The 105,783-nt window shown below is 28.3% G+C and overlaps 6 protein-coding genes and 3 long non-coding RNA genes across 18 annotated transcripts; 4 read left to right on the top strand and 5 right to left on the bottom strand.

The window, feature by feature from the left end:
• Positions 1-13,802: 13,802 nt before the first annotated feature.
• LOC126551379 (uncharacterized) lies at positions 13,803-28,495 on the bottom strand. The gene is made up of 3 exons (XR_007605276.1): positions 27,833-28,495; positions 15,506-15,672; positions 13,803-14,236 (listed from the first exon to the last, which is right to left on the bottom strand). It is a non-coding gene; the product is annotated as an uncharacterized LOC126551379 (long non-coding RNA).
• LOC114130271 (protein obstructor-E-like) lies at positions 15,024-31,021 on the top strand. 2 transcript variants are annotated; one of them, XM_050204490.1, is made up of 7 exons: positions 15,024-15,287; positions 26,997-27,074; positions 27,144-27,201; positions 28,502-28,638; positions 28,829-29,023; positions 30,010-30,199; positions 30,753-31,021. In XM_050204490.1, the coding sequence occupies exons 1-7, from the start codon at positions 15,050-15,052 to the stop codon at positions 30,790-30,792; spliced, it is 936 nt and encodes a 311-aa protein (XP_050060447.1). In that variant the 5' UTR covers positions 15,024-15,049; the 3' UTR covers positions 30,793-31,021. The 2 variants fall into 2 exon arrangements, with proteins under 2 accessions (XP_050060447.1, XP_050060448.1); XM_050204491.1 differs by lacking the exon at positions 15,024-15,287 and adding an exon at positions 17,340-17,650.
• LOC126551378 (uncharacterized) lies at positions 29,295-39,844 on the bottom strand. Of its 4 annotated transcripts, XR_007605274.1 has the most exons (5): positions 39,352-39,545; positions 34,937-35,061; positions 34,726-34,826; positions 34,335-34,534; positions 31,483-31,615 (listed from the first exon to the last, which is right to left on the bottom strand). It is a non-coding gene; the product is annotated as an uncharacterized LOC126551378 (long non-coding RNA). The 4 variants fall into 4 exon arrangements; XR_007605275.1 differs by lacking the exons at positions 31,483-31,615; positions 34,726-34,826 and adding an exon at positions 29,295-29,475; XR_007605273.1 differs by lacking the exons at positions 34,726-34,826; positions 39,352-39,545 and adding an exon at positions 39,701-39,844.
• LOC114130295 (uncharacterized) lies at positions 35,606-38,582 on the top strand. The gene is made up of 5 exons (XM_027995238.2): positions 35,606-36,818; positions 37,205-37,313; positions 37,580-37,684; positions 38,064-38,222; positions 38,390-38,582. The coding sequence occupies exons 1-5, from the start codon at positions 36,151-36,153 to the stop codon at positions 38,465-38,467; spliced, it is 1,119 nt and encodes a 372-aa protein (XP_027851039.2). The 5' UTR covers positions 35,606-36,150; the 3' UTR covers positions 38,468-38,582.
• On the top strand, positions 39,774-49,957 carry LOC114130272 (probable cytochrome P450 6a14). Its single transcript, XM_050204489.1, has 7 exons — positions 39,774-40,134; positions 44,680-44,908; positions 45,856-46,150; positions 46,219-46,635; positions 47,666-47,858; positions 49,043-49,309; positions 49,564-49,957. The coding sequence occupies exons 2-7, from the start codon at positions 44,712-44,714 to the stop codon at positions 49,731-49,733; spliced, it is 1,539 nt and encodes a 512-aa protein (XP_050060446.1). The 5' UTR covers positions 39,774-40,134; positions 44,680-44,711; the 3' UTR covers positions 49,734-49,957.
• A 2,592-nt stretch (positions 49,958-52,549) lies between these two features.
• Positions 52,550-76,956, bottom strand: LOC114130274 (bromodomain-containing protein 3-like). Of its 5 annotated transcripts, none has more exons than XM_027995214.2 (24): positions 76,194-76,956; positions 73,806-73,860; positions 72,488-72,721; positions 71,080-71,274; positions 70,843-71,016; positions 70,162-70,467; positions 70,009-70,092; positions 69,836-69,937; positions 69,621-69,766; positions 69,401-69,554; positions 65,603-66,116; positions 65,382-65,540; positions 65,046-65,153; positions 64,686-64,811; positions 58,844-58,896; positions 58,665-58,767; positions 57,412-57,582; positions 56,970-57,272; positions 56,624-56,775; positions 55,956-56,093; positions 55,039-55,206; positions 54,833-54,960; positions 54,620-54,770; positions 52,550-53,806 (listed from the first exon to the last, which is right to left on the bottom strand). In XM_027995214.2, exons 1-24 carry the CDS (start codon positions 76,217-76,219, stop codon positions 53,735-53,737), a joined length of 3,822 nt encoding a protein of 1,273 aa, XP_027851015.2. In that variant the 5' UTR covers positions 76,220-76,956; the 3' UTR covers positions 52,550-53,734. The 5 variants fall into 5 exon arrangements, with proteins under 5 accessions (XP_027851015.2, XP_027851013.2, XP_027851016.2 ...); XM_027995212.2 differs by having other exon boundaries at positions 65,370-65,540; positions 76,194-76,954; XM_027995215.2 differs by lacking the exon at positions 76,194-76,956 and adding an exon at positions 75,333-75,720 and having other exon boundaries at positions 65,370-65,540.
• A 1,006-nt stretch (positions 76,957-77,962) lies between these two features.
• Positions 77,963-79,852, bottom strand: LOC114130281 (uncharacterized). Its single transcript, XR_003592906.2, has 2 exons — positions 78,622-79,852; positions 77,963-78,360 (listed from the first exon to the last, which is right to left on the bottom strand). It is a non-coding gene; the product is annotated as an uncharacterized LOC114130281 (long non-coding RNA).
• Positions 79,853-82,686: 2,834 nt separating this feature from the next.
• LOC114130284 (dual specificity protein kinase TTK-like) lies at positions 82,687-87,400 on the top strand. The gene is made up of 7 exons (XM_027995226.2): positions 82,687-82,990; positions 84,012-84,139; positions 84,299-85,148; positions 85,209-85,357; positions 85,469-85,626; positions 86,249-86,442; positions 86,776-87,400. The coding sequence occupies exons 2-7, from the start codon at positions 84,015-84,017 to the stop codon at positions 87,061-87,063; spliced, it is 1,764 nt and encodes a 587-aa protein (XP_027851027.1). The 5' UTR covers positions 82,687-82,990; positions 84,012-84,014; the 3' UTR covers positions 87,064-87,400.
• LOC114130282 (protein FAM91A1) lies at positions 87,373-93,001 on the bottom strand. 2 transcript variants are annotated; one of them, XM_027995223.2, is made up of 15 exons: positions 92,503-93,001; positions 92,140-92,224; positions 91,862-92,071; positions 91,359-91,543; positions 91,176-91,276; positions 90,950-91,109; positions 90,563-90,877; positions 90,172-90,488; positions 89,954-90,117; positions 89,735-89,883; positions 89,621-89,678; positions 89,419-89,556; positions 89,118-89,343; positions 88,152-88,221; positions 87,373-87,519 (listed from the first exon to the last, which is right to left on the bottom strand). In XM_027995223.2, exons 1-15 carry the CDS (start codon positions 92,572-92,574, stop codon positions 87,412-87,414), a joined length of 2,358 nt encoding a protein of 785 aa, XP_027851024.1. In that variant the 5' UTR covers positions 92,575-93,001; the 3' UTR covers positions 87,373-87,411. The 2 variants fall into 2 exon arrangements, with proteins under 2 accessions (XP_027851024.1, XP_050060080.1); XM_050204123.1 differs by lacking the exon at positions 92,503-93,001 and adding an exon at positions 92,331-92,349.
• Between the last annotated feature and the right edge of the window lie 12,782 nt (positions 93,002-105,783).

The raw sequence follows: 105,783 nt of genomic DNA, 5'->3' as shown, positions 1-105,783 counted from the left end.
TGAAGATGAATGCACGATACACTGTCCATTAAGAAAACATGTAATCCTTGTAACTTTCCGTGGTCAAATTAACCATAAGTACGAGTATAGTATATATTATATTTGCATTATCCGCCATTGATTCGACAAACTAACTTCACCAAATAATTTCTGATATATTATATCTATTGCAGCCGTTATTTTAAAAATCGATGAGGTTGTCAACAAGTTTATAAAAAAATGTGAAAATTCAAAACCATATTATTTTAGTTACTTTCAAATAAACGACTTAACGCCTAACAATACAATTAAAAACAAAATACAAACCCAAAAACAAATCTAAGAATAAATTTAATCTTAAACCAGATTTAAAACCACGACTACTTTTTTTTACCTTATACCTTACTCTTTCTAAAACATCACGAAGATTAATCAAACATCTAATAAATTAGGTATAATTTCTCTATGTTATTTGTAAGATTTTTTGTTATTACATTGTAAATATATTAAACATATTGAATGTTGTTATTTAATTAAATAATAGCAATAAAAAATGTATAAGTACATTAAATATTACCTACATTTAATACTTTATACTTGTTTATTGACCTAATGACTAATACTTATACCATCTTCAATTAGCATTTATTTATATTTCAATTATTTTATTATTTATGTTCAAATGTATCGTGCACATTTGAAATGAACGGTACTGTCAATAAAAATAATATGTTCGACACCATTTATAAATGTATACAACAGACATATACGATTTGTACTGCGGTGACCTTCAACAGTTGCACTTAGAAAAGTGTTATCAATAATAATTGTTCAGTGAAAGTGAAGATCCTTGGTTAACAATCATTAGGGTAAACAAACATTTCAAGAACTATAATAATAATAATAATGATTTCTGTGTATAATAGCAAGTAATAATGATCTATAATAGGAGTATTGGGGAGTTTATCGAGCTTCTTATCATAGCTTGAAAATCTTCACAAGTCACGAGTCATCTCGCTCGTTCAATTTCATTCAATACGCCAATAGGCAATAAGTACCTTTATACCTAGCTATATGTACTTAATACGCATGGATAATACTGATGTACTTTACACGTAAATAATACGTGTAGATTAATATCACGAGGATCTGAGGTACTTACAATGAGTAGGAGTATCAAGTAATATAATATATATTTATGTTTTGCTTTCTCATTTTTTGAAATATCCAACTATGTATTGTATAATTTAAATATAAGGATAGACTAGACTACTAGAGACTATAGCGTCTAATTCTTGGAATATTTATTTGGTGGTTGTTTGATATGGTACTCATTCCGATAACGATTATTTTATACACTGAGTATCTCGGTCCTTTTCAAAATCAAAATTTGAACGAATAGTTTTTGAGTTATTTAACTTTATCTACTAAGGATAAATAGTTCTATAGATAACTAAATTCAATACTAAATTTACTATATATTTTTGTAAAACCACTTTTTAGAACCATTATCTTTAAGTACTATAAACATTTTAATAACTAAGAAACAAATCAATTGCATTTTTAATTAGATACATCAACATTTTCAAAATGATGATCTACTATTTTAATAATAAATAAAAACGAGATTCTCATATTGAAGAAAAAAATGGAAGTGAGAATACTTGGTGAATCACTCTGTATGTGAGTAGCTAATAGCTATAATAATAGTAGTGTACTGGGTCTGGGACGAGTCCCGTCAAACAGACTCGACTAATAAATCATCATTATACCTACAGAGTTATTTTGTTTTCTATAAATCTATTACGTGCTAACCTCGGTGTGGAATAATTTTACACTGAAATGCACTCATCGCAAATGTAATAAAACTAGGCTATCATACATATACATCCGTCTCTCGAATTCAGTCATATTTATATAATATATATATATATATATATTATTCATTTATAATACGAGCAATATTGAGTGAGTGGCACACACGCTGAGAACACAGTTTCCAAGGATCGCGATTTGAATAAGTAGGCAACATATTATATATGGATCGTCCAGATCAAATAAATTACGCATTTATACATTTTATACATTACTTGCTACCATCTTCAAATCGAATACATTATTATTATTCCATAACCACAATAATTAATAACAAAAAACAAACCTACACGGTAAAATAGTATATAATATTATAATATATTTTCTCCATGTGTCATATGCCTAATAATAGCCGCCGAGCTATGGGTAAAAACATTTACTAGTTTATACATAATATTACATACTTTTGTTTTCACTAACCAAATGACGACATCGACAATAATTATTGTAGTTATAATCTGAACCTTATAATAATAGTTATAATGTCCTGGTACGACTAATACAACATCGATAAAAAAAATTACTACGACTTGCTACCTACTATTACTACTGTCTATACTAATACCGCTGTAATTGTGGGTAATTATATTGTTGTCAAACAAAACGATTTCGATCGACCCATAAACAGACGTGTAATTTTCGCATATTCTAGCATTTATAGAACTAAACAAAAATTACCACACACTTCTCGAAGAGTAACAGATGTACACAATACATAAACGTTACAAGTTGACAGATTAAATTTATTTCAACACTATTAAGTGAAAAAAAAACTGTTACCAAAAAAAGTAGGATGAACCTGTATAAGACACCTTAATGGTAAACTACTGCCTAGAACACATAATATAATATAGGAGCTTCGACCCACGACAATAATTTTGTGTATACTAATAATAGCAGCGATGCTTTTTAAGGTGATTTTAAGCACAATTTTACTGCAGTTTTCAGTAATCCTAGTGTGCACTAGCTGCGTAATATCATATGTATTTGTTAATTCTACATAAAATATACTTTAATTTATTAACAGAAATTGTATTTATGTGGTCTTATTGTTCGCTTAATACACGCATGGTATATCATCAATTCTTCAAACTAATAACGCAACATAGTACTATTTGAGATTAAACAATTTCTGGTAAATAAACTTGGTAGTAATTCCTGAGAATTCTCAAGGAATGCTTAGAAACCACCGGAATATCAAACAATTTGCAATACGTATTTAATTATTTTAATTACTATTTATTGATCTTAATTTCATGCCAATGTCATACTTAAATTAGATATTTAAATTGTTTATTAGAATATTAATTCATAGTTAATTTATTATAATGAAAAACAAGATAAGTTGTAATTTTCTTTTTTTATTTTATAATAATAATTTGTTTATTTGGCTGAAGTAAGATTATTTTTTGGTTTTTTTTTTTTTACAATTTCGCTGAATAAAATACCCTCCTTCATCTACTGCAGTTAACAACCTCTAATTCGTAGAATATATTTTATAATGGTTAAACTTAAGACTTAAAATATTTGAAAAAAATTAAAGATATAGTAGAGAAAAAAGAAAAAATTAGGAAAAAAAGCAAATATTGAATACTTAAGTAGCCAGTTTAAGATTAAGATGTTGTTTTAATATCTAGTTTAATCTTTTAATAACTAATAATAATCAAAAATGATACGCGAATGGCATTATGGGATCAAGGTATGACAATGTATCAATGTATCATGTGTTTAAGCTAATTAACTTATGAGTTACTGTACAAAATAAAAACGAAATAAAAATGTATACCTAGTTATTTAATAAATAGGTACCTAATAAACAATATTGTCAAAATACTATAGAACACTCACTTGACGCTTATCACGCAGTAACTACAGCGATCATGCCACAGTATAATTGTCATCCAACTCATTCAACAATAATGGATAATGCATAATATTTCTAAACGGCTCAGATTCAATACTTAAAAAGGTAGGCAGTGAGTATTGCTCTGCTGTACATTAGATGTTAACCGATACTAATATATTTCGAGTGTGTAAAATTTGAATTCAATGGATGCATCATTATATACGAAAAACGATTCTGAGTCTGTCAACGTATATCACTAAGTACATTTCATAAAATGTTTTTTTATGCAGCTATTAAAATCATTGGCCCTTAAAGTTGAAAATTAAAACTTTTTCAACTTCCTTATAATGTACGGAAACACAAAAAACACATCTTTGTAAAATAAATACATTCACCTCTCCTCTCAGAATCTAAAATATTATATAATTTAGTATTCTAAAGTACCTGTTTTTAAAAAACAAAAAAATTATTATTTTTTTTTTTTTTATTCCAAGAACGGGATTCCTGTGAATCTCCAAAAATTTCCGATTAGGAATGTTTCCGGGTATTTCAGGAAGTGTCATCCTTAACGCTATTTAATTGTGATGACGAAAATCGTATTATGTATTTCAAAACGGTAAATAATTATATAAATACGACTAATTATTTAGTACATTGAAATAAATAATAATTAATAATCTTTATAGTATTACTAGTCGCGAGGCATACACACATTTTATGTGTACAATATTAGTGTTTCCAGTTTCAACCGATAGAATAAAAAAAAGTAATCCACCATACTATTAAATAACATTAGGTATATATTTTATTATTATTTGTGTGTCGACGTGAAAGTATATTTGTCTATCAAAAAACGAATAATTGTAATTTACTATATTATGCAGATTCGTGAAATATTGTAGCAACTTATTCGTATGAACGCACATTACACATGCAATAAAAAAAAGCAACGGTAATATATTTCGTGCACAGTATTGAGTAGGTATATACGTAGGTACAACGCGTATACTACAATATCTATAATAATTACAATTTATTCACAAAACAGTATTTATTATTACGACATAGGTATTCGCGGGTACAACAAAGAAGAATAGCACACCTCTAATAGTGTTTATTCCAAATACTGTATTTTTGTTTTTTCCCAAGTATTTTTAAAAGTATCAAAAGTCCTAATCCTCGGAGTACCAATTAAATCCAATTCACTACAATATAACACCGAACTAACCACAAATTTGTAGACTAAACATGTTTTTTTTTTTACTTATTTTACATTTAAAAAAATTGCAATACCTGAAATTAACGGCTTTCAACTATCCTTGTTTGCACCAATGGACTAGATTGAATGAATCGTCGTAGTGATCTATAAAACACGGTGTTGGTGCAGATGGTTATTTTGGGTCTAGTTCGTTTTGTCGCCGTTTAATTTTGCCACTACCGTTTCGTCGCCAGACGCGTTATGAAATATGAACAAAATAACAAACCCTCTATTAACCCCAGAGCCGTACGTAAATACGATCATTTCATTGGCTCATTTGAATTTCACTCCAACATCTTAGTTAGGTATATAGGTATATTTATACTATACCGGACACACTTTTTCTTAATTTTGTTTAGCAGTGACACCAATATGAAAAAAAAGTTATTACAGTGATGCCCGCGTTATCCACTCATTAGCTACGCCGCGCCCGGACAAAAAAAAAAAAAAAATGAAAATATCCCTAGACTTGCTATCCATCATCACCTCTCAAATTCGTCACTGATTAACCACTATAATATAACCTCACCACAATATTATCGTTTTTCGGACAAGTGGCGCAGGTAAACCGCGGTCGTCGACGAAATATATAAATGGCGGCTAAACGATCGAGGTGAAATAAACGGCGATAGTCCGGGCTATTTTGACGAAAATATATTATAATAAATTATTAATAATTACATTATAATGTGTCGTTTAGTCAACCTGCGAGATATACGATAATAACAATAATATTACACTTTATAATTGATTTATTATTTCCGATTAACAATATTTTTGATCCTCTCGAGTGCTCCTCGGCATCCCTCGAAGTTTTCATAGAAGTCGATATCTGTGCCATGTATCTATATTGCCAAGCAATGGTATTACTTGCCTACTGTAATATATTATACAATATACGCGAGACTGAACGCAACCAATCACATTGCGGATCCTATAAACAACGTGAAGTCTGCAATATAATAATAATATATTATCGGATTTACGCGGCCCGGGCACGTAAGTTTTATGTCGTGCGACGGTGAAAGTCGCAATACAAAACGCGTGTTCAATCGGTCAATCAGGACAGCTACGATTGTAAGCGGGTGGACGGAAGAAACGGGGAAAATAAAAATGAAATAACCGATAAAAAAAAAACCCCGATGTACTCGTATGCGCGGTGCCGACGTTGTTCGAATACTACGGAGTGATTATTTTTTTATGAATCCAGCCAATTTCGTGGAAAACAGACGTGTTTGGTGAAACTATTATTGAAGCCAACACAAATTTTACTATTTTTATTCTGGATCGTTAAAATCGTTTACTTTATTTTTATAGCCTTTCGAATGAGAACATAAGCACGTTCCTAAGCAGAATATTATTTTAATAAGACTTTTTCAATATAAGTAAACATAATCAATATTAAACAAGTGATTATGCCATCAATTAACGTTATTTACATTTTAGTCGAGGCCGAAAATGGAGTGGCACTGCAGGAGGATAACTTTACTTTGCTAAATGATAACGCATTAAAGCTATAGGTACTAAAGTTTATTTTAGTCGTAAAGGCATAAAAAATTAAGTTATAATTCGATAATCGATTATTATTTATCAAAACGTTGATTTTAATTTTGTTTAAATTTTAAGATGGTTTATCATAAAATAATCATCTTATGGCTTATACCTAGTGCCTTAAGCATGATACCCGCTCATATTTTTTATTAAATCACAAACAGTGTTGGGAATTATCTAGATAATATTATTCATTTAATTATAATAGATTATATCTATAGATAAAAAAAAATGAGTATTATATTATATTATATTATATTATAATTTATATTATCTAGATAAATTGAATGGTTATCTGTGACAATAATTCATCTAAATAGATATAATAATTAAATAAATAATTTGAAAAGTTTGAAATACTGATATTATAGGCAATAATTTACAGAGTACCGACTACCGATGTATATACGCGCGTGTACGATTTTAAATTGTAGCGAATTTTATTCCACAAAGCTTACACAGTATATAACATTTTACGAGGTTTAAATTCGCTCCAAATCATCTCATTTTATTCGCGGAAACGCGCGCGAACACTCGCCAAGACCCATTCAAAAGTCAAAACAACATGTTTAATTTTAACCGTCTTGGGCGAATGTTCGCCTAAAATTAAACGTGTGCGTCGTGTGCGATCAGCCACGGACGATGGCGGATTTTATATAGTATGAATGGTCTAATCTATACAAACTATTTTTTATTATTATTATTAATACAAAGTGTTTAATTTTAAGCGAACGTTCACGGCGATTTAAAATCACGCCAGCGTGTGAACTATTCGCTTAGTGTGTACGGGAACCTATTTATTGTTAGGTTCGTCATATTATTCATACATTTATAATCTGTGATTTTAATTTCTTACAATCAAAATATTTAAATTACAATATTAATATACATATATTATATTATACGAGTTTGGTTTCGCATATTATGACAAGCCTGCATTACGATAATTACATGCTGCAAAAGAGCAATATGCCAATACCCGTGTTATTTATATTAGTTTTTGGTATCGAATTCTGAGAAGTGATCCATAACTTCAACGGCGTTTATTATGAATCGGTAATGAGAATTTTATAATATTATTAAATATTTCTGCGTAAACGATATAAATAGCTTTTAATAGTACACTACTAAATTAAAAACACTTTATTTAAAAGATACACACATTAGTACATAAGTTATAACTTTATAACATGACGAATTTGGAAGAAAAAATATTAAAAATTCTTTGAAAAGTGTTGTTACCAACTGCTTAGAACAAAAAAAATATTTAAAGGTTATTCATTCTATATATTTTATTTTAACTATTAATAATAATAATTATAATTAAATAATATATTATATAAATAATAATAATAATTTAACTATTAATAATTCTACGGTGGTCAGTCGTGGAGCTGATACCTGACGCTGTAATTTTAGGTATTCACTTGGAGGAAGGGAATTGACATTTTAGATCCTCCCTGGAAGTTTGTTGTTGGTCAAAATCGCCAAGCTTTTAGACGGATTTCCACTACATACGTGTACGTGTACGTGCATAAAAATACTTTTCTGTGATTGGTTGGAACGTATAAACTTTCTGGTATATCAAAAGGTTACCATGTATATTGTATACCAACCAATCACAGAAAAAAATTTTCTATGCGCGTACACGTACACGTATGTAGTAGAAACCCGCCTTTATGCAGGGTGTGTACTGTGTAATACGATAGTAAAAAAACCAGTTGTTATTTAATTGAAAAATCGGGAGTGAGCACGTTCGGTAAATCACTCTGTAGACTGCATTTCTACAGTTTGTTAGTCTGTATATTATCTTCGTCGTAACGTGCAGATGATAATGCCTGGCAGCGCCACGATCAGAGCTCTTCGCAGATGGAAAACACAGAACATTATATACAGGTAGATCACCTATATAATAATAATTACGTTACATGCTATGTAGGTAAGTACAGTGACACATATTAGGTATTTATGTATATATATATATGTATCATATATGTGTATAAAGACGCCGACTCCGCGCGATCCGTCGTCGTCGTGATAACGAAACTTACGCGCACATAACTGCACCGATGCGGCCCCCCGATGGAAATTCATTATCCATAATACTATTATTTAATACGTGTATAGCTGCACTGTACACTATCTGTACGACCTATTGGTATATATTTGTGGGTAATTATACCCACCTTATGAAATGGATCTCCGGCACCGCTGCTGCTGCTGTTGTTGCTGCTACAGCACCGAAGGCGGTAAAACTCACGAATTCATGTCGAACGAAACGTATCTCTGTGCCCGCGCGCGTACATCCGACGTACGACCGTCAACGTTTCGATTGTTATTTGTTTCGCGCGGAGGAGGCGGCTGCGAATCCCGCGCCGGGATAATAATACCTAACGATGATGATCATGATCATAATAATAATAGCTATTACAGAAAAAATAGTTTATAGGAATAGGTATTATTTAACTCGTGCTCACATTACGGGTCGCGTTCAATGTTGTGAAATGTGCGCGTATTTGTCTTTACCGTAGATCAGTGGTGTCCAATCCACGGCCCGCGTGTCTCCCATATGTAGCCCGTTAAAAAAAAAAATATATGAACATTTTACAGTTTGATAATATTGACTCACTACATAATGTGTACTATCATGGGCGTAGGTAAGAAGGGTGATCAAACACCCTCCGAAATTAAAGATAAAACAGTTCTAAAATAAATATTGTGAATTCAACTTACTGTATATCTGGACCAAAACCCCATCCGAAAATATCTCCTACTTACGCCCATGTGCGCTATTATTATAAGAGCACGCATGCCGATTTAACCAAATAACTATAACTTGTATATTTCTATCAAAGTAAACACCCAATCGGCAATGTTAATAATAGTCAATAATAGGTGTCAGTTGAGAAAAACGAGTCCAATATAATTTTTCAAAAATAATAGATTCGTAATTGTTATTCGTACTTGTATATTTGGTGACCCGCCGAAGAAAAAAACGTTGGACATCACTCTACACAGCAGATGGACTCATTATTATAAAATATAGACCCAAACATTATTGTATACATATATTTATTAAAGTTGCTTAAAAAATATAATTAAACACAAGAATAAAAAAAGTGTTTAACTATAATATTTTTCAGTAATTATATAAATAAATAAATACATTTAGAACAATTTTAAATACCTACTAGCGTCTTGTCTTTTCACTAAAATGTATGTATATAAGTTTATTTCTTAATTTATATTATAAGTATGAAATGTTTATAAATTGAATGGAAACAAAACTTCATAAAATCATACTAAAACTATTTTTAGTGTATTGTATTTTATGAAAAATAAGTATTTAAAATATATTTTTTACAAACAAGTTTTCAGTTCAAATTTACAAAGTATATTTACAAATGCACTCGTATCTCCGTACTAACTTAAATCGATAATTCTATATTAAATATTCGTTTGAATAAAATATTATGATAATAAATACACATTAAAATAGTATATAAATCACATTTTTGGGTCACTGCTTTCGTCATAAAATTAAGTAGTAGAATAATAATAATAATAATAATAATAAAATTATATTTTATTGCTTGTGAGTTGTGGCTAAATAATATAATATTATTAATCGTTTTTTATTTAACTTTCTCGATGTACTTCAATGATTAAAATTTTTTTATTCTGCATAACATGTTCAACGTATTTATGACAAGACTAATATTAATTAAACTGCCAACAAAAACAGAAGTGTTCACATTGTTCATATAAAATAATAATTTATATTTACGTAATAAGTAATAACAATAACTTATATAACACTTAAGTTGAAATTCAAAATTGAATGAACTAATAACATTGAAACGTATTAGTCATTATTTTTCCGAACTTGATTAAGTGTTTATCTATATCAACCGCTCTATTTCTTTATAAATTCGTTTCAATATTTTTTTTCAATGTCAACACAAATAGAAAAATGTTTTTGTTTTTTATAATAAACCTTTGGTATCAATCTTCTTCCATCAAATCAAAACTGTATGGTAATCTATTCGATATAAAAATTAACAAATTAATGTTTATTATTTTCTTTAATAAGTTATTTTTTTATTTATTTCTAAATTATTATAATTAGTTCCTATTTTAATTGACTTAGACGAACGACATAGACGACATTTTAGACGACTATCATTCATCAGACCTAAATCTCACCCAATAAACATATTATATTAATATTAAATTTGTCTTCAGGATTATTTCAAAAATCAAATTTGTATACAAACATCAAACATTATACAGTAAAACCTCCCTTACTGTTCAATAACGGACATCTCCAAATGACGAACGATTTTTTGATAACGGGGACATTGTTATTACTTATCTATAGAAAAACATCTAAATAACGGATACTTTTATGGTTAGCTTTCGGTTTTTTTAATCGGAATTGTCTAATAAGCGTATATCTTGTTGCACATCATAAAATTATCAGAATACTCCACAAATAAAGATTTACCTATTTTATCAGCAATGAAGGAATATAAATTGCTTCTATTGATATACTTAAGAAAAATTACTTGATTTACGAATCGAGACTAAGTGCCAAATTTTTGAACAAGCAAAAGCTTTCTAATTTTATCCTTAATTGTTAGCTTTTTAATCTTTATTTACTTTTTCATAATTGAAATAATAAATACGACGTGTAAATGTCATGTAATTAAATAAATGAGTTATTTGGGAAAGGAACATCTCCAGAAATTCAAATTTTACAGGAGAGATAAAAAAAACTTTTTTATAGTTACTTATTATGTTCCCTTTTTGAAATAAATATAATAAAGATACACATACTGTTACTATAGAAACACATATAGTTCCTATATAGTAACTCGAAAAGAGAACATAATAATTAAGTTACACAAAATAAGTTTTGTGTCTCTTCTATACAATTTGAATTTCTACGTATATGTATTATATATTATAATATATTACAATAATTGTTTAAAGCGTATAGTTAAGCAATCACCCACTCACCTCAGAATGTGTATACTGTATATAGAATCGACGATGAATCAATTATAATTTTCTATATATAATATATGAGATATTACAACGGCTCAGTGCTTTGAACTGTCCTGCGGAGTTTGAAGTATAGATCACTGCATTCTAACTACTACTGACGTACTTAATCTTGAGACTCAAGTAGTTAAGATGGTTAAAATGCATCCAATAATAATAATAACCAATAGAAAAGTAGTATAGAAAGTCAGTAGCACACTTATTGGCTGTATGATGCGAAAACCCACGAAATGCCATGCCCAATGTTATTGTTTAGCAATCATTATTATTGTTATTCATTTAATGACGTTATAATATTATTATATAATATATTTCCAGGGTGTAATATTATTAATATTAATATGAGGAAAAAATCGTTTTTATTATCTATGAGTAATAAGTATATTTATGAGAATTTAAATACACCTTAAATTTGTGTTATTTTGCGTAAGTATAAGGTATGTATACTTTATATAGCATTGTATGATCAAAATAACTATAAAACAAAGAAATAGCCCCAAAATTTGCAAACGACTATTCACGAGGCTCCACCCTCGTGACGTGACCCTTCGCAGGTGACAGCTCGTATAATATTATATCTTTTTAATTAATATCCCTATGAATTATAATAACAAATCAACTATAGAGCTAACTGCAGACAAATACCACAAACTGAAATACTCCTATCAAATATTTCTTTTGAAATAGTAATCAAATATTTGTGAATGCATCATCTTAAAAAACTTATGATTTTCAAAAAAATATATAACCAATCACATTCTCAATCACGTAAAAACACAATTATTAATCAAGATAATTCAAGTTGCATTCCTATAATGTTAGAAACAAGCAAATTTCTGACAGCACTTTAAATTGGAATGATAATAATATTCCCTACCAAACTTGGCTACGAGATATCAAATCAAATACTAGAGGTCTAGAACACTCAATTAATACAAATAATAGATAATATACACTATATTATACCCAAGTACTAACTTAACTATTCAATTAACTTTTTTCATAAACGAATTTAAAACCCTTATCAACCCACTTATCGGTTTCATATTTAACAGCTGTCATTGATAAATTGATTTTTAAAAATTGTAACCAACCATAATATTATATATTCTCTTCTTTATAAAAATTATTATGAGACATAAATTGATTACCCAAAACAAAAGTTAACTTAACTTCAATATTTAATGTGTGGTAATAAAACAAAATAATAATTTCACGTTAATTACAGAAACCCATTTAACACTAACAAAAAAGATTTATTAAGAATAAAATTAAGATACTGTTCGTGACGGTTTCTCTATTTAAGTGTTCATTTCTTTATTCATATTCCTTCTTTTATTCTCAAATTTACTATATTATACAATATTTGTACAGAAAATATTTTTAATAACTAAAATATAATTTTATAATTTTATATTTTTCAATAACAAAATAAATAATTTGCATGTTGTTATTTAAAAATTATTTAGTTACCTAATCAAAAATTAAAAAAAATATTTATACTAAAAACAAGTACTGGGGCATCCTTGAAGGTTAGTTCAAATCGGGTAAGTTCTTAGAAAGTAGTAATACAAATATTTACATTTTCATTTATTTTTATAACCATATAGTTATGTTATGTTTTTTTTTTCGTAAAATAAATCCAATTATCGTGACTTTCAGAAATTACAAGCAATTATAAAATATAGAAATATTATATCCAAGTAAATTAATTATTTTTAATTTTATTCATAATTTTTTACACTGCGGTGAAATTATCAGGGTATTATTTTAGTTTCGTAAAATGAGATATGATTTACTTACTATTTCAAAACAAATTAGTTAAATGAGTTATTACAAAATGTTTAGACTTGAGTTATAAATAAAACAAGACATAATCAGCGTCGGATTATGGCGAAAATTATTCTTAGTTTTTCAAAAACAATTAAATTAATTTATGTTGTAAAGAAGAAAAATAATTTTCAAAGAAATAAGGCGGAAGAAGTGTCAATAATCTTAAAAGTATCCACTACATTGATTAAAAATATATTTTATAGAAACATATTTTCACGACGCTCAGAAGTAGAATAATATTTATTTTTACGTGTTTACCTTGATTTGTTTCAGTCTTTTATCCTATTAAATAAATATAACACGGTGATTATAGAAGTAAAATTTATTAAACATATAGTACAGAATTTAACTTGTGAATTTATTTATAGTTGCAAATTTTCAATTCCTTTGATTTTGATTTTCTTACAAAATCATTTCACAATAATTCTTCAAAAGATATCGCCATAATTTTTTTTTATATACAAAGGGAATTAATTTTGAAATATTTAAATTATTTAAATATACATGTATATATAAAAAAAACCAGAATCATAAACTTAACGACAAGGTGAAGTACTATAGACCAGATATATACCGGTTTCATATAATAATATGATCATCTTTGAGAATCACACAATGACTGGATCAGTCTGGTTGGCAATCTCGTTGGTTAATGGTTGGTATCGATTCGTTGAGTTTTCGTTTGTACAAAATAAATGTGTGTACCATAAGAAGCTGCCACGGGAGAATTTATTGTCTTTATTCATTTCGCACGGTATACGTACTACGTAGCATACAAACATTGGGATCTGTATACTTCTTAAAACACGAGGTTAACATACGTTTTACTGCAATATAATAGATCCATTAAAAACATAAAGGGAAAAACGTGGTATAAATATTCTAGAGGGTTTTCTTTTTTAATAATTTAACTTTATAACAAAACATGAAACATACACATACTTTCTACAGTTTCTCAATCAATAATACGAGATAAAAATTGTACTTAAAAATTTAGGTACCTAGGTCTTAGGTATAGAATTGTAAACACAAAAAACATAATACGAGTATTAAATTTATGTAACATTTAAATGTTTTTACAAGATTTATATTCGTGCATTGTATAGAAATTATTCAGTAACCAATTTTATTATTAATACGCTTATTAGTGAGTGTGTTGCCGTGTTAGCGCCAAAAGGCATACAAACACGATACAATCTAATTCTACAGGAAGTCGTCTATACACTGATACTTCATTCAATGTTTGAAACTCTGAGGTCCACATAATTAATAATTACTTTTAAATTTAGCAGGGTTAAGGATTTTAAAAACCACTACATATCGTGTCAATCCTTACGTTGTTAAAATGTATTGATTCGGATAAACTAAAAATATGTAAAATTGTAAGTCGTTAAAAATCAATAAAAAAATTATCAAGTACACATGTATCAGATTTACATGTTCTACTGCAATTGTGTTGTATTTATTTGTTTTTAAGTTCATTTTATATTTAAAATGTATTTTTACTGTCAGTGATCAAAATTTATCGATAAAAAATGCAGACCATTTGTTAGAATAATTTTATACTTATATAGTAATATATTGTTATAGGAATAAAGAAAAATGATAGACCAGCGATTAACGACGGTAACTGCAATGCTATGAAAAACTGGAAAATTAATTCAAACAATTGCATACACCATCGATGCTTTAATCGATCGACGATTGTAGGAACACATGGAAAACGGATATGCATCGCTTACACACGGCGACGTGACCGTGTGTTTTCGATTAAATTAAACGCACACGCCATACACTTGTTCCAAGAGAAAAGATCAGTCGACGATGAGCGGTGCTCGTCGACCTCGTGTCGAAACTTCCGATGTGTGGCGGCAACAGGTAAGATATGTATAATATATCCATCCGATAACGCACATTACGAAGAAAAAATATACATATATAATATATTGCAGTATAGTTACCTATTCGTTTTAAAATACGAGTTTTATTCGACTATAAGACGAATAAAGCATATACCCGACTCACAGGTAAATTATACCTATATCGATGTAACCATAGTAAAAAATTATAATAATATAATATAATATATTAAGTACCTACTTGTACCTGCACACAACATAGATATGAATATTACGTATTAAAACTCTGTCGCGGCGGCGGCGCGTCTGCCAACATGTTGTCGTCGACCTTGCCTTGACGACGACGACGACGACAACGACGACGACGGGTGTCGTGGCTGCCCCGAAGCCAATAAAAGAGGTGGCTGCAGAGACGAATAAAAATAATATTTGAATTATTATAACACATATTTTTATTATAACCATTAACCATATGATAAACCGAAAAAAAAAAAAAACAACGTCATCGAAAAATACCCATAAGACATGAATTTAAACTACAATTGTTTTTATCTTCGAATGTTCAAAAATATAATTATTATATTGCTTTTCAAGCACAAAATTCGTTTCATACATCAAAGAAAAATGAATCTGTTACTTTGTTTCTTTTTATTTTTAAGTGCTTTTTAAATATATTTGCACTGTTTCGTCGTATTCCATGATGAAAGAAATAGTTGCAGGTAAACAAACTTTAGTCTGCAGACGACAATACTAAAAAAATAACTTATTGTAGATTTGAAGATTTTATATTTATGGGTCAAATTTATCATTACAATAAAATATGTAAAAACTGTCTAGGGTTAATTTCAAAATAATTATCAGGCTAATAAAGAAGATGCATGCTTTACGTAAAAAATATTTTATGAACGATAAATACTATGCTATGATAAATATACATAATTATATATAATTTTAAACATCTTGCATTTTTAATTTTTTTGCGACATTTATAATGCATTTAATCGATGATGATAATAATAATATTAGGGGCTATACACGCGATGCAACTGTTGCAGTTCCACAATCCTCGCCACGACTACACGCCATAAATATAATATAGGTAATATGAATGCATAATATTATCTGAAATACTTTATGGATTACTACATACGTAAATACGTTATTATTATGTTATATTCAAGCAATACTACCTATCTTATAAGAATATACAGAGTGATTCGCCAATCGTATTCTTTAATAATGAAGTTTTTTTGAATTCTTGATTGTAATGTAATAGGTGACGAAATAGGAATAAAAACAGATTTCTTCCGCACTGTGATGATAACTAAATACAAATAATATTTGATAAATACATTATAATATAATGGATCAAATGAGGTATTCGCCCTCACCCTCGTCCTGCGCTTTACTAAAATTGTGTTTTGAGAAACCCCGGTCTATTACTGCCCTATTTTCGTAATCAATCTTGTAAATACTTCATGAGCGTATTTTTACACGCTTAGGTTTTTAACACATTTTAAGGAATATTCTGAAACAATACCGACTTCTGTTTTTATTTTCAAATAAAAATTGACTTTTTTTCCATAAATTAGCAGATGGCATTTTCAAAAATGTTAATGTATCTAAATTTAGGATTTGAACAAGTTATTTTGAGTTCTATAACTTTGAACACTAAGATAATAGATCCTGTTATATATTTAGATTTGAACGATATAGACCAATGGCTATGGTTATATTTTGAAATTCAAAGCAGGTAGGTAATCTATTACTATATTAGATATCATATTATTATAGCATCTAGTACTTTGAAAAAGTTGTCGGAGTAAACAAATTTGTTGGTTATCATTGGTTATCATTCGAAGAAAAAAATCTAAATATTCGAAAATATTGGTCTTCGATATTTCCGAAATTATAATTTAAATGAATTCATTGATAAAGAAAAAACTGGGTTGTGGACAAGCTTGGAAAATCACTCTGTATAATTATAGATGTTTATAAATTTATAATATATTATTGTATGTTGGTGTGTATATGCTCGGGCTAGATGGAAGAATGTTGTTCGGATCATCTCGCGCGGCGTTATGCAACTTCTGATAATGTTATGGCGGGCATTATAATATTATTATTATACATAATATAGTCGTGTGCGTATTATATATCTTACGCGGTCCTTCCTCGTCCCACCGCTGCAGCAGCAACACCGGCCCGAGACCGTCGCGGCGACGAGCACGCGCGATCGGTCCATGCAGTGCGTTTTTGTCGCTCGAACCGATTCGTCCGAATACGTTTAGCGCACATTATACGTTATTATTTTAGTTCGTGTTATGTTTCGCGTACTCGTCGTCGTCGCGGTGATCGCGGCCACGTCGGTCATTTATGCAGGTCAGTGCACGTATCACATTATTAAAATATTATAATAATATTATGTTCTGTCGTCTCTCAATACGACCGAGAAAGGCGTTTATTATGATATTATTAAAATATTTTACCTACGAGTTACAACGGACTGTTTTTACTACCACCGCTGTTTCATAGTACGCGACGGGGTGACTGATTTTTTTCCATCGTCTTCGGCGACGAAATTATTTTATAGAAAACCGGGCTTGAAATCGAAATAAGAATTTTTGAAATAAATTTTAATTTCACTTTTATAGACAATATTTCATATTTGTGATTTTTGATTTAAATTTAAAATAATTTATTGATCTTACAATTTTTATTTTGCCGCGCAATAATATACTGATCAATTTGTTAAATGATTTGTATTCAAAATCTCAACGTAATTTTTCTTTTTATTGATTTATGTAATACGCATCGCTTGTATTTGTTCGATTTCAATGTTGATATCTACTTGAAACCTAAACGAGAAACCTGTCGTCGTTGCGCGCGGTTATAAAACACACCAAACTAAATAACTAAATATTAATTACTACTTATTACCTACCGGCTACCGGTGAACAGTATCATAGAACTATTTGCTGTAATTTAATTTTAAATTTGAATAATTTTCTTTTTATGTTTTAAGTGTATGTGCATATAAAAATTCTAAAATGATTGGTATAAACTATAAACAACTATTTATTTATACTTGTTTTGATTACATTACAAATTTTAATGTCATTTAAAAAACAATCGATTTTGATACTACTTTTGATTTATTTAGACGATTTTTTAATTAAATGGCGGATACAGAGACCCGCGAAACGACTGCACGACATCGATCTCTCCAAGTGGCGATCGCGCGCATTTTAGTGCCTATTATAATATTTTAAAATAAAAACAATAACGCAATGGAACTTCGACAATGCTACAAAGACAACGGTGGTTCGTAATATTTTATTGTCTATATAACAGATGTGTATGCGTTTCGTAATAGGTCGAATCGCGTGATTCTGTAATATTTCGTATTAATTCCGTTTCGGCTGCAGCAGAACTGTAATTTTGCCGGATTACGTATTCGGTGGACGAATGGACGAGCGCAAAACACAAATCATGCGCGCGCGATGTTGTCGTGTACAACACCAAGGTAGCATCGTCCTCTTAAAACTACTTTATTTTTTCTGTTCACAAGATGCGTACAAACGCTCTCAAAGTATTTATCGATCCGATTAAACGATTTTTGCGACGATGTTCACACGCAAACGTGTATTATATATTATAACTGTATAATATTATAATATATTATACATATGTGTGTGTTCTCGAACGCGCGAAGAGTTTTTCGATTATTAAAACTTTCACATTCAGATTGTTCACATTATGTATATACATCATCTGTTCATCTATCAATTCGCGATCGGTTTGCGTGCGCCCATGCGGCGTTGTACGTTGTATTTATGTTTCGTTTCAACTGTACCGCGTAATAATAATATCATTTCCACGGACGACCCATATTATTATTTTTATCCTTATAAAACAATGCGCTGCACGACCTTCTCATCGAAAACAAATTTTTATAAAAAATCTGTTTTATTGCACTATTATAGGTCAAATGCAGGTTAATACGTAATTTTGTAAACACAATGCAACATTTTAATAACGGCACAATACATAATATAGAACACTGTTGATAAACGTTAAGTAATAATAATTGCATCGTATTTGCCGCGTTTGGTTGATGTGCATCGTTATTATAACATTTCAAAAAGATCCGCATGCGAGTATTCTCTAGCAGTCTAGCAATAACTATAAAATATAATTATACGTAATTTCTTAATATTGCGTAGGAAGCGTATAATAGGACATTAGGATTGAAATTGGACTTCTGAAACATTATAAATCGCGATTAGGTGATGCACTCCGGTTGTTTCGTGGGAGTCGTAGACAATATAAAATATTATAATCCATTATAGTTTTTCGTAATTTGCTTTCTTATAGACTGTACGATGGCCAACATTTGCATTCATGAGAGCTCAGTATGATTAAATACGTCATATTAAAATATGAGACGACATTGTTTAAATAAACAATTTCTTTTTCCGAACAAAAAGAAAATAAATTACACACATGGCTTGAAATAAATCATTCGTATAAAACTCTATTTGTCAAGGAAAGTCCATTGATTTCAAAATAAAATCTCAAAATGAATATTATAATAAATAAAATATTATTAATGATTCGATTAATCTTTAGGTACTATTTTAGCTACTATCAACATTTTCTGTTTAAAAAATCAAGGCAAAGTAAATAATAACAATATTAATCGAAATAAAAAAGTTTGAAAAAAATTATTATTTCTTTAATCTTACTCAATCTTTAAGTACTTATTTCAAATAAAAGTCAATCTCGAGAATAAATTGAATACAAATAGTGGATACCAATCAACAATAAATCACACTTTTTATATTTATTGAAAATCGATTGTTGTTATTCAGTACCTACATAAGTACTAAAAATCTCATAAGTATTTACACTTTCAATAGATATAGAAATTGTTAAACAACATAGAAAAATTACATTTATAGGTATACCGTATCAATACATGTCAATTTATCAAATGATTTACGTTGTTACTGACGAATAATAAGGATTGTAGGTGGAATAAAATCTTTGTTTGCTATAAAAATAAAAATTTTTTTTATATATCAAACAGATAAATAAGCCCTTACATGGAGTTAAAAAAATATGAAAACAATAATATGATCATTCTGATTCAAGGTTAAAACACAGATTTGGAAAAAAATTTTAGAGAAATTGAACGTATAACGAAATTTTCCTTAATCGGTATTTTATCATTCAAGCTTTTCAAAGCTTCCAGGCGTAGAATATAATGTATTATAATTTATTAGCCAAACGTGATTCTTCAATTTGCAAGGACAATATTTTATCGGATAATCGATATCGCCCAAGGACGAGGTCCTTCGAGATAATCATTAAAAGGCATCACTGGCCATTTGCCCAAAACCACGACTACGAGACATTCCGATCACAATATTATAAAACAAAACCTTAACCTTTAACTTTTAAAATCAGTTATAATTTTTCAAATGTGGCATAATTTTTCACTCGTCTGTATCACGCAACACGGAGATGAGACGTTTGATTGTTCCGACTGCTATATACGAACATTAGAATTAAATTATGAACACCTATTATATACGTAAAAATTATTATTAAATTTTTCCATATCACCTTTAGGAATAATATAATTGTCAGCATTAATTATTTCATTACATTATTCCGTCTTAGAATTTATATGTAAACCACAGCGCGTGGTGTGATCTCCTTCCGTGTATTATTATAATAATAAACTAAATTATATGGCATTATAATATCATTAGTCGGATCGAACGGTAATCATGATATTATTATACCCAATCCAGTGGAATTCCTCGTCAGCAAAATATTCATTTTTCATTCAGATAAGTTCGACGGTATACGTATCATGACTATCATTAAGTATTATTATTACTAACGACTCGACCTGTCTATATTATCGACTATTTACATTCAATGAACGCAATTTTCGACAATAATTTTTAACTTTATATTGTATAACATGTATGATGTATGTAATATGAGTCGCATTTATCAAGACAAAAGTCGTTTGATCAACATAGTAATAAATTATATATAAGTATTCTTTTTTCTTCGTGGAAAATTTTATAACTATGATTATAATATTATATAGAATGTATAGTAACGGTTTGACAATGATATCCACGATAACTTTCAGGATCGAAAGATTCATAATCGATAGACATTAGGCATAATATGATTACTTTATACAATCTTTTAAAAACAACGCTTACATTCATAATTACAAAATTATTAACGGTCGTTACAAGGTTACAACTTGAATGGTGCTAGTGTATGAATTAAAATCAAAAAAACAATAATATACAGAGGATTCATCAATCATGCTCACCATCCCTTTTAATTCTTCAATACATCAACACTGCAGTTTTTAAAAACTGATTTTTTTAAATTTTTTAGTTATATTTAAACTTTAAAGATTATTAAAAATATTTTCACTCTTGAAATTTTTTGTATTACTTTAAGAGTGTCCCGAAGAGATAAAAACTTATGATTTTAAACGATATAATTTACAGTTGGAAAAAAGTCTTTCAGCCGTAAATTATTTAGTGAATAATTTTTCTGAAAATGTTGACGAAACAAAATTAAAATTCAAACTAATAATATCTGAGTTATTTAACTTTATATAATACATTATTAATTAATATAATAGGTTTAGAATATATGGTGCTAGGTAGTTTAAAAATTTTAATAATTTATAATAATATATCAATATTAAAATATGTAATTTATAAAAATGATCAGTAAGTATATAATAAATACGAAATCCTTTAAATCTATTTTATAATTATGTAAAATCATTTTTAATGACTATAATCCTGAATATAATCATTTTAAAAATTGAAAAACTACTCGTTTGAATTTTAAATTAGGTACCTACATCAAAATGATCAAAATAATAATTTATTAAATCAATTAAAATAAAAAAGGGGGATTCATCTTTGAAAAACAGAAGTTTAGATCGCCTCTCCTTAAGTACTACAAAAAATCTAAAGAAAAAAACAATAGTTTTTTAGTATATTTAATAATTTCAAAAACCAGAATTTGAATAAATTCATTATTAAATAATAAAAGGGAGGGGAGCATGATTGGCAAATCGCCCAGTCCGTATATAGTTACGGGTGTCACAAGATGGGCTGGCCGTAAACAAATCTTATCCAACCCATCTACAAGATATATTTTATTCTTAAAATTATTATTTTTTTTTTATTATTTATTGACAGGTAAAATATGGTACGAACATTATGAGATTTTGATATCCCTAGAAAATTTCTCAAGTCCCTCATTGTAGATCCCTTAAAAAATGTTAGCTTATGATATCTAGTATGTAAATATGAAGTCATAAAAAAACCATTGTAGTGACAAAAAAACATTTTACACCGAGTAAGGTTCGCGGTCAAATCGTCAGCGCAAACGGCCCAACGAAAACAATCGTTCTAATCCCAAATACGCTTTCTTTTACTCGGGCAACGATGATAATCGGTCCCATACAGACGCCGTTTTTAAATCGCGTAAAGCACACGCACACGTATTGTTTGCACATGATTGCGAGTAGGTATATGTGCACGCGGCGCGGTCGTTATATAAGTGACTATATTATTAAATATGAAAAAACCGCGAGTTCATCCTCGCCTGAGCCGCCGCCGCTGCAGCGTGATTACCTCGGGCTGAAATCCCGACCCGACTTTAACCTCCGACACTCGTGTGCCTCGACGTCGCATCAACAGTCTCCCCTTTTAGCCGTCACCGCGGCTGTGTTTCCTAGCCAATCCCTCCCCAAATCGAAACACTACACGGAATCGTCTGGACGCCGTTGCGCAACGTTCCTCCGCGAACCTTTCGTGAATCTTCACGCAGCGGGCGCAATCCACGACCCCGTTCCGCCAGCGCAAATGTGTCTATTGTTAGTTCGGTCCGACCTGAGATGGATAATAAATTATAATAGTATTCGCATTACACCGACGGGCGCCTATATTATTTACATCCCACGCCACCGTTGTTGTGTATGTATTACTCACCACCTACAGCAGTCGGGTAATACCCGAGAGACGAAAGTCCGCGACAAAATTCCTCAAATGATTAATAAATTACTAGTCATCGAATTTCGTTATTTCATGTTCCAAAACACTAGTTCTGTGTTCCGATCCGTGTGTATAATTCAATAAATTATTACAATATATTCTTATACATATAGTTGTTAATAGTAAATATGAGCTGCGTATTTATATACCAGACAATAACGACTTTATGTGTATAACATATAGATACCACAAAAACTAGAGGGAGAAGTCACTTCTTTAGTGCTGTAGTATTTTCCAAAACGAATGTAACTTTCATTGAAAAATCGTAATTTTAAATTGATGTGATATGGAAATAATATGGATAGCTACTACACATTCTTCTACACATGTATTTATAAATGAATGTACTTATAAGTTATTATAGGGGCCTATGTACTACTGAATCAAATGGTACTAAATTTGGTACATATATTCTCTGAGATTCTAGGGGTGTTATTTGTTTCTTTTTTCAACTCACGTTTGAATTTTGTTTTGGTTCACGAAAGTTTAATTTTTTTATGCGTAGCAAGTTGCTATGCATCGGTTATAAAAAAAAAAAATATATATATATAGGCTAACTGACCAAGAAGGAATTTAGTTTTTAATAAAGTATAATAATATATTTTATTGTATTGTCTATTTTTCAAATTTACAACAAAAAGCAATGATCGTATGTCTGTGTAGAATTTAAAAATACTCCTCAAACTTATTTATGAAAATATCAAAGATTAGAGATAGGTATCAAAAAAAATTAGAGAGTAGTTTGAATCACGTTTAAAAATGTACCAAGCGCTATATTATATTCCTCAAAGGCGGATTACCATCTTAGCCGAATTAGTTCACAGAGTAAAGTACACCGATACCGACTTGCCCGTAAACTGAGGTATACCAAAACTGAAAATATACACCAATGTAGCTCCGTATTTTATTTTTGTTCATTTTTTTCTAGGGCGTTGTCGGGTCTATAGTTCTATACAATTAGTAATATTATAAAAATAAAATTCAGCTATCTAGTCGTAGTATAAATAAAAATATAAAATTTTATTTATTCAAAAGGGATATGTAATATATTTTTTATGAAACTAATAAATGTAATATCCACTGCAATTTCTTTTAAGCCATTTTGCAGTTCCCCAATGCAATAAATCGGAAATACTATATAATTATTCTGGAAAATTCGGCTCAACAAATTAATTTCACACAGTACATAATATTAGTTATAATAAAATACCAACTTATTACTCACCACTGGCCTGCACTTATGACATCGATAGTATACTACGATGGATTACAGATTTCATGAATCACGCACTTTAAAAAAAAAACACTAATACGAGTATTACTTAAAATGTTAATAGTTATTAAATTCGTGCTATGGTTTGCAATCCAGTTTAAATAGAAAACATTATAAATATATAATATATATAATGACATGTCAATTGCCTGCAACTTCAAGTAAATTGTTTAACCTTTTTGATCGTGTGCAAATAAGCGTAAAACAACGTTTCAGTTACACGAATTGTATTAAAAAAAAAAAAAATACTTTGCATCCTTTCATTTACGTCCTGAAGCTATTTCGTAGTTATGAATAAATCGTACAGCACGATTATTGTTCGCGTTTCTGACACATCCGAGATAATACCACCTAATTAATCAGTGAAATATAGCTTAATTAATCAAAACTTTACAAAACACGTAGGTACTACAAAAACTTAAACATAATATATAAGTATCGCTGATAATTATTAAAACTCTTAAAAAATAATAATAATAAAAATATACGCGTTCAGGCGTTCTTAAGATTTCTTAAACCAACTACCAATTAAGACCACAAAACGTTTGAAAAATGTTCTTTGAAAATTTAAATATAAATGCTGTACATTTGTGCCGTCTAAGTTAACTTTAAAGTCAAGGCTAAAAGTTCAAAGAGTTTACTCGTACTTTTTAAAAACTTAACCTAATAATATTAAAATAAGTATAGATATAATGTTTTAGTTTCAAATGTCATCACGACAAGGAAGTGACACGGCAATAATTATTAGTTCAACGTAAAAGGTTATTGTCAAGAGCTATAAAAACTTTGGCATTATAACGCTTCGTTTTACATAATAAATATATAATATATTATCAATAATCATAATATTACCACTATATATGTTCAATAATATAATACTAAATACCAACCTGTGTATACAAATACAACTATTGTAGATTGTAGCCCACAAATATTATTAACGCATAATATAATGACGCGTGCGTACTGCAATACGCCTATAATAATACTTCTAAACAGTGTATAAATAACGTACAAGCGATCATACTATAATTATTCATAATTCAAAACGCTCAAGTCTCCAGGTGGTCGGAGCGTGGTCGTCGGGCGACGCGTATTACCGTATTAACGATAAAAGAACCATAAATCGCTACCCGTTGCGTAATAATTAATAATAACGACATGTGTTTAAACCGATATAGTAATAATTATAATATTAGTATAATACACCGACTACGGATACGATGAATAACATATTATATTGCCGGATACAAATTTGTCCTCGCCTGCCCAAGTATTTGGACAGACGTTATAGTATTACTATTATCGATACCACCATGATTCAGACCTAGTTTTAAATATGTAATCTATATGATTTTAGTCTTGTCTCTTTGGTGTGAGTAAAATGGCGGTGATTCATTTCATTTTCAAAAATATTAGACATAAAATATTAAATCGATTATCCTATTGTTCTCTGTGTTATATGACTGTAGTATTTATTCAGTGTATTTAAAGTCACTATTTTTTTATTATTATTATAAATACTCTAAATTGCTTAGAAAATGTACAATTATTTTATTATTTTTGTAAGTGTTTTCTCAATATTAAAATAGGATGATCGGGTAGAATAGTTAATATAAATTTTATATGAAATATAATAATATACATTTTTAATTAATAGTATCACGTTCATCAACAATAATTTATTTTGTATACATTGATTAAGCAAAAGTAGTTTTTTTCTAGAACTACTTTATTATATACTTAATTCTATGATATACGACTAAATATATTAATCGTGGTAAATTTTAGATGTGAATAAGACCAGTGTTTTTATCAAATATCAGATATTATGATTTTAAGATGTCACACGGTACCAACAACACAACTTTTACTGCACAAGGATTATACTTTCTGATAATATTTTTTATCTAATTATTTACAATTGTTTTTTTTTTTTAATGAAATTCATTATTTTTATGTTTTAAATTAAGTGTTCGATTTATTCAATTAATTAAGTATAAATAACGCGAGTTCATTAAAGTCATAGACATTACTTTCTCGATTCGGGAACATTATTATAAAAAACACTTAAAATAGGTGCAGTCAGCCAAGTGTATTGGTGGGACTTCATCAGGGTGGAGTAGTGTAGTTATAGATCTTACATTATGTTTTGAAGGGAGTTATCACACACACACACACACATAAACGAAAAGGTCACGTACAGAGAAAAATATGAAAATATTTATTCTAGTCGATCCGTCAATAATTTATACTGCGCCCAAATCGTTTATTATAATATTATGGATAGACATTATCGTCAGATCGCATAATTTATTATACATATTATCATTTGCAGGTGGTGTAACGCGCAGAACGGTCAGAAGGCAGCGACAGTTTTTGGACAACGGCGGATACGATCGCGACGCTGCAACAAGTAAGTAGGCGACACGCCGCATAAAATTAATAGTCGGACAAATTTTTGTCTAATTTTTGACGTGTTCAGGTAGTAGCGTTTGTCCAGAAAGAAACGGACGGTACCCGTTGGGCAATCAGTGCGACAAGTGAGTTTTGACGTATGTCATTATGAGTAATAACATTATCGTGTTGGGAGAAAAAAATACGTAATAGATAACGTAGATACGTGTGCATACTGCATACTATTGTACAGAGATAACACCAATTTACGCGATGTAGCATAATCATGTGTGAATATGTGATAGTTTGAGTTTATTATTAAATAACCATACAATATACTTTGACGATAATTCAGAACATAGCTCGATCTATGTATGTGAAAAAAATAAAAGAGAATTTAATAAAGCATAAATATTAAAATTAATTCTTTTTTTTTTAGAATTTATACTCCACATTTTCAATATATCGTATCATTAAAATAAAATAATTGATGATACAGAGTTGATTTCTCATCGTATAGGTACTAATTTTTATTTGGTTTATGATTAATTGTATTTACAAACCTTTTAGTTTTTTTAGATATCTAATTTGAGGTTTCTCATTACAAAAGAACATTTTTTTTTTTCAATTAGTTGTGTATTTTACAATTATTTTTGTATAATTTTTTTAATTTTTTCTCTATTTTAAATTATATCACACATTCTTTATTTCATTTTAATTAGTAGAATATTTTTCTGAGAATTTAAAACTAGTAGCTAATTAGTTATAAGTACTTACGTAAAGGTTAGATGAACGGAGTTTTGGATCAATGTTTTTCTGTGTACCTAACCTGTGCCACTCAACTCCACTCGGCACTCATCTACATTTTTGTTACTAATTAATTAATTTTTCTCTTTTTTCAAAATTTGATTTTTACATACATTACTTTGTATATATATATTCTGTTAAAGTCACTTTTGTTTCTGTAACCAATAGCAATCATATAAATGAATGCAAAAAAATTTGATTTTCATAAGCCATTTATAATTTATATGGATTGTAAAAGAAAACTATAACATTTCACAAATTTCGAGTTATCAAAATGTTATGTTAATTGGTTCAATAGTGTCCAAGCCTATAGTTCTAGGTAACCTATAGGTATAACTTGGAAAATCATAGAAATAAAAAAAAGTAAAAATATAGTTTTGTGACAAATTTAAATTATTTAAAAATATATTTACAAAAACATAAAAACTTACAAGAGTCATTCTGTATATTTGAGCATAAGTAAATATAATGTAAAAGAAAGTAATTGTAAAAAATCTTTGTACCTACATATTATTCTTTCAAAATCACCTCTTTCTTTATTACATCTTAATGTCATCATTTTCACCTGCTGTAATAATTTCTACAATATTTTTTTTTTAAATAATTCTATTGAAATAAAATGTATGTTGTACCTATTAGATATTTACAATGCGAAAATGGCGTACCTGCAGAAAAATTATGCCCCGACGGACTGTTTTTCAATTCTAAGTCATCGATATTCTCTTACCCGTGCCAATATCCACCAGAAGTAGATTGTGAAGGAAGAACCCAATTGCGTGAGTTTTATTTTTAAACTATTAACTTGTTTATGATTCCCATTTACAGTATAAGGATAATGAATCATGATTTTAAATTATTTCAAAGTTTCAAATTTGATAGAAATGAGGGTTATACATTATTTTATCTATTAAAATTCAGCTATAAGTAATGTTTTAAAACTAAAATATTTGCTTAATATCCATACAGAACCACCGCAATCCACCAGCGACTGTCCAAGACAGTTTGGTTACTTTCGACTGGGTGACGAGACAAAATGTGGTCAATTTCTGAATTGCGTAAACGGCATAGGATACAAATTTGATTGTCCAGAAGGATTGGCATTCAATGAGTTGACGTTTAGATGTGACTGGCCGGATCAGGTAGACACATGTGATGCAGAAGGTAAACTAATAATTATAATAATTTTAATTTTATATTATAAAATATACATGTTATATTAGCTACAATATAAAATATAATACAATAAGTAAAAACTAAAACCTAAATCAAAAGCTAAACTAATACGAATAGTGAAAACTGCAGACACCTACACACATAGTATGATATATTTTTTATACATGTTGATATTACAATGAATAGTGTACAAATTGATTGATATTATTATGTACAATGCGCATCAATGAGAATCACATTTATAAATCCAATTCCTCATTCATGTACATTCGGCGAGTGTTATTAGTATTCATAAATCTAATTAACTATTGAATATTTGAACTGAATACACGTATACGTATTATCGAGATTGAAGTGAACAATCATAAAACATTCATAAATTGACGATCTCTGGACTCTGGTTCCGATCTGTTATTGTAAATACCAAATACAGGACCAATCTATAATACAATTAATCTTCATTAACAGTTTTATGTTAAATACAGCAATATAGTATAATGAGACAAACATTGATTATTTACCTAGTTATTATACTGCACTGTGAAGTTTGAATACCTACCTATAACTTATAAATTTAATATATTGTATTCGTTATTGACTACAACAAATTTAATAACGAAGACTCAAATCCAAAATTACAGTAGCAATGACTTTTTCTAGTTATAGTACCTACTACGTGTCAATTATGCACGAATAAAAAAATTAAAAAAAAAAAATCATTAAAAATTCCATATAATATCGTATTTGAAATATAAATTACATAACAAAAATCACGATATGTTATGAAACTATTTCGTGTTCAGTCAAATCTATATAATCATCATAAATATATATATATATTATATATCATTTAAAATTTAAATTATATTTGTTTGCACAACAACTACACAATATTTAATACTATAATAATATATTTGTAACCAAAAATGTGTAAAAATCAAAGAATTAATTAATTTCTATATTATAATTTACAGCATTTCTTGGATTCAGATGCCCGCCAGAAGAGAACCCGCTAGAAGGTCACAAGCTCTATCCTAACTCTATGGATTGTCAAAAATTTTATCTTTGCGTTAGCGGTAGGCCTAGATTATACAATTGTGGAACAGGACTAGGATTCAATGAACTTATCGGTGCTTGCGACATCAGGGAAAACGTAACGTCGTGGTAAATAATATAAATCTATAAATTTGTTTTATCATATTTTTATTTGCAAAATTAAATTAAAAATTTTTACGCACCTTCAAATAATTTGTATGGAATTACATGTAACATATTTTAACGCAATAAGTTATTCTCATACTTATGTTTCAAAATTTAAATAATTAAGTGAAATGAAGTTGAAATTGAATAATTTAAAAATAATTTAGATAAATACAAAACTTAATACAAAACTACTTTAATGGATGAAATTATATTTTTGGATTTTAACTTATAAAATTAATTTGTATTAATTTTGACGATATGACCATATGAAGCTAGACAAATGTACGAATATTTACAAAAGAAAAGAAAATAATTACTAAAACTAAATTGCTTAGTAAAATATATATAATATATTTATTAGTATTATACCTACAATGACGTTATATAAAAACATATTATTATTTTGTATGATCACGTGATTACCATAGTCACAACACCTATAATAACCACTATGGATTTTTATGAACATGAGTATGTGAATCAAAATAAATTTGAATTATTTGTGTTTTTACAGTTACTCCAGGACACCAGATAATTTTGTTCGACTAGGATGATATTTAAAAAACGAATGGACAACTATTATATGAGTATTAATGGAAGTTACCTTTTATTTCGACTTATCTCTGTCGGATAAACACACACGCATGTAACTATAACTAATGTGTAATAAGCTGTAATGTGACTATAATAATACTTTATTTTATTTTATCATTGTTGTAATAAATTAAGCTTTAAACATTATACATTTATATGTGCCAATAAAATATTTCGTTAAAACTTAAATTCTCTTTAGTTTATGATTTCTTTTAAAAATAACCAATTCGTCGTGTTATTATACATTTAATGTTTATAAAAAAATAAAATGTATAAATATGAAACATAAGTATTGTTTGTTGTTATATTTAATATTAAATATTTTTTTTTTATATATATGTCAATAATAATGAATATGTATTATTCTATGATTAATGTGATATAATTCAAGACAATTTACTCGAATGTGTAATATATATTTTATACGTTAACAATAAAATGGTTAGTACCATTGGTATTTTATTTTATGCGTTAGTTTGAAAAATATTAAGATGATGTAATCGTTCAACATCAGTTCTGATACTCGTACATATAAATTCAATAATACAATGTAAATATTAAAATATGTTATTATAAAACACAATATATATTAATATAATAAAATAGTATATGTTTTAGTATTTTATCTCGACAATTATTGTTTTAAGACTCGCATTTATAGGTTATAAAATATATTTTTCGCCGTATCGCCTTAATTCTCAGGTGGTCGTCCATCCAAACGCAAATAAACGAAGTAGCAGCTTAACGATGTACCAGCTGACGACCAGAATGTCCACTCTAACACTTCAAACAAAAATAACACGAACTTTGAGTTAACGGTTTTATCGCCAGTACTTACACTATTTTGAACAAAAGGTTACAATATACCTCGCCACTCGCTAGTGTGCGATGTGTCACGCATTATCGGGTTAGTCTAACCTTACTTTTGAATAATAAGGGTTGGGAAGTTATCATAGTAACTTATATTTATAATAGGTACAAATTTATAATGTACCTATTTATTTTTATTTTATTCTATATAAGCTTTATTATAACTATAATATCAATTTTTATTTTTATATAAAATAACTTATATATGTTAAACCTATTAATGATATTGTGTTTATTTTATTAAAATAATTCATAAAACAACTTTTTACTTTTAAGTTAAATTAATAAAATAACTATTTATAAGTATTGTTATATTTTTACTTCAATGTTTTTAACTCAAATTAATTGTAAAAATAATGTTGTGCAGTGCGCACTTCCTGAAACAATACAGAAAAAACGATTTAATGAAAACGAGAGCTCATCAGAAACCATTGGACATTATAATAAAAATAATTAAAACTTGTGGTTAATCACTTTCAAATCCTATCCAATTTACAATATTAAAAACTGAAAAGACAACTAATAAGAAAATAAGAAAATACATAGCCTTAACTAACAGCTGTTACACTTATATAGCGTAGGTAAATAATAATGGTTAATAAATATTGTTTTCACAGATACTTATTAAACGTTCCAGGATGGCATATCCTGTTCAAAATCTGTCTTAAAACTTCGTTTGCGATCCACATAAATATTAACACTATCCATATCGATTTATATGGGGCTACATTTTTAAATACCATCTCTAAAATAATATACAGTCAGTAATATTTTCAACTGTATACCTATGACTCTAGTCTAAGCATGTCAAACACGCAGATCCAGCCACATTGAAAAAGTCAAATGCGACCCAAATAAAAAAATAATAACAATAAACGTATTATAATGCATTTTTAATTATATTTTTTATAAGTTACAAATTTTGTTAACTATTATCTCAAAATATTTTTATATTATGTAATGTATATTGTTTATACATATATATATAGGTATATTCTTATAATACTATCGATAAAAAGTAAAAACCGATAATTGATAGTTATCGTAAATACTGTACTTTATTCTACATACCTTTTTCAATATTTATCTAGTTTTTAGTATTTCGTCAAACCTCCATGCGTTCGAACGTATATTTTATTTCGTGTTAATTGTTAGGTGCGTAGAGAAATTTATAAATTTATAACTAAATAATTATGCCTCTATCAAAGTCAAGTAGATAGCGGTAAACGAAAAATTACCGATGAAAATCGAATTTTATGAAAAATATCTAGGAAAAAAAATGTATTCCTATTTTTAATTTTATATGAAAAGTATAAAAATATTTGAATATTCGTAATAAATAATATTTTTTTTTCGTGAATCACAACATTTTTTTATACAGACGTTTCGGCTCAAGTATTTCTTTGAGTTTGACATGCCTATAAACCCTAACTATAGTAAGTATAGCTGATTTGTATGGTATAGATAATTGATATACTGAGAATGTATAATAAAAAGATAATCTGTCCAGTTTAATAATACTGGTGTTTATGTTGAGATATATTATTGACTATTTTATACCGACAAGTTTTTCACTGTTACTTACCACTAACTGACGAGATTTAAATGTTAAACTTGTATTTATAAAATATATTATACCAATAAAATGTTTCTATTTATATCTGAATAATGGATACAAAGATTTATTGCTATTAAATCAATAATTGACAAATTCATTTTTACTTCCGTATTTTATTTATATTATATTTAATAAATATATTTTAATTTTAATTTTAATATTTTATTCAAGGTGATATATTATAGTATAATAACTCAATTATGGTAAGATTTCTAAGCCATTGATGCTACAACTTGATAATAAATATTAATTTATTGATATACAAATTTATAAGTATGGTTTTTTTTTTAATTTTATTATGAATTAAGTGGTAACTGGCGATAGGTTTCCAATCTATTCGAGACGATATGTTGAATGGAATATCCTTGATAAAGCGAGACTTTAATGAAAATATAATTAGAGCTGTGAAGGACTGCGGAACAAATGATTTGGGTACTAGCTGGTGGATGTATTCTAAATTAAAAGTTTTTATCAAATAATGGGTTATTTTTTATTATTATTTTTTATTTCATAAGCTGTCGCATGAATATTTTTATTTCGATTATGTATACAATGCTTTATAAACATTAATAATATTTATACAGTACCTACACAAGTTTAAATGTATTCATTTGACATTTGACATTTGTATTAATTAATAATTTTCCATTTTTCATTTTTATTTCAATAATTTATACAAGGATTTAGTGGCGTGAGTGCGTGATAAAGAAATTATCCCGGCTGCCTTATAGTTTTTTATAAGAATGGTGATGAGCGGTAATGGCAAACGGATAATTATTTAGTACTCATTGCGATAAGTATAGGTACTAAATAGTAAATGTCTCTATTAAGTTTTGGGTGAGTGTCTTTGGTTGATGGAATACTATGGAAAACTTTTTTTTTCAAAATAATGCTATACAATAAGTAATTGTAATGAATACAATTTTATTATACCGAAAAATTCAATAATATTATGTAATTTTTTTATACTAAATAAAATTTAGGTTCTAATAATAATGTCAGTCATATACTCACAAGCACATCTATAAACTGTTATGCAGGAATCCAGCACTAGCAAAGCGAGCCTATTACGTCTATCAGCATCTGTCCTGGATCTGCTCTCAACATACGTTTGATCTCGCATACTTCAATTTATTAAGGATCCATGGCTTGTGTTGATAGTTACATCTTTTCAGGTCAGGAAAGCAAGAGGTTCGTGATATGTCCCTAAAATGCTAAATAAATTGTCTAGTGAATTTTTTTTTCTACGCTCCATATCTTATTGATAAGTGATAACCAAGAGTATACGTGTGATTGCAATTATGATGAGAATCAAGTTATATATAATATTATTAAAATATTTATAATATACTCAATGCTTTATTAATACTACTTCTAGCTGGATATATATTTTTTCTTGATTTACCATGAATTACTGATGGTTGTATAAATACTATATTATAATTATATAATATTTTAATAAATATTCGATGACAATGTCACACAGCTCGAAATGATTGATCGTATCTATTATAATATATAAGCATTGGATTAAAATTTAACACATTACAACTTAATGTATACGTTATTATTATTGATCACTCGTAACTCGTAAGTCATAATAATTGAATACTTACGATTAGTAAATCCCCGGATCGTACTGACATACTGATCATATTCCCGATAATGAGTATTAAAGAAAAGACTTTTAAACGGTGTTTACTTGGATGAAATAATTAAAAATTGATAAGATTGCTAATTGCTATAAAAAAAAAGTAAAAGTCAAGTATTAATAAAATTATTATTGTTCTACAACTCTTGACCAAAGTATATTTGTATTAGTAATTATTTTATAATTTCTTTTTGTCACATTTTATATTAAATTTATAATGCAAGTAAAATAAGTATTATTATCTTTTTGTGTAGATATTTTCATTATTTCCTGTAATCAGAAAACTATAATCATCTACAGATTACATCCTCAATAATTGAACCTCTTTTTTTTTCTTGAAATTGACACCACTGGTTATATTATAATGTAGATATTATATATTATTTTTTTTTTTTAATGATATAGGATATAAACACTACTTAAGTATTGACCAAAGCCCCGAGGTTAGTTTATTATTCTTTGTTGATATTATTTATTAGCATGTCGATAAAAATTTAAAATAAATAAACAATATTATGATACCTCCCTTGGAGGCCAGTATAATACAAAAACAAAAACATATATACTATAAAGTAAATAATATATTAATAAGTGAGGTTGTTGCATGTTAGTACCAATTCTATTAATGTAATAGATGGTAGGTAGCAGGACCTAAAATTAGCACACACTATATGCAGTAGCTAATATTAAATGTGCAGTAGCAAATTTAAAAGTGTGCATTATTTTTTGTACTCTATCTGAAGTTATTTTGTTTTTAATTTTAAAATGTTCAGTTATATAGGTGTCAACTATCAAAGACTTTTAAAGAAAAATGTCTTAGATTGTATTTATTATAACTAACTATTAATAAATACCAAAAACAATTATGCTACGAAGTTATATGTGACATGTGTACTACTAAGTCTATGTTTATTATTTAAAAATATTTTGTAGTATGGAATTATAGGTGTGCAGTAGTAAAACACCCTAATTTTAGGCCCTGGTAGGTAGTTCATTTTACATAATTAATTACTACATAATTAAATGTGAACCTTTGGACTAGTTGTGGCCTATAATTATAAAATATTTTATATATTTTTACATGTCAATATTAATTTATACACACCATGTCGGCGTTAAGTTGTAAACCGAAAAAAATTATCACACTCAGTAGGTTAAAGGTGACACCACTGACACGATATGGAGCACATAGTTGACATGTTTTTGAAAAAGACGGGATGCAACGACGACCGCAGTTATGACACAATGTGTCAGGTATTTTTTATCTACTTTGAGTTAGCCATCACTCTGTTCTTTGCCGTGTCGAGTTGCCTGTCGATCGTCAACTCGACGGAAGGCCTATCGGTTCGCCTTTACGGACTATTATGCTTCCTTATCGAGAGTCACATTTTTTTTTTCATAGCCGTCCGGTTATACTATCTGCCACAATTTCGCGATATGTACCAGCGTACGCTGAAAATGGGTATCCCGGAAAACTTTAGACAGAGAATCGCAATGGTAATCAAACATCACTTTATCATATCGAACGTGTTTGTGTCAGTTTCTATGTTGTACACGATTTCAATGGATTGGGTGCAGATGGGCGATCCGTTCACGTTCCCCTTCATAGACGTGTTGCCGATAAAAACGACAAACTTGACTATTTACGTGTGCAAATATATATTATACACTTTGCCCGTGTACATTGCACACTTCGAAACCTGTTTCTTGAATGTGACGTTTATGTATTCGACGGGCGTCATGAAGAGATATTTTCAAATACTCGACGGACAGGTCGAAGAAGCTATGGTAAACAAGGATGAGCAGCAATTAAAAATCGCAATTAAACACCATCAAGAGGTGTTGAAGTGAGTTGTGTTCAATGCACGTATATTTGTTTTTAAGGTACATTTGATGACAAATAACTTAAAATTTCTGTCGGAAAAAGAAAAATATTTAAAAAGAATAATATTTTTCTGTTTATTCAAATTTAGCCATTTAATAATTATATGGTATCATTACATCAGACGTCTATCACATCGACATATACCTACTTTTATACATACTCGTATTTAATAATGACTTATGAATTTATAATAATACCTATAATAACCTGTAATAACTAAAACCTATAATAATCATACAAATAATATTGCCCACATACACTAAAGCGTAAAATGATAAATGACTAAAACATAAAAAGCTTTTATAATATCTGAAATTATTACTATTTATCTATTTACTGTATTTTTAGATTTTTCAATGATATGAAGACGGCATATGAGAAACCAATATTAATGACAATAGAATTTTGTGGATTATATGTTGGTTTGACTAGTTATTTCAGTATTTTAGTCATACAGGTGTGTAGTAGTAATATATTTGATTAATTTTATTAATAGTATTTCATAAAAATTCAACCCTGTGAATTTACAGTGCACACTTTTTATTCAATTCTTATACCAAAAATAAAAAATAATTTTCTATGATAAAAAAATAATAATAATAACTGTAATTGTACTTTTTAAAGTTTTATAAGTGTATGTTATTAATTATTATTATCATAGATACAAAAATACAATTCACTATGTTAAGATAAAGTTATTAATTTTATTTATATTATTTTTAGGGTTATATTCATCAAATAATATTGGGATTATGTATAGTTAGTAGTATCGCGTCTCTCATAACAATTATAATTTATTGCATTTATGCAAGTAATATGTATGATTTAGTAAGTATTTATATGTGAATTATGCTTATGCCTCTGTGTATTATTGTTTTATTTACAGCATGGCATTTAACATGGTAAATTTTCATTTTCTCGAAAACTATACTAATGTTTTAGGAAGTATTATTTTGAAAACATCGATTTTGAAAAAATAAAATATTTTTACTATATTTCATCTTTATTATTTTTTAACAATATAAAAGTAAAACGATTAAATATAGTAAAAAATATTGTTTTATGATGACTTCAAATTGTGTATAAAACTAATATTTCCAAAAACTTTTTAAAACACAATACGCTCATAATTTTTCATATAATGATTGTTTGCCGTGTACCTATATACCAATAAAATATACATAATTGTATTGTTTTAATTTATTAGCATGATGGTATATTGAGCGCTCTTTTTGAACACCGTTCCGTTTATTCTCGAGACAACTCATTAAAACGTCTCATTTCAATAATGATGACAAGAGCCACAATACCATTAGAATTCAAAGCTGCTTCTGTTTTTACCATAAACTTAAATCTACTTATCAAAGTAAGCAGAAAAATAATCATTTATCTATTTCAAATATTAGAATCAAAGTTTAATTTATTAATATATATGGTTCCAAATTTATTTGGATTACTTAAAATGTCTCAATTGTTATTTTTTTGGAAAAATTATTATAAATTATAATAGGTACACATTTGTATTTATTTCAGATTCTAAAATGTGTATACACGGTGTTTAATGTATTATTAACTTCAATCAGTCGCAAATTGAAAGAAACTGCAGTATGAAAACAAAGTATATAATGTATAAATAAAGGCATTTTTAGTGATTTCAATGATAAAAACGTTTTCATTTATAATTCCGAAATGTTTTTTTAAGTCAAATTTTATTTTCATATTTTAAATAAAAATGTTTGTTAGTTGTTTCTTATTCTGTTTATTTTTTTCAACTCTTAAAACGTCTCTTCACAATATTATGATTTTGTGTTTAACAACTCGCACTACTATCGTTCACCATCCTTCAATAAAATATCACAATCCAAACCCAACATTTAAAACTTAGTAGGTAAAGACATGTTTATATTATATGATACGTGTACGTATACTATAGTCTATAGTCTATAGAATTAAATTATCAAAATAAAAATATTATAATACTTAATTTGTTTTAGGACTTAATCGTTAATCGCAATTCAAATATTTATGATACATTAATACGTATAAAGTATTATTGACTTACACTAAATTGGGATTTTAGTAATAAATAATTATTGGTACATATCTCACACAATTGTTTAAACCTTTTTAATTTGCTTATACACTGTCGTTGTGCATAATACATACAAACATTAATATTATTGTACATAAATTGTAAATATCTTATGTTCAAACTTATATTCAAAGCCGTATCTTACTAAAATGAGTAGATAATGGATATGATCGGTGTTTTGACAAATTTATAACTTTTTAATATTAGATTTTTATTTTTATGGACGATAATGCGTAATAATGCGCAACTATAATGTCTCTATATCTATATTTATGCATAAAATATAAAATGTAATTCTATACTAAAATTCACATTAAAGACGACAAGATTTAAGAAAAAGTAACGTAGTATATTACCCATAGTATATAATATTACAGGAATACTATAAATACCAACTACATACCTATTGTTGAAGATCGTACATTTTTCGTCACGTTTAAGGATATATCTAATTATAACGAGTGCGATTTAATGACGACTGGTATAAAGACCGCGATTTTAAAAAAAAATTAAAAACATCTAACATCAAACTGCTGAAATGGTATAAATATGGCATACTTCAGATACCTACAGCAACAACATCAGGCTATAATGCTATAGTATATTATGGAATACTATATATTATATATAGTGCACTGTGCTGTACCACCGGGATGAAGGTCGTCTAAAGACCAAGTGATACAACTTTTTTTTTTTTTTAGGTATACATACATTATGTACATTATGACATTATACGTATTTTATACACTCACCTCGACCTGCATTTCGTCACCGGCCGGTTCCAATCACAGCACTCGCATAAATTACGATAATATTTTATCGACGACTGTCGTCGTTCGGATGGTCTATACGGTGCGCAGTTCTCCGACGACCGACGCTACGTTTCGAGCTCATCAGCAGTCGTTATAATAGTATAAAATATACCTAGTCAAATTCTGTTCAGCCGCACACCAACCACTCGTGTCTTGCATCATGGTGTATAAAATGCGAGCTCGTGGGTTTTTACCTCCGTATTAAAAACACATAAATAAGTTTATGATAATATAATTGTTTTCTCCAATTTTAATCGTTGAGTTTATAACTTACACATGTTTTATAACATACTACTACAGTGATCAACGGCAAAATCCAAAGACGACTGCTACCGCATAATTACTGCTCAAAATCCAACGCAATTTGGACATAGGTAGTATACTACCAATCTACTAAGTTTAATATTAAGCTAAAAATAAATTACAGTTATTGAAAATTCTATGCTTTAAAAGTTACTTTCAATCAATGTTAATGGAATTATGTTACAATATACGCCACATTTGTTAATAATAATTAATAAATAATACATTAGGCATAGTAAATTAAATTTAAATAAAAATAAATTATCATTTATTAAATTACTAACTTCAAAAATATAAAATATTTCCAGTTTTTTACATATTTCTATAAAATAAAAAGTCCTATAAAACAATCAAAAGTAATATTAAACTATTTTTCCCTTTCTGTTTGTATTAAAAAATTTAAAAAAAAAACCAATGTCAAACTCCTGATATTAACTTGACAATTATTCTCGATGTATCAACATTATTTAATGCACACGACTAGTATAGTTAATTAGATTCTCAAAATAATTTTATTAATAAACTAATAAGTATAATGATGATCGTTAAATAAATTAAACTTTTAAGATATTTAACTATTACATTATTATACAACCATACGTGGTAACACGTGAGTTATTATTTATTAATGATTTTTGTTCAGGGTAGTCACCATATATAATGTAAACATGTAGTGCTCTGTAAACATTTGTACAGTTTTTAAATTAAATTATAATGGAAATTAAAACATTTAATAAATTAAAAATTAAGGTATTATAAATAAGTATCAAATAAAATTAGGCTGAGCAATTCTATATAGGGTGAAGGTATCAAGTATGTCGTTATACTCGAGAGATTTTGATGACTATATAGAATTTCGAAAAATAACAAAAGAATACCAGAATACGTATTTCTTTATTTTTAACTGACGATTTTATTACCCCGATTTCAACATTTTTAAGCGCACAATTAGACCAACAAAATTGATTAACTTTATTTTTGTAAATAGTAAAAAACTAAAAACTATGTTTTAAATTTTAATGAATACTGGTAGAACTTATATTTTTGAAAATTGTGTTGATTAAATTATCGATTTTGATCCACTGATTTATCAACTATACTTAGTCCTTTAAAGTTTAGTAAATGTATTAATAATTGTAATTGAAATAATTGAAATAATTGGAATAAATTAAATTTACTAGAGCTAATCAGCTAAATATATTATAAACTATCTTTAAATGCAATTTCATATTTGTTGGTAATGTAATGACACACACTCACACACACGCACAAAGTATTCAATTTTGGGATAAATTCCTGCAAAAAATAGTTTATTATTTTTATTAAAACAAACAAATACGAATTATCTTACATAATACATAATATTATATAAGTAGTATTGTAGTAATTCTATTACTTAAACAATAACATCATTAAAGCGTAATTACTAAAGTCAGTAACTTATATTTGGTATATTACTATTCAACACTATGAATATTAATGTATACTTATTCAATAAAATTTTAAAAATTTTAAAAAAAATAACAAATTATATGTTTTCTAATAAATTTTATAGTGTCTATTACTCATATCAAAATAACTAACATTTAATAAGTATAAATACATTCTTTGGTTTCTCTTTAAAATTTGAATTTCAAAAACATAATATGTTCATAGTACGCCTTAATGACTTATATTTTAGCATGTATAGCTATCAATATAATATACGGTTATATTCGAATACCTTTTATACCGAATAGTTATTTAGACGTATAAAACAAAGTATTATTTAAATGCATAGATATAAAATAATACTTTTTTCTTTGAATGACGTACTTGTCATGTCTTAGTTATTTTTGTATACCGCGAGTAGAAAATGCTTGTTAGTGAAAGATTATGAGTTGTGATTGAATAGTGTGTACTTATATTATATGTCATATATGACAGGACCAAAAGTCATTTACTTAAAAGATTTCCATTATATTTCGATAAGTCTATAATTAAGATTTTAGTGTATTCATGAATTGAAAAAAAAACACTACTCATTCCTTCAAATTAGTAGATCCAATTATCGGAAACGATATATAAAAAAAATGTTAAAATTTATGTTAATGGTAGTTTATTTTATATTCGTCTCGATATTCTTTATGCGGATTGGATACAAGTTGATTACGCAGTGAAAATAAAAATTCGAATAAATATATTTTCAATATTAGGATACGCATCGTAATAGAGAAATGAATTTAATGAGCTAGTAAAAATCCTAAGATTTTACACGATGTATAAGTGGCAGGTATATGTTAAGAAATTTTAATAACGCTGGTACAACATTGTATCATAGTCACTGAGTATACCTACTGTAGGCCCTGCCTAATTACCAACTTAGTACCTACAACTGATTATTGACCCGATTTAATATAATATGATCTGTGCATAATATGTTCAAACAAATAATTATACTTCAGATTATTATTATATCTCAATGTCGTAGCATTCAATATTTCTAACAGGTGGGTCCATCATTATGCATAGAACATTCGTTTTCGTCATTGCACACTGCGCCGCGCGTGTCGAGAGTTTACAAGTTATAACAATAATATTAATATTACAAAAACGTGCGCTCCACACAATAATATTTACTGACGAAAAAAATAAAAACCTGTTTTCATTTATCGATGCAAGCAAGTGAAATTTAATGAAAAATATTAAGTTATTATTAAGAAAATTATAAAATGCACTTAAATAAAAAAAAATAATAATATTCTTTTAAATTACAATTTTTATGGCCACTTAAATTAATTACAACTGCTTATACTTTTAACGTGATAATTATATTTTAAAATAAATATTGATATATTAGTCGATCTCATCTATTATAACATCGATATTAGTGTGAGATTTTTTAAATTGGTATAGATGGTACATAGACAATAACTTATTAATTGGAATAATATTTAATACTTTAACTACAACATAATTGTTATTGGTAATAAAAATTTTCAAACTTCCACATTATAATGCCTAAAAATTATTAGTTATCATACATAGAGATTTCAGAAATTTTCGTTTATGCTCCCTAGATTTGAACATAATTTTTTTATCATATATAGATTACTAAGACACCTAGTTAAAATAATTACATATAATTACTTTATTATTTTCGCCTTACCGTCTATTGGCGTTTTTGGGCCAAGGTTTTACAATTTGGATTCGTATTTAATTGCCCAAGTGTAAAATGCTCGTAACCGTCATAGTAGTTTAAAATAAACGTATGTTTTTGTAAAACAAATCTGAATTGAATAATATCACATGTAATATTTTTCTAATAAATACTCGTATTATAATTACTGTGGTAAGTTTTAATAGTGAAATTTCGGAATTGTGCAAACAATCCTCAAATTTATAACAAGTTCAATGCCGTTTATTGATCCGGTCCTTACTTTTAACATATCATCTTTTCTTAAAGTTCTATTCTTAAAAAGTGATCTTTATGGAACCCTCCTAATACTTATTTTATCTGAAAAAGTAATAAGTTAATGTCAATTGTAGCTCTATAAAACTATAAAATAAACACATAAAATATAACATTTGAAATTCACAATTAGGTTTTCGTTTTGACCCCTTTTACAGTCATGCGTGTTCATTTATAATAATATTATAGGTATATCGTTAAACACATTATTCTACAAATCCATATAGGAATACGAAATTCTTCACACACTTCGCATAAAAACGTGTATACCATACAGGATATGATAGGCGATAGCACATGCTTAACTGTAAATCGGGCCTACTATAAATACAATCAATTTTAAAACTTTCTGTTTATATACAGAATATAAAAACTTCGTGCATGTTTCACATTTACACATTGAAATAAGATAGTGATCAATGCATTACCTTTGACTATAATTATGTTATCTGAACTATCTAACCTATTTTTAAAATATTCAATTTAGAAATTTTTTTTTTAACGAATAACGGAAAGTCAGACATTATGTATGTTATATATCGTTAGAACTGTAAAATGTATAAATGTCTATTACACCATCCGAAGAACATCTTAAACAAATTATAAACCATAAATTACTCAGCTGTCCGAAAATTTTTGACAAAAAATATTTTGCTTATTTATTATACAATTGAATTCCCGAACAAAATAAAACATATTCAGAAATATTTTAAGCTTGATCACATAGCCTATAAAAATGTTCGCAATCGTTCGTTTTTGTCAGAAAATTTTTTGACAAGCGGCATTCTTTCGCAATCATATTATAAAAAAGGTAAAACGTTCGCAATATTATACATATTTGTGAACAAAAGTTATAACTATAATAGATTTACTGTATGTCTGTATAGTTATTATAATAAATGACAAAATATAAAATCCAACATAAATACCTTAAGGGTTGCGTTAAATAGTGAGTCAATTACTTTCAATCTAAATCAATTTAGAGAGTCATATTTTTTAACGTGACAATGTACAATAGATTAGGTTAGGTTATTTTAATTCATTATATATTTTTCATTTTCCATTACAAACCATTGCAAATAGGTAAATTTAAATCGTATATTTCTTCGATCTATAATAACGAGTAAAACACAATACACGACATAATTATAACCTCTGTTTTTAGATACCAACGTACGACATCGAATTAAGTACATCATGTTTCCAGCGGCCGTCATAATCGTATTATGTTGTATAGTAGTGGTACTACTCCTTTATAGCTATTCGACATCCACGTACAAATATTGGAAGACGAAGTCGGTGATTTTTGCCACACCCGTACCACTATTCGGAAATATTAAAGACCAAGTGACGCTAAAAATGACCCAGGGCGAGTGCTTGAAAAATATTTACAAGTATGTATAAATGTATAATGTATGATAGAGACAAACATAAGAGTCAGTGGCGCAACTAAAGGATAACGGTTGCGGCGTTCCACCACAAGCCTGACACTCGTAGGGGACCTCCAAAAGGACCCCACGAATGGCTACAACTTATATACGCACAATTTATGAGCAATAGAAACCTTTTTTCCGGAGTAATTTAACCACGTTAAATTTATCACACAACATTTTCGAATTGATCATTATACTGATGGTGGAAAATCATTGTACTCATACATTTTTCTTCAGCCTTTTAAAGCTTAGAACTTTCTGTCTAATCATATTTTAATATTTTACACTAGAAAGTTAAAAATGTTGTTTAAGCTAATTAATTTAGCATCACTTCGTTAATAAGCCACTATTCATAATTTTGTCGATTAAAAATATATACCTATTTTTATCACAATTATAGTCATTTTTAAAAATTCCGGAATTATTAGTATTTGTAAATCTAGCTCATCATTTCTACGGGCCAGTCCACCACTGCTATACTATAATATTTGTCAGGTATTCTTTGAGTGTTTAAAGCGATTTAATTTTGTTGTATATTTTAAATAAAGAACTTTCCTCAGTTTATTATTATTATTTTTTTAAATTTTACCTAAATATTCGACTCTTTCATGGCTTATAAATTGTTTCTTATTTCTTCCTTGATTTAATTTTTAAAACAGTTTTTTATGATTTATCGTTGTCTTGGGATCTCTCAAATTTTTTCGACCCAGGCCTACAGAAGCGTAGTGACACCACTGGTTATATATATATATATATATATCGTAGAACACCTATAAAATATATTATAACATTTTACTTAATAGTTAACAGTCACACTAAAATTACATATTTTGCTACATTAATACCTAAGTAGTGTGTACCTAAAAGGCTACAACTTTATCTACAATATTTTTTGATGTGTTACATAGTGATTTTCCTCGTGAAAAGTATGTGGGTATATACCAGTTACAAACGCCGACATTATTGCTCCGTGACCCAGAAATCATTCGGTCGTTTTTGGTGAAGAACTTCACACATTTCACGGACAGAGGATTCTCGTACGACGGTCACAGAGAACCGTTGACTAAACATCTTGTCAATTTAGAGGGTGACACGTGGAAAACTCTACGACAAAAGCTCAGCCCTACGTTCAGCTCTGGTAAAATTAAAAATATGTTAGGAATGTTACAAGGATGTGGAGTGCAACTTATTGAATACATGGAAGTAAGTAATAATAAAAAAAAAAAATTAGTAGCAAAATAAAAAAATACGTTTCATTGTTTATAATGCAGGCAACCATCAATTCTGGAAAGACGGAATTCGAAATTCGTGATCTAACAGCCAAATTCACTACGGACGTGATTGGCACATGCGCGTTTGGACTGGAATGCAATTCACTGAAAGACTCGCAATCCGAATTCAGAAGGATGGGATGTGCGGTGCTCAATTCTTCTCCGTCTTTAGCATTGGCTAAAATAGTCCGAGTATTCTTCCCAAAACTTTTCAAGGCGTTGAAACTCCGTACGTTCCCAGCCGAAGTACAACAATTTTTCTTGGGCATCGTAAAGCAGACAATTGACTTCCGAAACACTAACCAAGTGCGCCGGAATGACTTTATACAGCTGTTGCTTGAAATTAAAGATCAAAATCAACATCAAGAAAACGCGATTGGTTCAATTAAACTGACTGAAGAGCTGATCGCCGCTCAAGTAAATACCTACATAATATTATACAGAAATAAAAAACAGTGCCAATAATAATTATTCCTCGTACATAGAACCGTTCACCTATACAAAATAACTCTTCTAACCTTGGCTTCTATTAAACTTAAAGACTTATATAACTATTTAAGTATAAAAGGCCATTTCATTGGCGACTTATTATTTGAATATTAATTCAAAGCGTTTTAGATAGTCTTATAATATCATCGGTATTATTATTTACACGCATTACAGAAATATATAAAAATTACATTAAGCAAATGTAATAGCACCAATCGGCTATTGCCTATTTGCCTAAAGTGCCATTTTCTCCCATTAAAAAAAAAAACAACCAAAAAACAGGTGTAAACTATTTACTACAATATTGTCCTCTATTATAACTCTTATTCAATTTTATCATGATATCATAGAACTAAAACACATACCATCTAAAGAATCAAGAAATAAGAATGTTTGATGAAATTATATAACATCTCTTTTTAATATATTTTGTACTTTTATTACAATTTATACTAATAAAAAAAAAAAATGTCCTTTCTGTTAACAGTTGTAACTTTTTTTGTTATGCACTATTTAATAAATCTAGTAAAATAGATAATAATTTATGTATTATTATGTTAATATCATGTTATGTGCCTATTGTACATTTGGACCTATATCATTCATCAAATATTATTTACTTTATATTTTATTATTTCATAGGTATGTTTACACAAATTATTTAGTTAAACCTAATATTAGTTAAAAGTTAACAGATTAATTAAATTATCAACTGCCATCTATATGTTTTATTATTACTCAATAGATAATATTTATGATACCTAACTGATAATGATTAACATATTTAAAACATCAATTTGAGGAAGAGAGTTACGAAGATACGAATTTGATTACCAATTTAAATGTAAACTTTATGTAAAACAATTTCAGCCTCTCCTAAAATTCAAATAAATTTCCTCTGCTTATATGATAATACAGTAATAATATAGAAATACATACATAAACTTGTATTTCAAAGGTATTCGTGTTTTTCTTGGCCGGCTTCGAGACGTCCTCCACGACACTGAGTTTTTGCTTGCACGAGATGGCCGTCAACCAAGACATACAAAACAGAGTATACGAAGAAATAAACGAGACAGCCGAAAAGTATGGACTGCCCTTCTCTTATGAAGCAATCGCGTCGATGAACTACTTAGAACAATGTCTGAAAGGCAAGTAATCCGCACGTCTGACCATCGTTTTTACATATTAGTTAATCAATTTTGTAAAAATTGCAAGCTATTTTGTAGTAAAAACATAACAAATTTTCTTTTTGTATCTAAGCTCCGAAAATTTAAAAATATTTTTTATCGTTATAATTTTTAAGTTTACTTTTTGAGTGATAATATACATTGTTAATTTCATATTTGTAGCAGAATTATTTTTCGGAGTATTTTGGTTCATACAAATTGAAATTCGGAGTAGTTACTGAATTATAAGTATTAACACACATAATAATAATTCATCAACTATTGTCCTAATTTCGATTTTTATGTATCAAAACACTCTGAAAAATCTGATACATAATAAGAACTTAAAAATATATAATTATTCAAAAAAAAAAAAAAAAACTCAAGAAATATAACGATAAAAAATATTTAAATATTTAACATAAAATGTTGTTTTATTTAAACTGAAAATTATAAAAAAATTAATAATTTCTAAAACATCAATAAATTATTAAATAATGAGTGATATTGTTCGTTAAAATAATCGCCCGTTACATGGATATGCAATATAGGTATATACAATGCATTTATACACACACATGCAGTAAGAATATATATTTTGGTTTTTATACAAAATATTATTACTACAATATGTTTAAAAATAATCAAATTTTATTAAGAGTACCTATATTAACCTATATGTACATAAATCTTTTTAATAGATATAACACCCACATTTACAGCATATTTGAAAACTAGTGCACTAGTCATTTTGAACTATATAGGTAGTATTAGGTACTGCATTTCCACGAGTTTCAGTTATTAGTTATTTTCTATTTTAGTTAGCCAGGTATATTCTCTAATCTATATTCATATTATTAAAATTCATAGAAGAGTTACATATAAACAAGTCAGACCTGACGCCCCCAATAAAAAAAAATCCATATATATATGTTGTATAATTAGACACACCACACACAAGTGTCTATAATAATTAACCATAAATTATCGATTTTTGTGTAATTTTTCTGCTTTTTTGTTCGTTTTTCGGTCACTCCGCCATAAACACTGCGTATCGACACCTCTTTGACGCACGTACCACCCCCATTTGACGCGGCATGCACCTCGTCTGGAACCTAACCACTAAACACATCGTCGAATATACTCCAAATACATACCTACTACAGAAACGATGAGAAAATATCCACCTGTACAGGCGTTGGTCCGAGTGTGCACCAAACAGTTCCGGGTTCCCGGCACAGAATTAGACCTGGATGTGGGCACGGCCGTACTAATACCAGTGTACGCGATACATCACGATCCACAGTACTATCCGGAACCAGACACGTTCAATCCGGATCGGTTCGCCAAAGACTGCAACGGAGGCGGTGGAGACAACGGGAGACCCGCTGGAGTTTATCTACCGTTCGGCGATGGCCCGCGCATATGCATAGGTATAGAATATATCTACGTTTAATTTTTATTTCATACATAATAATGACAGTCAATTCGATCAAATAGCAAACTATTATCGATTTCAATACAAACGAAAATTCAATTTAAATACTACATTATTTTATTAATTTTAATAGTATTTATTAATACTCCTTCTCCGGGATGATTAAGAAAAAAAGCTCATGAGAAAATTTTTATTTAATTTAAATTTATTAGAATCCCAGTTGTACCAATACATAATACTTTTTGACAGGTATGCGATTTGCCATGTTAGAAATGAAACTGGCATTGGCTCAGTTCTTGCATAGCTACCTGGTGACGTTGAGCGACAAATCCTGTGCGCGCATCGAATTCGAACCTGCGTCATTCCTGTCATGCCCGAAAGGCGGCATATGGTTGAACGTCAATAAACGAACACATTGAGACCGCACCGCATTGACCGAGATTTTTATATTAGATACCTAGATGTCATTTGATTACGTGTAATTTTAAATAAACCTATTATATAATAAATTATATATTTTAAACTTTAACTTTATTTTGTACAATTTTTATACATATATAATACAATATATTTATATATTGATAATTAATATATTATTTTTTATTACCTATTAATAATAAAATATAATAATATTATCAAGTTACGGCTAACGGAATTCTTATTAATCCAATATAATAGTTACCAATTGACAGTATTAAAATAATACTCTCAATTTAATTATTACGGTTTATTGTTTTATACCTATCTACATATTAACAAATGGATGGTTTTCGATAATTGATGGCACATCATGGTTGCATATTTGTGCACCGCTAAAAAGTGATCAAAATGTAAATATACTCCAGCTTTTTTTTCGAGTTACACTTCATCAACAATAATTTATGTTGGAATTTTAATAATAAAAGTTTTATAAAATATAATAAAAGGCAAAATATTCGAGGACTATTTTTATCCATCCTGCATAACATAATATTATTGTGTATTATGGACACCTATTGAGTTACACGGCGATATGATTATGCAATACAGGTACAGCGCGCGCTATCATAACATGGCCCAACCATTCTTACAAAAACTCAAAATTCTTTTATCTTTAACAACGAAAAATCGATCTAAGATTTTTTCAGTGTAAATGTAGAACCATACGGGAAACTTTATTAGTTATTACCAACGTAACAACAGTACAGTAATGATGTGGACAACCATCACGATATTTGTACTTTATTATTTTAATAAAGTATATTATATTATATTATAAACATACCAAGACGCACACATCATTTATTCTGTATTCATCAACCAGTCTCTACACACCTAACAGTCAACTATTCTAGTTTACCCCGCTAAATTCATAATATTAAATAACAATCCTCCTGTCACAACAAATACGACTGCCGAAGTAGTCTCATCGCCACTATCACCGGTAGAATAAATATATCACATTTACTCATTTTTATTTATTTTAATATACGTATGACCAATTTAATTCCAAATTTCTCTGCTTGGTATTGGTCCATTATACACCATAAAATCAACAGGGATCTACTCAAAAATTTTCTTATTGTGCCCATGGTTCCATTTTCATGGTTTTAGTAACTCAATTGATTTTTTTCCTTGTTTGTTGCTATTGTCTAACAATGTTAATAAACACAGATATATGTACTTATAATTAGTATCCAAACATTTTTGACTCGTTTTGTTATTTAATATATCTCTGTAACATCTCTGTAACATAACATACTAACTTATTATGATTCAATAAAACAATAAAAACTAAAAAAAAAAAATTGTTGGATACAAGAGTACAAGACTACTATTTTAGTATCACATAACAGCTATTAAATTCTTACTTACTTATTATTTAAATTATCTTGTTGTTATTATATCATGATTATAGTTTATAAAAAAATATGATTACTAGACCAAAGTTTAAAATTCCTTTTTGAACAATTTGAAATAAGATGTTCAATTAAAAAAAATATATTAATGTTATTATAAATAATAATTTTTCTTTTCTCATTTTAAAAAAAGTCTGCATAGATAACTCAAATCTCATTTAATTGAAATACAAAAACTATTTAATATAGTATGTAATGAGTAGGGCTCGGATGTTGTTGCACCAAAAATGTTATAAAATTTATTGCATTATTGCTGTGAAAAAAACCCAAAATTGCACTAAAAATTGCAATTAAAAAATATTTTGTACCAAAAAAATTAAAAAAATATATTAACAAATTATTTTATGAAATGGATTAAGTCATTTTATTAAGTAATATTATAAAGTTTTATTAGATAGTTTTTAAACGAGTAGATAATAAAAAAGATTCAAATTCAAATTCTTGTCAGTTGTCATTAAAAATCTGGTAAATTGTCCGGTCTTCTTATTTTTTCAGAAATCTACAAATAATTTTATTAAAATTTAAAACTTTTTATTTAAACTATTTTTGATTTTTTTTTACTAATTAAATGGTTTTTCCAGTTACTGTTGACGACGACGGTCAAATAATCCGTCAGGAGTCACAACCAACAAAGCCCGACATAACCATAGATTAAACTTGTATAATCTAACAAATAAAAGTGAATACACAAAAAACTACATAAAATTGTATTGAAAATAACGACAATCAACAAAATTGCATTAAAATTGAAAAAAGGTCAAAAATTGCAAAAAGTTGCGCTTAAATTTTTTAGATATTAATTGGTACTCGTTTGAAACAAATTTATAACCTACTTAGCAATGAATCCGAACAATAGAAAAAAAGTTGCAAATGCAACAACATCCGAGCCCTAGTATAATGAGTATGCAATGCAACAATAAGTACTCATTTTGTATCTTATAAATGATTAGATCATAGTATCTATTTTTTTTTAATGTAAGGTTAGATACATATATTACAAAAAAAGTCAATTCATATTTCATAAAATATAACAGTCTCTTTAACCATTGTATAAATATGTAAATGTAATTATCACGTTAAAATATTAGTAATCCAAAAAATCTATTATTTTTTTTTACAAATTCAGTATATTACAAACAGTGACTCAATAATTATTAACATCTTCATTTGTAGGTAAATTATGTGTTAATACTGTATATGTATATCCAATACATACAACACCAGATATAATTTCCAAAATAATGTAAAAAATAATAAAAAAAAAATTATACCTGTTAAGTGGCATATTTAATGCTAAAAAAGTGACACTAAAAATGTGGAAAATATCAACCACACAATTATGCAGAATGTAAAACACCTGTATTATATAATTATTCTCATATATCATAACAAATTATAATTAAGTTTCAAGTTATTATTAATATACTAAAAAATAAAAATAAAAATTGGCCAATTTGTATACACTTACAAAAGTCCACTTATGACCACTTGATATATCTTGAAAATAATAAATAAATGATTACAATAATAATAAAAAAAAAAAAAAAAGATAAAAACAACCTGTGTTATAGATTATTCTGTTATTTTAACTATGTTTAACAATCTTTACACACAAAACTTTGCATAATTATATATTAAAACTAAATTATTTATAATAAGTTTATATATTATATGTTTACATATATAATACAAATAATTTTTTTTTTTATTATTATAAATTATGCAAAAGTTATATTTAGTGAACTAAATTTAAGATAATACTGAATTCTAAGTTGCTAAGGGAGAAAGAAAAATGAATGAAATAATAAAAATTAGTTGATAATAAAATATTTTTTCAAATAATTGTAATATTTTATTTTTATTATTATTATTACTTTTTATTATTTTCTTTGACATACAACTATTTTTAGTATTATACAAGGTTCTGTACAAAATTATTGTTGATTTATGTACAATTTGATTAGGTACTTTAAATGTAATTATATGTACATGAACGAAAAATATAAATATGGTATTTAGGTAGCAAAATTATCAGCCAACAGGCACTGCATTCAAAATACTTGTATCAAAACAAAAATAATAATAATAAAATATGCAAAAATGTAATCCCTATACTTTTTATCTTAAATACGATTCTCAACACTTATAAGACATTTGAGCGCTTCGAACAAGTTGTTTGTTAAATATAGTTTACACAAAACAAATAAATAATATGTGTCAAGTCCAAATTGTCTTTACTACATTTTGGATTAATTATAGAGAAAAAAAACTATCAATATGTCAAGTCTAGAAAACAAATATTGATTAAAGTAAAATAATAAAATTTCTGTCTTCACAAAAAAAAATCTATAACATTATTCCAAATTTGAAATTCATTCATAAAATGAATTATTTACATGGAAGGCACACATTTACTCTTATTTACATACATATACATACTCTAAATACATAGGATGAACAGACAAATAGAAGTTCTAAAGATAATTTTTCTCAGTAAAATAAGTCATTAGTCATCGCAGTAATTAAGGTGCCAATGTTTGTTCGAATGCTGCCATAAGATCACTCTGGCGATTCATGTCAATCTGGTTCACCATCTAAAATAGAAAAATATTGTTTTACTTTACTTTATTAACTTATACAATACAACAAAAAACAAATAGCATTAATACATTTTTATTCAATGTTCTTAAACTTTTAGTGACAAATAAGTAAACTAGGTATTTAAATTTGAGAATGTAATTTAAATATTAAATAAAAAAAACGTTATTTAATTCCTATTTATAACAAAATACATTTATTGTCAACCATGGTTAAAAAATTGAAATTTATATACAAAAATATGTCTATTTTTAATCAACAAAAGGCATAATGACTGAAACTGTTCCCGTGATTTTTGATTTTGTTTTTTTTATTTTTACTATTTAATACCACGTTTATATATACCTAAAATATCAAGAAAGATATTGAATAACATTATAAGTTTATGCGAATATTTTTTTGTTCATGCTTTATACTTTGGATTCCAAACCAAAATATGTGATTGGTACCTATATTATTTTATATTTTGACATTTTAAAATTTTCACTTAAATATTATTTTGTATTCAAGTATTTAAGTGCATTTCTTAATCTCGGAGTGAGAGTTAATTTGGTATGACAAATCAAATTAAATAATAAATGCGTTTATAAGCACCCAACTCTCAAACTAACTCAATGTACATTAACTACTGCATATAAACATGGTATTTATAATTTTAAAATGACAGGCTAATAAAATTCATTAATAAAAAAAATGAATATATTAAAATTAGTTAATACACAAAATTAATTAATTTAACAAATATAAAATCTCAAAGATTTTATAAATGAAATATCCTAACTCTATGACAACAGAAAATAAAAACTTACAGCTTCTCGACGTCTCCTCTCTTGTTCCCGTAATCTCTGCCTTTCACGTCCCTCAGCAGCACGGTCTTGACTGGGACTTGAACTATCATCTGTATTGCTAGAAGCTTTCACTTCATCCAAACGGGACGATTGTTGCTCAGCAACAATTTTTCTATAAATCATAATTAAAGAATAAGATAATTTTCAAAATCATAAAAAAATAATACTATTTACCTAGCTTTTTCTAGAGCTTCTTCTTCTTCTTTTTCCCTCCTTTTTTCATTTTCAATACGAATACGTTCTTTTTCTGCTTGTTCTTTTTGATGACGCCTCATTTCTTGTTGTTCAATTAATGCACGTTGCTATAAAATATAAATAATTATAGTATTTTAGACGTTTAAAATTATATTTTACTTTTTCAATTTATATTTTTCTAATACCTTTTTCGCATTTTCCTTTGCTTGCTTTTTAAACTGCTGAAAAGAATCAGCTGTAGATGGTTTTATTGAAGCTCCAGCTACTTGTTGATTATTAGCATCTGTAGCAGCTTGTTGAGCTAATGAACTCCAAACACTCGTAGCAGCATTTACAACTCTTTGATCAGATAGCTATTTTAAAAAATAAAGGTAACTATTATAAAAATAATACTAAATTGTATAAAAATAAATAAAGACAAAATAAAGGGTATTTCATAATAGCTATTAAATATCTAATACATAGTCAAAATATTAATTAGTCAATACATTTTACATGAATTAAAAAAATTATTGTTCTGGCAATTTAAAGTAGCTAAAAAATATAATTTTCTACTTCTTTAATCTTTTTAAAGCATAATAAATTTTAAATTAGTCAACTAAGATTCTTATAAAATGTTCTGGTGTTTTTTTTTTTTATTATTATTCATTTGCAGAAAATTTAGAATACAATCAAAATATTAAAAATTGTATATTAATTTTAATTACTAATGCCATGCCATTATTTAATTAACTAATAGAATAAAAAATTTATAAAAATTTATTAAGATAGTTACTACCCTACGAGGTATATATATAATTCATTAATCATTAGTAATAATAACCTAAGTTAAAGTAATGAGCATACATGCATAATAAAAAAAAAATATCAAAGTAAAATAATAAATACTTTCATAAGCAAACATGAAATAAAATAATAAATTCAAAGCATAAAAAAAGCAAAAACTACTGAATAAAAATATACAAGATGCATATACAACTAATCTCTTTTGGAAAATGTGTGCATGCCTATTTATTACAAAACAAAATTATTCTACTATCAAATTCACCATACAGATTAAGTTTGCAAAAATAGCTCAGTAAGCAAAAAATGTGATAATTACATCTGCTGTGTCATAAGAAGGCCCAATATTAGGATCCCATGGGACAGGGAAAGAATGTAGATGGTGGTGGTGACGTAATGGTCCCATAAATGACGCTGGAACCTGAGGGGAGGAATCTAAATTGAACTGTGGAAATACCTGAACCCCAAAATAGTGTTAAGGTTAATAATGTGTTATTAATGTGTTATGTATTCAGAATATTGCTTTCAATTTACTGTTACTAATTAATCATTTATGTCATAACTATTTAACCATCACCTTTGTGTTATTTTAAGTAGCACAAAAATAAATCATGTGACAAAATTGTTAAGTTTTAATAAATAAAACAAATTAATAACCGACTATTATAACATAATTGTGTAATAAATGATTTTTAACAACAGTAAACTAAAATACCCTAAATACATACATGCCATATTCCAAATACATTAAACAATTTGACTGTATAGTAATAAATAAACTTATAAATAATATTAAAGTTTTAGAAACAAAAACGTAAATTTTATTAGTTTAAAATTAAAATTTATCATACATAAATACACATGAATGTCTTTAAAATACATTTTATTATTTATTTAGCAAACTTATATTATATTTAGTTTGTTTTATCTTATCCAAGTGCATAAGTGATATTATTTTTATCCAAACAACATATTTTCAAAAATTACCTGATTTGTATTTTGAATAATCGGAGTGATAGGCGGTGGACGAGGTTTACTATCTATCGGGGGTTGTACCATCAATGGTGGTGTAGCTGAATGATGAACAGCAGCTACAGAATTCATGACTGGTGCTATATCAACATGCTGAACTGAAAGTCCTAAAAAATACAGAATTAAGAATACTTATCCTTCATGAAACAATTTATTTATTATTAAATGTTCCTATTGTTAGAACAAATATAAATAAGACTATCCATTAATAATATTCATAAAATATAAAAAAATTGAATGATTAAAATAGGTTTATAATATTACATATTATAAGCTTAAAAATTAAACAAATTAATATTACCGTCATTAACAAGAGAGTTATGCATGTTAGATGTGGGTACAACTGTATGTGCAGCCTGTTTGTCAGGAACACGTAATGAATTATTATTGGTAGGCTGACTGCTAGGAGGTGTAAGAGGATCAAACACTGATGCAATTGATGAGAGTACTGTGTTCTCATTAGGTATCGTCCCTAGAGAAACAGTAGATTGTGTGGGGGTATTACTAACTCCAGGCTCTGTTTTAACTTCAACTTTAGGTTGTTGTAATAGAACTCCATTAGATGTTATATCTTGAGTTATTGATGAAGTATTCGAATCCCCATCTAAAATATTTAATTATGATGTTAATGTTATATAACTAAATAAAGAACAAATTAATATTAAGAATTAAATTCATTGAAAACCAATGAGTAAAAAAATTTGAACTAATGGTTCAAAAACAAATATTAGAAAATAAATTACTAGATATATTTCCATTTGTTGTAGGAAGACTTGGAGCTGTAGATACAACTGGTGTTGGTTTAGAGTGAATTGCAGGGTTGCCTTTTGAAGTGTTCATAGCCATTGGATTTGTCTTGGAAGTATTTATAGCCATTGGATTTGTTACTACTGGAGGTTTTTTAGGCGGAATATCTAAAAATTTAAAATAAGTTATAATTTATGATATTTAAATATTGGTTAAATAAGAGGCAACAGTTGAGTATCAAAGCTTAGTACTAGTATAAATTACAATCTTAATATTAAAAGCAACATTCAACATAAAAATAGTTCATGTAAAATATAAAGCATAGAGTATTATTTTAACAATATACATAAAAATAATTTTCACAATAATATATCAATAAAACTGATTAGTTATTATTGTTTAGGTACAAAAATTCAAATACAAATTTAAACACAAACACTTTCTTTATAAAAACAAAATAATGTAAAATATATTTAATTAATTAATTTTATTTGTTTTGCAGGAAAGTATATATTTTGTTACAGTGGCGTATTTAGGATTTTGTACAAGAGGGGGATGTACGTTGGAAAACATAATTTCCTCGACAGTGGGGGGAAGGTACACACTTACCAACATTATTTATCTTATGAGTAAAAAAAAGGACCAAGGGGGGGATCTATCCCCCCGTATCCCCCCCCCCATAAATACGCCACTGTTGTTTTAAAATTTATAACTAAATATATACTACTTATAAGTATAAAACATGCATAATAGATAATTTTAAGCCAAAGACCGAAAATATTTAAACATTTTTAATAAATAAGCTACATATTGATTATCAAGCAACTAAATAGATTGTGCTAATTATAATTTAAATTAAATATAATTAGCAAAAAGAAAGTATCTATTATATTAGATATTAGAATGTACACAAATGCTAATAGTGGCTAAGTTTGATTATACGGGTGTTAGGTAGAAATAAAATTAGGTATATTATCTCATATCTGGCAATATTATTAACACTGATAAAAATAAAAATTGCTAACACATTTTAATAAGAAATGTGGTTAATACAAAATAAAGAAAAACTGTCATAACCCAAGTATGACAGAGACACGTGCAATAATATTAAACATAAACATCTATAAGTATATGCAAAAATAAGAAGGAAACTCAGTAAATAGTGCAACCAACATCCAAAAAGAAAACATAATATAAAAAAAAAAAAAAGAGAGAGAATTAACTATCCCATAATAATAGAAATACTGACTCTGTTGAGCATTAACAACTGGTTTGTTGATCGAATTGACAGATGTCGAGTTTGGACCTGTTTGTTTCATAGTATTTGTCGATTTTTGGCATTCAGCTGATTTCTATAACAGACCAAAAATCGACAGTTGAAGAAACAAAATAAATGGAACAAACAAAAGAGAAAAGAATAATACTCACGTTTATCGACACGTCGTCGGACAAACGTTTCTTCTTTTTTTGCTTGTTGCCACCTTAAAAAATTAAAATACTTGGTATTTTTTCTTTTCTTTTTTGTTATAAATATTATGATTTATTATAATTGTGTTGTTAGAAATTCAAATGCAAATGACAACAAATTAGATTCTAATGACTTGGAGGACCTTTATGTCTAAAAAATAATTAATTAAAATTGATAACTTATTCATTAAAATAATGAATGAACAAATATAGATTTAAAGAGAAAACTTTTTTTGACAGTAAATAATAAAAAAAAAACGAACGTTTTTATTAATGAAAGAAGCAAATTTTACTTCATAATGTATTACTTTGAAAAATATATATATATAATTTATATATATATATATAAAGGCCATTCAAGCTGATTTAACATAATATTTTTATGACTGTACATATAAATATACATATACAGTACACATAAAAATGATATAACATATTATATACTTGAAAGTAAATAATATTCATCAATCATTAAAAATATTTAAAGGTAACATTTATCAAAAAAAAAAAAAAAATGTAGCCATTCGTTTAATAAATATAACATTGTTTTTATTATAATAATTTTTTTATAAAACCATCAAACTGTGTAAAGTATAAAATGCAATTAATAAATATAGTTTAAATTTGTCAATATTTATAAAAAATATATTGTACTACTAATAACTGACTACTTGACATTTTATAGTCAACTGAAAAATAATAAAATTGTTCATAACACTTTTCATTAGTATGAACTTTCAAACCTTTATTTTTATTTTAAATTTTAAACTGTAGAAATTAATTTGTAAAATTATCATCTACTAATATTTTTGTTATAAAAACTTTTGTAAAACATACTAATATCAAAATAAACAAGTAACAACATATAATATACATATGTAATAATATACACACATATATGTATTTATTTATACTATGAACCATTGTAAGGTAATAAAGATTGCAATAATATTCGACTGGATAAAACAGTCAAATTTTAAAACAATAAATAAATATTAATACCCTAATAAAAACTTAAAATATATTTATTGCCCAATTATTTGTTTATCATTATAAGATAATAAACCAGAGTGCAAATGTGAGCAAAAATTATAAATTAACAAATAAATTAAAAAATATATACATTTTATTATGTTTCTTTTGTATATTATTCAAGTATACAAAATTAATATTTTACAAGTGTACACAATGATTTTTCATGTCAATTTTTTTATACAAAATAAAAAAGATAAAAATTTAGTCAGTTTTGAACACATTTAGGTAGTTAAGCGTAAGAAAGTTAAGTAATGTGTTACTTAAAATTATAAATCTAATATGGCATCATAAATACAATAAAAAAATAATTTTAAAAAAAAGTACAAAAGAATAACATATGGACGGGCTTTAATTAAATTCAACTTACAAAATAATTGTCTTGAAAAAATATATAAAAGTTGATAGATAACTGTCTTTATGAGTACGGGACGAAGGCTAAGAGTGCAAACAATAAAAAAAATTACAATTGTCATACTAAATAAATCATTGAGAATGTGCATTGTTTGCAATCAATAAGGGGAACTACTAAAAAAACTGACATGTTACTTAAAATATGATAAAAAAAATTCACCATTATTAACTTAAAACAAATGCTCACATGTTCTGCACTCTAGCCTAATCCCTGAAATATTTTAATTTAAAATAGATCTCCAAAAATCTAGCCTTCTGGTTTTTTCAACCCTTTATCGGTTATTGCATCACCTACAAGAGACAAACAAAAATTGTTGATTTTGAAAATTTAATCTACTTAAGTTTTAAAAACACATCACTAAGGTTCATTTTCAGTACAATCACCAAATATCACATACATACACTACTCAATACAAATTAAAGAACAATTATTTACTTAATGGCCATTAATACTTGACAACTTATGCGAGCATAAACAATAAATTTAAAAAAGTGACATAAAAATACTAAAATAAAAATATGAAAGACATTTTTTTATTCTTGCTATAATAAAAATTATTGATTGAACAAAAAGCAGGATTTAAAAAACTGAGATACAGGAATAAAAGGTTTTAATATATAAATAGTTACATTTAAATTTAGTATAAAAGTTAAGTAATTGTCTTACCAAAAAACTTATTTTGTTGAACAGATATTTTTTAGTTTCTTTCTAGTTTTATATAGAATTTTCTCAATATAAAAACAAATAATTTTTAAGAACAAACCTTAATATACAATCTAAGGAATATAGAATGATATACACTACATATAGAACTATTTAAATACCCAGAAAGTTTTTCAAAAGAAAAACAATATAAATATTTAAATATATTAAACTTAAATTCAATTCTCCTTTCAAAAATACTAAGATAGAAAAATAATATGATTATTGATTATGAAGACACTCTAGAGCAATTAAATATCAATAAAAAATTTAATTAATAATAGTTTTGAATCTTAAACTAAAATTAAATATCATAGCATTAGGTATCACGAAAAGTAAATTAGAATAAATAATTGTTTTATACACCCATAGGCTTTGAGTGGAGAAAATTCTATATTAGATATAACCTTAGATTATATACTATGAATGGAGCCACGGCATATTTTTTTGTTGCTGATATTAACGACGATTTTCTTGATTAAGCACTTGATACACGTATGTGCGATGTTACTTATCGCGTATTTATTCAAAAAACTGCATTCTCCCTGGGAACTCATGAGTGATAACCACAATATATACGCGACGAGTATAGATGCACATATGCAGATCTCGAAAGAAACTGGTTGCTAATATCAACAACAAAATTTTGTATAGATACAATACGCCATGGCTCTATCCATAGTATATGATCTAAGGATATAACATCCCCAAAATTAATATAATGATAAAATTCACTAACATAAAAAACAATATACATATTAAAAACTCAGCAAAGTTTTTAACCGCTGATAAAAACTATAACTATCACAACACAGTAACAATATTTAAAATTCATGAAACAATTATAAAATATAAACATTTAACTTAATATAATTACTAATACAAAAAGCTATATGACCATTTCACTATTCTTCTTAATTTATGATTATTTCAGTAACAACAATTTCGAACAAGTCAGAAAATTATTAAATTATTTATTAAATAAATTAGATTGTAATTTAATTATTAATTAATTATTTATTATTAAATTATATGATAAATATAGGAATAGAATATTCAAAAAATATGAATTGTATTTATAATTGAATATTTTATTTAAAATACTTTATCGAAATATGTCAAAAAATAGTAGTAAAATATTTACTTATACCTATTTCAGTATTAATTGAGAAAAAAATGCTTTATTTATAACTATATAAACAATAATCGAGTCATCTAAAATTATACTTTGAAAATGTAAAAAAAAATCAAGTTGAATCAAAATTACAAACAGAAAAACATATAAATAACATTTTTGTTTTTTTTTTTTTTAAACAGAACTATTAAAAATATTTTTTAATAACTTGAAATTGAATAACTTAAATGATAGACACGAGCACATCAAATTTACTTTAATACAGCTTTTAAATATTCAAAGAAAATACTTGTTTAAAGCAATAAAATAACAATAAGATTAATTTTTTAAAACTTAAAATGATTTATAATTTGTTATAATTATTTAAATCAAAAATATATTTAAAAAAATAGTGGTCACTATTTTGGGTAATAACATATTGAGTTAATAAAAAACGAAAAACAATTATAGTATATTTTAAATGTCATGTACTATTAAAAAAATATTTTTTAATATATAAATTTTTTTTAAATATTTTTTGTTTTCTGAATTTTGAACATTTAATTGTTCAAAATTCAAAACACAAAAAATGAAAAGACAGCATATTTTAAAATCAAAATCTGTTATGTTTTGTAATGAGATAGTCTCCTGTCATGTGCAGACTGTGCAGTGAATTTTAATAAGTGACAATGCTGAATAACAGTGGTATATTATATGTATATATATAATATATATTATTTATATTATTAACAGTGAAGCTCTTAGTATCAGCTTCCGCCATTTTAGTGGTAGGCAAAACATTACATTTTCTATACAAAATGTATTAGAAATAACATCGTTTTTAATGGTAAAATAAAGTAATAAATGAAAAATGATTTGTATAATTTTTTTTTTTTTTTTAACAACAAGTAAATACATCATAAAATACAATACAACATAATTATTATTTACCATATAATGCCAACCACAAGACCAGGCTTCAACTGATGGCAGGAGTTCGCTATCTAGTTCTATATAGAAATCTGTGGTTATAAGTCAGTTATAACAGTTTGAATTTTACTTTACTTTATTTTACTTATTTTAGTCTAAATTTTCAAATTCATCGATAATTTTCATACTGCCCGTGAGTTTTTTTTATTAAATTTGAACACAAATATATGTTGTTAGTGACAAAAAAAACAGTATTCAGAAAAGCCTCCTAGACTTAAGGACCTAATGCAGAAAGATTAATTGCAGTCTCGTATTTGTGCCACTGCTAAATAAATAAAATGGTAGGTGAGTGGACAATGATTTATCAATGAACATTATTTTACGCAATTTGCAACATGCAATAATATATAGTTACAGGCAATATACAACCATTGACTAAAAATACACCAAATTTAATCTTTTCCGTCCTTAACAATTTTATCATTAATACATAAGAGAATAAATTTGATAAAAAAAAAAAGAATCACTAAATAAAAATTAAAACCTAGACATAAAATAAAACTATTGGAATTTCCAGTAAAAAAAATTTGTCTACAGAAATAAAAATTAATACTTCACTCAAAATCTAAAATACTTATGAGATATTAGATATTAAGATGAAAACTTACAATGTTAGCTATTGTTTAATATTATTTTGAAATATATTACTACAGATTAAAAAAAGTTGTTACATCACATCAGATAGGAAGCACTGAACTAGCATATTATTTTTTATAGCAGCTTAAAATTATTAATTCCAATTAAATTATACACAATTTAGAATTAATATTAAATATTAATAATAAAATAATTAAATATTTAATATTAATTTAGTCTAACATATATGGAATATATGATATTCCATACCAGTAAATTGTATGCATTAAGTATGTATAATTGATATTAAAATTGTGACTATCACAAAAACATTTTATCATTTATAATACCAGAATTCTAAACAAGTAAATCGTAAATCTTTACTAGACACCCTATGTTTTCAGTTTAAATCAATGAATTTACTAAACATTAACAAATTTTAACCTTAAACAATTTAACATATTTTCCTTAAATTATTCTTATTTTCTCATAAAAAGGAATGTACAACTTGTCTACAAATTACACACTGATACACTTTGTCTTTATTTATAAGACCACCTAATACTTATATAAAACATTTTGAGTCTGGTTTGTTTACCAGAGAAAACCATAAATAGTAAAATAGATTTGTGAGCATATTATTACACATGAATGATGAATATAAAATAACATAAACATGTTCATTCAAAATAAAAATGTATATAAATAACAAATACTAAAACCAGATAATAATAACATATAATACAAATATTGTAATAAGGACAAATCAAACATAAAGTGTGCTCGACATAAAGCTATCAAATACTGAAGTAAATTTAAGCAAAAGAGTATAGCGACACTATTTTAATAACCAAATCCTTGATTATTATAATGATTCAAACGTTTATTGAAAAATTATGATGAATCTTTTAAGTCACAAAATATGTTTAACGCTTATATTTTAAGAACTTATCAATCACATTAAAATCACTTACCATGTTCAGAATCACTTGAATCACTAGACGATGTTGAATAACTGGAAGAACTTGAATCAGAGTCAGAACTACTTGAACTAGATGCAGATAATCGAGATGGACCACTAATTTCCGTAGCTTTAGCATCTATAAAATTAGTAAAAAATTAGTAAGTATACTATGTACACATTTACACATTATAAATTATTGTGAAGTAAATTTATGAGTTACAAAAATAGTATTTTCATACAATTCTTATAAAATCTATGACAATATTATAATATTAATTTAATATCAGTTTGCGTATCACAGTACATCAAGACCAAATAATATATGCACACAAATAACTTACATATAATAAAAATGGATCAAATAAATTACCTTTCTTGCCTTTTTTAGTTGACAGTTGCCCGCTAACGTCTAATCGCTTGTCTATCTCGTGTTTTTTTTCTCCGAGTTCTTCTTTAGGTTTTCCAGAAACTTTTTTATCTATAAATGTAAGACATTGATAAAACAATAGATTATACAAATTTAAGTTAGTCTTTATTTTGCTACCAGTTTTAAAATAATATAGAATGCTTTCGTTTTTATCACATTATGTACATAAATTAGCAAGTGAAAAATAAATACATTCCATGAAAAAAAAAATTAAAAAAGGCAAACAAGTAAAGATAAAAGAAGAACCAGGCCAAAACCAAAACTTACTGGTGATCTTACGTGGTTTTTTTCTCAGGCATGAAGCCACATAAGACTCAAGTTCCCGTAATGTTGATGGTTTCAGGGTTTCAAAATCAATTTCAATTTCATCTGGATTAGAGTCTCTGAGTGATGGTTCACGAGATTGAATAATATGTACTACTCGACCAAGTTTATCACCTATGAATCAATTTTTATACAAGATATTAATATGAAACAAGTAAATTTCATTTAATAAATACCTGGTAATTTATTGATATCTAAGCTCAACTGACGTTTTTCATCATAAGACATAGGCTTAGCATTGTCTTCATCTTCTGAGTCAAAAGCTGGAGCACTTACAGAATTCTTTTTCTTGGGATTATTTGCTCTAGAATTAACTCTAGGACGCTTTGGTTGAGCCGGAGCTTTAGCAGGACCTCTGGTACCGGCACCTTTACCTTTAGCCCCTTTGGTCGTTTGACCAGCTGAAGCATTTGTCATAGGATGGCGCAATTGCTGAGCTGCTGATTTAGCATTCATAGATGGCTCAATTGGTAACATTTTAATATCGTTGGTAATGGTAGAGTTGGCCATAATATTCATTGGCGTACTATTGAGAGCAACAGCTAATGGAGGTTTAGACGCAGATGAAGTTAATTTTTCATTGGTTGAATGTTTCTTCTTTTTAGAACTATTCATACTATTCTTTTTTTGTTTTTTCTTTCTTGCGCTTTCTTCAACTAACCTTTTCATTTGATCTTGTAGAGCATTTAACTAAAATAATATTTAATTACAAAATTAATTATTTAAATTATCAAATTTAATTTTCATCAGTCACTTATAAATAAATATTTTTCAATTTCAGTATCTAAATATTTATCATTATAAATAACCAAAAATTAGCTTATCACACATAAAACATGCATAATAAACATAAAAAATGGTGTATCAAATGACGCACATGAATAAAAGAACTCATCATATTTCTTAAGTAAAATTAATAGGAATTAACCAACCCATAAACCTAATATAAATTTAATGTGTTCCAAATATAATTCTTTTTATTTTAAATAAAATTTTTTTTTTCTAACCTTAAAATTATTAATAGTTCTAAATAATATATAAATAAGTAATTATTCTATGCCTAGAAACAATACTTCAGAAACTATCATTCACATCATAACAAATATCTATGAACAAGTTCAACTAACATAAAACATGTATTGAACTATTCCATAGCTAATCAAATGACGCACATGAAAATCATCATTTTTTAGTTTACTTAATAAAATAGTAAAAAACTAGATGAAAGAATCAGATTAAAAACTCATATCATTTTGTGACACCAAAAATATATTCAATTAACATAAAACATGCAAAGTCAAATATATTAATGGTAAATCAAATGACGCACATGAATAAAATTATCATCATAAAAGAAAAACTTATTATATTTAAATTATGAACTAATATTGCATACTAAACAATCTCATTTTTAAATTCATTACAATAATTTATTTATTTATTTAGAATATTTTATTTTAAAATTAAACTAATTTTGTTCATAGTAGATAAATATTACAAATTAAAAAAAAAATGTAATATTAGTTAGTAATTAATCAGAATCCATAAATTTTATCATATTAAATAACCATCAACCAGATCAACTAACATAGAACATGCATAATTGATCTTAGTATAAATGGTGATCAAATGACGCACATGAGTATATTTCATCATAAAATCTATATATCCCAAATATAATAATATATCAATATTGTAATATAAAGAAAACTAGTGCATTAACTATTTATAAATAAATATTTCGGTACATTCAAATTGAGATCCAAAAAGAGAAATTTATAATGTATTAGTTGAGTCTCAAGTTATAGAATAATTTATGTGAATTGATACCAAACTTTAAAAATGAAAAAAATATTTTTATTTATACTTGCATTTATAATTAAAGTGTAGTTTGATTTGTAAAATACATATTACAAATTAAAATAAAATGTAATATTAGTTTGTAATTATTCAGAATCCACAAATTTTATCATAATAAATAACCATCAACCAGATCAACTAACATAGAACATGCATAATTGATCTTAGTATAAATGGTGATCAAATGACGCACATGAGTATATTTCATCATAAAATCTAAATATCCCAAATATAATAATGTATCAATATTGTAATATATAAAACTAGTGCATTAGTTATTTATAAATGAATATTTCGGTACATTCAAATTGAGATCCAAAAAGAGAAATTTATTAAAATGTACTAGTTGAGTCCCAAGTTGTATAATAATTTATGTGAAGTGACTTCAGATTTTTAAAATGAAAAAAAAACAACATTTTTATTTACAATAAAAGTGTATTTTGATTTGAAATTAAAGTGATGGTTAATTTAATACTCAAAGATTATTGAACTTGCTCATCCTGATTTTAACATTTTTGAATGCGAGTATGGGCTATACTACATTTATCTATGAACGACATTTAAAAAACTATACACACTTCATATTGTTAAATAACAATAATAAATATATGTATATAGTGTAAGGTAAAATAATTTCACTGCATTAAGAATTATTCCCAACATTTTTAAAAATCATACTTAAATTTGGGTTCTGAAAAAAAAAGATAACAATTGAGTTCCAGAGAAAAAAACAGACTATCATAATTATTAAGCCCTCCATAAAGATACAAAGTTTGAGTATAACTTTACTGTTCTAATAAAAAACATTTTCTTTCTCATTTATGTCTTAAAAATATGGTTAAGACTAAAGAACATAGCCCTAAATATACACAAAAAACAATTCTTTAATCCTGTGTTTCTTAAACTTTTTATCCATGAAACCCTTTTTGATGTCCACTTTTATCGGGAATCCCTACGTTTTTTTTTTAAATTTTAGCTATTTTTACTTAGTTTTCAACATTAATTATGTAACAATTATTACAGTTTGATAATTAGAACTCCTACTCTACTTCAAAAATATTAATACATTAAACATTTTTTCCCCGTTAGCACCTACTAATGTTTAGTTAGATTTTTAAAAGTGATTTTCTTAAAAATTTTGAAAAAAGCACTAAGTTTCATAAAACCCTGAAGTAATCTTTGCGGAACACCCCAGAGTTCTGTGGAACACAGTTTAAGAAACGCTGCTTTTATCAATCAAAGAACACACATTATTTCTAATACTACTTGTTTAATTTTTAAATATGAAATTAAAAAAGAATGTTGTCATTTAAAAAAAAAATTGTTCCATTTGAACTGGAAATCATTGTATAAAAAATATAAATAAAATTTTAATAGATATTGAAATAATGTGTTCTATAATTAATAAAACAATTACTTTATGTATATACATATATAGGTTTATGTTCTTTACTATATTATATTTACATAGGTGAATGAGAGTAAAATTTTTTTTAATGAATCAGTTATAATTAATACTTATACATCTATATGGAGGACTTAATTATAATGATAGTTTTCTTTTTCTCTGGGATTCAATCCTTATTACTATATTTATTAAATTTTGAGCGGCTCGTGTAAATGAATGCCATACGTCTGAAATGTTACTCCATAATGTACAGTGTTATGATTTTAAGAAAATGCAAAATACAATTACACGTTTTTCTAAAAATCATTTTACTGTGACTTAGGCATAAATCATATATTATAATATTATTATATTATATATTTAAATATATTATATTATACCCAAAAAATTTAATTTTAGTTTATGGATAAATAACCTAACCTAGTGTCCTAGTTTCTAAGCGATAACACATGTTCATAAATTACTATAATAAAAAGTGCAAAACTATTTTTCAACAATTAAATATAAATAAGAAACAAATTTTAACAAAATTAAGTAAAACATGAAAAGTTTAACAGTCTAATTTTTAATCAAACCAGACAAAGTTAATCAGAATACTTCTTTTGATTTATTAAAAACATACAAAATAATAAATTAATATCCCATTTAATATGTAGTGTAAACTGTAAAGAATATATTATGAATTATACAAATTATTTGAACTTACCTTTTCTTGGAATTCTTGAATTTTTCTTGAATTTTCTAAATCTTCAGAATCATCAGAATCACTAAATGAGCCAGAACTTCCTTCTGAACTACTTTCATCTTCAGGTTCCATTTTCATTTCTATTAAAGGTGGATCTGGTGGTACTTTTGACATTCTTTAAATGATAAAATAAATTTTATTAAATACAATGATAATATTCAGGTGTTTATAAAGAACTTACTTAGCTTCAAATACAGCTTGTAGTTTTTTTGCCATTGCTACTACATCATGATCTTTAGGATTATACTTATAACAATTGGAAAATATTAAATTAACATCAGCTGCAAAATCTTTTGAATTTTTGTATTCTCTGTTGTCTAATTTGGTCTGAAATCAAGAGAAATTTTATATGATATTTAATTAAATATTTACCTGAATCTTTTGCATTTTAATTACCTTTACTGTTCCCAGGTCCATAGGCTTCTTAATAATGTCATGATAATCATGCAAGCCCAACCAAGCAGCATCAACTGGCTTGTAGAACGGCCATGCATATGCCTATAAAACCAGATTAGACATCAATCAGGTATTCTTTAAAATCCCATTTGTAACAAGCCTTAGGGTATTACCGCATGTTTTTTGGTAAACAATTCTTTAAGCACTTCAGTACAACCCTTCAATGCCTCAGTCAATTTTTCTTTGGTTTTTCCGTCCTAAGATAATTATATAATATTTTTAATTATAATACTTAGAACTTCTTTTAAATTACAAAAAAAAATTACTGATATTGCGCCGGATCCAGTAGGTAAAGTTGTGTTTTGAGAGTATAAAATTCCTTCATCGGGCACTCTTGGTTTTTTTATTTGTCGACCAGATTCTCTACGAATAGATGATTGTAAAGGTTGAACAGGAGTTGTTGCTGTAGCCATTGGGCCAGGATAAACGGTGGAGTCAATTGAATTGATGGGACTAGGATCTGCTTTTCTTTTAACTCCTTTTTTCAGTTTACCGCCAGTTAATGAATTAGCTGCTCCTAAAGGCATGTTTACTGGTTGTGCTACATAATCACTCGTTGTTGGAGCTAAAATCTTAAAATTAAAAAAAAAAAAAAAACGCTTATAATATTTTAATAAAAACTAGAACCCATAACTAAAACTTATAGTATTTTTTTAGCATTCAACATATATTATTGATACAAACTGAAATGAATTAATATAAAAAAAAACTTTTAATACATATTTAAAAGAAAATATTAAGTCTTTCATTTTTTAAATAATTTATTAAGTTAATAGTTTTTATAATTATTAATAATAATAATAATAGGTGCTAATTATTAAGATTAATAGTTAAACAAAATATTTTTATTGCATGTTTAAGTATTCCAAGTATATTTTTTGTTTTCTTTATACTGCATACAAAATATTATTTAAGCTAGATAGCCGAGTATTGTTCATTTAACATACTTGAGGTGGTAGAGAATTATGCTGGGAATGAGGAGTGGTACCCATAGCAGTTGAACCAGGAGCTACAGCTATTGGTTGGTTGTGACTGGGAGGAGGTTTCTGAGTAATTGAATGATTTTTCACAGCTGGTTTATGTTGGGGCAATACAGTTTCTTCTTTTACCATTTGACCCATCTATAAAAACAAATTAAATTCATATATTGTTTTATAATAAACAGTTATAATAATTATCCTCACCTTGGCAAGAAATATTTTTTCCAAAGTTTGAGCCATGAGAACTACATCTTCTCCGGGTTTATTGTATGTATAACAATTGTTAAACATTGCATTAATATCTTCTATGCATTCATCAGCACACCAATAGTAGTTATTTTCTAAACGCTTTTTTACAGTACCTAAATCCATTGGTGTTTTGATTACTTTATGGTAGTCCTACAAAAAATCAATAATACAATATTATAGGTAACAATAAGTATGTGTAATGTAGACAAGATGATTTACTATGAAACTATACAAATATTCAAGCCTAAATAAGTAGAGGTACATGAATGCAGTTTAAAAGATCTCGTAATATCTACACCTATTATGTTTATAAAGTTGCATCATAATACCTTTACATTAGGAAAACCAAATATTACAAATAAATCAAAATGTATTTTTTTATGACATTTCTAAATGTCTACTTAACTTATTCTGATAATTTTTATAAAGTTGATAAAACTATAATATAGATACACAATAAGAGCATAACAAGTCAAAAAGAACAAACAACTTCCACTATCATGCTACTTGCCCTTAGACAATAGTTAAAAGAAATAATTAGAAGCTAGATGTGAAGAATTAACACTTAACTTTACCTTTAAGTCATACTCTTAATATGCGACAAGTATAAAAACATGACATAATCAGCATTTTAACCCTAGAGCAAATGCTTCACGGTCAAAAAAGGCTTGTCTTTTAAGAATTTTGTTCATTGCTTTAAAAATATGTATTACTAATCTAACTCAACCTAGGTAGGTACCTTCTAATTAGGTGATAAACTAAAGTTAGATACAACTACCAATTGAATACAATTTGATGTCTGTTCTACAGAAGGGGGTTCATTAATATCCTTAGCTTTAAGTTTAAAAATAGGTTATTTATAGTCTAATAATTAAGTTAATAACAGAAAATATAGATTTTAAAACACAAATTATGTATACTGTACGTTTGTAAGATAAAGACAAGATCTATACCAGTGATTCCCAATATGGGCACTACTGTCCCCTCATGAGAATTTTTAATTTTAAAGGGGCGTTTTTCTGAGGGAGGCGCCAAGGGGAGCGCTCATCTATCATTTACGTTTTCATTAATCATATTATTAATAGGTATTTAAATATAAAATTAACTAAATTGTAGCATTATTTTTTTCTTTAATTAAACAGTTTATAAAAAACTAAAATGTTAATGTTTTGAAAAAATTGAGTAGGGGAAGGGGGTGGTACGAGATTTTTAAAATCTAAAAGGGGCGTTGATAAAAAAAGGTTGGGAAACACTGATATATACAAATAATAATATAAGATCTTATATCTTTTAATAGTTTTAACTTTATAAAATATTACAAGAGAGTATCATGTAGTAGATTATAATAAAAAATGGAACTTACAGGTAAATTGAGTTTGGAGGCATCAACTGGCTGATAGAACGGCCATGCATGTTGATGTTTCCAAAGAGCCTTCATCACAGTCTTTTGAAGGAAATTTAGTTTGTTAGTGAGTCGGCCAGGTCGATTTGGTGGAGGTACAACTGGTGGTTGAACAATACCATTCACCGGCTCAATATATGGCTCAATTCGTGGTGGCGGAACCTCTCCACCGTCAGGCTTTGCATTTGCAGTATCCTGATTTTAATAGTAAAATTTAATTAATAAAGAACAAATAAGTAATATGAATTACTTGTATATGTACTTTTATGTACAGTTAAAAGAATAACTGCAAAATTTATGTTTATATAATTATTATTATTTACATTTTAAAAAATCTTATCATTTCTATGAGGTTTTTGTTTTTATTTTTAAATGTATTTGTAAATTTAATCCTATAAAAAAAATCAAATGAATCCTTAAATTTTTTAAATCTAAAATTTATGTTTTCTTCCATTTTTCATCAATTAGGTATATATTACATAGATTGATTTTTTTAGTTTCTTTGATTTTTCTTCACTATCTTTAATAAAAAGTTTCAGAATTATAATAACAGTAATTGAAACATTTAAAACGAAAACATTTTTATTAATAGAAAAAATTAAATAGTTTCTTTCGATAGTACTCAACATGAACCAACATTTCAAATTTTGATTAATTTTGTTCATCAAATGTATATTATATACCAGGGGCGGCCAAACAGTCGATAACGGACAATTTCAAAGTCGATCTGTTAGAATTTATTTTTTAGGGCCACATGCCTATGTGTTTCTTAATTATAGTTGTTCAATAATAAAAAAAAATTTCTATTGAAGTCGATCTTCAAAGGTAAAGTATATTCTTAGTAGATCGTGACCGAAAAATGTTTGGACACCTCTGTTATATACCACTTATACATTGAATATACACAACTCGATAAAAATATAAATTACAAAATATACAAGTGTGTAACATAGGTAATTCTTCACTCAATAGTTAATATTTAGTTATATTAGTTTTAATATTAGAATGAATTAACCTATTATGATATACCTAACTACATAAGTTTATATAAATGGTCATAACACACTTTTAAGGCAGAATTATAGCAAAAAAGAGGTAAGACTTAAAAACTGACAAAAGATAAAATATTTAATGTAAGGTTTCAGGAAAAATTAATTCATTTTAATATTAAAGTTAACAAAGCTAAATATGAACTGCTGAGCGTAAATTTGCTATGTTATGCACTTGTAAGATAAAAGATTAAATGTGGGTATAGAGTTCTTAAGTTAAGTATACTTACTGTCGGCACACCACTGTTTTGAGATGAAACTGGCACCTGCTGCATATTGAACCCACTGAAATAATGCAGTTGTATAAATTAATAATAATTATTACATAAAATATGAAGCGCTTGAAAAGATTTATCAATTACATTTCAATTTTGTAAGAAATAATTAACATACTATTTGACTTAAGATTTTCTGAATAATTTATCTCCGAAGTATATTTCTGTGGTATTAAATACAATTTAAATTATTCAAATAAGATAATACTATTCAGACTCAAGCTAATGCATTTGAATAAAATATTATTAGAACATTGACTTTTATTTATTATCAGATCAATTAGCCTAAAAATACTTACTAGGTAACATATTTCAGATTATGTTCCAACCAATTTAAATTTAAGATTTATTTCGGTATTAAGATATATATGTACACAGCTGATACTTATCTAATCAAGCATGATACATAAATATAGAAAGCAGTTTACCAGATAGACAATAGCATTCTTATAAAAAGTTAAGCAACCATAGAATATAATACCCGATAATATCCAATATTTCATCCAAATTCATAAAAAAAGAATATATTCTTATATTTTCAAATTATCATGTACTTCATTCATCTAAACCAAAAAACAAATCCCTTTTTTTGAAATTATATGTGTACCCACAACGGTTTGAATGTGATTAACATATATGGGGGGATACCTGATATAATCCTACACATCATCTTAAAAGAGAAAAAATCAAACTGAAAACATTACATTCAATATCGGCACCTAATTTCAAAACATACAAACACACTCAATTATATTGATGTAGGTCATCCTAAAAATAAAGAGTTTAGCCATCTAACACTAATTAATAAAACTATTAAAACATTGCATGTCACGGGTTTTAACAAAAATTATTTGGTTTTCTTTGAAGACAAGAATAGCCATAAGATATTTTTAATAGAACTTATAGACTTTTGATAATCATTTAAAATTATATACATAAAAAAAAAAAACAATAAACTTCCATACATCATATAAAAACTTGTACGGACAAATAACGCAGAAATGAATAATATGAATTAGTTATCGACATACAAAAACGTTGACTTACTAATGTTTGCAACTGAAGAAACAAAGAAGCTCGACAACCTATGACAACAACAACTACTTACATCTCACGTGATGAACGGACAATGCAACCGAACAACAACACCACGTATACCGACCGTAACGATCAGCGTCCAAACCTTGGCGGATGGATGCATCAACACTGGCCGAGACTGTCTACATTCGAGACCGATCCTAACGACGGACAGAGCGTAAGAGGGTCAACGAAAACGGCCAAAACGGGTGTGGGAAGGTATGATTTGAAAATGGAAAACCCAAAACGGGGGGCAAATCGAAAACGACTGTAACCGTCACCTACGACACGGGGACGACGGGGCTCGGGGTCGTCGGGACACCGTCGTCGTCGTCGGTGCGGTTACCCCAAACAAACAACGCGCGTCGGGGACAACAACAAAAAACGAAAAAACACGGGGGATACCTGTTTGATGGGGCAAACGAACGAGTGGCGCGTCGGCGGCTTTGCTGGTGCGGCTACAGTGGAGGCGAGTCAGAGCATTGATGTGACGTCGACGGGCGCGCACCGGACTTAGGCGCGAAAATTGATCAGAGAACACTGGAACGGCGCGACGGCGACGTTTACCGCGAACAAAACACGCGCGTACGGAACGCTTACACCCATGCGTGTCCGTTATACGAAATAATTAATAATACAACGTTATAACATAATATCCATACATCATAATATAATATAATAATATTATAGTATAGTATTTTTATATTTTATAAAATTATTATTATTATTTGTTTTGTAATATTTTATTAATAACCGCCGCGACCAGTAACTGGACGGCGGCCGCGACATGTACGTGGTGCGCGCCGCTTGTGTGTGGCTCGCGTTGCCGCGCTTGTGAATGCGTGTGTGCGTGCGAGACTTGTGCGTGTGTGTGTGTGTACGCGCGCGCTTTTACGTGTACATAACGTACGTGTATGAGCGCGCGCGCGTGTGTGTGTGAGTGTGAATGTGTGCGTAAGCCGCCAATACACACGGTAAGCGTTATTTTACGGTTTTGGCGCTTACGCCGACATCAACATGGCGGGTTCCCCCGCGCCCGCTCCCCCCGACAAAAAGACGACGGCGGTTCCCCGGGGGGGTACCGGACACGGAATTTTTTATTTTTTCTTTCGACGAACGTGAAAAAACGCGCGACGTATACCTACCTACCTACCTACCTATACGGCTCTATCCGAGTACCTAGCTCGATTTTGCGAAAAGCTCGCCAGTCTCTAAGCGCGCGCGCGCGTTTTAAACGGGCGCCTAGCACCTGACGGATAAACGTACCTGTCGACTGTGGCTGAAACATACATAAACGGTACGCTGGAGCTAATAACGTGAACAACGGCGGCGACAGGACGTGATGGTGGCGTATCGCGCGACGAACGACTTCCCGGCGGCGTCGAGGTGGTAACCCGACGGCTCGACCACCATTATTATCGTTGAACGTGTATTTATGTCGCTGACGTCGTCGTCGTCGTCGTTGTCGTCGCCGTTACTATTACTATTATTGTTATTGTTATTGTTATTATTATTACTGCGGTCTGCGACGGCTACGGCTGCGGCTGCGGTGGCGGCGGCGGCGGTAACACGGCGCGCACTCGTCGGTCGCACGTCGACGTATTTCCCGTGTGGTTGATGGCACGCGCGCACGGGCGAAAACACCTATTCCCGCTAATTCGGCACTACGCGGTCATTTCTCGAATGCCCACTACGGTCCCGGCGCATCGGCTGTAAATTAATTTCCGTACCAAAAACGGAGAAACTCGCATATACGACCATTAATGCCCGAAAACTACCGACTAGCGGGCGGGACGGGGTGGTGTATTAGGATGCAACGTCCCCATTGGCCGAGCCGGGTCACGTGACGCGCATCATTACGATTCCGATCGATTTTCCGAGAGCTAAATCTCTTCGATTCCACCGATCTTTCTTGGGCTTGGACGCTCAGCCGTCGCTTTCGACCGTTTGCGAACCAAGCCCACAGCGTTTTTCCGCTTACGGATAGTGTCCGCGTTTATGCGGCGACAACCGTTCGGCCGGAATGCTATAGCGTTTGCGGTGGAGAAAGGGCACCGACGCTCGTTTTTCGCCCCGTCCGTCAGCGAGACGACGGACAAACGTTCATGGAGCAAACGCGACACGTCAACAGTGGTCCCATTGTTTTGACTCACCAGTGCCGCCAACCGCGTGACCCTGATATTTAACGTATTTTTCCTATCATCGACATTTGTGATTCGTCGTCACAATCGTTAATCAGATACTACTACACGTCTCTTCTACGCATGACCAAAATTATATAAATAATAAATATCACGAGAAATTTCTGAATTTGATTCAAACATGTTAGTGATGTACTGATGTTACTATTGTTACGCTCATTGTAGCTCGTCTCTTACCATTTTAATTAATTGTTATTTTTTGTTAGTGAAGTAAATGTACATATCATAATCTGCACTATAAATGTTGCATTATTCTCATTATTGAATTATTCATATTTCACATTTTGAATTTTCAGCGGGATAAATATTTTTTAAGGGAACGTCATACCACTCATACCCGTATTTGTTATCTCCATCTAACACATGTAACAAATCTACCGGTTAATTTTTACCGGTAGTTTATTTTTTGTTTTAATTTTAAAATGAGTTATGTCACTAAAAAGAAGATTATAAAAAATAAGTAAATAATCTTCATTTATTTAAATTTCCCAATTATATACAACTTGTTTTAAATTAAAAGGTTGAAAAAATATCTTCCATATTATCTATACTTGAGGTAATAATATATTATAATCAATACCTCAATATTAGTACCATACCATATTATATAGTTGTTAAATACAATAAAAGTACTGTGGCGGCGTTAGGCGTGGGTGGTGTGGGCCATTGCCCACGGCCTCGCACCTCAAAGAGCCTCGCGTCCTTTGTTACTTAAATAATATTTATTAAAAAAATTTTAAAAAGGGCCTCTTTAAGTCTACTTCGCCCACATATAAATTTTACCTCGCGACGTCACTATAAAAGTAAAAAATATAAACAGATATTAGACATGACTATTGGATTGTATGACTAAAATTTTATTTGAGTTATGTTTCTTCTCCAAACATCGAAAAAACAATTTCAATTAAATAATGTTGAATAATAATTTTATTTTAGCATTTATTGTTTTTCTGACCTTCACAGTCATGGAACCATTTCATGCACTCTAGAGTGTAGTTTTTTAACTAGTTGATTGTTTGACTTAATCGATCTTAATTATAGGTGCATGTTCTTTTATAATCCTCAAGTTATGGTCCGTGGTCCTGTTCGTACAATCATGTTTATAGCTATTACCTATATAATATAGGCTATCTCCCAATATGCGGTCTACCACAAACATGAATTATAAAATATTAACTTATGGACATCGGTTAAAGAATTTGTTGTGTTCTGTCACTCCGTGAAGATAAAAACTGCAAATAAATAATGTTCAGTCGGATCAATTTTTTTTTGCATTTGACTATTAAAGTACCTATTGTATCATTATTAGTTAATAGAGTAAATCGACCAATTTAAAGGTAAGAATATTATTTGGGGAATCTCAAAGACTTGTTATTATTAAAGTTTATTATTATACATACAAAAAGAAATAGTTATAATTTAAGAAGTTAAAATAAAGTATCAAGTGCCTTAGATAATAGATATATCTATATATAATATTATAATAATCTTACCTTTGTATCTTATAATAGATCAGTTAACTCCAATACTGAAGTTGACCACATACAAATTATATTTATAGATAATTATTAATGGTTGTGTACGTCTGTAAGAATTCTGATGTAGACAATTGCATGCGGGTGTGACGCATTCGTATTACCACAGACCCTCTTATAGCCACAGCCCGCACTCTACAGAGCCAGACAATCGCTTACGTCACTTAACACTTTCATTGATAAAAATAATGAAAGACATCACATGAGAATATGAGATACATGAGGACTGATATCGGTAATTTTCTTTCTTTATCTAACTATCACACGCACAATATTGCAATTTTAACGTGTTCTATTTCCAACGTACCAATTTATCCAGTGAACTAGTGAAGCAATAGAATTTTTGAAAACAGATTTAAATTCACTCGTAAATCTACTTGAGACCAACTTCCCTTCATTTTAGATTTTATCTGCCTGAATTCTAAAAAAGTTTGACATTAAAAATTTGTCATATTTAAACTTATAATAGATGTTTTAAATATTGGGGAATCAATGACAGGAAGACTAAAACAAATTGAAATCTATTTTTAGTTCTTATCGCTTCAATAATTTATTTTAAATGGTACATTGAAAATAGTTTACCTCTCCTAAATTCCTTATATTACGATTTACAAGTTAACTCTACAAATATAGAAAATCGCCTCTTCCAATCCTTTTAATGGTGTTGAAATGTAGGCAATTTTAATTAATGTTACCCAAGCACTATTATACCAGTCGTTACTAACAGAAAAAATTGAAAATTATTATTACGCATACTCCAGACTCCTCAGTAGTCAAAATTGGTTTTTTTTTTTTATTTGTAAAACTAAGAAAAATTAATCAGATTGAATTAAGGTTGACTTTTAAATAAGAGCATAAAAATGCATTTCAAAATAGTCAACAATTTATGTTTTTTCAGACGTTTATTACGACTTCTGATAGAGTTTCTAAAATTGAAATCTGGACTTGCTGTTTTTCATATTTCAAATAAAAATAAATATTATGAGTTGTGACTTTTGAAAGTTTTTCCTGTAAAAATACATATTATTCAGTTTATTATGATGACCTGACACCTGTGTTAGTGTTATAAATGGATACGAATATACGACTCGTTTTTGCACAATTTTTTTGAGCACAACTACAACACATTTTCTTTCTCACTTGAATATATTATAGGCTTAGAACAATCTATTTTAGTTTTGTAAAAGCTTAATTAAAAATGTATATGATATGAGTGTGCTGTTATACGTTTACTCTAAATTAATGTATAATTAGGTAATAGTTATACTGTTAATAAATAATAAGTGGTAATAACTAATAATAGTATACGTGTCTATTAGTTCGCATATTCTAATAATATATTGCTTATTAAACTAATAATATTTATTATACTAATTTTGAATAATGGCATTATAGCCCAATTTTTTTCATATAAATTAAATAATCAATAATTGTATTTTTATATTCACTCCAAATATTTTAAATTTTTCAGCATAACTTATGTGTGTTTCAGACTTTCAGTGCTTGTCATTTTTAAAATTTGATTTAATTGATTGATCACAATATTTGCTGAATATTTTTTATTTATATTGGTACCTAAAAAAGTAAAAATGTATCAGTATTCAGTGTATCACTAGATTGTAAAGTTTGATATTTTCTACATTTATACACTTTTAGATATTCCTAGTCAGTTATAATAGTACCACTTACGGGTGAACAACTTTTAAAAGTTTAAAACTACCTACCTACTTACTTATCTATAATATCAATATCAATATGTTTAATACACGATTATTTTTTAAATATATATATGACATAGGTATAATACTCTATAAATAATATATTTATTTTTTATTATAAGATAAACTTATATTATTGGTAATTTATACTGATAGTTTATATTATCGATAATTCAATTCAAGGCCGTAACTGGAAAATAATTTCGGGGGAGGTTTTAAGCAAAAAAAAAAATGTGTTTTAAGATTGAAATTGTTATTTTACTACCACATAATACAACACAAAAAAATTTCGGGGGGGTTTGAACCCCCCCCCCCCCCCGTTACGGCCTTGATTCAATTATCCAGTTCTATCCAAATTTAAAAGTAAAAAATATGTATTTGTACGCAGTATACGTTGTACGCCAAAGATTCATTGATATCTATAAAAAAATAGGTAAAAAATTGGATTGTGCGCGAACTGCATAGCAATCGAGTTGCATCAGTTATTAATGTTTAATATACCTATGTTAAGTTTATTAGACATAATGTAAATTTAAATATTTAAGATCAGCACTCATCATAAAAAACATTTCCAGTAATTAATATAATAATGTACTAGTACTACCTACTATAAATTATAATACTGTCTACTACTACATTTACTAATAGTAACGTTGCAACTTGTATAATATATAAATTATAATTATAAATCATGTTATCAAAATGTAAATATATTTTAATTGATTTAAATATTTAATTATACATAGAAAAGATCATTGACTAAGAATACTTAATCAATGATAAGGTTTATATTTTAAAATGTTTAAGTTACTATAGTTAACTATTTACATTATGTACAATTAATTTTAGGTTCCGTGATGACTGATGACCATATCAGTGGACAATAAATAAGGCGCCATCGATCTTTACTTACCTCATTCTTTTACAAGTTCTATATAAGAAGTTATTATTAATTAGCTCTGGACTTTTTTTTAAACCATTATTCGTACACGCGAATTCTTATTACCTAAATATTTATAGATTGATTAATCTTGCAATTAATGTGTACCTTGTACTTATATAGGCATATAGCATAGTTAAAATAGATAATATTACTAGTATTATTAGTTTTTGTATGTCCAAGCCAGAACAAGTTAATGATAATTTCTAACTAGTTAAAATTATTGTAGATTTTATATTATTCTATTTCTATATCACGTTGTTTTAGAGTGTTACTATTACACAATGTACTATTTTAGATTATTAATTAGTTATCTTAAAGTTTTACCTTTTACATGATTGTTTCATTGTGTTAGGATATAAAATATAAAAATAAAAGACGGTTGGTTTCATTTTGGGCAATCTATATGTAACTATAGAATATAGTACTATCAGAGGAGTAAAGAAATCAATCAATGCCGAAATTAAACTGTCTTTTGAATATACGCATGAGCATTAGTCCCTATGATCCTATGGATAAAATTGACGAATGTTTGGCTATAATTCAGCCCTAAGCTCCAAATAATGAAAGTTAAAAATGTAATATAAACTTAAAGATGAATATGGGAAAATCAAAGTGAGTTTCTCTTTTATAATGTTATGTGAAAAAACAATAATATTAGTTACAAGAATTAACTGTTTGGAGACTTGGGACCAATGGTTAATTCTACCTATACAACAAAAAGAGGGACGATTTGTGTCTTAACACAGTGGACACCTTTTTTTTGAACCCTATTTACTATTTCTAAATTGCATTCAATGACCATAACTCTAAGTCGCTGTACACGACACTGGCCACTGACGCACACAAGGTGAAAAAATCCTAGTCGCGTCGTACGCTTATTTAATGTAATATAATATTATAATAATTATTATCTTTATTCTATATCTACCGACCTATCTACAATTGTATAGGTCTACGGTGTTTCAGTCATTCACTGCTTCATATCTGTTATTATATTCACTGGCTATGTTCAACAAACAATAATACTAAATATTGTTAATAATTTAAATATTTAAATCAATTGTGATATAAATATTAAATATAACATTATACATTTATATCTATCAAGAATATTGAATATAATTAAACATTGAATCAACAAATAATAATTAATAATTACGACCCACTCACTGCACTCGCCGCTCGTCATATTTACAAAAATGTTACCAACACACATTATTAAATCGATAGCTATTAATTTTTTGTAAAAAATAAAATGAGTATTTACAGCTTGGCTACACTGCACTCGAAACGTTATTTTTTGAATTTTCAAAATGGACGAATTGAGAAATGGTTGATAACGATAACTGAAAAAAAAACAACATTCTAAAAAATTACAAAATAAGAAAAGTAAATAGTAAATAGTAATAAATAATTATTAATTAAGTATAAAATAATATATTCTGTGATTCTTCCTGTGTAACCCAAATACCTAAATTGTGTTCTATTTAAGAAAATAACCAAGTTAAATGCTCCTCTTATTTACTTCCAAAACCGAATCAATATTTATTTCTCAATACAAATATACGAGTCATAAATCATGATATTGTGTTGATGTTAAACATAATTTAAATATTAAATTAGTCAAATTATTTTGTTGTGGATTCAAATAATAGTTTTTTTTAAGGTAAGTTTATAATTATATATTTGTTTTTGGTACTTTTACTTATTATTATTTTTGTAATAATTCTTTAAAATAATTGTATGATCTACTCTCTGAATAATAATTGTGTAGAAGTTACATTTTTTCTAATGACAAATTCTAAACATGTTTATCAGTTTACATGAAACAAGATCCCTGGTTTTATTATTAAAAGTATTAATACAATTATGATACCTAGGTAGTAGGTACCTATATCTTCATAATTGATTAAAATTAACTATTTTATAATTATAAAAGTTGTCAGTTTATTCATGGTCAGTAATTGAAAATTATTTTTTGAAAACTTGTTCACAATATAATCATTTTTTTTTTTGTTTACATAAGTACCTAGTGTGTTTTAATTGTTTTGTGTTGAAATTATAAAGACAATGTAAATTAATGTTATATTATAAAAGTAAATGTACTTATTAGTTATTGAATACTTGCTGTGTCTTAGAATATCAAGATTTTTAAGAAAACAAATTCAATACTTATAACTATAGAATAGTTACAAACCGATTTATATTAAAATCTTAGTCCAATAAAATTTGTTGTTTTGCTGATATACCACATAGTAATATGTAACTTCATGAACTTTCAATATTAAACCGAAACACATTAATACTCTCTAATTATTTTCTTAAAAATCATGTTTATTTTACTTTTTGTATAAGTTTTTATAATATAGTGATTACATTTTTCTTAATATAATTTGAACATCCTAAAATATAAAACTTAGTTCTTACTAATACGTGCATTTTTTCTGTAACTCAATCTAATATTAAGAACTATTTAGAATAGTAATTAGATTAGATATACTTATTATATAAGTAGTTTAATATCAATTAAACAACAATAATGTGTTGATAAAGATTAAAAATAGATCATGATATTGTATACAGTGGATTGTATTGTTTAAAATTTTAGTTGTATATAAATTACATTATAAATCTAATACAAAAAATGTATTTCTAAGCACTATTACATTTAATTTAATTTTAAATAGGTTATGATGAACCATAGTATAGAATCCAATTTCTACAATGCTGAAGAAAATGAAGGAGAGACTGATAATTATGTTACATGTCCATTATTGCAATTAAAATATTCTAGATCAAGAAAACCAATTACTAGGTAGGTTAATAAATAGCTGTTTTTTTATTTATATTTACTTAATTTTTTATTCTGATCTTATGTTATAAGGTCCTTATTGCTTATTTAATATGTAATGTGCAATTGTACATTTTACAATAATTATTTAAGATGAATACTAATTGGTTTTTTTAATTTTAGTCGTTTGGGACAAAAGGGTAGATCTTTAAAACACATAAATGAGAATCGACCTTTATTTGAAAATAAAACAGCAGAAGCTGATTTGGGAGGTTCATTTCAAGTTCGTACGCCTGAAAATTTAGTTGGTGGTTTTGAAAAACTTGACTTAGTTCATGATACTCCATTTGTCCGTCCAGCTATTAAAACTCAAAATGATAGTGATTTAGAAACTCCAAATGACACACTAACTAATATGAAAAATGTAAGACCTAATATTGAATTAAGTATTAAACGGTCATTATACAGTAATAAGGAAAACTTACCTGATCAAATAAAAGAATTAAAAACACCTGAATCTCAAAAATTAAACAAAAGTAATTTAAGTACACCGTCACTCACTATAAAAGAAAATGCAAATAAATCTTCTGAAAATGTGAAAGATGAAACATATTATGTGTCACCTGAAACTTCTAAGTACAATTACGATACCAGTTTATATCATAGTTTGAGAGAAACGACTGTTGTACCAGAATCATCACATTCATCGTTTTCAATCAAAAATACTGATTCATTTGTCAATAATTCTTTAACAACTAAACAATTAGAATGTCAACTCCTAGATGATCAACCTAAACATACTACACTTGAACTGTCTCCTGCAGCAAATCGTAACAATTTTGTAATAAAAGCTCGATCTCCTATTCGTCATATTCCAGTTGGATTTATTCAAGATGGAGAATTTAAACGTCCAATTACTTCATCAAGTACCGTGTGTGTTAAATGCGCCAATGAAAATTATATATCTGTTAAAGGAATTAATTATAGTATACTTAATACGCTTGGCCATGGTGGTTCTAGTGTTGTGTATGAGGTAAATGTTTGTTATGATATTTATGATATTATTTCTAATATATTTTTAAAATTTAATAAGGTTTTACATCCGGACACAAACCAAGTGGTTGCAATAAAAAAAGTAGATTTATCTGAAGTTGAAGATATTATTGCAAAAGGGTACTTAAATGAAGTTGATTTATTACAAAATCTGCAATCATGTGAAAGTGTTATACGCCTTTTTGACAGGTAAATTGATGTATTTAATTATTTAATTTTAATTTTCCTCTCTTAAAGTTATTTCATAGTTTATTCATTGTTCAAAATTCAATTATACATATAGATATTTAATTATTTCAGTCAATATACTACTAAAGAAAAAATACTTTACATGGTAATGGAAAAAGGTGATACAGATCTTTCAAAACTCATTCGTAATATGAAACATATGTCTGTTCATATGATAATGTACTATTGGTCAGAAATGTTGATTAATGTTAATGAAATACACGCTAAAGGTAATTAATTATTTAATTTATTTAAAAAAAAAAAAAACAAATATATCAGTATATAATCTGATATCCAAGCCAAGATTGACAACTTATTTAATATACTTTAGTCCATAATTATATTTTGAGATCTTGTAATAAGTTATAATTAGTGTGTGTACTGTAGTTTTGAAATATAAGATTTGTCCATCTCAATTTTCAAACTTCATTGTTATTATCATTTTAGATTTTTTATTGTATTAATTTTATTGGTATAATGAACTAATGAGCTAAACACCAAATAAATGGATTATTTAAAAAAATATATGTATTCGTTGCATATTGTTAGTAAATTATACTCATATAATACGCCATTATTTAAGTTATTCACCAACAAAATTCTAAAATCTTAATTAATTTTGTTTTCATTTACGGGTTACAGCACTTGTGTCGCTATACTGTTCCTTAATTCTAAGTTGTGTATTTTGAATTTTATTTGACATGACATGTTATGTATAAAAACATTGATAAATAAAAAAATTGGTATTATACCATAATGTACTTAAATAGAGTATACTTTAAAGGTATTATTTACTTTTTGGTAAAAAAAAAAATGTTTAACCTAGAGCTGAATAATTCATTTTTCCAATAGGTGTTATACATTCAGATCTCAAACCTGCGAATTTTCTGCTGGTCAGTGGTCGTTTGAAATTAATAGATTTTGGTATAGCTTCAAAAATTCATGGAGACATGACAAGTGTATTGAAAGATGTGACTACTGGAACTTGGAATTATATGAGTCCAGAATGTATTAGAAGTGGTGGTTCAAATTTTCAAGGACATAAAGTGAGTTGATTGAATTGTTGTTTATATTTAATAAAAATACAGTCGTTGCCAGGTAAATTGACATAGCCAGGGATTCTCCACATTTGAATATTATTACTGAAAATATTATTAATATTATTACGTTCAATAATTATTTCCATATCACATTAATCTGTTAATATAAATATTATAATATTATTATTGTAATTGTGAGCCGAGTTGTTTATTTTTATACATATTTTATAATAAACAAATTGATGACACAATTGAGGCATGCTGCCCAGTTGAAATACACAACGGTTAGTTTAGAAAACACCTATCAAATATATAATTTTTTTTTTTAATTCTGTTTAGATAAACCAAAAATCAGATGTTTGGTCACTAGGGTGCATATTGTATAGTTTAATTTATGGCAAGACTCCTTATTCACATTTGACCAACACTTGGCAAAAGTTACAAGCCATTGCAGAACCTACTCAAAATATTAGTTTCTTGAGTCACAGTAAGACATTTCCTAAAGGTATACCACCTGTACTAATGCAAACAATGAAGTTATGTTTGATTAAAGATGTAAAAGCCAGACCTAATGTAGTTGATTTGCTGAAGCTTATTGAAAATACAGTATTCAAACCTATGACTTAAGTACTTTTTTTATATCATATGTACTAAAATGTTGTATTTATAATTCATATTGTCATTTCAAACATGTTCTTCAAATTTATTTATTATTTTAAGTATTGATAAACATACAGTACTTAAAATAAATTATGGTATAATTATATAAATAATATATATATAATTGTTGTATATTAATGAATGATTGTTTACATTATACATTTTATATTGTTTTAGTGTTTTAACTTAGGTTATTTAAATTAAATTTGAAATGAATTTAACAAATTGTATATAACTCACATATTATTGGAATTATAGTTATAAATTAATAATAAATATGATTAAAATAAACATTTTTAATACACTTAATATTAATTATTTCCATACTGTCAATTTTCCATTTTCAAATATCAAACAATCAACAGGCCATGCTATTGATGATTTATCAAATGGTAATAATTCTTCAAAATCTTTGTCAGAATCCTAAAAAAAAATATGATTTACATCAATATTATAGTAACTAGTAAGACAAGTTTCATAGAAGTTAATAAATATGAATATTATTTTATTGTCATTATTTTTAAAGCATGACAAAATTATTGAGCACAAATAATTGAAGTATCAAGTAATGAGTAATTTTTTTTTTTTTAATATTATTATTTAAATAAATCAGAAAATATTTCTGACTACAAAATATGTACGAAGTAAATAGATTTTTAATAAAGGAGATTATTTTATAGTAGATAATAAGTTAAGGGAAGATGGATATCAGGAATATTGTAGTCAAGAGAGACAGTAAAAGTGTACATGGATAGTGAAGAATTGAAGAATTAGAAAACAAGTAATCAAACAATATTAATGAAGGGAACTAGAAAAGAGTTGCTAGTAATGAAATGGTGGGAGTGGTCAGGTATTGAAAGTTAGTAATAAAGGTGAAACTAGAAAATAAATAATGAGATTATAAGTAGAATACATAAAAATACTTAAATGCATATGAATATTAAGTAATTATGATTTATAATACTATCAAAGTTTTAAATTTATTTAAAAAGATATACAAAGGTGTGTCAATTAATGTTTTATTTATAAAGTAATAGTATATAAATAAATCTTACCTTGTATAACTCTATAAAATTTAATAGATCTTTTGATAATAATTCATTTGATTCCACAAGTTTTGTAACACTATTAATAAGAATAACAATTTATAAAATTTAATTTACGTACAATAACATAGTTAAAAATATTCTTTTTATTTTTTTGGATATTGTGGGTATCTTACAAATTTTTTTCTCTTCTTATTCTGATCTGATCAAGATAAATATTAAAAATTGTTTTGAAACATAGCTACAAACAAATTACTAATAAGCACTACTATTTAACAAATCTTAACTCTATTAGGTTAAGTAACCGATGCAGATATATATGATTTATATTAATTAATCTTAGGTCTATGTTATTTAGATTAAACTGGGTAGGTAATTTTTATCTTTTTTTGGTATAAGAAAAAAATATGTAAAACTTACTAATTTATAGAATTATTAATATTATGTTGTATAATAAAGAAATAAGAACTATTAGGCTTAATCCCAATGCACACAGACACATGTATATATATATATGTCACATTTTAATATTTGAGAGAGACATTGTATCCAGATTTGTCATTTGTTATACCAACATTTAAATTCCATAGTTTCAGTTTTGAATTATTAGCTTAAATATTAGTTGTATTAACATATTATCAATTTTAATAATAAGAACATTATCTGTGTTTTCTCATTGAATTTTTTATGATATTTTAATTTTCAAGCAACTAATAATAATGAAAATGTTTGAGATTAAAAAATGAAAATAGTACATAAACTCAATAAATATTAAGAATTAAGTATAAAAACATAAAATTGGAATTGATGAGCACAAATTTGCTTTTGTCTTTTCATCTGAATTAAAAATGAACACGATATTTTTTTAAATTTATGTGTTGATAATGCAAAAGAAATGTATCTATATTTCTAATGTAAGGTAACTTAATACATCAATTCTATCAATTTGGCCTACAAATTAATTTAAATATTTACTTTTCTTCATTCCACATTTGATTTTCTACAATATGTTTACAAATGTTTTGGTTAACATCTGAATTAAATAGTGGCACGCCAAAACAACAGTCTAATAAAGTCCATTCTGACTTATCATAAACAGGTTCTAATAGTAACGTTTTCTTTATGCTTGGTGCATCATTTAATTTATCTAATTCTTCTTTTAAGAGAGATACTCCATTTTTTTGAAAAACAGGTGAAACATCTGTTAAAAATAAAATATAATAAATAATTAATTGATTAAATAATTAATAATTGATAAATTATAAAATTTGCTAACCACTTGGCTGTTCTGAAATACATTTCTTTTCATATTTAGTTGGTGTTGTTACACAAGTTATGTACCCACACGTATTTTCTATGTTTATGACATTTGATAAACTTTTTAAAAAATTTTCTTCATATAAAAATGAATGTTCTAAACAATTATTATTAAATTTAATAAATTCCATATTATATGCTTACATGTCAGTATAACTTACCATTTTGTAAATGGTACATCTTCGGGAATGGTAATACACAAGTATTTGGATTACACGCCTAAAAACATAAAACTAGTATTGACTTAGGATAAATATTTTATTTTTTTCAATTACTTGTATAAGAACTGGTGATTCTTTTAATGTGTCATTAATAATAGTTAATAAATTCTCAATAGATATAAAATGTGGATCATGTCCCCAAGTAGTTATCATTACTTTAGAACAATGTCTAAACATTTTAGGAACATTCCACAAGCGTACACCTATTAAAACAATTTATTAAATAATAAAAACAAGTAACAATATATTTTATATGTTTATTATTATTATTACCTCTAATCAAAAGTAGTGATGGAGGTCCATAGCATGTTTTATGATATAAATATAGTTTAAACCAAACTGAATTCACTTCAGGTATTGGAGGACCAATATGTGGTAATTTTGGCGATGTTAAAAGAGGTGTTTCTTTATTTAATGGAGCCATTGACATTAATAAACTAAACAATTTAAAATATTTACTAAACAAATTTTATAAACAATAAAAAACTCACTTGTAATTTTTTTTTAAAAATCGAACACATGTATCTGCTGTTAATGACTTAAGACTTTCCCATCTAATAAGATCCAGTTTACCAGAGCAATTTTTTGATCTCAATGCTTTCACAGTACTTCTGAGTGTTAATGCATGTTCAAAATATCGTCTAGCTTCACCTTCACTCTCACCTGCACTAGGAGTTTCACTACCAAAAACACAACTACCAGAATTGTAACCGTCTGCAACTTTGTCAAGTTCATCCAAAAACACATTTAATGCTTCATCGGTTAATTTTCCAGCTTCAAATAATGTAACTGCATGATCTTTTAGACTCTAAATTTGAATATTTATTTTAATAAAAATATATAATTGAATAAAAAATGTTTAAAATAAAACTGTTTACTCACAGGAGACAGATTACCCATCATTAAAAATGCCGTAAGAGTTGAATCAAACAAAAAAGCCATTCTTTTATCAGCATTACTTTTATCTGGTGATGACTCAAGAATATCTGGTACTTCAGTGGGTGGTATTATTGAAGAAGATGAATTAGAAACATTTTCTACATTTACTACTTCTAATTTTGGTATATTTTTTGAACCAGACCAGGATAAATGAGTAGAAAAAGTTTTAGGATTTTTCTTTTGGGCAATTTTCAATCGGCAAAATAAGGAGACTGCATTTTTAACAGATTCCAAATCAATCTCTAATACTGTAGCCAACTTTTAAAAAATATAGATATTTTAAGTAAATATACATATAAAAAATACATTGAAATAATAATTTTTAATTACCTCACTAACTGAAGTGTGTTCATCAATAGATACAAAAATTTTGTAAAGGAGATTTTCAAAATTATCACCAAGTACTCTATTCATAACAAAACCACCAAGTGTTGATACTATTATATGGTCATCATCATATATTGGAACATCATAGTAAATTAAACCTTTTCTAAAAATTAATTAAAATCATAATATATAATATGTAAATATAGTAAAAAAAATAGTAATTATTTACTTGTAAAGACTTTGGAGTATATTGTAATCTAAGCTTCCAGCCATTTGTTGTCCATTATCAATTATATGATCAATAAATTTTTTTTCATCTTCATTGATGGTCTTTAAAATAAATTACAACAATTTAAAAATTAACTAAAATAAAATTATGTATACTCCTACAGTGATTTAAATTATAATATACTTTAATATCATCTTCAAACAAACAACCAACATCAACAGTCCACCAAGGATCTGGATTTATATCTATTGGTTGAGGTGGTAACATTGGTCGTATCTCATTTTTCCTTCTAAAAAGTTTATTTTTTGTTCGACATTGATTCATTAATTCAATATACTCATTACGTCCAATGCCTAGTATTCTAAGGCCTAGAGAAAGAAATTTAAATATAAAAATTAAGAAATTAAGAACAAAATGTAAAAAGATAAATTTAGTGGTATATTTATAATAAAAGTGTCTGAGTATTATTTTATACTTTCTTGAACTTATATAGGAAAAAAAAAAATTACTGATTATGTAATCATCTATATATTTATAATTATTTTAAATTTATATTATGTTATTGATGAATAATAAAATTACTCTTTACACCCTTCTTCACATAACCAACAATCAAAATAATAAATACACCACTGAATTGATTTATAAACTTTAGTAAATAAAATTAATTTAATAGGTATTAATACAATCAACTGCTGTGAAATTTGGAATTGAATCATAGCTTTTGTCTGACTCCATAACATGTATAATTGTTGATATATAAAATTGAAATGGTGTTATTCTTAGTCCTTTAACAATTACATCAGATAGATGGTACGGATAAAGCATCAAATTTTCTCTACTATAAGTCATCAAATCTTCATAGTAATTTTGTTCGTTCTTAACAACTGTTTTCACTATAATAAAATAATAGTTTAATATATTAAAACTATTTCTTATTGTATAATATTAAAATTTGTGTTACCTAAATTTGTCTTGTACCGAACTTGATTTCTTATGCTATACACAGAAATACATTTTTTGTACTCTTTTAGAGAATTTCCAACTCCCTGAAAAATATAAATATACTTTTACTATTTAACATTTTAATAGGATACATAGAAGTTGAGTACTCAGTTTAAAAAAATATATATTCACAATACATATAGCACTTACTATAATGATATATCACAAATTTATTGGAATTACAATTAGATAATTTATCAATCATTATTATTCATGACATTATAATAAGCAGGTAAATTAATTGTGAGTGTTATTGATTTTGAAGTGTCTGGTTTTAAGCAATATATTTAAATTAAAATTATATTTAATATTAAAAAGTTACTTGTTTTACGGCTGGTGGTAAATTTGCCCAAGAAATATTTTGAAGAACACATTTTTCCATTTCTTCGTTCATACTTGGAAAATTTAAAACACAACTTACAAGAGCATTTTCAAATTTAAATTAGGTGTCTAGGTATTTACTATTTAGCATTTGTCATTTAGTAAATATTATTTACTATAATATAATATATATGTGTATTAATATTATCACTTATCAGACTTCTAATCATTACAAACCACAGAGGTTGGGTAAAGGGTAGTTGTCAGAAAAATGATAAGAATGTTAACCCACGGACTAAGATATACAGGACTGGACACGACAAGGTTGGAGTGTGTGGGGGGTTGACTACGAAATGTAGTACAACAGGCGATGTTCGGGGGGATATTTTCCTTTTAGCTTAACTAGCGCCGTCCATAGAGTAATTACTCTATTACTCTATGGCGCCGTCTTAGTGGATACCACGGACTAAGATATCTTAGTCCGTGGTGGATACGTCTTTTGAAACTAGATGACATTATCACCATAGATAAATAAATACTATTATCAGTTATAAATTTGTAATAAATAATAATGTGATCTAGTTTCAAAAGTATCCACTAAGACGGCGCTAGTATAGCTAAAAGGAAAATATCCCCCCGAACACCGCCTGTTGTACTACATTTCGTAACCACAATATTCATCTCGTGACCAGTCCTGTATATCACGATGTAGAGAAGAGAAGGTGATAACACTCGACTTGATTGAAAGAAAAAAAGTGGCTTATTTTTCGACGGCAATTTTTTAGTTTAAATAATATCCACAGGGGGCACCACAAGTATCGAAGGCCGGTTGTTATTCAATATTTCATTAATTTAGCATTATAACCACTATGCAATAATGCATTATTTTCATTAAATCGTAGTTTATAAATAAATAAATATTTTATTTAACATGAAAAATACCTGTGTGTGCCTATACATATATAATGGTACCTATATGAAACATTTTATTCAACTGCCTATATATAAGTTGACAGTTGGAAATTTCAAATTATAGCAATATTGCATTTAACAGTATAAAACTCATTACAAAGGTAATAATTTCTATATTTTGCAAGAAACTCAAAACTATTTATATAATATACTTACTTTATTTTATTTACTTCTAATTTAATACTTACCTTGTATTGATACTTCTTCATAAATATTTCAATATATCTAAAATATTATTATATGCATATTATATTTATTGGTAGGTATATGAAGTATTTTATTTAACTGCCTAGATGTCGACAGTTGGAATTTTGGAAAGTATAGCAATATTGCATTTAACAATACACAAATCATTACAAAGGTAATAATTTCAATATTTTGTAAGATACTTATTCAAAACTATTTATATATACCTACTTTATTATATTTACTTCTAATTTAATACTCACCTTATAAAGAGCTATCAATATAAGGTAAGTATTAAATAATAATATTGTAGGTACCTAGGTATAATATAAAAAATAATATACATACAAATAAGCTATTATATAATATTAAATAAGTAGTTACAACTTTGATTGTTTTGATAAATTTTTTTGTTTTTTGTTTTTTTGTCTCATTGAATTAGCTTCATTGCACGCAAAGTGCATTCGGCATTGAGTATAAAATATTATTATGCTTTGAGTAATTTCTCGAGCATGTTCTTCACATCCTAAAGCATTTATATTAGCTTCCATCATGAGATGATTCATTATACTAAATAGCAAATTGGTGTGTAGATGTTCAACAGTAAGTTTTTGGCATATAGCATCTTCAATCTGTAATATATTAATATAATAGAAGCAGGTTAATAACATATTATATTTAAATACTTATTACCTATATCTACATAATCTTATTAATTTATAAGATATCTGGTATAATTTGAATATACTAGTCCCTTAAAAATTATATTACATTATACAATGATTTATTAAAAAAAAAAATATAAACTATATCTATATCTTCATGAAATTATAGGTACTTAGTCCCTAGTCATTTAGTTACCTGATAAATTATTTCATATAGCTCTTTTGATGGAACTAATAAATACCCATAACTTTTAATATGGATAAGTTTTTCTCTATCATCATTATTTGTTTCATTTTCAGTTGCACATAGAGCAGTATAACATTTATCACAGGTTTTGGCTGGTTTGATTTTCCTCATTTTTCTCGCGACATACCCAGCAAGCACAGTTAGTGCATGAGGATTTATGGGCAGTGCAGTGTAATTATGATCACTTTCTAAACTAAATCCATTATCTTTATTATCAAGTATATTGTCTATTTTATTTTCCATTTCTTTCCTCCTTTCATTATTTTTTTCTGTTAGAATGTCTGGCATACTAATGATGGCTTCCAAAAGAGTTTCTCCTGAAATATTGCTACCTTTTGGAGGACGTACTAAGGAATAGGTTGAAAGGAGTCTGTACACTTGAATAAACAATAAAGAATCTGGATGAGTTCCTGAACCACATGAACCTCTTATAGTTCCAAAAAAATGCTATTACAATAAGAAAAAAAAAGTTATTATCATTCAGGTATAATTATTAATTATAAATTATATTCATAAAATATTTCAGATTTATTTCATACTTCTAGAGCATCTTGGTTGATACGTCTAGTCATCAAATACTTATATCCAACTTTCTCAGAAAGATATTTTATAAGTTCTAAAGCAGTTCGTATTGTAACTTTTAAACCAAGTGCTGTAGATATGGTTAATTTTTGTTTGGAAGTGGTCTTTACTTTTTCACATTCATCCAAGTAAATTAAAAAATCAGTTAGTACCTAAACAGTTATAAAATGTTTTTTAAAATCTAAATTTTGAAAACTACTTTAAATTTAATTTCACTTTATTGTGGATAGATGCAGGATCCGGTCTTAAGGCACATTTCGGTAGCTGTGAATTCATAGCATCTACAACTTCATTGATTTTTTTATAAATAGGACAGTAGCATTACAATCTATCAAGGCAGGAATTGAATCTTTATAATACTGCATTGCAGCTGCAACAGATCCACTAAAAAACTAAAAAAGAGAATAGATGTATTATTTGTTTGATATAATTTTATAATATGAATTACAACTCATAATATTTTAAATAATTACATTTTCTTTTTTCATATTAAAGGTATTTTTGAACTATACATTATTAAATTATTTTATAATTAATAGGTACCTGAAAAGCCATTTTGACATTCATTGTCTGAAAATGTCTTGGTTGTACATGGTCTATGGTTAATTTGTTACAAACTTTAATTTGGAATTTGGAATCTGCTTCAACAACTGCCTTCCAGTGTAAAACATCCACTGTACCTTCTGAAATCTGAATTATTCAGTCGGTAAATTATTTTTTTTAGTTAATAATTTTATTATTATAATAGTCCTATGCAATTAATCTTAGGCTTACCTGAAGAGTTTTTGAATTAATTATTCTGGATTTTAAATTCTTAATTAAATGTGGAAAGTCAGACGCAAACCACAACTTTCTTTCAGGATTCACTGGATGTGTACAACTAGATTTTTCATCTGAAATACCAAATAATTTCCACATATTTCTGTTCCAAGCTGCTCCATCAGTGTTGAATGTCTACATCGTGCTGTATATCTTAGTCCGTGGTTTAACCACGTATTATACCGATGAACCAGCAGTGATACCAACGTGAACAAAAATCATCGCAATAATACTTACAGTCAACATCACTGATGACAAAATCTTTACAATATAATATTTAATATTTTTTTAGCACTATACCTTAGAATAAAATCGACAACAAACACGATATTGATTGGTCATCACCGCGTCCTAAGTCCAGAAAACTGGCTCCGTGTTCGTCCACAGTTTGAGATAAATTACACTGGTACAGCATTAGAGACGTAGACGAACCGCCTTCTATCACTAAGACGAGGGCTTGACTCTGTTCCTGTTGCACATGCATCACGCTCGTTCGCTTGGCCAGCTCCTTCTCCAGATCAAACACCTTCGATTGCAGTGTGGCTACCACAATTCCACTCGCTCCCAATTTAGCTTGCAGTCTGGCATTTTCTGTACGCAGCGCTTCGTCCTACGCAGACTCGTTGTGCATCTTCTCGACCGAATACTTGGCTTCGACCGACCGCAATCTATCCTTTTCCTGCTGCACTACGGCTGTCGGTCGTCATCGGTCGACTCCGAATTAGATGGTTGGCGGTCGTCGTTGGTCGACTGCGAAGAAGACTGTGTCATGTCCTCGGCATCGGTGCAACCGGAGCTTTTAATCGACAACAAACACGATATTGATTGGTCATCACCGCGTCCTAAGTCCAGAAAACTGGCTCCGTGTTCGCCCCCAGTTTGAGATAAATTACACTGGTACAGCATTAGAGACGTAGACGAACCGCCTTCTATCACTAAGACGGGGGCTTGACTCTGTTCCTGTTGCACATGCAGCACGCTCGTTCGCTTGGCCAGCTCCTTCTCTAGATCAAACACCTTCGATTGCAGTGTGGCTACCACAATTCCACTCGCTCCCAATTTAGCTTGCAGTCTGGCATTTTCTGTACGCAGCGCTTCGTCCTACGCAGACTCGTTGTGCATCTTCTCGACCGAATACTTGGCTTCGACCGACCGCAATCTATCCTTTTCCTGCTGCACTACGGCTGTCGGTCGTCATCGGTCGACTCCGAATTAGATGGTTGGCGGTCGTCGTTGGTCGACTGCGAAGAAGACTGTGTCATGTCCTCGGCATCGGTGCAACCGGAGCTTTTAATCGACAACAAACACGATATTGATTGGTCATCACCGCGTCCTAAGTCCAGAAAACTGGCTCCGTGTTCGTCCCCAGTTTGAGATAAATTACACTGGTACAGCATTAAAGACGTAGACGAACCGCCTTCTATCACTAATACGAGGGCTTGACTCTGTTCCTGTTGCACATGCATCACGCTCGTTCGCTTGGCCAGCTCCTTCTCCAGATCAAACACCTTCGATTGCAGTGTGGCTACCACAATTCCACTCGCTCCCAATTTAGCTTGCAGTCTGGCATTTTTTGTACGCAGCGCTTCGTCCTACGCAGACTCGTTGTGCATCATCTCGACCGAATACTTGGCTTCGACCGACCGCAATTTATCCTTTTCCTGCTGCACTACGGCTGTCGGTCGTCATCGGTCGACTCCGAATTAGATGGTTGGCGGTCGTCGTTGGTCGACTGCGAAGAAGACTGTGTCATGTCCTCGGCAGCGGTGCAACCGGAGCTTTTAATCGACAACAAACACGATATTGATTGGTCATCACCGCGTCCTAAGTCCAGAAAACTGGCTCCGTGTTCTTCCCCAGTTTGAGATAAATTACACTGGTACAGCATTAGAGACGTAGACGAACCGCCTTCTATCACTAAGACGGGGGCTTGACTCTGTTCCTGTTGCACATGCATCACGCTCGTTCGCTTGGCCAGCTCCTTCTCCAGATCAAACACCTTCGATTGCAGTGTGGCTACCACAATTCCACTCGCTCCCAATTTAGCTTGCAGTCTGGCATTTTCTGTACGCAGCGCTTCGTCCTACGCAGACTCGTTGTGCATCATCTCGACCGAATACTTGGCTTCGACCGACCGTAATTTATCCTTTTCCTGCTGCACTACGGCTGTCGGTCGTCATCGGTCGACTCCGAATTAGATGGTTGGCGGTCGTCGTTGGTGCATTTTAATATTTGCTCTAGTTATCAATTTTATGTGCCACAGATGTGTACCAAAAAGTTGATAGACGAAGTAAGTGCGTACAAGGAACAAGTTGAGAAGATGTCCATAGAGTTGGACGATGTCAACGACCAGCTGGCCCAATCGGCGTTAACGGAAGATTGCCTGAAACGAGGCTTGGATAACTTGACTGTGCTGGCCGAGGCGGAACGAATGAGACGCGACCGAGACGAGACGGAATTGCGGAAGACGGTGAACCAGCTGATGGCCGAGCTAGACAAAGTGCAGCAGGAAAAAGATAAATTGCGGTCGGTCGAAGCCAAGTATTCGGTCGAGATGATGCACAACGAGTCTGCGCAGGACGAAGCGCTGCGTACAGAAAATGCCAGACTGCAAGCTAAATTGGGAGCGAGTGGAATTGTGGTAGCCACACTGCAATCGAAGGTGTTTGATCTGGAGAAGGAGCTGGCCAAGCGAACGAGCGTGATGCATGTGCAACAGGAACAGAGTCAAGCCCCCGTCTTAGTGATAGAAGGCGGTTCGTCTACGTCTCTAATGCTGTACCAGTGTAATTTATCTCAAACTGGGGACGAACACGGAGCCAGTTTTCTGGACTTAGGACGCGGTGATGACCAATCAATATCGTGTTTGTTGTCGATTAAAAGCTCCGGTTGCACCGCTGCCGAGGACATGACACAGTCTTCTTCGCAGTCGACCAACGACGACCGCCAACCATCTAATTCGGAGTCGACCGATGACGACCGACAGCCGTAGTGCAGCAGGAAAAGGATAAATTGCGGTCGGTCGAAGCCAAGTATTCGGTCGAGATGATGCACAACGAGTGTGCGTAGGACGAAGCGCTGCGTACAGAAAATGCCAGACTGCAAGCTAAATTGGGAGCGAGTGGAATTGTGGTAGCCACACTGCCATCGAAGGTGTTTGATCTGGAGAAGGAGCTGGCCAAGCGAACGAGCGTGATGCATGTGCAACAGGAACAGAGTCAAGCCCCCGTCTTAGTGATAGAAGGCGGTTCGTCTACGTCTCTAATGCTGTACCAGTGTAATTTATCTCAAACTGGGGACGAACACGGAGCCAGTTTTCTGGACTTAGGACGCGGTGATGACCAATCAATATCGTGTTTGTTGTCGATTAAAAGCTCCGGTTGCACCGCTGCCGAGGACATGACACAGTCTTCTTCGCAGTCGACCAACGACGACCGCCAACCATCTAATTCGGAGTCGACCGATGACGACCGACAGCCGTAGTGCAGCAGGAAAAGGATAAATTGCGGTCGGTCGAAGCCAAGTATTCGGTCGAGATGATGCACAACGAGTCTGCGTAGGACGAAGCGCTGCGTACAGAAAATGCCAGACTGCAAGCTAAATTGGGAGCGAGTGGAATTGTGGTAGCCACACTGCAATCGAAGGTGTTTGATCTGGAGAAGGAGCTGGCCAAGCGAACGAGCGTGATGCATGTGCAACAGGAACAGAGTCAAGCCCCCGTCTTAGTGATAGAAGGCGGTTCGTCTACGTCTCTAATGCTGTACCAGTGTAATTTATCTCAAACTGGGGACGAACACGGAGCCAGTTTTCTGGACTTAGGACGCGGTGATGACCAATCAATATCGTGTTTGTTGTCGATTAAAAGCTCCGGTTGCACCGCTGCCGAGGACATGACACAGTCTTCTTCGCAGTCGACCAACGACGACCGCCAACCATCTAATTCGGAGTCGACCGATGACGACCGACAGCCGTAGTGCAGCAGGAAAAGGATAAATTGCGGTCGGTCGAAGCCAAGTATTCGGTCGAGATGATGCACAACGAGTGTGCGTAGGACGAAGCGCTGCGTACAGAAAATGCCAGACTGCAAGCTAAATTGGGAGCGAGTGGAATTGTGGTAGCCACACTGCCATCGAAGGTGTTTGATCTGGAGAAGGAGCTGGCCAAGCGAACGAGCGTGATGCATGTGCAACAGGAACAGAGTCAAGCCCCCGTCTTAGTGATAGAAGGCGGTTCGTCTACGTCTCTAATGCTGTACCAGTGTAATTTATCTCAAACTGGGGACGAACACGGAGCCAGTTTTCTGGACTTAGGACGCGGTGATGACCAATCAATATCGTGTTTGTTGTCGATTAAAAGCTCCGGTTGCACCGCTGCCGAGGACATGACACAGTCTTCTTCGCAGTCGACCAACGACGACCGCCAACCATCTAATTCGGAGTCGACCGATGACGACCGACAGCCGTAGTGCAGCAGGAAAAGGATAAATTGCGGTCGGTCGAAGCCAAGTATAAGCCTAAGTAACCTAACCTAACCAGCACAGTCAAGTTATCCAAGCCTCGTTTGAGGCAATCTTCCGTTAACGCCGATTGGGCCAGCTGGTCGTTGACATCGTCTAACTCTATGGACATCTTCTCAACTTGTTCCTTGTACGCACTTACTTCGTCTATCAATTTTTTGGTACACATCTGTGGCACATAAAATTGATAACTAGAGCAAATATTAAAATGCACAAAGAAGTCATTTTAAAAATACGTTCTTATGCTTCAAACGATTTAAAGTTTGAAGTTAAATATACACTAAAAAATAAAATGAAAATAAAATAATAGAACTAAATAAGTATTGTACAAAACTATATGTAATAAATAATTTCGACAACATTTGTATTGCACTATATTCAATTTTATATAATATTTAAACTACCTACCGACCAAAAAAGAACTTGTATCAATCGCCTTTATTACAAATCACTATATTTATTTATATAATTATATTGTATTATTTACCCTCTTTACAAATAATAATAATAATAATATATAAGATATTTATCATTATTTATTTTGTCATTCATAACTATATTTTATTTTAGTAAAAGTACTTAATTTACTTAATTCAACTTAATTACATGCAAAATTTGGTTTATTACAATATATTATGTATTTTTAAATCCAACTTAACCGTGCGTTTTTATTTATTTATGAAGTATCTAATATACTAAATCAGTTATTTTAATGAGTTCATAACACTGTAGTATACGTATACCTATATATTATTATTTGAAATTATAGAACGTTTTAGTAGCTACATTTGGTAAAATTAAAGTAATTAATTTAATTAAAAATAGGTGACAACATTTAAATTTAATAGCACTTATGAACGTCATCAAATATGTATTGTTAGAAAAAATAACACGTTGACAAAAATATGGAACATTTTATCTGTAACCTATAGTACATACAAATGGCACCTAAATCTGCAAGTATAATGAACTAAAGCTAAACATATGAATTATGAACCATTAGTAATACATTTACTCATAATATCCATCTAAATGTAAATACTAAACCTTGACGTAAATCGAATTGAATAGTCGAATACTCGTATGAACTTAAATCAAAATATACGTTTTCAATAATTTATATATAAAAAAAAAATACATAGGCAGTTAATTAGCCTTTAACCATTATTATACTTATATAGTAATTATGATTTATGAGAATTAGAATGCAATATTATTTAGACACTTTTTGGTCTTCAATGGTACTATGGTAGATTTAACGGCCGGTATAAGTCAACTAACGACGACGGACCCCGCATTTATTTTGTTTTGCGACCTACGTAAATTACATCGAAAATTTTTTCCAAAAGCTATAGATACATACAACACCCACAACTTACAGATTGAAGTATTACAGAAGACTCTGGTAAACAAAAAATCGATTATTTTAAAATTGGATGGGTAGGCTAACCGCTAACACATTTAATATAGGTACATATTTATCGTACTATAGCATTGCCGTATGCTTACAATATGTGCTACTTATTTAAAATATTGGTATGTTTTTTACTTCTTCATCCAACAGTTAAAATTATTTTTGTTTTTCTAATTTAATATAATAAACAGAATACATCATAGCACATTTAATATAATCGTATGTAAGTTCATAAAAAATTGATATTGATATAAGTTTGAAGTTGCCATATTTTATTTTACATTATTTAATTTTATATTACGTTTTTACTACTTAGTTAATTAATTATCTAGCTAGATTTCTTAACAACTACTTACTACAAAGATCGCTTATAGATATGGAAGGTTCTTAATGTAGGTATATTATATCTGCAACTTACCTTATTTTATCCCACGTTTTGAATTAGTTGCTGGGAGTATAGTGTTATACGACACATTGTGTAGTGATAGTATAAGTTTATTACACTAAAATGTTACAAAATTATGTACTACCTATTTACATAGAATACATTGTTAAAATAATTACTTCGATATAATATTAGTAAACACGTTCCACAGATATATAAAAATACTAGATAGCCAACTTGGGTATTATTATTGTCGCCAGTAAAATGGCCGCCATCCTTATCTAAGAGGTGAATGTTTATGTTTCTTAGTATTGATAAGAACGATGTTATTATTATTTATTATTTTATACTAGGTATGAACATTTAGATTTTAGAATTAAATTTATAGTGAATACTTAAAGCTATTATTTTTTTGTGTAACATTTTAGAAAAGTTTTTGAGTGGAATTAAATTTTCCTATATGTCTTATACAAGGGACACATTAAATATTTTGTCTGTGTTCTTGAAGATGAAGTTTTAAAGATATATTATGTAAGTTTATAACTACCTACTTATAACATAATTTATTGTAATACAAATACCAGTACACCTAGAAAGTATAACATTTAAAAAAATGATCAAGTGCTTTATTTATTTAATCAGTACAATACAACTTTAATAAAATAATATATTATACATTGAAATAAATCTTGATTTCTTGTATATATCAAAATGCTTAAATAATGATACAAAATATTAATAATAACAATAAAAAAATTATAGGTATTATAAACTACATGACATATAGGTAAAATAATTTTATTGATTCATAAATAAGATTTGTTTTGTCAATTTATGGCGGTTACTAATTGGATTTAAAATATCTGTAGAATACATTTTACCATATGAATGTAATCTTATGCTTAAATATTTCTTTATAAGTAATGCAATTAAAACCATTTTATGGGGTCTATCTAATGTAAAAACATTATTACATTCTAAATATTTAAATATATTTTTGTCCAGTGCAAATTTTTTATTAACAAGAGAAGTTATTTTCAAGTCAAGTTTTGGTATATTTAGTGTTTTTAAATTATTAGTTAAAATTAAAAGAAATATTTCTGTTTGATACACAACTTTAAATGCACTTTCTGAGGGAGATATTAAACCACCATTATTTTTAAAATCTATAAATTTAGAATAGTCTGCTAAATGATTATAGTTATGGTCACATGTAGGTTTTATAAGTGATTGTATACAACTATTACAATCTAACATTAAAATAATTTTTTTAATTGCATACCCAGTAATATAATATATAATATTTTTTTTGCAGTCTTCATAACTAGAATTTGTATTATTTAATAAATCACATGTATTTAAAATCTCCATTTTATCAGCTTCGTTATCTTCATCAGTTACTGTTAAAGATAGTATATTATGTTTATTTTTATTCCATTTAAATGGGAAAATTGTGGATATTATGTCTTCATCAAAAGTGTTGCAATTGTTGTTTGTAGAACATGTAATAGAATTTTTTAATAATATTTGTTTTATTGCAGTTTTAAATTGGATCACATTAGGATTATTATTTGCTCTATACCTTTGACGTATACGTCCAAATAATAATTCAATATGATCCTGAGAAAAATAATAGGTTAAGATGTACTTAAAGTTTAAATTTTCGGTAAATATTTTGGTAGCTATTTCAAACATTGATTTTACACCAATTGCAAACCCTAAAATAAATGTTTTTTTATTTGTAGTGAAAAGCAGTTTGTTTTTATGTTTAAGACTGTATAAATAGTTAATAAAAGGAATCAATTTAGATTTAAAAAATGTTAAATTTGATTTAAAAATAGGGCTTTTATAACCTTTTGAAAATGGATTTCTGGAATTTAAAAAATCAAATAATTGATCTATTGTTTGACAAAAAACAATAGTTTCATCACTATCCCTAAACTGTTTATAATTGTTATCTTTTAAGTATTGCATTGCCTTAGCTGTTGATGAGCTTAAAAGTTGGACTGCAAATTTCACTTTCATTTTATTGCTTTGCCAATTTAAATGTACACCAGTTATTTTATTAGCAAATTTTAAAGATAAATTTGATTGAATCTCGTGTAAATATTCAAAATAACACCATTTAATATGACCAGTATCAGTTTCTAAAACTAAAGAATTTCCTAATGTATTGCGTGCCAACTTTATCATATGGCATGCATCAGGTATAAAAAAAATTTGGGACCCATCAATAGGATGACTAAACCAAGATTTGATATTATTAAATCCCTCACCAAATTCACATCCCAAAATTTTCAATGTTGAAAAATTTGTAAATGCCCCATCACAGGTTATACCTCTTACTTTTAATTCTGATTGATGAGACAGTGTAAGTGCTGTTTTAATTAATTTTGCTTGTCGCACAGCATTACTTTTATTTTGAAAAAAATATCCGATTGGTAGTTTCCATTTGCCATTTAAACTTACAAGCATAAAAACTAATGCTTCCGTGGCTGCTGTTTCACTACTTTCAACTGTAAGATTTCCACCATAATCACAGTATCCTATGAATTTATGAGCTTGTTTGTCCCAGATCACTTGTTTTTTTATGCACATTGCATCTAAAACAAGATTACATTCCTTGTTTTCTGTATCTAGAGTTTTTAAGAAAAGAAAAACTTCAGAGAAAAAACCAGGCTCTCCATTTACAGATGAAGTCCAAGATCGTAGTGCTGTTGGATGAGGAAGTTTAAATATTGTGCTAAAAAATAAATTGTATTCAAAATAATATACAAATTATTTAATATAATGAATTTTCAAAATGTATACTAACCGACAGTACTTGTAAGCTTTTGGAGAATAATAATTCAAGGTAAGTGCAAATTTTTTCAGCTCATCACTATATCTTCGACCGTTAACTTTATTATTTTTGTTTTTTAGCTGATTCTTGAAAATTTCACGAGACATGCTATCAAAATCTTCTAATATAACATTATAACCATTTTCTTCAATTAATCCTTTATCTTTTATACTTTGTAAAAGTTCTTTTAAGTTATTAACTTTTGTTTTTAGTCTAAGTACTCTTTTTTGTAATGTTTTAAGCTTTGTTTTGTTTTTTTTGGTTTTTGGAGTAACAGCTGAGTTTTTGGGTCTTCCTAATTTGGGTGTTCTATATGATGGTCTCTTAGGTGTAATTTGAAGTTCTGGAAATAATACAGTAGATGTTTTTGGTGTTGTAATAGTTTCACTGACCAATACAACAGATCTCTGAGGTGTGATTGGAAATTCTTCATGTAACTTAGGCATGCTCAGATCTAGAGGATCTTCTACCTTAACTCCATCAATTTCTTTTAAGCTCTGGCAATGAGCTTCTTCATTTAATGAATGAAATACTGATGGTATTGCGTTATCATTTAAGCGTAAACGACTATTTTCTTTATTATAAGTTAAAAAATCATGAGGGAGAAAATGCTTACTACACAACCTACTATACTTAGTTGGAACAAACCCTTTT

Source organism: Aphis gossypii, chromosome 3, assembly GCF_020184175.1.
Source record: "Aphis gossypii isolate Hap1 chromosome 3, ASM2018417v2, whole genome shotgun sequence".
NCBI lineage: Eukaryota > Metazoa > Arthropoda > Insecta > Hemiptera > Aphididae > Aphis > Aphis gossypii.
Note: the sequence above shows the minus strand (reverse complement) of the source record. Positions and strands in the feature narration are given on the sequence as shown.

Coding starts and splice junctions, on each gene's coding strand:
- LOC114130271 (XM_050204490.1), top strand. CDS start 15,050: ATGAAAAACTGGAAAATTAATTCAAACAATTGCATACACCATCGATGC. Junction 27,202..28,501: donor TTGGGCAATCAGTGCGACAA/GTGAGTTTTGAC, acceptor TGTACCTATTAG/ATATTTACAATGCGAAAATG. Junction 29,024..30,009: donor AGACACATGTGATGCAGAAG/GTAAACTAATAA, acceptor TATAATTTACAG/CATTTCTTGGATTCAGATGC.
- LOC114130295 (XM_027995238.2), top strand. CDS start 36,151: ATGGAGCACATAGTTGACATGTTTTTGAAAAAGACGGGATGCAACGAC. Junction 36,819..37,204: donor CACCATCAAGAGGTGTTGAA/GTGAGTTGTGTT, acceptor CTGTATTTTTAG/ATTTTTCAATGATATGAAGA. Junction 37,314..37,579: donor TCAGTATTTTAGTCATACAG/GTGTGTAGTAGT, acceptor TATTATTTTTAG/GGTTATATTCATCAAATAAT.
- LOC114130272 (XM_050204489.1), top strand. CDS start 44,712: ATGTTTCCAGCGGCCGTCATAATCGTATTATGTTGTATAGTAGTGGTA. Junction 44,909..45,855: donor TGCTTGAAAAATATTTACAA/GTATGTATAAAT, acceptor TGTGTTACATAG/TGATTTTCCTCGTGAAAAGT. Junction 46,151..46,218: donor AACTTATTGAATACATGGAA/GTAAGTAATAAT, acceptor TTTATAATGCAG/GCAACCATCAATTCTGGAAA.
- LOC114130274 (XM_027995212.2), bottom strand. CDS start 76,219: ATGTATGTTTCAGCCACAGTCGACAG. Junction 66,117..69,400: donor TTCAAGAATTCCAAGAAAAG/GTAAGTTCAAAT, acceptor ATATTATTTTAG/TTAAATGCTCTACAAGATCA. Junction 57,583..58,664: donor AGTTGTTAATGCTCAACAGA/GTCAGTATTTCT, acceptor TTAAATTTTTAG/ATATTCCGCCTAAAAAACCT.
- LOC114130284 (XM_027995226.2), top strand. CDS start 84,015: ATGATGAACCATAGTATAGAATCCAATTTCTACAATGCTGAAGAAAAT. Junction 85,358..85,468: donor GTTATACGCCTTTTTGACAG/GTAAATTGATGT, acceptor TAATTATTTCAG/TCAATATACTACTAAAGAAA. Junction 86,443..86,775: donor CAAATTTTCAAGGACATAAA/GTGAGTTGATTG, acceptor AATTCTGTTTAG/ATAAACCAAAAATCAGATGT.
- LOC114130282 (XM_027995223.2), bottom strand. CDS start 92,574: ATGAACGAAGAAATGGAAAAATGTGTTCTTCAAAATATTTCTTGGGCA. Junction 89,557..89,620: donor GATGTACCATTTACAAAATG/GTAAGTTATACT, acceptor ATAATTGTTTAG/AACATTCATTTTTATATGAA. Junction 89,344..89,418: donor TATTTCAGAACAGCCAAGTG/GTTAGCAAATTT, acceptor TATTTTTAACAG/ATGTTTCACCTGTTTTTCAA.